This window comes from Balaenoptera ricei, chromosome 2 (assembly GCF_028023285.1).
Source record: "Balaenoptera ricei isolate mBalRic1 chromosome 2, mBalRic1.hap2, whole genome shotgun sequence".
Taxonomy (NCBI): domain Eukaryota; kingdom Metazoa; phylum Chordata; class Mammalia; order Artiodactyla; family Balaenopteridae; genus Balaenoptera; species Balaenoptera ricei.
The window spans coordinates 24,335,471-24,479,649 of record NC_082640.1 but is presented as its reverse complement, the minus strand read 5'-3'; the positions used below and the strand labels follow the sequence as shown (position 1 = coordinate 24,479,649).

General features: G+C 43.4%; 1 protein-coding gene and 1 non-coding gene across 2 annotated transcripts; both read right to left on the bottom strand.

Annotated features, from left to right (window-relative positions):
• Positions 1-30,571: 30,571 nt before the first annotated feature.
• Positions 30,572-30,678, bottom strand: LOC132360865 (U6 spliceosomal RNA). The gene has a single exon (XR_009501186.1). It is a non-coding gene; the product is annotated as a U6 spliceosomal RNA (small nuclear RNA).
• Positions 30,679-52,127: 21,449 nt separating this feature from the next.
• Positions 52,128-127,140, bottom strand: ITIH5 (inter-alpha-trypsin inhibitor heavy chain 5). Its single transcript, XM_059912114.1, has 14 exons — positions 126,951-127,140; positions 117,836-117,880; positions 106,547-106,710; positions 105,509-105,610; positions 103,431-103,681; positions 89,357-89,526; positions 85,856-85,972; positions 66,331-66,499; positions 62,839-63,148; positions 61,243-61,799; positions 58,583-58,636; positions 56,491-56,607; positions 55,390-55,767; positions 52,128-53,776 (listed from the first exon to the last, which is right to left on the bottom strand). Exons 1-14 carry the CDS (start codon positions 127,038-127,040, stop codon positions 53,487-53,489), a joined length of 2,814 nt encoding a protein of 937 aa, XP_059768097.1. The 5' UTR covers positions 127,041-127,140; the 3' UTR covers positions 52,128-53,486.
• Between the last annotated feature and the right edge of the window lie 17,039 nt (positions 127,141-144,179).

The following is a 144,179-nucleotide window of genomic DNA, read 5'->3' as shown; positions in this document are numbered from 1 at the left end:
ATTTAACTGTGGAAACACGTGCCTAAAGCATCCCAAATCCCCAATGCCCGACTTTTCTCTGCCCATATACGTCCACATTCCTCTGTGGATAGAAAAAAGGAAGAGGCACAATAAAATGGTAGCATCATGATACCCTCTTGGGACTGGGCAGACAGAGTACGAGAAGACAACTTTGAGGTGCTTGGGCTAGACTCCCTCGTGGGACAACTTTTCGGTGATGGGGGGGTTAGTTAATCCCTTAGAAGCACACAGCAGGAGAGCACAAGATAGACACAAAACTGAGCTCCTGAATCCAGATGTAGGAAAGATGACGGGTTACTATCTGTTCACTTCCTGTTGCAGAGCCACTGGGCTGTCCAAATACAAAGGGCAGAGGCGTTAGCCCATTAGAAATCTACTGCAAGTTCTTCCTGAGGAAGGTGGGAGGTGGGGAGTTGCTGTGTTGCAGAATTCTCCAGAGCGCGGGGTGGGGGACGGCAGTCACGGTGGGGACCCAGGGCCAACAGGACAGGGAAACTGGCTTAGGAAGCGCCTCCAACACCAGCCTCCTTTGGAGTTTCCCTGCATGACAACACTCTCCATCCCGTTAAATCACAATGGGATGGACATCCGTCCTGTTTCCTTATCATATACCCAGCAGAGAACATGTTGTCTGACATGTGTTAGGAACCCAATACAGATTTGTTGAGCAAATAAATGAATACCCTCACAATGAAATTGCTGATCGGTGTGGCTTTAAAGCAAATCATTGGGAACATTGCAAGATGTTAATATAGACCAGATGCAGCACGAGAAGCTTTGGTATATAAATGGGCACGTGCTTCTCTCAGGCCTAAGGATTTTGAGAAGCCAAGTAAGAAACCTTACTTATAGCTAATAAGTAAGTGCTATAAGGGCTTATAGCACTGACCTTTATGTCCTGTTCAGCCATAGATTATAAAACTTACAGGGGCTCATGCACGGCCCCAACGATGTTCAGAATCTCGTTTTCTCTCTCTCCTTCCAAGCCGGCACCTTGCTCTAGTGGAGAGACTAGGAGCTGAGACGCCTGACTTCCAGGTGAGGTTCTGACAGCATTTTGTGTGAGTGTGAGTACGTGTGTGCGGTAACCTGGGTCCAGTGATTTTCTCTCTCTACACCTCAGTGATGGGATAAGGCACAGAGTAAGTCCTGCTTGGCTTAACTCACAAGTTTGTGTAGCTATTGAACGGAGGAATTCGTGTGAAAAACACTTTTAAAAACCCGGAGTCTAAGAGGCGATGCATTATTCCCATTTTCTAGCTTTTTCTGTTTTCCTCCCATTTCTCATGTCCTTAACTCACATGCCTTCTTCTACTTTTCCAGTGGTCTTATCTTTTTCGGTTGTGTTTACGCGGGTTTGTCCTCTTCCTAAAAATGCTGGAAAACTCCTTCTGACCTGTGAGCTCCATTTGATTTTGTCTTTTCATAAAACTGAGCAAAGGACTTCTTACAAAACATAAGCTCAAGAGATTGGATATACTTCCCTGGGCTTTACCCTAAGTAGGACCTTATTGTTTATCCATTCTAAACGTAACTGTTTGTATCTCTTAACCCCAAACTCCCAGTCTATCCCTCTCCCTCCCTCCTCCCCTTTGGAAAAGAATTTAAAAAAAAGAATGTATATATGTGTATAACTGAGTCACTTTTCTGTACCACAGAAATTAGCACAACACTGTAAGTCGACTATACTTCAATAATAAAACGAAAAAACACCAAACATAAGCTCAAAACACTTGGTGGTGCTGAGCAAGACTCTGATTAAATTGGCTGGAGGCCTGTGCTTGGGGCATAAAGGGACAGACAGGCTGTTTGTCTGAACTCAGGGAACCCAACAAAGTAACAGTATTCTCCAGAGTTCACAGCTTGGACATAATTATGTTCTCAGCTCTGTGAGGAAACTCCCCTATGTATTAAGCAAAGTTTGCTCCCTTGACTTCCCCATTTCTCCAATTTCCTTTCCAAATGATACTTGAGTAAGGACAATTTACTCAGTGGGAACTTCTGTATCCAGAGAAAAGAAGCTAAAACTCTAGATTCCAAACCATGCCAAAGTAGAACATACACACATTGGGTCAACAGAGTTTTTCTCAGGACCCAGAATTTCATTTTTGGCCAAAAATAGAATAGTTTGAATAAGGAGAGGACTTTATCCAGCCAAGCATCTCAGTGCCATGAATGACTCACAGCTCAGAGAAAAGACGAAAAGTACTGAGAAGGCCTTTCTCCCCGGTGTTCCCATGTTTGATATTCCCCAGAACAACAAGAAACAATTGCTACACCAAACATTTAGCAAAAAATTGCTACATCAAATATTTAGCAAGTCGACCTTCGTTATATCATTTAACCCTCAAAAAAAAAAAAAACCCACAACACAACGCATCAATATTATTATTAACATCCCTTGACCAAGCAAGAAACTGAAATTGAGAGAAGATTAATAATGTGCAGAGCGTCACCAACTAGAAGCGGCAGAGCTGGAATTTTTTTTTTTTTTTCAGAGCTGGAATTTTAACTAGGTTTTCTGGTTTGTTTTGTTTTCTTTGCAGCTAATTTATACATTTATTTTGGTTTTGAAGACCACAGGAGTAAGAAGTTGATGCTGTTCATACCTCAGTAATATTATCATTTAAATGATATCAATGGATAATGGGATTCCTAAGCATTTTTCCTGCAGAGGCTTTGTGAAGCTACCTTGGTTGTTCACACCAGTGGTTCAAGTCCAATGTCATGAGGTAGCGGATGATTTGAGCGGCTCCAGGTCACTGAGTTAAGCTTGGGGATATCAGGGGTTCCACACATCCTGCCTAGTCTATTAAGTTGATAGTGATGATATGGTCAGAGTGGGTTTAAACATGCGGTTTTCCAATTTTAAATGTAATTTATAGATATTGTAGACCTTTCTTAAAAATAATAGAAAGTTCAGAATATAACAGAAAAAAACTCCCTTATAATTGCTACAAAGCATAGTTTATGGAATGTTGGAAGATTTGTGCTCGGTTTCCTTCCAGCTTTCCTTTCTAAGTCCGTAATTGGCATCGTGCTTTGTATGCCAGAAAAGTGCCACTTTGTTCATTTAATATCATATTTTTTATCCCCATGTCACTAAAAATTATGTAGAAAATTTTTATGCCTTTCAATGTGACATGACTTGCCATAATTTGTTGAATGATCCTCCCTGTAATAGGACATTTAGATTATTTCCTTTTAAAAAAAAGTCATAAATAACCGTGGGTTTTTTTGGGTTTTGGTTCTTGGATTTTTTGATTAGTACACCATCCACAGAGCAGAATGGCTGGGATAGAGGGAAGGAACATTTTAAAGCACTGACAATGCAATATGTTGCCAGCTGTGCAAAAAGGCTGGATCGATTTGCACTCAGTAAGGTGGACACTCTCTTTGTGGGGTCCCAGGTCTCCCAAACATTGGGGATTCCCCCCTGCAGCCTTCTAGGGGTTCCCACTGCCATGTCCATGATATCTTGTTCCTTCACTTCACAGAGCCTGTTCCCTGTCTGAATAAGTGACAGAGCTGGAGAAGGATGTCCCAGATCCCTTTCAGTAATCTGTGTCTGCACACCCTAAGCACAGGCATGGGGGCTCTTGGGGCTCAGGGGTCACCCTCACACACCTCCTGGCCCCCATTGTCCCATGCACATGGCGTGTCTGGGCCCTGGGATCTGAGTGGCTCCCTCTCTTGCACACTTGTCTCCCGCACACCAGTCTCCCACGCAGGTGGATGGCAGTGGGGGGCATTTTGCAAAACAGCCAACCTCAAAGACCCTCCTCCTGGCTAAGCCCCTCTCTTCACAGCCTTCCCTATGATCCCACCTTGCAGCTGCAACAATGGGGCGCTTTTGGACCGTCTGGGGTCCCCTTACAAGCTCTCCTGCCTGTGGGCACCTCCAGCAGCTTGATGTGTAAGTAGAGAGTTCTGATTTACTTCCTTGGGAAACCTGGTACTTTAAACCCAAACACAGAAAAGTGGTCTGAGAGTTTATTCTGAGTCCCACTCAGACTTGGGATGTTTGCAAACATGTTCCCAAGTGGTAGGGAGCTTTTGGTAAGGTTTGCATTAGGATTAGGGAGACGGTGGGATGGCGTCAGTGTGGACAGTGTAGGGGGTACTACTTAGCAAGTCTCCTTTGGATCAAACAATGAAGAACGTGTGGATGGTGAGAACCCGCTTGGACTTGCAGGATTCCAGCAACGGAAGGGGTTAAACCAGAAGCTTCTCCTTGTCAAGGATTTTGAGTCCACCAGCTGGTTTTTGATGTGAACTACAAAGGACCACAGACTCACAGTCTCTGGGTCAGTCCCGATTCGAAGGGGGATGATTTCCTCTTTAGAGAGGAGAGCTTTCCGGTTTGACCAGGATGAATAGATCTGATTACACTTGTTGTTGCGAGCGTTCACATCTCTTGTTCTTAGTCCTGTGATTTTCTAGGTCAATGATATGATGTCCGAAATTGTGAATAAAAGCCAGCTTTTTTTAAAAAAAGGGACTGAACGCCTATGGCTTAATATACACTGTTCTACTGAATTATGATTATTGAGTCCATTTGAGAGGATGAGAAAAGTTGGGAAGTGATTTTTGTTCTTTAGAGGCTGAATATATGGCAAATTATTGATCAGACCTCAGTCAAGTCTTTGCAAGATTAGCTTTGTCTTAATGTCTGAAATGGAAGGAAATGTTATTGATGCAATGATTAGGAGTTAACTCTCATTTCTTCTATTTCTTCGGGGTAGGGGAGAGAAAGCTGGATTCCACGGCCCTGAAAGCAGGGCCTGGTAATGAGGCAAAAGCAAGAGGCTATAAATACTCGGGCTGACAGAGCAGCAGATGGTTGGGTTGTACGCGGATGGTGGAGAGGGAAACGTGCTAAGTGGGATTGGCATATGTTTCCTCAAGTCTTTGACCTGCTTGTTTCTCCGAAGACTTTATTAAAGGCTTGAAAAAATTGATGTGAAAGTTGTGATAGCAAAGGAAAGTTGGAAAAAAAAATGGGAAAGAAAAAAAGAGATTCCCTGAGGCATGAGACTCTCTCTCCCCATGTGATTGATTTGTATTATAAGTAATCATTTTATCCATCCTGAAAGATGTCAAAGCACCACCCCCAATTTCCCTTCCCCCTCCCCCTGGCCACTACCCCACTGGCCCTAGACTGCAAAGCAGAAAACCAAGAGAGCACTTGGGCTGTAGGTCTGAGGGCAGGCGCAGAGCTGGTTTGCACCCATAGGAACTTCCTGTTGGCTCTCATCTTGGGACCATCCACGCAGGTATTCGTTGGTCAGCCCAGCCCCGAGGTGAGAACGGCCCTCCAGTTCTGAGCCCTCTATTCAATGAAGTAATACAGTTCCAAAGTGTGATACCAGTTTTGCTCATGTTAGACCAAGACAGGTTTCTGTTTAGCTCGAATCAGTATTTCCTTTGACTGAGACATTACCCATTGGCCTTATTTTATTTTAAAAAAATTTTATTTTATATTGGCGCACAGTAGATTAACAATGTTGTGTTAGTTTCCATTGACCTTATTTATGATTTACCCTTGGTTCATTATATTGTCTACTCCCTGAGGGCAGGACCCTCCTTCTTCCCTGCACTTAGCATCGGGCTTCTAGCTTGAGCAAGAATATGCTCCTTCATCATCCAACTGCATTGTTTGTGTCTCACTAGATTACAAATTCCCTGATGGCACAAGTCACGTCTTCTCTTGTTTTAATGCTCCAGGGCAGCTGGCAAGGCGTCCTGTGCCTCACATTCTACTAAACGTGGAATCTGATAGTCTGTGGTGGGCAGAAGACATTCACTTCTCTCCACAAGGGAAAAAAGGATGGAAAACGGGCAGCTGTGGGTCCACCTGTACCTGCCAGAAATACCAGGACCAGGGTGCAGAGGGTCAGACTGTGCAGCCAGTGTCCGTCTAGCTGTAAGGTGTAGACGGAGGAAGCCTAATACTTGTATTCATGAATCTGGTGCCGTATGGGAATAAGAATCCCACATCCTACACTCAGAGTCCTGGGGCCAGTGGGGCAAGTCAGTATCATTGGAGTCCACAGGGGGTCACATTCTGGTATGAGACAGTGAGGGGAGGGACCCAGAGGTGTGCCAAGGTCCCCGTCTTCTTTCTCCAGGCCACTTGCCCACTGCCTGGAGGTGCGGTCCTACCTAGAAGAGCTGTGCTTTGGACTGGCCACTGGTGTATTGCTTCCTAAACTGGGTCTCTGCCGCCCCACTAGCAACATCCCAGGCCTCCTGTTGGTAGCTCTTGGCTGCTAATGGTCTGTGGCTCGTTTGCATGTTTGTTTGCCATAGAGTCTTAGATTTAGTGGTGATGTAAGGACTTCAGAGAAGGTGAACCAGTTAAACTTGGCAATTAGAGAAATTTATGTGAGCTGCCAAATAGAAACTATAAGTACAAAAATATTTTGAAACAAACAAAAATGAAAATAAACACACTAACATTTATAGGGTGCAGCAAAAGCAGGACTGAGGGAATTTAAAGCAATAAATGCCTATATTAAAAAAAGAAGAAAGATATCAAATAAACAACCTAACTTTGTACCTCAAGGCAATAGAAAAAGAACAAACCAAGCCCCAAATTAGCAGAAGGAAGTAAATAATAAAGAGTAGAGTTGAAATAAATGAAACAGAGAATTTTAAAAGTTTAAAAAATCAATGAAACTAAGACTTGTGGGGTTTTTTGGTAAAGATAAACAAGATTGCCAAATCTTTAGCTAAACCAACTAAGAAGAAAGGAGAAGATTCAAATAAAAGCATAAAGGAAAGAAGAAACATTACAACTGATATCATAGAAATAAAACAAATCATAAGAGACTAATATGAAAAATTATATGCCAACAAACTGGGTAACTTACAAGAAATGGATACATTTCTAAAAATATATAACCTACCAGGAATGAATTATTAAAAAATAGAAAATCTGAATAGACCAATAAAGAATGAAGACACTGAATCAGTAATCAAAAACCTCCCAACAAAGAAAAGTCCAGGACCAGATGGCTTCATTGATGAATTCTACCAAATATCTTAAGTAGAATTAATGCCAATCTTTCTCAAACTCTTCCCCAAAATGAAAGAGAATGGAACATTTCCCAAACTCATTTTATGAGGCCAGCATTACCTTGGTATCAAAGCCAGACAAAACACAAGAAAACTACAGACCAATATTCCAGATGAACGTAAGTATATAAAGAACTCATACAACTCAGCAAGAAAACAAAGAATATGATTTGAAAAATAAGCAGAGGAACTGAATAGACATTTTTCCAAAGAAGACATACACGTGGCCAACAGGTTCATGAAAAGGCTCAGCATCATTGATCATTAGGGAAATGGAAAATCAAGGGGTATTTCAATTGCATTGGAGGAATGGCTTCAGTAAGTAAAATTTTTCAAGAAGTCACTGATACATAACTTCTTTCTTTTAAAAAAAAAAATCCATTGCCCCGAGCCTATGGAACTCAGGAAAAGTGTATTTAACCTCACAAGGGTGGACGGGACACTTGGAAGATTTGTTTTCCTTGCTTGCAAGGAGCATTGGCTCTCTGATCTTTGCTTCGCAGTTACCACCTTCCCTTCCTTCCCTCCACACCACCCCTTCCCTCCCCCCCTTTTCTTCTTGTCCGCATCTGCCATCCAAGTGCAAGCACGCAAGACTGTAGAAGTCTGAGTGAATAGCATCACTCCTCCGAACCTTCCAAAGAGGCTCGTCTTCCCCTTGCAGTGTTTCTCAAACAATAAAGAGCAGTTTCACTCCTCAGGAAGACCAGCCTGGCTGGAGTTTTATCCTTCCTGAAACTGATGAGGCATATGCTTCTGTAAGCGCATCTACGATCAAACTTTTCCTCTGGAGTCATTATCTGCTTTCTTATAATGTATCGCGGAAGAGGAAGTCTTCGCTCGGCAAGGTCCTTCACCACTAAAGAAGGTTTACACGCACACTCATTCCAGATGTGTGTCTGGACATACAGTACATGCTTGCCAAACAAGAAAGTACAATATTCACGATTGTTGTAAACTCCTATTTTTTCTGGTTTGGATTTGTTGTTGTGGTTGTTTCCTTTTTGTGTTCATTTTTTGTGAAAGGTGTAAGGTGTGTGTCTAGATTCTTTTTTTTTTTTTTTTCTTGCATGTGGGTGTCCAGTTGTTTGGCACCATTTGTTGAAAAGACACTAGTCTTTTCTAGTAAGGTTTTTTTTTCAATAACGTTTTCTGGACGACTGCTTCTAGGTTGGACAGGAGCCTACCACCAAGCACAGTTGAGGAAATCTGTTTTCTGCAGTTGACGCTAAATTTATTGGGCAGAGTCCAATTAGATGATCTCTGATATTCTGGGCCGGTCCTGGGATAAAATCTAGAGCAGTGATTGATTAAAACCTTAGAAATGCTTACGATCATCTGGCACACATTGCTCCGGGCCCTGCCTCCATGTCTCCCTCTTCTCCATGTGTCCAAGTCCTATGCCACCCGCTTGCAGCTCCAGACTTCAGCTACTTCTAGGCTCCTAGCACAATTCTTGTCTTTATGACTCATGTGGTATTGGGCTGTTTCATGATAGGAAAGAACCAAAGACCTGAAGGTATAAACTCCTGAAAAGACCACTCTCTCCCCCTCCTCAACTATGTTTCTTTGTAGCAGGAACAATGTCATAAACACTTTGTATTGCATACAGCTCAGGGTATAGCACAGAAGTGAATGCATAATTTAATAAATGCTCGTTAGTTATTTGATTGACTGGGAAGGCCCTTGTGAAAAAGGAGTAAGTGACTCTCGACCTGTGAAAGAATGTATACAAACCTGATCTTAAAAACCGCAAAGGAAACCATGACTTTATCAAAGGTCTTTTACTGGCCGATACAGCCCTTTGCAAATGCTGACTGTGCAACTAGAAGGCTGTCAAATAAAAATGCATTTGCTGCAATATATACAGTGTGTGAGTGTGTGTGTGTATTTACACACATATACATGTATATATGTGTCTGTGTGTATATACCAGGAAATTATTAATCCTCCTTGCAATTCTTCATGTTTTCCTGTTCTGCGGTCATGATTTATAAATTAGTGCAATTATCAAAGTTAATCATTTAAATATTCTCTTACTGGGTACCATTCATTTATTCGTGAATATTTAATAAGTTTGGTAGAGAATAGTGAACAAGACTGGCCTGGACCCCATTCTCAAGACCTATTTAAAGGATGCTACTAATATAAAAATGTATTTGAAATGATTATCTCTTCAGAAAGCATGTCCAACAATTAAAAGCAAATGGTTTTCCCTCTTCTCCATTGTCGGTTGGGTGTTAAGCATATCCCTGGACTGTTCAATACAATGTCCTGTTTCTTACTGCAGATAAACGCACTGCTTTTCAAACATCATGTTGTTGTAGCCTTAGAGATCTCCAGCTTCAACAATGTAAGTTGTTTTTTTTCCCCATGTAGCCAGGAACTGGATCAATAAAGTAAAAGCATAATGACTTTCCCTGCTTTATTTTAGTATGTTATCTGATACTATTTGCTTTCTTAGTCTTAGTCAATATTGTTGTCTCCCAGGAGGTGCAGATGTTATCTCTTCACTCAACCCATTTTTCCACCATCCTAAATAAAAAGCCAGCCGGGACAAAGGATACTGACTGTGCTGGTGATTTCTTAAGTGATTCTCAAGCAAATGATAGTGCAGCCTAATTTCTATCCTCATCATTTCCTTTGCTATGACTGTGAGCCCCAGTGGCCACACCTTTCACCTTGAGCCCCCAGCTGCCTTAATGATTAGGACTCTGTTTTGCGATGGGGCAGCGCTTGGCCACATCGCTCAGCTGAGGCCCTGCACACAGCTCTGACCGCTCAGCGACACATTTCAAAGCTCAGGCACGATAAATGTGCTGCCTTATGCAACAGGAGGAAAGAAAGGCATTCTTCCACCACAGCCCGGTTTTCTCAGGACGTAGGAAGTTTATGACATTGTGGAAGCACCATACATCCCCCCTCCTTGCTTCTTAAACCTGCTTTTTACTTCTTTTCCTCCCTCCTGAGTGCTTCAAGGGCTCCTTTCAAGTGGTTAAGAGTCTCAAAGACAAATTTTGGAGCTGCCCGGTATGATTGAGAAAATGAGATTCCTCATAGAATAATTACATTCAGATCCCCCTTTTCCTCTGGCTTCTAAGCTTAATTCGATTTATGGGGGCATTTCTCCTTCCATACTGGACTTTCACACCGACTGTGACAATGGTACCCAAGAAAGCTGGTCAGTGACTCCTCATCAACAATGTGAAAAATTGTTTCCCAAGAAGCATCAGCAGTATTTTCCTATAAATTCACCTCATGCTGTGACCGTGGTCCTTGTCTGGGCTCTCATTTTATATACAGGTAAATGGAGGCACAAAAAAATAAAGTTTTTTAAAAAATTTTTATTAAAATATAGATTCCTTTCCATTGTAGGTTATTACAAGTTACTGAGTCTAGTTTCCTGTGCTCTACAGCAAGACCTTGTTGTTTATCTATTTTATATATAGTAGTCTGTATCTGTTAATCTCAAACTCCTAATTTATTCCTCCCCCATTTTCCCCTTTCATAGCTATAAGTTCGTTTTCTATGTGTGTGAGTCTATTTCTGCTTTGTAAATAAGTTCATTTGTATCATATTTTACATTCCACATATAAGTGATATCATATGATATTGGTTTTTCTCTTTCTGACTTACTTCACCCTGTATGACAATCTTTAGGTCTATCCATGTTGCTGCAAATGACATTATTTCACTCTTTTTAATGGCTGAGTAATATTCCATTGTATATATGTGCCACATCTTCTTTATCCATTCATCTGTTGATGGATATTTAGGTTGCTTCCATGTCCTGGCTATTGTAAATAGTGCTGCAATGAACACTGGGGTGCATGTATCTTTTCAAATTATAGTTTTCTCTGGATATATGCCCAGGAGTGGGATATACCCGGATCATATGGTAGTTGCTGGGTTATATGGTAGTTCTATTTTTAGTTTTTTCAGGAACCTCCATACTGTTCTCCATAATGGTTGTACCAATTTACATTCCCACCAACAGTGTAGGAGGACTCGCTTTTTCTCCACACCCTCTCCAGAATTTATTATTTGTAGTCTTTTTGATGATGGCCATTCTGACCTGTGTGAGGTTATACCTCACTGAAGTTTTGATTTGCAAGAAATGGAGTTTTTGAAAGCCATAGACTTAGTACCCAGAATGCACTGTCCCTGGACCGGGTCCAGCGTGGCTGTGAAAACAAGACAGAAAGTGGAGGCTTCTCTAGATTCGAATCCCAGCTCTGACGCTGAGTCACTGGGTGACCTTGAGCAAATAATTTTGTCTTATTTTCCTCATCGATATAAAGGAAGAGGTTGAATTAGAGGCACAGGACTCTAGGATGATAACATGCCCTGATTTCTGGTTTCGTTTCACAGTAGGATGAAAGGCGAATGTTTAAATGTATTTCCAATTGGCAACTTAGGTGCACAATGGAATAAAATACTTTTTTCATTACATTATAATTTGCAACAGGGGAAAATATGTAGGCTGAGGAGATTTGTAAGGAGAACTGTGTGGGAGTCACCAATAAACTATAGCTCTTAAAAGCTTTATATAAGGACTACACTGGCGGTCCAGCTGTTAAGACTTCGCCTTCCAATGCAGGGGGCGCGGGTTCAATCCCTGGTCGGAGAGCTAAGATCCCACATGCCTCAGGGCCAAAAAACCAAAACATAAAACAGAAGCAGTATTGTAACAAATTCAATAAAGACTTTAGAAAAATTGTCCACATTAAAAAAAAAGCTAAAAAAAAAAAAAAGCCTTATCTACCAGATCGTCATCTTTCGTGCCTTTCCCATTTGAGAAATTTTACCCTCCTTTACTTGTCTCATCGAAGTGAAATAAGGGATGAAGAGGGTCGTTTTCTGAAGTTCCATTTTTTTTTTAGCACCAGTGGTTCCTGACTTTCAAGCTGCTTTTTCCAAAACATTAAGCATAAAGGGTTGAATTTAGAGCTGCTTTCTTTTCTCTTCAATGTTTATGAGATAGACACTCACTCATTCATTCTGCTTTGAATATCAAATTATTTCATCCACCCAAAGATGAAAATTCTGCACACAGGTCCTAGAATAAATATATTACATTAAATACATTTTGTTTTGCATGAAATCTTACCTCTTCTTATTTGTAGTCAACTCCTGATATATTTTAAACAACAGAATGAAATATAGATTCCTTTGCTGCCTTCTTTCTGGATATTTCTAGATTAGCATTTCTTAACCTGGAGAGCATGGATCCCACCTAAGGAGCTTTCCCTTCCGGATGGTATAAAATGGTTTTGAATCCTCTAAATAGAGTTTAAAAGACTTCAAGTGTCTGTCTATACCTGTAAGCTTTTTTAACCTTGGGGAAAATGTCAAAGTTTTCATCCCATTTTCAAGGGAAACCGTAATTTCAAAAGGGTAAGAATCACTGCTCTAGGTATTAATTTAAAGGATTTGACTTGTTCACAATATCGGACTTTTTTTTTTTCCACTTTCTTAGCTGATAGTAGCTAGATTACTTGAGTTAAACTAAGGTCTTCATTTGAAATAGTGAGTGCCTAGGTTTTAAAATATACTCAAATTTCTGAACTGTCAACTTTGTAGATCAGAACTTCTACCAGTCTGTAGACATCTATGTACTCCCGTCCTGAGCATCTCTTTGTGACCTGTTCAGTACAAAGTTAACACATGCTACATTTCTTGGTCTTAAGAAAATCCTTTTGTAAAATGAATTTATACAAGATTGTGAATATCCTGGAACTTACAATCTTTTTAAAATTGCATGTCTTAGGAATAAAGACGCAGACATAGAGAATGGACTTGAGGACACGGGGAGGGGGAAGGGTCAGATGAGACAACGTGAGAGAGTGGCATGGACATATATACACTACCAAATGTAAAGTAGATAGCTAGTGGGAAGCAGCCGCATAGCACAGGGAGATCAGCTCGGTGCTTTGTGACCACCTAGAGGGGTGGGATAGGGAGGGTGGGAGGGAGGGAGACGCAAGAGGGAAGAGATATGGGGATATATGTATATGTATAGCTGATTCATTTTGTTATAAAGCAGAAACTAACACACTATTGTAAAGCAATTATTCTCCAATAAAGATGTTAAAAAAAAATTGCATGTCTTTTGGGAAGATGGTTATAGGTTTTTTCTTTCTCTCTTTACCAAGCAAACAAACAAAAAAAAGTTATAAACCCTGTTTTCTAGATCTACAATTGAGCTACCAAATCAGATCACCTTAGTGCAATTTTACACCCCCTTTTCCTTCCCCGTTCCCCCTTCCTGTTCACCAGGTTTGAATTTTGACTGAGGTTAAGTGTATAAAATGTCTCCTGGAAAAATACTGGCAGAAATTGAGTAAATACAGAGATTGAGTACATCTGACCTGTATAATATAATGCAATTTATAGTATATGCCAGGAAGTTTCCTCTTTTCTCCCCCACTATCTGCAAAATGAATCACGTTAATATAGCTGCAGTAGTCACTTTGAACCGTACCCATTTAAATGGACTCCAAGTGCATACAGCCATCTAAAGTAACAAATCCACATGAAAAAAATCAAGATATTCCTGTAGAAACGATATTGGTAGAAACTTCGATTCCATTTAATTCGTGTATTTACTGGTCACCTCCTGAATGACCAACACTGGGGGAAATACCAAGGAAGTAAATGCGAGGGTCTGACCCCATGGAGTGTTCAGTCTCATTGAGCAGGTGGGCTTTGCATCTTCGAAACAGCCAGGAAGCCACATGTGGAATAGAGTCCGGTTTAAAGCACGTGCTCATTCAAATGTATGGATACCAAGGGGTGGGATGAATTACGAGATTGGGATTGACATACATACATTGTTGATACTATGTATAAAATAGATAACTGATGAGAACCTACTGTATAGCACAGGGAACTCTACTCGGTGCTCTGTGGCGACCTAAATGGGAAGGAAACCCAAAAGAGAGGGGATATATGTCTACGTATAACTGATTCACTTTGCTGTACAGTAGAAACTAACACACCATTGTAAAGCAGCTGTACTCCAATAAATTTTTTTAAAAATCTACAGGAAGTTGGAAGAGGGCTGAGTTGGGGGCACTGAAACAGTCAAAGACAGAATTCTAAAGATATACTTGGATGGAGCCCAGGAGGTGGAGAAAACATTTGAAACTGGGGCAGTAATATAACAAAGGCTCTCCCCGAAACGGGGAGAGGATTTACAGGACGGGCTGAAGTTGGCCCGGAAGAGAGTGGAAAACGCAGGGTGAGGGGGTGAACCTGGGGCTGCTGGCGGCAAGAGTTGAGTCTGGGCCTTGCTGATACCCTGGCTGCTGGAGAAAGAAGGGGTGAAAAGGATGGACTCCCAGCAAGAGGGAAGAATCCCCTTAACTTTGGGCATCTCCAGGGTCAGTCAGTACCTATGGCACCAAGGACACACCAAAGGTTTGGACAGATGCAGTAACAGAGAGAGTAAAAGAGAGGATTGGGTAATGAGAAAAGGAAGAGGAAGAGAAAAAAGTGAATGGATTCATTTCACTAGATATCTACCTGTGACCAGGGCTTGATAAGGTCAACCTAAACTCGTGGCATTACTGTTTCATGAAATGCTTTAGTGGGTAAGGTGATATGCCCACGTAATAAACAAAACTCCACAGAGGTGTTTTGATCCTCCTAAACCAGTTTCTTTCCTGGGATCAGGCGTTCCTTGACATAGATGAACAACTTCACTCACCCCTAGTCGTTTAGGAAGTGACCAATGAATACATGAATTAAACCGAATTGAAGTTTCCATCAATATAGTTTATGAAGGATGACCTTGATTTTTTTCCATGCGGATTCCTTAACTTAGATCCCACTATGCGCTTGGAGCCCATTTAAGATGGGATGATCCAACCACTTCACACCCATTAGGGTGGCTACTATCAAAAAACCAGAAATTAACAAGAATTGGTAACGATATGGAGACATTGGAATCCTTGTGCACCATTGGGAAAATGTAAAATGGTTACAGCCATTGTGGAAAATAGTTTGGTGGTTCCTCAAAATATTAAAAATAGAACTACCACATGATCTTGCAACTTTATTTCTAGATATAAAGCCAAAAGAATTGAAAGCAAGGTCTTTTTCTTTCCTGATACTCATTATTTTTAATTGAAGTACAGTTGATTTACAATGTTGTGTTAATTTCTGCCTTACAGCAAACTGATTCAGTTATACATATACACACATTCTATTTTTATACTCTTTTCCATTATGGTTTATCACAGGATATTGAATATGAAAGCAAGGTCTTGAGCAGACATTTGTGCACATTATTCACGATAGGTAAAAGAAGGAAGCAACCCAGATGTCCCTCAACAGATAAATGGATGAACAAAATGTGGTCTATCTATACAATGGAATCTTATTCAGCCTTAGAAAGGAAAGAAATTCTGATACATCCTACAACATGGATGAATCTTGAGGACATGATGCTAAGTGAAATAAGACAGCCACAAAAAGACAAAAACAAATGCTGCATGATTCCATTTCTATGCGGTATCTAGCGCAGTCAATTTCAGAGGCTGAAAGTAGCATGGTGGTTGCCAGGGGCTGGGGGGAGCGAGGTGGGGAGTTATGCTTTTACGGGGACAGAGTTTCAGTTTTGCAAGATGAAAACATTCTTGAGAAGGATAATAGTGATGACTGCACATTATGAATGTACTTAATGCCACTGAGCTGTACACCTAAAAAAGGTTAAGATGGTAAATTTCATGTTATGTGTATTTTACCAATAAAAAAAAAATTGAAAGAAAAAAAAGAAAACTCTGGTCTAAAATGACTAATGTTGCCTGAGGCTCCACCCAGTGGAAGGCCCCCCCCTTGCAGCCTCTCAGGGACTGATCTCTGGGCCAGCAGCTCATAAGATGCCCTATTAAGCAGTTAATTATTTCTCTTTGACACTGGCTTTTTCATCTTTTAATACAGCAGTTTTACTGTCTCTGATAATTATTCTGTCTCGATAACTCTTTTAAATCTAATGAGGCGTGGTCAGCTCTGCTTAACAAGGCCACACGTCATTAGCTTCTTGTCTCTGTGTCATCCTGTCACCCTCAATCACTACATGACCAGCCAGGCACTAACTGGTCACTTGTCATTGGCAAAAGAGTGTGAAGTGACCTGCTGTCAGGTCAGTTAGCAGTGGTGCTTAATAAACTTCCAGGACCACACGCAATCCTGCCTTTTATCCCCCCCAGCACAATCCAGGTTGAGGGAACCTGTTTGAGGGATAAATCCGTTTTCCACTAACCCAACAATAAGATCTTTAGGAAGGGTCCTCTGTTTTCTCATCCTCTGCTCCCAGGAATTCTAATGTTTTGTCTCAAAAGCCCCCTCCCCCCCGAAAGAAGCAGGGAGAAGTAACGCACTGAGCACGGGCTTTAGTCAAAAGACGTTGAGTCAGTCTTGCTGAGCTATTCACCAACTGTGTGGCTTCGGGCCAACCACTTAACCTCTCTGGCCCTAGTTCCTTTCCCGAACAACAGACTTCTGAGGGCTGTCTCAAAAGTTAAATGCGTTCATTGCTACCTATATTGCCAAGCCACATCAGCCTGGAAGAAAAAGTAAGATAGTTCCCTTCAGTCTACTTTTGAAATGAGTTAGGGTATAAATTCATATGGAGTCAAGATGGTATCAAAAATTTATTTCTTTAAGTTTTCTTTCTCCCCCGTACCGATCTTCTGTTGCATCACTCCCAAATCATTTGGGGGTGGGAGAGTAGGGGTCTATTTATTTATTTGCTTCCAAGCTCATTCTGAGTCTGCTTCTATAAATGAACTTCAGTGGCGAGATCACAGGGAAGGCTTTCCATCTTGTCGGGGTTATTGCTCTGATCTCAAAATGAATCTCAAACACACTTCTTGAATAGAAAGTCAGTTTTCATCTGGGCACACAGATTTCTCTTATTTTCGGAAGACACAAAATCAAGTCATTTGTCACAGGTAGTATCAGGTTATCATCTTAGGAACTTGATCAGTTTATAATAAACATAACAAACTACGTCTCCATGCTTCCAATTCTGGAAAGACCATTGCACTGTTATCCTCAAAAAGCCCTTCTTAGCCCAAAGCAGAAGACCATGGAGACCAGGTGCCGAGTCAAGGTCGACCACAGTGGCTGTTTACGTGGCCACGGGGACTGTTGGCTCCCAGGATGCTCAGGACCACCCCTCCCCCCAAACCACAAGACTCTGTTCCCTCACTGTCGCTTAGAGTCCCAGCATTGCCGACGGGGTGCTTCCTTCTGGTCTGTGCCAACCACCTGGAAGTTTCTTTTCCTCACAAAGGAATAGAGTGAGAGATTTGGGAGACTTGGGTCCCTGTGAGTTAGTGAGCCCTGTTCTAGGGTAACAAGGTCCCTCTGCTCTGGACCCACAACTTCACATGGAAACTGCAGAGCCTTCACTCGGTTTTTGATTTCCTCGTGATTTTGCCATTTTGTCCCCAGAACACTCACCTGAAAGAGAGCTGGGCTGGCTCAAAGGCAAAGGAGGGGAGCTGGTCCCCGGAAGTCCTGTCTGCCTTAGGCCGTGAGCTCCCTGGGGACAGGGCCACATCTTCCCTACGCTCCTTATGTCCACGGTGCTCAGCGCAGCACCTTGCATGGAATCACACCCGGCAAGTATTCCTTGAGTGAATGAATGGGTGCCTGCCTGGTAGCCCCTCCCCCGACCTTGCAGACTTGGACCCACTTCTACAGCCATCAGGTCCTCCATCAGGGATGCTCCTCAGAGTATTGAGTGATGAGTGACCCTCGTTCCTTCACTTCGAGTGAGGTTTCCATTCCTCTAGCAGCTGGTTACGAGGGCAACCTCGACTTACCTAGTCAACTGTCTTCTCAAATTCATACGTTCGCTCATTAATCCACTCTCTCTTTCAACATAACTAACTGAGCACCTGCCAAGTTCCAGGCACTATTCTTTTTTTAAAACATAATATATTTGCACAACTCAAAGTCCAAAATTAGATAAAAAAGATATAAACTAAGTTTCCCCCTACAAAGCACTTCACTTTTTTTTAAAATTTGTAAGCAGGGGATATATGTATATGTACAGCTGATTCACTTTGTTATAAAGCAGAAACTAACACACCATTGTAAAGCAATTATACTCCAATAAAGATGTTAAAAAATAAAATAAAATTTATAAGCAAATAGAAATATATAAATCTTAGTTCCTGTGTTAAGAAGCACCCTTTATATACTGTTTTGTACCTGGATCTCTCCATATCTACGCATAGATGTCTTCCCGATATTTTTTGTAGCTGTATAGTATTCCATTACCATAAGTGCCATGGTTTATTCAACTTGTTTTCTATTGCGGGGCATGGGTTGTTTCTAATCTTCTGTTATTGTAACACAAACACTGTCACAGTGCACTTTTGTGCACGTGTTATTACACAAGTGCATCTGTAGAATAAATGTCCAGAGGTGGGGTTGCTGGATCACAGAGTACATGCGTTTGCATTTTGGGGAGGTCAGATTCCCTTCAAATAGGGGTTTGCCATTCTGCAGCCCCACCAGCAACTGTGGGGGCCAGGCTCTGTCCCGAGGAATGGGGATGCAGTGGGACGAAGATAGACAGGAGCTCAGCTCTTATGGAGCTTACATTCCAGTGCGAGCAGCCTGCAGACAACCTTCACGTACAAATAACCAAGATAATTGCAAATTGTGATACAATGCCGTGAGGACAATAAAACAGGGTTCTGGGGTGGAGACTTATGCAGGCTGGTGAGTGAGGGGTGAGCGGTGCTAGATGAGGGGGTCATGGAAGGTCTCTGAGGAGATGACACTTCATCCAAGACCTGAATGAGGAGGCAACCATGAGATCAGAGGAAGAACATTCCAGAACATCTGAGGGGACAACATGAGAAGGTGTTTAGGCTCCTTCTGGAAAACCGTCCCTGCCCACCTCACCCATAGGTAGACCAACACGCCACAAGGTCAAGTTCAGGGATTCCTGTTACCCACTAATCAAGGGCTGTTGAATTGAGTTGTTTGAAATACTTCCAATCCCAGGAGTGTGTAAAACTAGGTGAGATGGAGAAAAGGCAGGTTCACTTTGCTGCTTAGAATCAGATCTTTCTGTTGTTCACACGTAAGATATTTCTCATGATTTTTCAGTTTCCAGAATCTAGTAGATAATACACTTTTTAAAAATTGTGCTTTAAAAAATATGACATAAAATGTACCACTTTAACCATTTTTAAGGGTGCAGTTTGGCGGTGTCAGGTATATTCACATTGTTGTAGGGTCTTAAATTTTTTAACTAAAAAAATAAATAAATAATAAGCCTAGGCTGTGAAAGAGGTTGAAACAAGAGAAAAATCACTAGAATTTGCAGCAGAGTTACATGAGTGCCTGTGATTTCAAAGTTCAAGGGAAACCAAAAGAGGGAACATCACTTATGGATGAGAATGAAATTGAGGGTCTCTGACGTCTGGAAATGTCCTTTCCCTAAAAGATTTTGATCGCAACAATAGCCTCAACTCTTTCTCACAGCCCACTCCCATCTAGGTTAGAAAATTGCTGCGTTTTTCCAGCTCCCACAAGGCACTTTCATGCTTGGTAATGAATCGCATCTTTTACTCAGCAGTAGAAAATAATTAGTGCCAGGTGGTATAAGCCTGGATCAAATCAGTCAGCATGAGGCAGGTCAGAGGTCTCTCAGCGGCTCACCTGCTCACCTTTGTACCATGGAGAGAGGATGTACCTATAGATGATCCAAAGAATGTAGCTCTACTTCAAAGAAATGAAATGGGAAATCTATTAATAGTGGAAACAATATAGCTGTGAGTGTCATCTTCGGCCATGAGAAAATCCACTGTCCTTTCTTCCTCTTATGCTTAATTTTCCCTTGGACTCAGGATGCCACATGACAATCATCCACTAGATGGCGCCATCCATCTGTTTATCTGTCAGTGCGCAGCCCTTCCACTGGGTTGAATCCAGTTTTGAGACTCGAAAGCTAGAGGGCAAGATTTCCTCAGAAATGACTTATCAATTAAAAAGAAAGTAAAATAAAGACCGCTTTGAATATAAAATGCCTACAAGGGTCCCAGTCTCCTAGCTGCAAGGCTCAGTTTGCCGCAAGGAAGCAACTGACGCGAGGGGGTTTTGTAACAAAGCCTGGGTGATGCCTTTCTGGAGGTGGATAGAAGGCATCAAGGAAAGAAGATAAGATTCCATGGAACACCATTTCTAAGTTTCAACAAATGTTGTGGCTACCTGGAAAATGCATCCTAGACCAGTGTGCTTCATTTCACCTGACTGCCCACCAGGGCAAGAGGGTTTGGGTTCCCTCCTCCCTTGAGCCCGGGCTGTCATCTGGAAGTCATCAAGCCACTTTGGGAAACATTTGATGTCACTTCTGTGAATGGCGCTCAAGTTTCCAGGCCCTTCCCTGGGTTTGAGCTCCAAGGGCACATTGGCAAGAGGAAGAGAACATTTCCACACGGGGGTGTCCTGGCAGCTCCAACCACAGGGTGGGCTGGGCCTTCTGTCCGGTCCCTGGCCTTGACCTCAGCTGCCCTGGCTCTTTCCATGCTTTTCTTCTGACTCCCTCTGTCCCCTTCCCCTCTTGTCAGTCTCTTGTTTTTTTGTGACCTCCGACCAAAACAGTCTGCCACTTTCTTTTCTTTTTTCCTTTTGAAAGTTTCATCACAATTTTTTTTTATTATTATTAAAAACTAGGATCTGATTATTTCAGATTCACAAAGAACTGGACGTGTCCTTGGTGGGCTATGATTTACCACACCCTTCGGTGCCCAGGACCACCCCTCCACCTGGCAGTGGGGGCAGGGGGCAGGGAGGCTGGGGAGGGGTGGTCCTCCCTGTACTAGACCATCAGGCTGATGAGATGCAGGGTGACAGCTCTCCCCAGACCACCCCAGGGTGCGTCCACTTGCATTAACGTCAACATTGGGACGCTGATGCCTCCTAGCTCCTCAGGAAGGCGCCTCAGGCGTGTTCCGGGAGGAATTCAGGCAAACAGGCCGCCCACCCCCATCCTGTGTGGCCTCACACACATTGCCGCTCCCTCGGCCCTCTCCTCAGCTCTCCCACTCCACCCCCTCACCTCCATCTATCTGAAGTGCCTTTACGGTAATTGTGACATTCATTGGGCAGACATGGCCTGAGTTTTCTAAAAGCACTCATCTAGGGTGCTTTCCAAAAGTGATTTTATTTTTTAAGTTGAATAAGGGAGGGTGTGGGGAAGGGAGGGTGAGGTTTCCAGCCTCAGTAGCACCACTGGAAGCGTTCATTGACTGTGTTCATTTTATTTAACCAAAAAGATGAGAGAGAGAGGGATGACTGATAGATTAGATGGATGGATAGATGGATGGATAGATTATGGACACATAGATAGATCTATAGACAGATAGATGATAATGATGATGAAGATAGATAGATATGATGGATGGATAGATAGGTGATAGATAAGTGGAAGATGGATAAATAAACTTTATACTCCACTTTATTTTTCATAGCTACAAAGGTAATCCAAAGAAAAGGCACAGATAATTTATTAGATAACTTCACAGAGAAATTCTATTAACATATTTTTGGTAAAACAAGCTATAGAGCCTCCTCTGGTTCGCTGCAGGGATGTTGCAGTGTTGGGATGGCCATGAGCTCCGTCCACGGAGAAGGTGGGCAGCTGTTGGGAAGCAGGAGGGCTTTTCTCTGTAGCAACAAAGCAGAGTTAAGAATTCAGAAGCAGAAGAATAAATACAGCATTTATTCTGCCTTTGATGGCAGAGGTCCTAGGACGCTTCCAAGGGATGCAGTGTGTGTCTCCACTGCAAAGAGCCCTTGGGGTGCGGGCTAATGTCCTCCTGTGAGAACTATTCTTTGACCCAAGCGTGCTCTGTAGGTGGACTCTTGGAAGAAGAGAGGAGACTTTGATGGGAGGGCTTTACTGGTAGAGTTCTGGCCGTTTGGTTCATAAATGAAAGTATTCAACTTGAGGTCACATTAGAAAATGCTCTGGGACTTCCCTGGTTAAGAATCCCCCTGCCAATGCAGGGGACACAGGTTCGAGCCCTGGTCCAGGAAGATCCCACATGCCGCGGAGCAGCTAAGCCCATGCGCTACAACTACTGAGCCTGCGCTCTAGAGCCCGCAAGCCACAACTACTGAGCCTGTGTGCTGCAACTATTGAAGCCCATGCACCTAGAGCCCGTGCGCTGCAACAAGAGAAGCCACCGCAATGAGAAGCCCGTGCACCACAACCAAGAGTAACCCCCGCTCGCCGCAACTAGAGAAAAGCTCACACGCTGCAACGAAGACGCAATGCAGCCAAAAATAAATAAATAAATAAATGTATTATTTTTTTTAAAAAGGCTCTTGTCAATTTCTCTAGCGGTCTTAGACACATCCTGGGACTTATGCATCCCTCAAGTCTGCGTAAGTGCCCTGAAGAAGCCACTTTAAAAATAACAATGATTAATTAAGACCAGGTCCAGCCAGTCCTTCTGCTTTTTAAAAGGATCCCCCAAACAGCAGTTTGTTATTTTATGGATTGGTGTACATACAATGGGCTCACTTGATTACAATGCCACATGCTTTGAATATTTTTACTGAAACTGATCAGGCCCCAGGGAGATGCTCAGTGATGGGGGGGGGGGGTTATGCAAATGCCCCCCCCCCCAGGGGAGAAACGGAGATCACTTCAAAGGTTTTGGTCTTGTGATTAATAACAATAAGAAAAAGGACTTTACACAGTTACAGGGTAGGTTCAGGTCTTTCTTCTTTATGTCCTTGTTTACAACTTTTCCTACCTCCGTGAATCTGAAAATATTGTGGTGGAATTCTGATTTTTTTTTGCCTTCTCTTCCAGTGGAACATTTTAAGGAACCAAAGGAAGAAAGACACGCTTGAGAATCTGGTCGGTTTTGACCACTTTTCATGTGTATCTAAAGAAGATGAAAGTTCCCAGTTTCCAGAGCATTTTCCTCAATGATAACTTGTAATCCTATTACTTTTTTCTCCTGGATATTCCAAGCATGACCCATTTGGGGGGTATTTTTTCTTAGTTTATATAATAACCTCTAACATGAAATATGTTGTTATTCCTTTCACCTACCACACATGGAAGTCAAATGAGATAAACCTAATATTTACCAAAAAAGCATAAAATTATTTCAGAAATACATTTGACTTTAACTTCATTTTATTTTTAAAAGGCCTTGGTTGGGTATATGGATGTTTTCCAGATTTTTAGTTTATCCAACTGTCCTACCAATTTGTCTGAGGATGTTTCTTAAACTCTCCATAATTTCCTCATTTTGCAAAAATAAAATGGATGACTTATCATCAGCGTTATCGTGAATGTAAATAAAATATTAATATCACAATTTAATTCTTCCATTGAAGTAATTGGGACAAACATCATAATGTATAAAGAACTGTAATATATTTATATTTGATGCCCATCTCATTCATTTCTAAATGTTTGCCCATATGAATAGTGTAGAATCAAATGCATTTGCAAAGGTATGATATAGAACAGTACAGGGTAAACTATAATGGTATAATAAAATGATGAGATTTAAAGAAACCTATTTCTCGGTTCTATGATACCTGAAAGCAAATAATAAGAGCCTTTTTCATGCATCTCACCATCTCCCTATAACATCTTGTAGAACAAGACCCTAATCTCTGTGCGCATACAGAGTTCTCTAAAACGTGCCATTGTCTTCGCAAACATAATTATTGAATTTTGTCTACAACTAAATGTGCATAATGTATCTAATTGTCACTAATTGCTATACAGCTGGAAATGGGCTCTGGCTAGCAGTTAGCCATGCTGAGTGAATCTAGGATGGATATTCAGTCTGTCTGAGCAATCACAGCACTTTTTTGGCAAGAAAACCTGATGTCATGTTGATGGGCTCCTCCTTTTTTCTTCCATCCTTATTTCTTTGCCTGATAGCATTTCATATTAAATGAACACGTCTTTGGGAAAACAGCTCAATTCATTTTCACTGGATATGCCGCACTGCATTTTGCCTTTGATCTGTGAAAACGGATTGGTCAGTTTCTTTGAAAATTGTTGGCTAGATGGTGGTTGTCGGAAATGAGACAGGGTAGCATGATAGCACTTGATTTGACAGGTATTGCTTGGTACCTATCACTGCCCACGAGACCCTGTGCTGGGGGCAAGCCGTACAGAAGTTCATTACTTTCTGCCCTTCGCTCGTGGCTTTGTGAGAAACACAGACATCTGGTTCTCCTGCCCTGTTAGACGCTGGGTCCCATCCTTTTCTGTTCGTCCCTAAGTGCAATCAATGACTCAGCCCTCTTCCCTTTTTAAATGCATTCATTCATTCATTTGTTCTTTCGACACATCTCTACCTGGTCCCTCCACATGCCAGGCACCGCGCTGGGTACCAGGAATAGAAGGAATTGCAAAAGCAGCCCTGATTCCTGCTCTTGAAGCTCACACCTCATTGGGGGAGAAAGATGTCCGTCAAAGAATCGTCCTGAGCACATGTAACGTTGTAGGGTGGGCAGTGCTGTGAAGGGGTAGGGCAGTGGGTGCTGTGAGTCATGTGAGCGTAGGGGTGATAGGGGAGCACTGGGCTGGGATCCGAAGGTGGAGGAGGGACTGAGAAACGGGTGGTGTGACCAGAGCGGAGAACACAGGATGGGAGAGGAGAGCAGAGTTTGTGCAAGACCAGAGGAGAAAGGGGCCAAACCATGGCAGGGCTGGTAGGAATCATTCTGGATGGGGCGGTGACTCACTCAGGCTGCACGCCTTGCTGGAGGTTATAACCCCAAAGGATTCGTGATGGATGAGTGATCGTGAAAGGGTGCTCGTGCCTTCGTGCCCAGTGAAAGGCACTGTGTTGTGTGCCCTTCCTCACCAATCAAAGGGGTCAGAATTTGCTGGACTGGTCTTTATAATTCATTTTCCAGAAATAGACAAATAGCCCTGGGAATGAAGTTAGTTCCAGCGGAACAGTAAAAAACAATACGGATTTTATTCATTCTTTTGTTCATTATCTGTTCTAAGAAGCTGTGAAAACATGGCAGAAGAAAATAATATGGTGGCTTCCTGCACTCCTGATTACCTTGAAAACTATTCTCTCCACAAGGGCAGAGACCAAGTTTCTGTTGCCTGGAAAGAATGGTGCTCATGTTTTTTAGCCAAAGAACTGTGGGAAAAGACTGGATCGTTTCAATAAAATGGGATTGCCATACAGAACTGGCCGCCATTATAAAGCCTTAGTTTTTTTTTTTTAAGCCAATGAAAGAGAAACCATGTTTCCCACTGGGGAGACCCGTGTATGGGTCTTTTTTGATGGGCAAAGCCTACGAGTGTGGGTTTAGCTTGAATTTTTTTGAATTTACACGTTTAAAAGGAATTTTCAGTAGGAAATAGATGGCCGGGGGATTAAGAACTGTGGCGGTGAAGCCATGTGTCTCTGAGCCCTGGAGTCTCAGCTCTGGTCACATCCCTTAGCCTGGGAGAGCCTGTGTCCTCTCATCTTTAAGGTGCAGATTAGAAAATGTACTTCACTGGATTGTTAGGGGCCTTAAAGGAGAAAACGCCTCACGAAAAGCACAAGGTCTGGCACACGGTAGGGCCTCCATGGATGCCGGTGTGTCTTACTTTGAACTGGAGAGGATCCACCGGAATTTCTTCAAGTCTTTGTAACTTTCTAGAAGGCCACTTTAACAGCCCATAAAACCACTGTGACAAAGAGTGAGTGGGTATCAGTTGAGTTCAGGGAGGCCACCACAAATTAGCCAATCCCCAGTCAGGGATAGAGCTGGAAGTACCGTCTGAAAAGTGCTCCCTTCATGGGGAATAAAATTAAAAATAGATTCATCTCAGTGCAAATCTTATCACAAAGAAGGACCAAACTGACTTAGGGGGAGTAGTAGGGTGCAAGGCATGCCTTGTGCTGGTATGGACACAGCTGAATTCGTGGAGTCCCAGCTGAAACCGCATGTGGCTTTCCCGCTATAACTACACGGCAGCTCCATGGTGGCCCGTTTCTGTGCTGTGACTTTGGGAGGAGTTCCTGGAAACTCAGCCTAGAGCTTCTTCAATTTCTTCAGTCCCACTGAGGATCCTGGGAGTCACGTAATGCCCGGTAATAAATCCTTCTCTGCTTAAGCTCACCAGAATGGACTGTTCTCTTTGCCAGGGAACCCTGATCAGTGTGGAAACTCCTGAAACTCCTATTGTTTGAACACAGGAGTTGCAGGGATCCCACAAAAACCTTCTGTGAGGACCCACACTGCGGGGGAAAAAAGCTGAAGCTTTGAGCAAACAGAAAGTTGACACCAGTGTCTCTTTCTCTGTTGCAAAGATTAAATCCTCCAGAGCTGGATTGCATCTGTCACTCATTGTACTCTCCAACACCAGTGGGAATAATCCCGACATTCCACTAACCAGGGCACTAATTTCACTCCAGCCCACGTGCAGCATTGCATTCCCACAGAAGCACCTAAGACAAAATTCGCTGGGTAATTAAGCAAAGAGGAAAGGAAACAGGAGATGCTAAACCCACACTCGTAGGCTCTCCATGCCAACCTAGGAATTGCTCTCCAACGCCGACTTTCTGCTCTTCTGGGAAGGGCTGTCTTCTCACAGTGGGCACTGAACATTTCTCTCTCCTTCTGGCTTCTGCCATGCTGCCATCTTTCAACGTTCAGCCACATCACCTCCCATGCCTTTCCTGGCTGCTCTGGTTCACAATATCCTCTCCCTCCTGTGAACTTTTACTCTCTATATCACTGGCAGAACCCTTCGTATACTTGCTTCTATTATGAGTTGACTTCCTTGTGTGTATGTTTACCTCTCGACTAGATACGAACACTTTGGCATCTCTTACACTGCTGAACACAGAGCAGGCATGCAATAAATGGTTCTTGATTAGATTATACGTTCATTACATCATGTAAAATTAGTCTCCATGGGTTACATACCAACATGGAAGAAAACTGCAGCCCCATGACCTATTTAAAAATCTGACATCTCATCTGAGTGCTGCGTTGTCCTGCGAAAACAAGAAAATAAATGTCAGATTTGTCTTCTTGCTTCTCTGATCTTCCTGCAATCCTGACTTTGTATTTCTGAAGATGGGAAGAATTGGATGTTTCATGATTGCTTGGAATTAAGCATGAAAAGCACTAGCCATGTAACTCTGGGGTGGTAAAAAAAAGAAAGAAGCTGGGAAGGGTCAGAATTAATGGAATCTGGGGCGGGGGCACTCCTCACTGACTCCCTTTGTGCGGGAGGAGAGCAGATGGCCGGAGGATGGAAGAAATGACTATTTCAACTTGCTCCAAAAACTGGGAGTGGGTGGGAATAAAGTCACTGTCAGGCCAAGTTCATGCTGGTTGGACTTAGGGAAGTCAGTGATGGTGAGCCTTGACATTCATCTGTTTAGAAGGAGTTTAAAGGTCCTTTCAACAAAATCATCCAGCTCTACCTAATGTTACACTTATGAACTTTCACAGGTAATTTCCATTGACTTATTGAGGCTTAGTTTTCTCTACCGATGGAGGGCTACACATCTTTCTTAATCTGAAAGCCCAATGGGGAGAGAATATGTATTTGTTCTCCTCCCATCTCTTTGCTTAATAACACTGCTCCCAGCTGTCTTCTGTTCTTGGCAGAGGGGGCAGGGCAGAACCACCCTCCTTGGGACTTGGAGGCTATGTCCTGATTTGTAGTGAGAAACAGACCACGGGCCGTGCTTCGCAGGGGTGGGCACCCTGGAGGCAAGAAGGAGAAGGACTGGGGGCCTGGGACGAGCTGTAGCCAGAACGAGCTGTACAGGAACGGAATGATCACATTACTTAGCCAAGAGTGGATCATCCAAAATTCAGCCCTTCTTTGTTTAGAATATAATGTGCTGTTTTCATGTCAAGTTCCACTTTTCCAGTTATGTTCTACCTGTTTAATTCTACAGTTGCTCTGTATTTGCCTAAAGCACATGCCAATTTGTGGCAGGGAAATTTGCCCTGGAAGCACATTAGTTTCAAGGATGGTGCAAGTTTGTACCAGGTTTCCATTGACAGATAACAGATGTTTTTTTTCTCCATCCTTAGTTGACAACTAACAACTATGTGATTGATTAAAAGGTGAGAAAGTGTTTATTCTAATATGCTAGGCAACCATTTCACTCCCTCCCTATTTTTAAAGCAAAGATTGAGGTTCAAGGAGAAGCCTCATTTTATTTTTTTGCACTTTTGAGGATAGACGCCTGAGGGCAGAGACAGTTGTTCTCTTAGGAATAAACCCCATGAAGTGTCCTACAACACTGTGCAAATAGCGTATGCATGGGTGGCTGGTGGTGAGCACTCAGTAAGATCATGTACAAAGAACAGGATGAAAGTCTGACATAAATTCTCCTCCTTATGTAAGAATAAAACTATATATTATATTCCAATGAAGGATGAACTGAAGCAAGTCCTGGGTCTTTTTTCTTTGTTTCTTGTGACTGTCTCTATAGATATGGCCCTTGGGGTAGCAGTCATTCATCATCCAAAGGACATGGAGACTTAATTCCTCCCTAAAATAAGATTGATTCTGAATGTGGCTGGTCCTTTGCCGTCATGTCTTAGACACACATCCAGCCGGCCATGGAGGCAGGCGTGGGGGATGTTATCTGTTCTGTTGCCATGACACCAGGCAGTGTTTCCATAACACAGCCTTCCCACTTTCTGGGCAAGCCAACTTGGACCGTTTGCCCTGCATGATGCTAGTCAGGCTGGAAAGGGATCGAGGGCCCTTGGGGATTGCTATTCTGATTTGTGCGTGTGAAAGTTTAACTGCGTCTCGAGCCAGGCATGTACATAGGCACAGGCTCAAGAGCGAAAGGGGGTGATCCCAGAGGAAGACACGGAGTTGCTTGGAAGGTATTAAATAAACACACTGTCTCTGCTTTCCTTTCCTGTGCAGGGCGAACTGAGTGTCTCAGCTGCAGGGGTTTGCATGTCCGTGAGATCCGGGTAGCTGCAGAGAGCAGAGAAAACAAAAGGTGAGGAGGGGCAGTGAGCTAATGACAAGGGGGACATGCAATGGCGAACTTCTGCAGCTTCAAGATTTTAGCCTTTTCTACAAAAGAACAAAAAGGAATTCGGGAATGTAATTTAAACTTGAGCTTAAGGAGAGCTTTTTGTTTCTGGGAGGTGGCAAAACACCCTCCATCTGGGGCTTGTATATATCACTGAGAGGACGGATCCCCTCCTGTCATAAACGGAGCGTGGTGAGTGTGGCTTGGAGTCTACATTGGGCTCAGATCGTACTTAAATAAGCAATTTTATTGGAGTAGCAAGTATCCAGGGAACAAAAGTCACTAACTGCGTTTACTCAGGATCAGAAAAAAGACTTGACTTGGGCCGAGAGGTGTCCTCCTGCTGGTGACTCTGCAAGGGACGTCTATGAAGACGGTCAGGCCGCTGTCACGGGCAGGCATCCCCTTCTCAGCGTGCCAGGGTGACCTTTTCCCCAAGTTGGTCCCATCTCACCATTCCTCCCTCAGTCCTGGTTTACTCCATCATCCATCCAATGGAGAGGAAATCTGAATATTTTGTCCAAGCTCTCCCATCTGGTAAAGTATGAAATAATTATATATCTGCTTTTCTTATCTTCCCAGTTAGACAGCAAGTTCCTTGAGGACCGACTTCTCTTTTACCCATGTTTGCACTCCTACTAACACGTTTGTATTTACGTAATAAGCACGTGGTAAATATCTGTTTACATCGTGTAAGTCAAATAGCTTAATGCTTTCAGTATCAACTCCTAGGCAATGGTACCATTACCAAATCCCTTGCCTTACCAGGAATTTTTTGGTGACCATATAGATGATTTTTCCCCCATAGTACCTGACTCTTCTTATTTTTGGCTGTGTTGGGTCTTCGTTGCTCTGCAAGGGCTTTCTCTAGTTTCAGCGAGCAAGGGCTACTCTTTGTTGCGGTGTGCGGGCTTCTCATTGCGGTGGCTTCTTTAGGCGCACAGGCTTCAGTAGTTGTGGCACGAGGGCTCAGTAGTTGTGGCTTGTGGGCTCTAGAGAGCAGGCTCAGTAGTTGTGGCGCACGGGCTTAGTTGCTCCGTGGCATGTGGGATCTTCCCAGACCAGGGCTCGAACCCATGTCCCCTGCACTGGCAGGCGGATTCTTAACCACTGTGCCACCAGGGAAGTCCCTCTACAAGTGTCTTTACATTGGATATTTTATGCACGACAGTGTGGTAAACACATTATTTCACTGAAATCTCACTGTCTTGGTTCATGCATATAACTCACATTCCTAGAAACATCTTTTTTTTTTGTAAGAACACACAACATGGGATCTACCCTCAACAGATTTTTAGTGCACAATACAGTATTGTTAACAGTGTACAGTGTTGTACAGCACAGTCTTAGAAGTTATTCATCTTGTGTACCCATTGGCAACAACCATTCTACTATCTGCTTCTATTTTATTTTTTTAAAATATGGAATGCTTCATGAATTTGCATGTCATCCTTGCACAGGGGCCATGCTAATCTTCTCTGTATCGTTCCAGCTTTAGTATATGTGCTGCCGAAGAGAGCACTATTTTAATTTCCTTATAGAAGTGGGATCATGCAGTGTTTGTCCTTCTGTGACTGGCTTATTTCACTTAGAATAATGTTCTCAAGCTTCATCCGTACTGTCACAAATTACAGGATTTTATTTTCTTTTTTTAAGGCTGAGTAATAGTCCATTGTATGTGTACATCACATTTTCTTTATTCATTCATTCATCCGTGGACACAGGTTGCTTCCATGTCTTGGCTATTGTGAACAATGCTGCCGTGAACATAGGAGAGCGTATCTCTCTCTGAGATCTGGAATTTAATTCCTGTGGATATGCATCCAGAATTGGAATTCTGGGTCATACGGTAGTTCTAGTTCCAATTTTTTGAGGAACCTCCATACTGTTTTCCATAAAGACTGCACTATATTGCATTCCCACTAACAGTGTGCAAGGGTTCCAAATTCTCCACATCCTCACCAATACTTGTTGTCTTTCATTGCAGTCGCTGTTTTGATAATAGTCATCCTAACATGTATGAGGTGATATCTCACTGTGGTTTTAAGTTGCTTTTGACGGTAGTCGATTGGGTGAGTAGTTTGACTCTGGCCACTTATCTGCTCTGATGAGGTCCCCTATATAAAGGGCCTGACATACTGCCCAGTGTACAGGGGATCTGTAAATGCTAATACCTTTCCTTTCCCTGCTATGAAGAACTTAGCAACAAGCACGGGCAGAAAGTAGAGCCTGGAGCTTTGTGCTAGCTCTGACTCTGCTGCCTTGCTTAGGTGACCATCAGGAAATCATGTGCTAGTTTCCTTCATCTGCTAAGAGGGAGTGATGGCTGGTTTTGCACAGGGATAAGATGCTTTATTTAACACACTTTGTGATCCCAGAAGAAAAGAGTGCTCAAGACCCCACATTATTTCTCTATTGTTAATAACAAAATAAACGTGTGTCTGGTACAGGGACCCACACTTAGCAAATAAGCAGTAAAATGACCAAGTGAATGAACAAATAAAGCACCCAAACTATCAGTGTAGTGACATGTCATTTTTTGGCCATCTGGCTTCTATGGGCAGAAGCCCAACTTTTGGCGAATTCGCTTTGAGTGGTGTCTCCCATGTGGAAGTGTCGGAGGGCTTTATTTCTCAGGCCCACATTTCCACAAGCTGAATAGGAACGCTCTGTACTCCCGCTCTCATTTTTCTTTCTCCCCAGGCATCTCCCAAGAGGAGCTTGTTGGGAAGACAGAGTCTTAGGAGAGGATTCAGCCTTGGTCCTTTTTGATTTTCAAGTTCAAGTTCTGCAGTCCTGATTTTCAGAGGGAAATAGAAATGGGAGGTAGGGCTGATGGAGAAGGAAGAGGTTTGGACCTCACGACTCAGTGTGGTCCAAGGACATGGCCTAGGCCTCCCTTGGGGGCTGTTGAAAAACGGAGGATCTCAGGTTCATCCCCCTCCCCACTCAACACCAGGATCTACAGCTCGGCAAGTTCTCCAGGTGATTCGTAAGTGGCTAATGCTGGAGAAGAAAGGTTAGAAAAGCCCACACAGCCATCTTCAGAACTGTGAAAGAAATCTGTATTTGGCCGAGTCAGAAACAGTTTCAGCACCAAGAAAGACAGAGAATTCCAGATATAAGAGAACAGTTCTACAGCAAACATTCCATCCTAGAAGCTTCTGGGTTCCTTTAGTTGCAAATCTCCAACAGATTAACCATCTATCCGGCCCCAGCAGGGGCAGGGGCATGTGGGCAGGAAAAGAAGAAAAGGAGAAAGATGAAACCATTTTCCCATTAATTTTAAAATGATGCATATCTATTACAAAATTTTATTTTATTTTATTTTATTTTAGCCGCAAGGCATGTGGAATCTTAGTTCCCTGACCAGGGACCCAACCCGTGCCTCCTGCATTGGAAGCACGGAGTCTTAACTGGACTGCCAGGGAAGTCCCTATTACAAAATTTTAAACACTACCTAAGACCATTAAAGAAATGGACTTTAGAACTGCCCTCTTCCAAGATTGTATTAATCATATAAAATTGGGACTTCCCTGGTGGCACAGTGGTTAAGAATCGCCTGCCAATGCAGAGGACACGGGTTAGAGCCCTGGTCCAGGAAGATCCCACATGCCGTGGAGCAACGAAGCCCATGCGCCACAACTACTGACCCTGCATGCCACAACTACTGAAGCCCGAATGCCTAGAGCCCGTGCTCCGCAACAAGAGAAACCACCACAATGAGAAGCCCGCGCACCATGAGGAAGAGTAGCCCCCGCTCGCCATAACTAGAGAAAGCCCACGTACAGCAACGAAGACCCAACGCAGCCAACAACAACAACAACAAAAAATCATATAATATTGATCAAGAGCACAGACTCTGGAATCAACCTGCCAGGAACCAGCTCCAGAGCTTACCAGCTGTGTGATCTCCAGCAAATTAATTAACTTGTCTGTGCCTCAGTTTCTGTTGCTGTAAAACAGAGACAATAGCAGAGTTGCTGTGAGGATTCAGTTTTGTTATGTGTAAAGCTCTTCAAACCATGCCTGCACAGAAGTGTTCGTGCTAATGACTTTTCACATTTAAAACTTAGATCCCTTTGGCCTTTTAGTGTAAGGAGTGGGTAAGAAATTAAGGAATTCATTTTTCCCCTAAAGGTTCGCCAGTTATCCAAACATCATTTAGGGACTGATCTCTCTTTCCGCGTGTCTTATGGGTGGAACGGTGTCTCCCAAAAAGAGAGGTTGCGGTCCTAACTTCCAGTCCCTCAGAATGTGACCTTCTATGGAAATAGGGTCCTTGAAGAAGTAATTAGTTAAGAGGAGGTCATATTGCCCCTTGATTTCAGACTTTTAGCCTCCAGAACTGTGAGCCATTAAATTTCTGTTGTTTCAAGTCAAGCATTTACGGTACTTTGTTACAGCAACCCTAGGAAGCAAATACAGTCTTTGGGACCTGTAGTTGTGGTAAGAGATGTTATGGCAGCTGTGACAGCAGAGTCAGAGCAGGAGGAGGGCTCTTTCCACCCTGGACCCCTCCAGGACTCACGAGCGTCTGACAGAAACACCTTTGGGGACTTCCCTGGAGGTCCAGTGGTCAAGACTCTGCGCTTCCAATGCAGGGGGCGTGGGTTCGATCCCTAGTCGGGGAACTAAGATTCCACATGCCATGCAGTGCAGCCAAAACATAAAAAACAAAACAAAAACAAAAACAAGAACACCTTGAAGACCAGCACAGCTTCCTTTCCAGGCATGTTCTGGCTCCGTGGCCTCGGGACTAGGATTCCAAATAACCTAGATCACTCCCACCACCCCTCAGCCAGCTCCCAACATAAGTAAAAAGAAGAACACAAAAGTTCAAGTGCTTTTATGGATTTCCATTCTTCTTAAATATTTAGTAGGAAATATGTATTAATTTCGCTGTAACTAGCAAAAAAAACTTTGTCTAAAAAAAAAAACCAAAAAAGATGAGGTCATATTGGAATAGGGCGGGCCCCTTAATCCAGTATATCTGGTGTCCTTAGAAGAAGATGAAAAGATGGAAACACAGTGAGAAGACAGAAGCAGAGATTGGAGTAATGGTGCCACAAACCAAGGAAACCTGGGCTGCCAGAGGCTGGAAGAGGTGAGGAAGGATGCTCCCCTAGGGCTTTCAGAGAGAGCATGGCCTCTGACACCTTGATCTCAGACTCCAGCCTCCAGAACTGTGAGACAATACATTTCTGCTGTTTGAAGCCACCCAGTTTGTGGTACTTCGTTATGGTAGCCCTGGGAAGGTAAAACAACATATAATGGACACACTTTTGTTCTTTTGACCTGGTGGCTTCTTCCTGTGCCTTCATGACATGTTTTGATAATCTGCAAATCTCAGAAGAAAGCGATCCTGAACATTTCCATGTTTGCCAATAGTTTTTGAGATAAAATTTGACATCTTGATATCCAAAAGGGCAAATCAGTAACTATTATCGGCCGTCGTGAATATTCTCATACTTTTCTGAAAGTCTGAACCTCCCTGTCAGCCCCACTGCTCACTTCTGGGCCCCCGACATGGAGATTTCCACTGTGACACCTCAAATAGAGTTTAACGTCTCGGCCACCACGTCTCCTTGTATTAAGTGAGGAAGGTTTACAAAGCTTAGCGGGGTGCTGTTGATAATTCATAAAGTCCATCCACACGTTGCACTAAAGACTGTATTTGTGCAAAATAAATCTTCCTTCCTTGGTTTATGACGACGTTAATTGCTTCTTAAGGACTGTTGGTGGAATTGGAGAGAGAATGCCAATGCCAGGTTCTATTTCACTTAAGTAAAGAAAATCAGATTAAAATAATGAATGACACTCCAGGAACTATGAGGTTTCCTGGGGGAGCGAATGACTGTCCACAGGGTCTTAGCCTGAGACCCCCTCTGTGGCATAAATAGGGATGCATTTCATAGCAGCTAAGCATCAGGAAATATGCTTTTAATTATCACTTAAGATGTAACCTGTCAGAGGTCTTAGTATCACTTGTTTTTAATGAGAATTGATTTTCAGATTGCATTACCCAGAAAGCCTAGGATAATGGAAACCCCCGGTTCTTTCCTGAGACCTTTAGTCATCGCATGTTTCTTTGTCAATCTCGCCGGCATCAGCAGCCACCAGACATCCGATCTGCCCACATGTGGCCCCGGCAGAGGGGCCGGCTTGTTAGCCTTCAAGTGATTCTGATGAATGAGATTCTACAAAGCTGAGCCTGGCTCATGAGTATCGCTGCAAAGTGGGAGCCCCAGGGAAAACTAAAGAGGGGTTGAATTTTTCACTGTGGTCCACAGGCCGGCCTTGTCGATGCAAGGGTGCAATGCAGAAACAATGTGTTGATAGGAGAAGCATCTCTCTGAGCCATGCCCACCTCTGGCTGCACCTTTCACTGGTTTCCTAACCTTTTCTGAAATGGCCAAGCAAGTCCTGGAAAGGCACGCCAGGTGCAGATGTGCACAAAGGCAGCGAGAAGAAGGAAAAGATGCCTGGTTGTCCAAGTTTTTCCCAACTTAAGTCATTCCCATACCATCTAGCACCTTCCTGTTTTTCTTGCCATAAACTGGTACTGCCTTTACAATGATTTACTTAATATTTTACCTTAAGCTGACTTGGTAAACTTTGTAAGTTTACTTTGCAAAGAACACGAAAATCGGTACTGAAAACACATTAGTCTTACTGGTTTGGAAATAAAACTTTTCAGTCATAGATGGATATTGTTGCCTGCTGTTGCTTTTGCCTGTGATGGTTGCCTTTGCTAACAAGGATATTTCTTTGCTAACAAGGATATCTGAGAGGTGTTAAAGGCATAGTAACATGATCTGGGACCTTGTCCTTTTCCTTGTCAGAATCAGAAAGATGGAAAGAGAATTGGACGGGGAATAACTTTCTCACTCTTCGATACCATATAATTGTTTTTTTATGTATAAAACCTAAAAGAATGGTGGTATGTGTCCCTTTATTTGGGAAATGATGATAGAATCCATGCATGATTACGTGCAGACCAGGTTGGAAGGTGATGTAGAGGGAAATTGGAGGAAGATGGAAAGAAAGGAGACAAAAAAGCAAGAGTAAGCAGGCTCTTGCTTCTCTCCACTATGCGAGAAACATAGTTTTGAAAAACAAAAATGATCGGAGTTAAAATCAGCCCTACTCTCAGCCCCTCTATGTTCTTTCGTCCGTTCCATGCGTATTATTTGCCTCCCGTGTATCAGCCATGAGGACAAGAATCCCTGTCCTCGGGGGGTTGTTTAGTTCCACAGAAAACAGAGAGGTTCGTGGAGAGCTGTAGGGTCTGCTAGGAAGTCGCCTGAGTCAGATTCTGGAGTACCAGCAGCAGCAAAAGGGAGAAAGTGGTTACCGCGTCGTCACCCTGATGGAGGATTCTAAGACCTTGGGAAATGGAAAGTAATGGGAGAAAGTGGTTACCGCGCTGTCACCCTGATGGAAGATTCTAACACCTTGGGAAATGGAAAGTCATCACAATCAAACCAGCACATTTAGGAAAATAGAACACAGTGTCCCACTGCTTAGGCCCCCTGACTTTCTGGGCCAGGGGACAAGTATTTTTCCCTGCTTCACTATGTTTTGCTGACTATAAAAGAGGAATATCGGCGCTGGACGCCAGGTGGCACTGGTCATTAAAGTTCCAAGGCCCGGAAGTAGAGATGTCTCAGTTAGAAGTTAAGCTTTGAATTCACCAAAAATTTCACTGGTTGGCCTGATGTGATCCTGTGGGTGCCCCCAGGGTGGGTATTAGTCAGTGGTTACCACTGGGTTCATCCGATCCTTCCAGGTGACTCTCCCCAAGCCACGACCTGGGCTGGACAGTCCCTCCTGAACTTGCTGACCATGGTGTTTGTGAAGGTGGCCACCAACCTTGCTCTGCTCTTCCTAGGCTGGACCATGGGAAGAATTCTGGTGACATTTCTGACAGTTTTGCGGGTTGGTGTTCAAGGGAGTGGTGAGGTTTGGAGCCAGGAAGACAATTAGATCTGGCCACCTCTTGGCTATTCAAGCACTGATTATAGGGATGCAACCTGCCACTCACATTTGAGCCATTTCTCTGGTCCTCCAGGGGAACATAAACCAGTCCATTTTATGCATTTTGAAGCAGTTTTGACCAAACACATATTAGGGCAGAAAAGAAACCTCAGTAGAGTTCCCTTGAGCCTGGGAGGATTTTGTAGATTTCATGACTTATCTCTGTGATTTCCATTGCCATGAAAAATTGAGAGTTGCCTCTACTTGATTTCGATTCACTGTCCCCAAAGCATCATTCCTTCCTTTGCCATATATAATTGTGAACTATATGCTTAATGATAATTTTCCTTCACGTTTCCTGACAATAGGGAGAAGCACAAGTTGGCCCCAAGTGTGTGGCAGCTGCCCGAACTGTGTTCACGTCTCTGTGGGAGAAGCCAGGTCACCCTGATGATCATTTCCTGTGAGCAAGAAGCTGTTCTTGGCCAAGACATGTTTAGAGCTCTGATCGCTGCAGAATGTACCTTCCTCCCCTCTTAACTAACGGGGTCAGACCTTAATAGTGATACTAACTTGTAGGGCTCTTAAAACATTTATTGCCACACTAGTGGTCTCCATCCAATTTTAAGGAAACCTAGTGGACCCTGTACATAGGACCTGCCTAAAGGTTTTCTAGCTTTGGTGGACAAGACAGGGATCCAAGCCTCCTCATTCCTCCCCGAAGGCTTTCTTCCCATGGTTAGTTGCCTAGAATGCTGTCAGCTCACCTGTTCAATGAATGACATGGGTCTAGGAATGTAGAGATTGAGTTATAACCACATGCTATGGACTGAATTGTGTCCGCACAGAATTTATATGTTGAAGCCCTCACCTCCAATGTGACTGTATTTGAAGTAAAGAAGGAATTAAGGTTAAATGAGGTCATAAGGGTGGAGCCCTGATTTAATAGGATTAGTGTCCTTATCAGGGGAGGCATCAGAGAGATCGCCTTTTCTCTCCTCCATATGAAGACACAGCACGAAGGTGGCCATCTGCAAGCCAGGAAGTGGGTCCTCACCAGGGACCACACTGGCTGGCACCTTGATCTTGGACTTCCAGCCTCCATAACTGTGAGAATAAATATCTGTTGGTTAAGCCACCCAGTCTGTGGTATTTTGTTATGGTGGCCAGAGCTGACAAAGACACCATACAACAAAGGAAGTCTCAGCGCTGTGTATGAGAAATAAGCAGGGGTTCATGGAGGCACTAAAACTCCAATTTTAAGAACAAAACCGAGACAGGGGTTCAGTGTCGTCATTTATACAATAGAAAGAGTGCGGTCAGGCGGCCCCAACGGCGCAGGTGGCAGCGGGCCTATCCATTCCACTCCTGTCAATTACAGTACGTGTCAGACCGGATTGGTTTCAGCCTTGCAGATTAGTAGACAAAGGGTCAGCTCAGTCCTATCGCTGCATCTTGTTTTTTCCCGCCGGCAGCAGTAGCCTTTGGAACAATGTGTGGGGATAAAGTGTCTGCCACAGAATTCAGGGCAGGAGTGTAGTATTCATTCCCATCCTTGGAGAGGCACCTTCTAACTCTCTCTCTGGCGTATAGTCCAGGGAATCACACACTTTTCACTCCCAGCAGAGCAGAGAGATAGAAACAAGATGAGGTTTCCTCCACCCCCACGATTGGCACCTTCCCCCAAATCCCGCGAGTCTCATGGCACCAGGCAGACTCATGGCATCAGATGCCAAGTAAACAGAAAAAGATCACTTGGGGAGCGAGCTGGCCACTCCTTGGATAAACCCAAGTCTTTGTTGTCTTATTCAGAAAGGCTAGTTCGGAACTGGTATCCTAATTACCTAGAGGCATGCGTGATGATTCCAGGCAGGTTGCTTAGTAGAGAAGCTCAGTGGCTTGGCTGTTTATTGGATACAGAACTATCGCTTTTGAGTACTTAGTATATGCCAGATACAGCCCCAGATTCTCTCCATGCATCAGCCCCTTGATTCTTCTCAACCACTGGGAGGCAGTCACTAAGATCTTCTGCATTTTACACGGGAGGAAACTGATGCTTTAGAGGCATTCGTGGACCTTTCCAAGGCCACGTGGTCAGTTACAGCCCAGGGAGGACCAGATCCTTTACTGCTCACTGAGTGCTCTTCTCCATTTGTCACTTGTCTTTCTTGAGGGTCAGATAGACATTCATTGGAGAGGGACAGGAGTCCTTCTGCCTTTGTCACAAGCAGAAAATCCAATAATACAGGACTATGGGGAACCAATCTTTTTCTCAATTTTTTCTCAATTTTAAAGATCCTGAATCTCACTTTAGAGAATACATGTTCCTGCTGTCTACTGACATGGCTTACCTAAACTGTCAGAAGTGGTGTTTTATTCCTTGTAGATAATCTCCTGGAAATAGGTCTCTTTTGAAAACATTTTCCCCCCAAAAGGACCCCAAAAAGATTTTAAAAATCAAAAAGAAATTGATTCTTTGTGGTCTTCTCATCTTCCAAGGTGTTCTTTTTTAACAGTGAATGTGTATTATTTGCAATCAGATAACAATTGTGCTTTGTTTGTCATTGAAAATAGAGGGCTTTCAGCCCAACTGCCAGTGGGAGCACAGAGGGGCATTTTGCACTGTGTTCTCTCAAATCTCTCTTTCTCTCTCTCTCTATCTCTCTCTCTCTCTCTCTCTCTCTCTCTCTCCCCCACCCCACCCCTCCCCTTGGAGAGCTTGCTTCATGGAATGTTCTTTTCAAAGTTCTTCCAACGAGGAGGCTAATGCAATGTCTTCTAGTGCAAGAACAAAGCACTTTCACACACATTATCTCTTGCCAACTACTCACAAGTGAAGCAAAGTCCTTCTCAACAGTTGGTAGCTTAAAATAATAGACTAGAAAGCTGAATATCTTTGCAATAATTGTAGAAGTAATTTTGGAGTATCTACTACTCAACTCACAGAACCACATCAACCAAGTACCTTCCTCTTTCTTTGAAAAAAATGATGTAAAATTGTTGAAGCAGTGGTCTGAACGGTGGTCCATTTTGATGATTTTGAATTATGACAAATACTAGTCATTTTAAATGGTTTTTGTCTTCCAGGTTTAGCTTCTTGCCATGAGAGAGGTCAAGTGTCCTGGGTGTGTAGATGGGAAAGGGAGGTGACGGACACAGTGTCTGCCTTGGGTCAAAGAGGCCGATCATGTGATCAGTTACGTGATCACCCGAGTGTGTCAATCCCAGCATGCCTTCAGGTAGGAAATTAAATATATGTATATACATATTTAATTTATGTATATGCTGTATGGCTTATGTATAAACACTTGGGTGACTTATGAAGAAACATGGGAGCAGATGTAAAGGATTCATACGGAGAATAAGAGGAGAAGAGGAAGGAAGAGGAGGAGGGGGGGAGAGGCAGTGGGGGAGGTGAAAGGGGGGGAGGAGGAGGACGACGGGGAGGAAGAGAAAAGAGAAGAGAGAGGAGTTACCCTAACCCATCCTACAGAGAAGCGAGGTATTTCTTTTGAAAATTAAAAAAAAATATTTCTGGCCCTGTATTCCATTTGTATTTTTTCTCTTTGCCTCCTGCCTCTCACGAATCTTTTTGTCGGTACACAACCCTCTTCTTAAGGATCAAGGCCCCCTCTTTGAGGGACCTGGGGTCCCCTCTCACCCGCAGATGTTCACTGCCAATTGGCCAAGCTAAACCATGAGTCACAGACATCCTAGGAGCGTGTGAACCTCTGGGCCCTGCCCCACTGTCACCCAGCTGAGCCGCTGACTGGGAGTCAGAACATCCTGGTGCCTGCCTGGGATTTCCCATGGTCATGGGCTTGGCCTTGATGCCCAGCTGGTCTTCCCACTTCACTTTGGAGCCCCTGAGGGTTTTGTTCTTCAGGTTGGAAAGTAAAGGACTCGGGGGTTTTTAAAAAAACTGTGGTAAAGTACATAGAACATAAAATCTACCACTTTAACCATATTTTGTATGTTATTCTTTTAACGTAGTTAGATTCTCTTAGCCAAAGTTGAAGAGTTTTGCATCCATGTTCCTAAAAGTTTTGTCTATAATTTCCTCTCATTAAGCATTTTGTCAGGCTTCTCTATCAACGTTGCACTCACTTTTCTCCCCCACTTTTTTTTTACTGCGGCAAAACCCACATAGCACTTTGGGTGACAGTGATTTGTCGGTGAGGGTTCATCGATTGTTAACAAACGTCCCGCTCCGGCGGAGGATGCTGATGGTGGGCAAGGCGGCGGCGTGGGGGGCAGCGAGTCTGTGGGAAATCTGGGTACCTTCTCTCTACTTTGCTGTGAACCTAAAGTGGCTCTAAAACTAGTCTATTTTAAAAAGTACCATGAAATTTACCATCTTAATCACTTTTAAGTGTACAATTCCATGGCACCGAGTACATTCACATTGTTGTGAAGTTGTAACTTTTTCCTCTGGCAAATGGGAAACTGTATCCATTAAACAGCAATCCCCCCCTCCCCCTCCCCCTCCCCCTCCCCCAGCCCCCGGTAACCACCATGCTACTTCCTCCTTCTATGATTTTGACCATTTTCCATAGCTCGTATAAGTGGACTCAAACAGTATTTGTCTTTTTGTGGCTGGTTTATTTCACTGAGCATAATGCCCTCCAGGTTCATCCATGTTGTAGCCTGTGTCAGGATGCCCTTTTTAAAGGCTGCATCTTATTCTGCTGTATGGATGGACCACATTTTGCTCATCCAGTCATCCACTGATGGACACTTGGGTTGCTTGCGTCTCTTGTTTATTGTAAATAATGCTTCAACGTACAAATATCTCTTCTAGTCCCGTTTTGACCATTTTTTAAACACTCTCTCAGCAAATTTCAATTATATGATACAGTGTTATCAGCTATAGGCACCATGTTATACATGAGACCCTCAGACTTTATTCATCTTATAGCTCAAAGTTTGTACCCCTATATCAACCCTTCCCTATCCTCCCCCAGCGCGCCCTCCACCCCAGCCCCTGGCAACCACTTTTCTACTTTCTGTTTCTACGAAATCTTTTTTTTTGGTCTTTCTTTGTGTGGCTTATTCCACTTAGCATAATGCCCTCCAGGTTCATCCACGTTGTAGCAAATACAAGATTTCCTTCTTGTTCAAGGCTGAATAGTATTCCTGTGTGTGTGTGTGTGTGTGTGTGTGTGTGTGTGTGTGTGTGTGTGTATGTACCACATTTTCTTTATCCATTCCCCCACAGACAAACACGTAGGGCCTTTCCATACCTTGGCTCTTGGCTTTTGTGAATAATATGAACATGGGGGGTGGGGTGGTGCAGATATCTCTTTGAGATCATAATTTCATTTCCTTCAGATGTATACCCAGAGGTGCGATTGCTGGATCACATGGTAGTTCAATGTTTGACCACTTTTTAAATGTATAATTCAGTGGCATTAGGTACATTCACACTGTTGTGCACAGAGGCTGAGGCTTTTGGGATCCAGCACACAAGTTTGGGTTCCACCCAGCAGGAAGGCCACCCCAATCTCCAGGAGCCACGGCGTGTTTTTTAGGCGGGCTTCTCACTGTCCTCCGTCCCCAGCCTCTGGTCACCACCACTGCGGTTTCGTCGCGGCCCTCCTGGACTCGAGCCCTCCTGCTGCCCCCCTCCCTCTCCCCATCGCCCCTGCCTGGGGCCCAGCAGCAGGGCCCCTCTGGCCACGCACCTTCCCCTGCAGACCCCATTATGTCAGCAGACCAGTGCTGTCAGCCTGACCTGAGCACAGTAAGCCTCTCGCTGACCCCCTGGTGATGCAGAAAGCCCCCTCCCTGGGCTCCCAGCAGACCATCTCCCCCACCCCTCCCCGACCCTTCGCTCTCCACGTGATGCTAAAGTTTCCGGGCCTGGAGGGGAGCAGGCTGGGTGAGGGGAAAGTGCCTCGGGGTTTATCAGGGTTCATCTGACCGTCTAACAGCAGGCGCCGGGCTGCCAGCATCCCCGACACTTGGATTTCAACCATTTTCTCCACTTGACACCTCTCCGCCCCCTCCCCTCCACACATAATAAGCCCCATTCTTCCCCAGCAGCGGCCGCCCGGGACCGCCCGTGTTGGGACCGCAGGTTCTGCTGAAGCCGCCCGGCTCTTCTCCCCTTTCCCGCCGTCCATTCAGCGGAAACCCTAGCTGCCCAGGCAGAGGGGCGCCCAGGCGCTGGCTTCTGCCTGGGGTGATAACGCAGGCCCGGCTGCCCAGACCGTGTGGTCATCGGCAGGTCACCAGGTCTCAGCTTCCACCGTGACCCCAGAAGCCAGAAAGAGGAGGCTTGCCTCTCCTGAACTTGCAGGGAGGGCTTGGGAACTGCTTTAGTCTAAATGTGAAAGTCCTGCAGAGGGAAGGAATTGAAGAGCTGGTGGGAGAAAACAACGACAACAATTCTAAGTATTGTGCCTAGAATGAGGCTCTGCTCCCTTAAAGGGACAGTCAGTTGGGAGCAGACCAGGGTAATGAGAGTCACTTAAGGACCCATCCTGGGTGAATCAGGCTGAAGTCATAGCACAAGGTACTCAGGCTTGACTGCAGTTTGCCACCTGAATACGGCAGCTAGAGCGCTTCTGCTTTGGAGAGCTTTAGTAAGAAATTAACCTGAGAGCTAGTTTTTTTTTTTCGTATTTTACACGTCCTATTTTGTCAGGTGCTCAGAAGTGCCTGTGACTCCAAAGATGTTAAACATAAAGGTGTTGTGATCTAGCAGGGTCATTCTGTACATTCTCTTCTGCAGCTTGGTTTTTAATTTCATGCACGTTACACAGCTTTCTGTATTTCACATTACATAATACATAGCTAGTTTTAATAGCTATAAACTGTGGTATTAATGTGCCCTTAATGACTGTCTTCTGATGACCATTTAGGCCATTTCTTTTTTTTTTTTCAAGTTGATTCATTTACTATTATTATTTTTAAAAAATTTTTATTGAAATAGTTGATTTACAATGTTGTATTAGTTTCAGGTGTACAGCAAAGTGATTCAGTTATATATACACATATATAAATATATATTATTTTTTTAGTTTCTCTTTCATTATAGGTTATTACAAGATATTGAGTATAGTTCCCTGTGCTATACAGTAGGTCCTTGTTGGTTATCTGTTTTATATATAGTAGTGTGTACATTTTAATCATTTAAGCCATTTCGTAGTGTCTATGTGTTTGTTTTTATTATTATTAGAAAGTGGCAAGTAACATCCTGTACATGTTGCTTTCTTTGTGAATTTATGTGAGTTTATGAAATAAATTCATAAAAGTAAAACAAAAGAAAAAAACCAGATGTTGTGAACTGTCAAGCTCCCTTTCGGCTGCCTAATGATTGGGAAGTTGCATCCTTACTTCTCCCGGCCCCTCCGGCATTTACTCTTCCTCCAAACAACAAGACTGCGGTGCCTGGAGCGGAAACGGAGCAAGCAGATCCGAGGTGATAGGACCTAAACTGCCCTGTGGGTCTCAGGCCCTGGGGCGAGGGTACCCCAGACAAACGGCAGGGAAGAAAGAGGGAGCAGGGGGCAGAAAGTGCACCCACCCTGCATGGGTGCAGAAGCCAGGGCTGTGCCAGCAGGACCTCAGTAGAATCTCAGAATCTGTCACTGGTTCTAAATATGGGCAGGTCGTCCTTCAGTTTTGCGTGGCTCATGTGATCTGCGGTGACAAAGGATGTGCACACGAGGTTGGCAGGGACCCAGGAGACCTTCTTTTCAAGTATTTTACCTTCGGGCAGTGGGAGCCCTCCCAGCATCTCCCATCCTCCTGTTCTCCAGCCTCTGGGAACTAAGCCTCCTTGGCCTGTGGACCCTGATCTTGGTCTGTGTCGGCTCTTTGCTTTCTTCCTGCCCGCCAGGTCTGCTTATCGCCTCCGTGGAAACTAGCGCACATCGCCCTAGCACGGCGCTGAGTGTCTGACAGAGAAAAAGGAAAGTTCCTGGTGCCTCCACCTCCTCAGCCTGAGTCTCTCTCTGCCAGGTGCGGCCAGAGGCTCATTAATCACAACAAGAGCTGCATTGCCTGTGCCTCTCCCAAGGAAGACAAGTGACATTTAAAAGCCACCAGATGTACACGTGAGTTCTGTCTCTCTCCATTTCTGTGTATTTAACTGGGTGGGGGGTTGGGACCCCCTTCTCCAGTGGGCTCTCCTCGCCCCAGCTCCCCAGATGTGTTTCTGTGTCCTTTGCATGGAGGGTGATTTGTTTCAGGAAGCTACCGACTGGGAGATGTTTCCTAGGATGCCGTTTCTAAGGAAGAGGGAGAAAGATGAACTTGCAGCAGTCCTGTGTTTCCAGCCCACAGAATTCCCTGCCCACTTCGAGCCCAGACCAGTGGCAAAAAGCAGTCCAACATTCAGAGACACGCAAGAGAGCCCCCCTTCCCCAGCCTTACTTCTTCGCCCTGTGATGTTCAGCTGATACACACAGGTGGGATCCTGGATCCGGTGTCCAGCAATCATGGCCATCACTGTGGAAGCTGCTCCTATTTTGTCCAAAGCATGCCAGGGACATGAGAAGAGCAGAGTCCCTGCCTCCAGGCTAAGCCAGATGTCAGCTCTGTGATGAGGGCTGGCCATTCCATCTCCCTGAAATTTTAGTTCTTCTATACAATTTATTTTCCTTTCATTTATAGTGTTTTTATTACAAATAAATAAGTTATTATATAAAATACTCCTAGACGTTTTCCCCCCTATCCTTACCCATTCTGTAGGACCCAGATCAAATACCAGTACCTCTTCCAGCCAGGCTGAAAGCAGTCTCTTCCTTTTTAAACCCCTTCCAACCCACGTTTTTTTCCTGAACTTTTTAAAGGCACACTGCTCTCTCTGTTTATAAGTAATGACACACAACAGTATCTCCAGGATGGGCTAGGGAGGGACCTCTATCCCCTCCACATGGTTAGCACCCACTCCCTATTAGTCGAATGAATGAATAAGTGAATGTACTTGTTTTGAAGCATTTTCTCTTCTGGGAAACTTGCATTGAACAATTCAAAATGTTCCTGTCCTTCAATGGTATACAAAGTTTTATCCTATGTTTTCATCACAAGGTCTCAAAGTGTTATTTAGTTTTCCAGGCCGATGAAGAGATCAAAAGGATATGTAGTTGCCCCCAAGTCAGACAGGAGAACTTTTAGTTTCTAAAATACTCCTGGACTCTAGCCTTCTTCAAAAGCAAATACACTTCACGTTGGAGCTGAGCCTTCAGACATACTGTTTCTGCATTCCCCTGGAAAGGTCTATTTCTTTTGTAACATTCTGTAACACTTAGAGAGCTTATGTTACCTTCATGGAGGAAAGAGCCTAGTGATTGAACAGACTTCCAGTAGGAAACGTCCCAGGTGGAATAACAGTGCAGGTCTCCCATACAGACATTCATTCACGCTCAAGTATCTGCAGTATTGTATTTTCTACATCGCCTCTATACATTTCAAATAAAATTTATTCGTTTCAAAAAAGCACACTAAAATGTATTTACAATGCATTTCATACTTGTAGTACAATGAAGTGGTTTAATTGACACATCAATAAACTTAGGATCTGTGATTTTCTTCTTATATAACCAGAAATTCCCAGTGAGCAGTCAGGACATCAGCCATTCTCTTACACAAACACAGCTGTTGTTTTGAGAAAATAATATGATTAACAGAGAATTTTCAGGAAGAACTCTGTGTCAATAAAAATTAATTTTGAGTTGGCCTAGGAAATGTACCCAACACACACACACACACACACACACACACACACACACAATTTCCACCTTTATATGCAACAGTAACAATTTTAAAAGATTGTGCTAGAACTTCTTCCTTTCCTCCCAGATCCCAAATCCCTCTAATATAAATACAGAGACTTTGAAGATGGAAAGTTTGCTTTTATTCCTGAGTTTGAGGTGATGCCAGAATAACGGAAGGGAAGTGTCCTCAAGTCCACGCAGAGCCAGATGCTGAGACCGTGAAGTGGGTGAGATTGCGAGGTGGAAGGAGTGGAGAGTATAAAGGACCAGTATGGGGGCTTCCCTGGCAGTCCCATGGTTAGGTCCGTGCTTCCACTGCAGGGGGCATGGGTTCTAACCCTGGTTGGGGAACTAAGATCCTGCAAGCCACATGGCGTGGCCAAAAAAAAAAAAATTTTTTTAAAAGGACCAGTATGACCTTGGGGTTGTCCACAGGTTGGTAGGAGGAAAGACATGCAGGAAAGGAGACTAGGAAAAAAAAATTCTAATCTCTTAAGAGAAGCAAAGGGATCCAACATTTCAAAAAAGAGGAAGAGGGCTTCCCTGGTGGTGCAGTGGTTGAGAATCCGCCTGCCAATGCAGGGGACATGGGTTCGAGCCCTGGTCTGGGAAGATCCCACATGCCGCGGAGCAACTGGGCCCGTGAGCCACAACTACTGAGCCTGCGCGTCTGGAGCCTGTGCTCCGCAACAAGAGAGGCCACGATAGTGAGAGGCCCGCGCACCGCAATGAGGAGTGGCCCCTGCTCGCCGCAACTAGAGAAAGCCCTCACACAGAAACGAAGACCCAACACAGCCAAAAATAAATAAATAAATTCATAAAAAAAAAAAAAAAAGAGGAAGAGGCCAAAATTGTCATGTAGTAGGGGCTGGAGACACCCATCGCTGGAACTGGATGTCAGAAATGGTAATGTGACGTCTGAGACACAGTTTGATGAACGTGGTAAAGACAGAAGATGAATTTGATGACTTAAGCAACTGACTAGGAGGTAAAAAAAGTGAGGGTTCAAACACCGACCACTAGCACAAGCCTGACACTGAAATAAAAGAGAAGATGGAAGCCCCCAGGGGCCTGGCCAGGGATGAGCACTTCAGCCTGGAGGAGACTTCTGGAAGGGTGTCCGAGTCTATGGACATACCACCCTGAACGCGCCCAATCTCGTCTGGAAGGGTATCCAAAACCAAGAGGGAAGAACCTCTGGGGAGTAAGAGTCTGGAGAGCCTAGAAAGAAGAGGAGTCATTGAGGCAACTGCCCAGATGGAGCGAGAAGGATAGAGCCTGGAAGAAGGTGGACCGTTATACCTCGAAGGCAGCAGGACGAAGATGCTATGAGAGACAGTAAGCGAGGGAGCTCCTTCTGCAGTTTTCTCAGCACAAGAGGAGGCAAATTGCTGGGGAAAGCTGCGGAGTGAGGGGGTCTAGAAAGCTGAAGCAGAAGGCGGGAGCCATGGAGGCCAATGCACTTCAAGGAAAACAGATTTAAGTTTTGCTAAATGCCAGCAGGAGCCCTGCTGGTTGAATGGACCCACTGTGGCACTCTGTGACTTTCCCAATGCATTCTCCGTACGTGGGGACAAGAGTGAAGGATGCGGGGCTGGAGACAGACCCAGGCAAGGGTCCAGGGAGACAGGAACCTGCAGATTCACTGAGTGTCATCCACTGTGGGTTCTCAGTAACCCCCGAATCTACAGGGCACAGATCAAAACTGATTGAAACTGAATGGAGTAAGACGATGGCTTCAATTCCTAAGCTGTTCCCAGCTGCTTAACCTTACAGAATAAATATTTCACGTGGGTCCCTCTGTATATGCACTTCTTCCTTGCAGCTGAATACTCTCCATCTTTGGAATGTTTTCCCCACCTCCTTCCTCCCTTCAGCTGGGCCTCTGCAGAGTTCTCTTGCAGGATTTCTCACACTCTGTTCCAATCTTTGCATATCTCCTGCTCTAAACTGTGGACTCCATGGAGGCAGGAACTTTGTTTTCCTCTGACTCCCCGAGCCTGGAACACTGGATCTCAGAATAGACTGGAGTCATTGACTGAATCACTTTGCATTTATTACTTAGGACGTTCAGGACGTATCTTCATGTGCAGGCAGAAGATAAAGATCATCGGATCTGAGCACATTACCTTGTCCAGTCCCTTTATTAGAGACGAAGAAGCCAAAGCCTGAAGAGGTGGACTTCATGCCCTTGAGATGAGGAGTTGGCTAGTTTTCTCTTTAACACAACCTCCCAGTGATGTCTCTCTCACTCCTGCTCCAGGTCTGCTTTGGTTCTAATTCAGGATCTAACATCTAAGCAAGATCTGGCCTGACCACGGGAACTGGAGAGAGAGATGCCAGAATCACAATCGAGAGAAAGGCCCTGTGCCAACGGAAGAAGTACCGAGCAAGGTGATGGTCAGTGTGGGCAAACAAGTGACCCAAGAAGAAGGTGAGAGAAGCTTTGGGATGCCTAAGTCCCCAGAAAATAAGGGACTGAGGTTTAAGACACTTCTCTACAAATTTGACAGTTTTATAAAAGGTAAGAAATGGATGCTGTACATTGGCTGTTCCACACAGTAATGTGTTGGGGTTGTTTTTTTTTTTTAGCTTTATTGCTGGCTCTGTCACTTTATTTTTTTTGCAATTAATTTTTATTGGAGTATAGGTGCTTTACAATGTGTTAGTTTCTACTTACAGCAAAGTGAATCAGCTATACGTATACATATATCCCTTTTTTTTTTTTTTTGTATTTCCTTCCCATTTAGGTCACCACAGAGCACTGAGTAGAGTTCTCTGAGCCATACAGCAGGTTCCCAGTAATGTGTTGTTTTAACATGATTCTTCCAATATTACTCACTTGCTCCATTTACATATATTTCTATGGAATTCAGAAATTCCTACAAACAAGCAGTGCAGTGAGAATCAACAAGTTTTATTCTCTCTAGCCATTTTCCCTCAAAACAAATATACCAGTGTATTGTTTGTTTTTAGATGTCATTCTCTTACAAATTTTTGTTGAAGGAAAATGTCTGTTGAAGGTGAACTATCTTGTGCCCTACTTATTATTTTAAACTGACTAAGATAAATATTTAAAGTCACAGTTCTAAGTATTTGCTTAGCTGGGTTATTTTATTTGCTGTTTATTTTAGTTGGAACATGTGTGAATGGTTCCAAGAGTCCAGATTTAATAACAACATTGTTTGTATACATTCTGAGTAGCTTGAAGAAAATAAAAGGAATTTGTATCTTGAAAGATTCAGCATCTTAGTCAGCTCAGGCTGCTATATCAAGAATACCACAGACTGTGTGGCTTACACAACAAACATTGATTTCTCACAGTTCTGGAGGCTGGGAAATCCAAGATCAAGGTGCCAGTTGACTTAGTGTCTAATGAGAGCCCACTTCCTGATTTTAGAAGGCATTCTTCTCATGTTCACAGGGTGGAGAATAGAAAAATCATCTCTCTCAGGTCTCTTATAAGGGCACTAATCCCATCACAAGGACTCCACCCTCATGACCGAATTACCTCCCAAAGGCCCCACCTCCTAATGCCATCACCTTGGGAGTTCAATTTGGGCTTTCAGCATATGAATTCGGGGGGACACAAACATTCTGTCCATAGCACTCAGCTCAGCCAACACATACGTTTAAAGAAAGGAATCCTGTCCCTAATTCACCTGTGAGGACACATGATTCAATTAAAGACCTAATGTTATGTCACACAGAAACAGAGGTGCTCTCTCCCATTCCCAGAGCCCTGCATCACACTGCCCGGCTGTGAGGGAGGGTCAGGGTGGGTTATTCTCCCAACACCCGCTCCCTCCATCCTGAACTAGTAAACCACTGAAAAGGCAAATGGAAGAAGATAAAGCTCCTAGCATGAGTGGGTAGAGAACGTTCAGCCCATTTTATTTGGGGATGTGAAACTTTACATTAGGAGACCCATAAAGACGACCCATTGAGATGCCTCTCTTTTTCGGATGAGGGAGTGGATTAGGGTCCCAGGGGTGGAGACTTGCTGAAGAGCCCAGCCAGTCAACTTGTTAGGACCCATTAACATTAGCGATGATGTAACTTGAGGTTTATCCCCTCTAATTGCAACGTACTTCTCAACCTCATTCGACTGCTCATTTCGTATCCCCAACCCCGCCTTATTTATAAATGCTCAAGGAAAATAAACGACTACCCATATGGTGACATCGTGTCAAAGCTAACCAATGAGCTCTGGAGGCTCAGCCTGGCCCTGCTCTAAGTCTTTTATATGATGTGGGGGAAGTCACCCAACTGCACTCTGACTCCGTTTTCCCACCTGAGAAGAGAATCCCTCCTTGCCGCTGCATTTACTTGAAAAGACCTTGCTATTCACAACACGCGAGGCCAATCGAAAATATGACATTTATCAATCAACTTAAAAAAAAAAACTGAAGTATGACCTTGGGGTGGAGTTTGGAGCCCACAGATCTCACAGCCTTTGGGTAAAACAGAAAATGCCCTGATACATACCTTTTGCAAAAAAAAAAAAAAAAGATATACAATTGAAAAGGAGGAGAAAGAAAAGTGGGATGAGTCTAAAGTAGAAACACTAAAATAAAAGCTCATCCCTAATACTTTTAAAAATGTGCATTTTTTTTTCTGAATAGGAGAGTAAGGGACGGTCACCCCGTTGGAATATCTGGTCCTGCATGCAGTAACAGCCTCCTGTCTGCAGCTTTGAGGCCACACCTGGAACACAGATCCCGGCTCCAGGCGCTAACACAGCGGGCTGGCGTCGCGGCTGCAGGGATTTCTGCCCAGCTGGGCCCGAGGTCTATGTAACAGGAAAGTCCCCGCAGAGCCTGCGCAGGTCCCGGCCAGCCCAGCTCCGGCTCCTCCTTTCCCTCTGAAATAGGGAAGCAGCTGTCAGCAGCCTGGGCCTGTGCATTCACACTGCTGGCATGAAAACAGGCAGCTGAGTTGAGTCAAAAATAACACAGCTGCCGGCCCTGGTCTGGTGGGTTCCCAAGGTGGAGAGAGACGGAGACTCCGAGACACAAGCAGTCCCACCCCCCTACCCCCGCCCCCGATGGCCCTGGCACTAACTTAAACTCCTGCAGCCACCTGGTGTACAAAAACATGTGGATGTCATTTTGCTGCTCGAATGTTTCCCATTCGAACATGGGAAGGCAAGGGCAAAGGCGGTAAACAATTTTCTTAGCTCTGATTTCTCTCCTAGTGCTAAGTCTGCTTCCACATGGCATGAAAGTTCTAGAGTCACTCCCTACTGGAAGAAATGTTCCATGAAGCCAGCACAAAAGCTTTTATTTAATTCGGTCTCACGTCAAAATATTCCATTTCTCTGACCCAAACCTTCCTTTCCCTGCTGTGCCCCCCGTGTCCCGACCGCAGTGAGGATCAGCCTTACTGAACCTCCGTGGTCCAGCAAAGAGCCGGGCAGGAGGGGGAGAGAGGAGGTCTCAAGACCACCATCAACCTCCCTTCCCCTTGATAATGTGACGGACTTCACAGGTTCCACAATGAGGAGGGTGACAGTCATTGACTTTTGACACCACCCTGGCCCCTGATTTTAACCTCTCCCTGATGGAATCAGATTTGCCCAAAGCCTCTTGCTCACGCTGACTTCCTGACCTAGCATGTCTGGGATGAGGGAGGGTTCCTTAGATCTGTAAGCACGTCCACACTTCCTGCTGAGAACATGCAGTTTGGTTCCTGTAGGTCGGCTCTGTGCTGCCAATGCCTCCCCATCCCAGTTCTGCAAGAGCCTAACTTATCACCTCCTGGGGGACCGAGAGCAAATCAGGTCGGAATCAGGACCAAGGCTGAAGAGCCAAGTGAAAGATGCATCACGCAGCTGGCCGACGCTCCAGCACTGAGACAGGCCCGTGAAATACACCCACATGGGCTGCCCTGTTTATTAGAAGCGCTTAGCTTTCTGGAATAAATAGGAGAATCTCCAACAGCAAAGTTAAGTGATTTACAAAGCCCATTAGAAAAATACCGGTATCTGGGATGCGGAGTCTCTAATTTGAGTCAATTTTTAAAAAACGAAAACAAATTTTCAAGGGCAAGACATCACAGTAGAAGAAAATCCCCTCCTAAGAAAAGACCGAATGGCTTACAGTGATCAAATCTATGTGCTATTTGCATGACTCGTGGCCTGGGCCCAAGGAGAGATTCCCCTGAGGCAGAGGTTGGCAGCACATCCGGAGAACGCAGCGGACGAGGAGGAGAGATGCCTATGCATTAGTATAAGGCAAAAAGCAGAGTGCCCAAACCTGGCCATTTCCACAGAGAAAAGAGACTTGATGGCCACCTTCCTTCATCAGTGTCACCTTGTGGTAGGCTGTGAGATGGACAAGCCAGCTGGTATAAGATAGAGACTTGCTTTTAACTGTGACTGGTCCCTTTGGTGCCACCACCTTTCTCTACTGGAGATGGGGGAGGGGGAGGGGGAGGGGAGGAGCAGGAAATCCCACTCTTGCTTCAACATCCTGACCCCACCCTTTGCTCAAGCAGAGGGTAGACCTTCCCGCCACCAGGGGTGAGCCACGGGCGGCGGCTACCTGCCAAGCGACAAGAACCACACCACGGGGTCCCCGAAGACGTTTCCCTGCCACACATTCTTGCCTTACGGCTGCTGGCGTCAGAGTCCCCGGGATGTGCCCGGGCCAAAGGTGGTCTCGGAGTCAAAAGGATGGGCCGCCAGGTAGTCTTTATACCCCCCGTCAATCAGGTTGGCGGCGTTGTTCCGGGCAAACCAGCAGTCCACCTGCTCTTCCCCGTTGTAGATTTTCCTCTGCTTCCACACCACTGGGACCTGGTGTCCTTTTACCTCGAGGACGGCCTCAGACCTCTCGCCTGCCTCGGGGACGGAAGGATGGGCAGGGTTCTTGCCGAGCCCGGTGAGTCTGGCCTCCTGGTTCAGGAATTGACCTGAGAGGACAAAAGAGACATCAGGTCTAGGTCAAGTGCGAGCAACGTGGTTGAACAAAATCTAACTTCAATTCGGGCACCGATGACCAGCAAATGCACGGGTGTGACCCAGAGGAAGGGGATACATGACATCAGAGCAGTGACTGTGGTCCTCGGCTGGAGTCTCCCAGAGGTGCTCCACCTTTTCCAGTGTCCGGGGAGGGTGTGGGGAGGAGAGACCTGAGTGTATTGGTAGTGGCCCCCACTTCTGGAAGCTACCACGGGAAGGATGCCCAACCCACAAGCAGAGATGCCCAGTCTCCTCCTGAGGTGGGAAGATGAGATGGGGGCAAATAACGAGGGAAGAAGGGTCCGGTCTTCCCCTCTCTCCTCCCTCCGGAGGACCCCTTCCACATGTGCACTTAGTGGGTGTGCACTGGGCGGAGGGTGTGGAAAGCAGGGTCAGAATCCTCCAGGCCGAGTGAGGGCATCGCCAAGGCCGAAGGGACAGCAGTCTGCATCTGGGAGAGGAGCTTCCCAGGCAAGCTGCACAGAGACGCGTCCAGCTCGAGTGCCAGGAAATCCTGCTTTCTAAACCGAGCCCTGGCAGTGGCTCCCTCTTTACTTGTGGGAAAAACGCCCACATGAAATCGCACGTGGAGGGAAGCCAGGCAGAGTGGGCTGCCCGAGGCTCCCAGCCACGGGGGTGCCGCCCAGGGAGGGGCCATGCATCTCCCGCCTGGTGCTGGGCCATGGGATGTGTTTGCATCCTCTCTCTGAGAGTAAAGAACCAGACCTGGGGAGAAGGACTCCTCATTTCTTTGCTCCCTTTCCCCAAAGGCCTGTGCGAATTAATTTATAAAGCCCATTCCTATTCTAGAAAAGTGTCAGGAAGCAAGAAGTATACTTTTCACACTAATTTGAAAAGATATGTGCACCCCAATGTTCACAGCAGCATTGTTTACACTTGCCAAGATACAGAAGCAACCTAAGTGTCCATCAACTGACCAGTGGATAAAGAAGATGTGGTACACAATGGAATATTACTCAGCCATGAAAAAGAATGAAATTTTGCCATTTGCAGCAACACGGATGGACTTGGAGGGCATTATGCTAAGGGAAATAAGTCAAATTATTATGCCAGAGAAATCAGAAGTCAGAGAAAGACAAATACTGTATGATATCACTTATATGTGGAATCTAAAAAATACAACAAACTAGTGAATATAACAAAAAAAAAAGCAGAATCACAGACATAGAGAACAAACTAGTGGTTACCAGGGGGGAAGGGGGAAGGGACAAGAGAGGGTTGGGGGGGGTGGGAGGCACAAACTATTGGTGTCAGACAGGCTCGAGGATGTGTTGTACAACACGGGGAATATGGCCAATATTTTGTAGTAACTGTATATGGAGTGTAACCTTTAAAAATTGTATTAAAAAAAAAGCAAAAAGAAAAATTGGCCATGTGCCAAAAAAAAAAGAAGAAAAAAGAAAAAGAAATAGACTTTTCATGAGCTACATAAAGACCACATTCCTGTGGAAACTCTCAACCAAGTGAAGATACGGGCAGTATCCGCTTCGTTTTGGGAAACTGAATTCTGTGCCGTGAGCCGGCGTGGAGAGCAGCCACCTACCTAACAGGCCATGGCAGTTGCCAGAAAGGCCTTGGCCGTTGGCGACGTAGAAGCCCAGGTGGTTTCGCTGGTAGGCGGCTGGCTTTTTGTAGAGGTGGAGGAGGATGACGAAGGCCACGTTGCCCTGGATGGCGACGGTGACCTTGGCATTGGCGGACACCGACACCTCCAGCCCCTGGCTCCCCACGGCCGCGCTCTGGTTGCAGGGGAGGACCAGCCTGTCCCCACCATCCACGATGACTCTGGTGGGCGTGATCTCCAGGTAGGACCTCTCGGGCTTGTTGACGAGGATGGTGATGGTGCGGAAGTAAGTGCGTTGTTTCTTGTGGCCGTTTGGGGGAGCGGGGGCCCCGATCAACTCTCCGTTCACCGTCACGCCTTGAAGGCAGGGGAGGGGAAGAGAGCAGTGGTTAGAAAAACTACCCCCACTTTCACGAGAGGGCTTCTCATCAGAATTTCCTTCCTCTCTTGTACCTCTAGGACAAAGAACCTCCGCTCACATGTAGGGACCACTCAGTGCCCACTGAATGAAGGAAGGAAGGAACGAATGCATGAAGGTATGAGTGATTTTTGACCAATGTCCTGGGTAGGAGAAGCTGATGTAGGCTTGGGTGAAAATATCATAAAAAGGGGGTTGACATATACACACTACTATATATAAAATAGATCACTAATAAGAACCTGCTGTATAGCACAGGGAACTCTACTCAATTCTCTGTAATGACCTATATGGGAAAAGAGTCTAAAAAAAGAGTGGATATATGTATATGCACAACTGATTCACTTTGCTGTACACCTGAAACCAACACAACATTGTAAATCAACTATACGCCAATAAAAATTTAAAAGTGAAAAAAAATAAGTAAATAAAAATTTTTTAAAAGGGGATTGACATGTTTGTCTGCTTTCATTTCAGTGTCTGGTTATAGCTCCCAAAACCCTCGTGTGGCCCTGACACAGTATTTTCTTACCCATCAGTTTCCACTACTCCTGATTTGGAGACCCTGGGACACCACTGAGCAGTGGGTTAGAATGCGAAGATTAGGATTTTTTTTTTCACTCCCAAAACTCAAGTCCTTTCACTTTCTAGGCAGAACTCACCAGAGTCCGCATGATCGGAGACCAGCCTCAGGATGTGCCCGGGCTGTCCATCGATGTTGAAACAGACCGTGAGGTTGCTCAAAGGGAAATCGACAACAAAATGGGGGTCTCCATCCGCTGCCAGAACAGGATGAGAACGGGAGAGAAAAAGAAAGAAAAGACATTTATTGGGCACCTTCTCTGTGTAAGCACTCTTCTTCTATTTTCTCATGAGTTATTGACTTAACCCTGTCAACAATGGATCCTCCGTGTCTACACGAGGAAGGTGACGTGATGCACCAGTTACGCAGTCAGTTCGTGGAAAGTAAATATTTGAATGCAGGTCCCCTAAATACAAATATGATGCTCCTGTCACCACACTGCAGTCAAACATAGACAACTGAACTTTAGAGGGAAGCGGGGCATCACCCTACACTCCCCATGACTACTGAGCCCACATTCTTCAATTCCCTGCGTGGCTTCCGCTAATCACTTTCTTCCCCTTTGCCCTCCCCAGTGAAGAGATGTGGATGAGAACTTCCTGTCCTGTGACCAGAGTGCCTTGGCCCTTGAGTCATTCACAGCGCCAGATGGACACAGCCCTTGCATGAGGAGTAATGACCAAGCCCAGTTTAGGGCTGGTGACAAGTAAAGGACACAGAGTCAACGGGAGGTCAGGTGGTGCATCCAGCGATGACCGTGGCAATCCCTCCTCTGGGTCCTACTGACTTTACTGCTCTCAAATTTGTGTCCGCAGATAAGACCACAAAGTTTGGCTGGCCCCTTTTCCTTACCCATCCTCCTCATTTTCGCCTCTGCTAAAGATGAACAGTCTTGCTTCTTACTGTACAGACAAAATATTTCCCAAGAGTCTACGTCAATTCTCTTTTCTCGTGAGACTGGAGGGTTAGTTTCTCTCTAATTTATACAGCAAACACAATGTGTTCCTGAATTCCTCTCTACTTTACGTGTACATGTATGTATACGCATTTGTATATGGTGGGGGGTATGGGCCAGGAGTTCAGTGTTTTCAGGCTACAAGCCAATTAATGTTCTTGGTGGAACTGCTGAAAAACCCTCTCTGCCCCCAGCGTGACTCAGAAGGGCCTTTGGAAGAATCTGGTTCATCTCACTGTAAAGTGCCTCAAGCACCCAGTGAATGGCAACTTAATAAAGAAAAACAAGGTACTGGTCTTTTGTAGATGAAAAAATAACGCCCATTAAAGATAAAAGTCCATATTTTTGGCACTCTGTGGGTACAAATATAACCACGTGACAGTTCTCTGAGAGTTTCTTGTGTTCACACCATATTATTTCTACTCACATCTTCCAAATCCCTTTATAAGGAAAGATGCTGCCTGCTCCAAAAAAGAGAGGAGAGGTCTGGAAGTCATTACTCCATGCTGCATCCAAGAGGAAAGTTTTCCTGGATTCCATAAAGCATGTGTGTTCAAAGGAACGACACGCTACCCACTGGAGACCATGTGTTTCCTCTCCCCAGAGCTAATCTCCAGGTTGTCCCGGGCTATGTGAACCTGCACGCCCAGCACATCGGCAGCAAGGCAATAAGAAAGACTTACAAAGGCAGATGTGTTCATCTGAAGAATAAAACCCAGCCCTTGTGTCCTTATTCCATCCAGATTTTTATTATAATCCCAGGAATATGGCCAAGGGAAATTTTAGGGCATTGTTATCTGTTCTTCCCTTCTAAAGCCAAGGATTATGAAAACAATAAAATAATAATGTTTAAAAACCTTGCATTGTCACAGATATTTGTAACACCAGAAGCTAGAAGCAAGCATACTTCAGATCTCTAAAATCAAACGTCTTTCCAGCTCAATCATGCTGAATGTGTAGCTCTGTCCACCCACCCTTCTATCAGGGCTCCTGCCAGGCTCCTCAGGACTGTGTTACCCACGAGGTTTATGCGATGGTTTAATGACGATCCTGGTTTTGAGAACTGCCCCACGCTGCCGGTTTGCACTAAATAAATATGGGTCCTCACATCTCGTCCTATGAGCTCATGTTCTAACTGGCTTCGGGAAATTCCTGGTCATCCGCTTCCTAAACATTTCAACTCTCAAATCACACACCAGCACGTTCTTTCCTTTACCTGAGGTTTTGGAGACTTTAATCCTTGGGTTGTATGGTTCCTTGAGAGCAGGTCCTAGAGAGGAGAAGGAAGAGATCCACCACTGTTATTCATTAAAGAGGAGGAAGTGAGAGGTACAGAGGGCTGAGAGGAGTCAAACACAGCTTTCAGATACGTTTGTGACAATTTAAACACATCTCTTTTAAAGGAGGCTCTTGGCCTCGCAACACAAAGTGAAGGTGTAAATGAGGAGGCGTAACTATTTTATTCCTCTATAAATTAGATAATATTCTTCTTGTCTGTGATTTCTGTGTATATAATAGGAGAAAATATTCTATCATTCTTAAGGTATAGTTATGGGGGGAGGGGGGGAAAGCAAAGTTGTTTAATGGGGACAGAGTTTCAGGTTTGCAAGATGAAAATGTTCTGGAGATCTGTTTCACAATGATGGGAAGATACTTGACACTACTGAACTACACACTTAAAAATGGTTACAATATAGAGAACAGACTGGTGGTTGCCGAGGGGGAGGGGGTTGGGGGAGGGATGGAGTGGGAGGTTGAGGTTAGCAGATGTAAGCTTGTATATATAGAATGGATAAACAACAAAGCCCTACTGTATAGCACAGAGAACTATATTCAGTATTCTCTGATAAACCATAATGGGAAAGAATATTAAAAAAAAAGAATATAAGTGAATCACTTTTCTGTACAGCAGAAATTAATGCAACACTGTAAAGCAAGTATACTTCAGTTAAAAAAAAAGAATGGAAAAAAGGGTTATGATGGTAAATGTTACGTTATGTGTTTTTTGCAAAATAGCAATTTAAAACAACCAAAAATATACAAGAATGTAAAAGAAAAAGATAATGCGACAATCCAGGTCTATAGCCATGTGCGTAAGTACAATTCACAAAGCAGCAGGCAAAAATAAACACTCAATTAAAGAATAACCTAAAAGTAAATTACTTTCTGTCAATAAAATAAAATTAATATCTTATTTCAAATTGTCTATATTAAGATTATGCTCCTCTTAACTGATTTTTGCCCCCCAGAAAATGAAGATCACAGTATCTCAATGTTTTTTAAGCTCCCCCTTCTCCAACTGGTCCCTGGTCAGCCAGACACAGACAGAATCAGGCCGACCACAAAGGAGGAGCGACATATCAGTCCGAATGGCTGCTTTGAGGAGGCTTAAATTGTCACAGACACTCAAAAAAATCATAAAATTAAAACTAAAAAATCATCTTCAGGGAAATCCTATGTCTAACAAGCCTTTTGAGCAATCAGTCAGTTATTCCCTCATCTGTGTTCTTGGCCCTCTGAGTCTCGTGTCATTTGAGTTTGCTCTCTCCTGAAGCTGCTGAGATTTGAGTTGCTGACACTGAATCAAGATGTTACTCAAAAAGCCATCTTCCCTGGATGTGTGGCATGGATCTTGTAGCGTGACGTAACAACATCATGCAACTTTCTTTTCATCCTTTTCATCAGAACGAATATTGTACTAGTTTTGCCAAGACAAGTTCCACTCTTTCTAAAGAGGCAACATATCATTTTTCACCCCTACATCAGGTCTGAACTTTTCAATAAATTTCTAGTTCTACACTCCTCATGGGAAAGGGTATCTCACATGTGTAGAACACTTATTATATACCAAGGCCTCTACACGTTTAATCCTTGCAACAACCTTTCAGGGAAGATATTACTACCTACATTTTACAGGTGAGGGAATGGAAGCTCAGAGAGGTTCTGAAACCTGCCCCAAGCCACACAGCTGGCTAGGAGGAGCCGTGAGCTGAAACTCTGTCTGGATCCTAACCGTGTGCTCTCCCTACCATGCCCAGGTGATTCTCAGGGTTGAGAATATGAGCATCAAATGAGGCCCAGGGTTAATGTCAGTTCCCTCACCTTAGGACATGTGAACCTGACAGGAAGTTAAGAAAAATGTCACACATAAAAAAGTGCTGTTTTCCATAAACAGATATTACTGATAATATAAACCTCTGCTTTGGTTGAATTACTTTTCCTGTCCTTTTCCCATTCTTGGTGCTACTAATTTCCCCTGACAAATGGCACTGAGACAGATAATAAAAATTTCTGTTTAAACTCTGGATTCTCTTGAGAATCCAGAACTTAGTTCCTCCTATATAATAATATCTATAATAAAATTTTATTAATTTTATTTAATTGTAAACAAAATCATTAAAATTTAAAAAATAAAACTTTAATTTAGAAAATTATAAGTAAAATTAACAAAATATGAGTAAATAAAATATATAATAAAATTTCACTTTATTTTCTCTATAAAATAAAATAATATTTTCTCAGGAAAATAAAATCAAGCATATGCATAAAATGACATAATTGAAGTACTTAAAATATAGAAAGGCATTTAAAAATGAGTATTTGTTTACTTGTCTGTTCATCCCTGTGCCTCCAATAATGCCTGGTTCACGGGAGGCACTCAATATTGATGATTTATCGATAGACTGATTTTACTTTCTCGAATTTCTCTATAGAGATCCATGGTTTATAACAACACAAACACAAGCTAAGTCACTCTCTGAAGGCTAGGAGCTGCAGGTAGAGAACATTGTTTATAGGAATTATAATATGAGAAAGTAAGACAGACGACCTTGACCTGAGAAGGAGCCAGAAGGGCCATCCCGAGAGTGCCCTTACCTGGCTGCAGGTGGGCGCCCCTCAGGCTCTGCATCACCGTTTCAGGCCCCGTGGCCGCGGGCGTGCCGTAGGCGTCCTCCGGGGTCTCTGTCCGCGGTGCTGACTTGAGCGTCATGGAGGTGAATGGAGTGAGGAAGCGATGGTTCACGGCCAGAGCCTGTACCTCCTGCCTCAGCTGCTCTCTCTCCGGCCCCTCAACACTCTGCAGCCAGGAACTCAGCAGCTCCTTCAGGGTCAGGTAGCTCCAGAGACGCTCCAGGTGGTTGGAGTCCTCCTGACCACCCGCCTTGGGCCTGGGGCTCCCCGGGACGTCGTTCCCCATCCTCCGGGGCTCCACAGGCACGTCCTTCTTGAGTACGACAAACTTCTTACTGTTGCTGGCCGTGACCTCCACGTGCAAGCGGTCCATCTCCCTGTCCACCAGCTTCCCCGCGATGATGATCTCCGAGCCATTGAAGTAGTTGGGGAACAGGGTCCTGGTGGCATGCTCTACCAAGCCGGGTGGATAATCCACGCGGATGTCCGAGAGGAGCGGCGTCCTGATCTCATCGTAGAACCTGGAGAGGAGGAACAGAGAGGGAGAATCGGGGCCTGCACTAGCTACAGGCAGGTCACGTCCTAGAGGAAATCACAGGCTGTCTGGGGGGCGGGGTGGATCTGATCTTAGAAGCAACCAAGTCCAACATTCCACCCAGCAGAACATCTCAGACAGGAGGCAGTGCAGCCGTAGCTTGAACACCACTGGTGACGGAGAACTCACTATCTCACAAGCTCCCTCGCTGTTTGCCAGACTTAAATTCTGGTTTCCTCTTCACCCCAGAACATAACACAGTCAGCGACCACTTTCAACTGGCCATTGTGCTTCAACATAAAAACACGATCATTGTAACTAGCACGTAACACGGAGCTGACGCTACCTATCCCACCTCCCTCTCAGGGTGGAATTAGAGTAAATACAGGCATAAATTGTTTTATTGCAATTCAAAGACCTAGCATTTTTTCACAAAATGAAGGTTTGTGGCAATGCTGCATTGTCAGATGATAGTTAGCATTTTTTAGCAATAAAGTATTTTCCAATTAAGGTATGTACATGACACTATTGCATGCTTAATAGACTACAGTGTGATGTAAACATAACTTTTATGTGCACTGTTAAAGCAATCCACCTGTGGGACTCGCTTTATTGCAATATTTGCTTTATCACTGTGGTCTGGAACTGACCTGCAGTATCTCTGAGGTGCGTCTTGAGATGAGGAAGTGCTCTGAAGTGTCAGGAAGACAGTTATAACCATAAGAGCTAACGGAACACCTAACCTGTGAAAGCCGTCCTGCCAATACTTCACGTAGGTTTTCTCCTTAAATTCTATCATCTGACCAGAATCCTCATTTTACGGTTGGGGAGACCGAGGCACAGACAGTCTTAAAGCCTCAAGTCACAAGGCAGGACCAGAACGTGAACCCAGATCCACCCAGTTTCAAGACCCGTGGCGATGTCTCCCACGAAAGGAGTGATGATCAGACTTGGGGTCCGTCCTCACGTCCGAGACTCCCGCTGAGCCTGCCCCCCGCCCCGAGAACACAGACAGACCCACGGACCCGATGAGCTGGGCGCGGGCGTCGTGGTCCTCGTGGACGTGCCGTGTGAGCCCACAGTTCTCCAGGGACAGCTTCTCCAGCAGCCTGAAGTCCACGTCGGCCCCGATGCCCACGGTGAAGATGCAGACCCGGCCCCGGGCAGCCTCCCTGGTGTTGTTGAGGATCTTCAGGGTGTGGGTCTCCCCGGCGGTGGGCTTCCCGTCTGTCAGGAAGACGAGCAGGGACACACTGCGGTCCTCGATGTCGTTGTGGGCCACGAAGTCGTTGAGAAGCCTGATGCCCCTCTGCAGGGCCCCGTTAATATCCGTGCCTGCGGGACATAGAACAGGACACCTGAGGAGCCTCGCCACCTCCTTTACCTGGACACACCTTCTCGGGCCCCTCACGGGCACCCGCAGGAGTGCCGCGTGGGGAAAGCAGCCACCTGCATTCATGGCGCGACTCCACGTCACTAAGACTGCTAGAAACTTGGCAAATGACTAGGAACGGCAGAGAATTATATAACCTTGTCCTGAAGGTGTCTGATGGCACCTCAGCTTAGGCGTCTCTACTCCCTTAGCGTGAACGGTTTCTACCTCCTTTTTGGAGAATCACTTTGGAAAGGGAAGGATGGTGCTGGGTGCAGGAATTCAGAGAAAGAAAGCATCCCAGAGGGAAGGGAACGGCACAGAATGAGGAGGTGGGGATGTGGAGACCATCGCGGCGACCTCGCTGGAGGATGCTGATTAAAGCACTCACTCATTTTTTTTTTTATTGCTGTCGTTGTCTTTCCTGCTTCCTGCCCCTTCAGGATCACCCCTGCTTGTTAGGACCCCACCAAGCGAAGGCTTTCAAGTTTACACCTCCTACCCCTGCCGTTTCTAATTCAGACACGCTTGTCAATGCAGCTCTGATTAAAGTCAGGGGACAGTGTCTGTGGAAGGTGCTGGACAGGTATTTTGCTTGGGGGATGGAGAGACGGATGGTTGGTGGAAGTCAAAACTGCCAACTAATGTGAGGTTTCTGGATTAGCTAAGAATTTCATTCAACTCTGCTGCTGCTGTTCTACCATCGCCAAGAAAAACTGAGAGTTCTTACTGCAGCCGTGAATACTTACTTCCTTTTTCTGACTCCACTGGGGGTTTTTTTAGTGGCCTTATTGACATACCAAAAATTTCACGCATTTTGGTCGCTAGGGATTTTCTTCTTTTTTTGCCGAGCTGCATGGGTAATGCAGGATCTTAGTTCCCGGACCAGAGATCCATCCCATGCCCCCTGCAGAGGAAGTGCGGATTCTTAACCACTGGACCACCAGGGAAGTCCCAAAAATTTCACCCATTCTAAGTACACAATTAATGATTTTTAGTAAATTTATGAAGTTGTGTACCCATCACCACAATCTATCCCCCTGACTGGAGTGACTTTTATCTCCCTGCAAAATGTACCATATTTGAGTGAACCAGATAATTTTCCCCACTGCTTTACATCCTCCAGAACTTCTGGCTAAAATATATATGACTAGGACTGTGCAAACACATTGATAATTCGTTCTAAGATGTACACATGGCCCGAACGTAAGGGAAAGTTACAGCTGAAACAGTATTTAACAATTCTTTGGGTTCACTCACTTGCCTTTCTGAATGCCCAGCCCAGTTTCACGCTGCCTCTGGATATGCGGGCATGAACCAAAAGGCAGGTGTTCATTTTCTCTTTAACCTAGAACGTAACAATAATGCCAAATCTCTCACTGCATTTTAAAGCCCAGGAGAGCCCAGGCAAAGGATGCACTTAGCTTTTCTTACCCGAGACACCAAAGCACAGCACAGCTTGGCATCGAATGTCTGTTAAGTTGGGGCATCTCCTACACACTTAACAACAGGGGGGCTTTCTCCCCAGGGAGCTGCCCCAACCATTCCGCCGAGAGCTCCCCCAGGGTCATCAAAGGACCCAAGTGCACCAGCAAGAGGGACCACTTGGGTAAAATGGCCATATCTGACACCTAGAGAAGACTTCCTAGTGCAGCCACTGATCTAAGTACTTTAAATATTTTAACTCATCTCATCCTAATAACAAGTCCATTATTATCCTCGCTTTACAGATGAGGAAACCGAAGTATAGAGAGTTTAAATGACTCATAGCTGGTAGAGCTGGATTCTGGCTTCAGAATCTATGCTCATCTCCTGAAATGACACTTTTCTGAGAGAAGTAGATTAATTTTCTGTTCACCTGCAGAGGCTGGGACAATGAAGTACCAAGAAAAAATAAAGGAAACCAATAAGGTTTCTATGGTTTAGATTCCAAAATACACACAACTCTTTTCTAAAGCTTTATCTCCACCTCCCACACACAAAGGATTCTCATAGTAAGCAGTACCATTAATATAATCTAAATAATTTTAATGCATATTCTTTGAGTATGCACTGTAGTTCGGGAGCTATGACAGGAAACGGGGGCTAAACAAAGATGAAGGAGAGTTTCTTCCCTCAAAGATTTGACCATCTTGTCAACTTCCTGCTGTAGATTATCACTATAATATTAAATCTAACCTTTCATTCCTCCTATCAACCAGTAAAACAGTAACTAGATCGTGTTGTTGTCGAGACTGGTAGGAAATTCCATTTATAAATCGAAATTCCATCCAAACAAGATCAAGTTCCAAACGAAGTTCATTTGGGAAACCAGAACTTCGCCTTGGATGGAAAATAACAAATATATGAGCGATGAGAAACTCAGATGGAAGAGGATGGACAGAAATGGGTGTTTTCTATGTTTCCAGGTATCCAAAGCAGAAGTATCTGAGACACCCAGGAGATGGTGTCTCTACAGGGGCCTTTAAGAAAGGTGTCAAAGGGTCAGGTTCGGGTCCAATAAACACTCCAGTACTGAGCACCTGCCACGCATCCACTGTCCTAGTGACGGATGTAACAGCAGAAGTCAGCTCTGTGTCCAGGGTCGAAGGAACTCACATCCAGCACGGTTGGTAACACACTGTTCTGACTCTCTAACCTTAGAGTCCTTTACGGCCTTTTCCCGCATCTGCGTACTTACCTCATCACGACCCCCCAGCCAAGTGTGCAAAACCTGAGTCCTCCCCTTTCCACCCAGAGCACCGCCCAGGCCACCTGGGCTCCAAGAGGACTAACGGCGCAGGAGGGCAGCTCCACCTGCTGCTTCCCAAGGTGCTCATCTTCAAACACACAAAACACTGAATCATCCATGTGGCTTTCATTCCCCACCCCAAAAAACAATTTACAAAAAGAGCTGCATTGTTTGGGATCCGTGAGATAAACCAGGAAAGGCTCCAAAACCTATCAGGTATTTCCCCCCCACTAACTTACTTGACCATCTTAGTTTGGGGCCTGGAAGAGGAGAAACAAGCTCCTGGGAAAGCTCTCCCCCTGTTATCTCCTTTCCTGTGATCAGCGTCAGCTTTCAAATCCTCGTCTCTGGGCAGAAAGTTAGCTACTCACGTATCCCGTCGAGGCGAATGGGCAAAGCAGGATGCACGTTTACCTCCGGTCGGTGACATGTGGTGAATGTAGACTTTGCCGTCTCTGATATTGTTGGGAGTAACTGACACCAAATGGTCCTTCCACACTTTGACCCGGTTGGAAAATCCAATGATATTGAAACGGTCCTGGGGTCGGAGGTCATGCAGAATCGTGAAAAGGGCATCTTTGGTCTAGACAAACACAAAAGCAAAACCAGTCACGTCTGAGTGCATGAGTCCACGCGTCCCCTGGCTTGGAAACTGCACACCGGGGACAATCCCAGGGTTAAAATTAAGTGCCTGCTACGTAAAGGGGACTCGGATAAATGTCAAGGAACTTTGTCACCTAGCTGGAAAAAAAAAACCAGCATTAATATGTTACAATCTTATATAAGACACGAATGGGTGTCTCATATATGCACCATCACATCTGCGGGAATCCACGGTGCATCAAGCCTCTGTATCTTTCACCACTGCTATTCTCTAGACCTGGAATGTTCTTCCTTACTGCCTCATGCCTCTGTTTCATCTGACAAGCCCCTCGTCATTCAAAACCCAGCTAACATGCTATATTCTCTATTTGCAACATTTTCTAGCTCCTCTAAAGACAGCGCATATCTTCTCTCCTTTAGGCTAGCACTGTCCTCAACATACTCACATAGAAAAGTGCGTATTACCCGTCATGACTACAGTCTGCTTCATGCCTCTTTCCCTTCCTCCAGCGTCAGCTCTCTGAAGGCAGGTGCATCTATTTTCTTATCACCCAGAGCAGAGGAGAACTCCTGACACATAGGAGGCGCTAGAGAGAAGTTCAGAGGATGAACGAATGCATGGACACTTATGAGTTATAGATGAAGGGTACGAATAATAAATACCACTGGAATTTAAAAGAGAACGAAGCACTGCAGGCTGGAGTGATGTGAGAAGGTGTCACAGAGAAGGGGGAATTGAGAATGAGACTCAAAGGAACTGGGTAACTTGAGAGACGAGGGAGGGCATCCCAGAAAGAAGCAAAGGAGGTCAGAGAGACGGCTGGAGGAAAGCAGAGAGGTGACACAGGTGAGTTCCGGAGATGCTGAGCGAATGAAAGGTGTGCAGGTAAGTCAGACGTGACTTGTGGAAAGAGGAAAGAAACCATCGGAAACTGAAAACAGAAAAGCTCCAGGACTGCAAACGAAGCAACCAACAAGGGATTAATCTCCACAATATACAAACAGCTCATGCAGCTCTATATCAAAAAACAAACAACCCAATCAAAAAATGGGCAGAAGATCTAAATAGACATTTCTCCAAAGAAGACATACAAATGACCAAAAAGCACATGAAAAGATTCTCAACATCACTAATTATTAGAGAAATGCAAATCAAAACTACAATGAGGTATCACCTCACACCAGTCAGAACGGCCATCGTCAAAAATCTACAAACAATAAATGCTGGAGAGGGTGTGGACAAAAGGGAACCCTCTTACACTGTTGGTAGGAATGTAAATTGGTACAAGCACTATGGAGAACAGTACGGAGGTTCCTTAAAAAACTAAAAATAGAGTTACCATGTGATCCTGCAATCCCACTCCCGGGCATATATCTGGAGAAAACCATAATTTGAAAAGATACACGCACCCCAACGTTCACTGCAGTGCAGTTTACAATAACAAAGACATAGAAGCAACCTAAATGTCCATCAACAGAGGAATGGATAAAGAAGGTGTGGTACATATATACAATAGAATATTACTCAGCCATAAAAAAGAATGAAATGATGCCGTTTGCAGCAACATGGATGGACCTAGAGACTGTCATACTGAGTGAAGTAAGTCAGACAACTATCATATGATATTGCTTATATGTGGAATCTAAAAAAAGGGTACAAATGAACTTACCTACAAAACAGAAATAGTTACAGATGTAGAAAACAAACTTATGGTTACCAAGGGGGAAAAGGGGGGAAGTGATAAATTAGGAGATTGGGATTAACATATACACACTACTATATATAAAATAGATAACTAATAAGGACCTACTGTATAGCATAGGGAACTCTACTCAATACTCTGTAATAACCTATATGGGAAAAGAATCTGAAAAAGAATAGATACATGTGTATGTATAACTGATTCACTTTGCTGTACACCTAAAACTAACATGACATTGTAAATCAACTATACACCAATAAAAATTTTTTTAAAGAAAGAAAAAAGAAAAGCTCCAGGAGCCTGGACAAGAGTTTTTAAAACAATCAACTCGATATTGTGAGCAAGCACTGCCTTCTCTAAACAGCATTATTGCTAGACATTGAAAGAGATGCGGCATATGAGATATGAGGTAGGGTATGCTCATTACATAATTGCCATAGCAACGACCTCTGCCACCTTTCACAGGGGTGAAGAGCACTTCACTGTAAGGGCAGGAGGGCTGGGGTTCACCCTGGATCCATCACTTACTACCTGTGTGGCCCTGACAGATAAAGACAAAGAAATACTATATGATATCACTTACACATGGAATCTAAAAACAGAACAAAACCCAACCTCATAGAAAAAGCGATCAGACTTGTGGTTACCAGAGGCACCAGGTGGGGGCTGAGGGAATTGGATAAAGGTGGCCAAAAGGTCCAGACTTCCAGTTACGAGATAAATAAATCCTGGGGATGTAACGTACAACGTGACGACTATAGTTAACACTGCTGTGTGGTATATTTTAAAGTTGTTATGAGAGAAAATCTTAAGAGTTACCATCACAAGGAAAAAAACCCATTTTTGATCTGTATGAGATGAGGGACGTTCACTAAACCTACTGTGGTAATCATTTCACAATAAGTCAAACCATTATGCTGTACACCTACACATACACAGTGCTGAATCTCAACTGTTATCTCAATACAACTGGGGGGAAAAGATTAAATGACAAAAAATTAATGGCCCCATCCTCTGAGATCCTCTCTCAGCACACACATCTATTTTGCACTTATCATACTGCATTATCGTTATTTCCTCAAGCCCTTTCCCACCTCAGGACCTCTGCACCTGCTGTTCCCTGTGTCTGGAATGCTCTTCCCTACAGTCTGCATGACCGCTGACCCCTCCTCATCCTTTAGTTCTGGGCTCACTCGTTTCTCTGTCCTCTCAAGCCCGGCACCCTGTTCTCTGCCTTCACAGCATCGATAGAGAGCATGTCATTACATATTTGTGCATTTACTTGACTGTCCAACTCAGCTCCATGCCTCCGAGTGCAGGAGCTTTCTCTGTTCCATCACTCCTGTGTCATACCCAGCTGTGCCTGGCCACACGGCAGAGTCTTGATACATTTTTCCAGGAAAAAGTGAATGGTGAATAAACTGTCCATCTATCACGCTAGACTCCACAAAACAGCTGTCCCCTTGCTCCTTCTCACCCTCCCAATACAACAGTTGGCGCATTGTGGGCTGTCAGTACGTCAGTAAATATCTGTTGAATGAGTAATTGAGACAGAAAGAAGGAGAGAGAGAGAGAGAGGGAATTCTATGGCGTGAATACAAAGGAAGTAAGAGAGACACAGCCCCCATCCTTGAGAAGCTAAGACAGGGAACACTGAGAAGGTTGACGTGCAGGAAACAGAGCTGAATGATGGACAGCATTAAAGCAAAAATAAATAGATCAGATCATGACAATAAACAGATGCGGGTGGAATGCCCTGAGCACTGATGCTGACGGAATTCCCGGAGGCTTGCCTCACCTTGACCCCTCATCCTTCCTTCCACTCAGAGCCAACACAACCCCAGCATGAGCAAAGACGGGCTTGGCGTCATTCTCAGTCCAAGAGTCTAGACCTCTGGGAAGTCTGAAGGTCCACAACTGGGAGGTGACAGATGGGACCACAGCAAGCGGTGGCCATCCCTGAGACGACACAGTTTGGAGCCCGACACTAAGGCAGGTACTTGGAAATGTTCCCGCTGCTGGGGCTCAGAGCTGGCTGGGCACCCCAGGGTGCAGGCTGGGCCTGGGGAAACTCGTTAGAAGGCTGCCGTTTGTTTAGCTGCTGGCATCCTTAGGGATCCTTAAATAGCGTGCTAAAGCCCTCGAGAGGGGCTGGCCTGGCTCCTTTTTTCCCCATCATGATGGATGGTCTGCTTTAGGAATAGTCCTTCGAGCCTCTCCACCCTCCTCCCCTGAGCTCAGCAACGACGGGTTTCTTATGACCTTGTAAGGCCACAGCTGTAACTTATCCTCATGTGCACCAGGGCAGGCAGACCCGTGGGCTCCCAGTGGCTCTATTTCCTATTGCCTTAGAACCTTTGGTCTCCAAGTCCTCATCCCAAGAGACCTGGGCAGAAGTTGCCTGGAGCCACCACCATCCGTTAACCCTTTCCGAGCTCCGACCGTCTCCTTAGATGGCGGGTGGCCTGGGGAGCTCTGCATTCTGTAGAAGGCTGAACAGGCAGGAGGAAGGTAAGGGTTCAGATAGAAGAGTAAACGTGAGAGGGCTTCAGCTGATAATTCTGCACCCTGCGTTTATACGCTGAAGATGAACAGAAACCTGGTCAGACTTTTTCCAAGAGTACAGTCCAGAAAACAGCGCATTCCAGAAAGATCAGAGAAAGCCCAGAAAGGCAGAGAATGTACAATCCAAGCTGGTTTGAAGGCCTGAGCTACCCTGAAGGCACCAATTGATCAGATCCACTCCCTGTGGGTCCCAGAGGGCAATCTGCAAAGACCAGTCTGTACATGTAACAAGAAGGGCTCCTTATGACATTCCAGGTTGTGTTTGGACTGAAGAAAGATACAAAAGGTACACAGATACAACAAATAGAGGAAAAACTTCTTATTATTCAGATAGTAAAGAAGCACCTTGGCCTGGAAGGAGCATTTAGACAAGATTCCTTTTAATCTGAGCCACGTAGAATCACAGAGAACAGGGATGAGTCCCTGCTTGAAACTATTCCATGGTGAGGAATCCTTCTTCTTTTTTTTTTTTTTCTAAATTTACTTATTTATTTTTTATTTTTGGCTGTGTTGGGTCTTCGTTGCTCCGAGTTGCGGCGAGCGGGGGCTACTCTTTGTTGCAGTGCGCGGGGTTCTCATTGCGGTGGCTTCTCTTGTGGTGGAGCACGGGCTCTAGGTGCGGGGGCATGTGGGATCTTCCGGGACCAGGGCTCGATCCGTGTCCCCTGCACTGGCAGACAGATTCTTAACCACTGCGCCACTAGGGAAGCCCAGAATCCTTCTTCTTATAGGTACTTTCCTTGGGTGGAAAGGAGGGGAAAGAAGTATTTCCTTTGAAAACTGTCTTAGAAGTTAATTCCAGTGCTGCCTTTGGTTTATTATTCAGTAAGCCTTTTCGTCTCTGTCCATTTAAATTCTTTCAGGAACAAGGCGCATGTGAATAAATAAAGACAAGCTCTCGGTTTCAGATTCTCTATTCGTTCAACATGGTTGGTGATCGTCCCTCTTGCTCTAGTGGGTCTTCAGGAAGCGGAACTCTGTAGGCTTCCCTGGTGGTGTCTGTGGAAAGGTGCAGGGCTGGGCCCCGGGGAGGTACAGCCCCCTTTTCACCCTTCACTTACGCTGCCCTTCACGAGGGCTGCTCCCAGGGAAGGGAGTGTCTGTGGGCAGCTCTGTCCTGCGGACTCTGGGCCCTGCATTAAGCCGTCCTACAGATAAGGGATGGCCCTTCCTCCCCCCTCCCTGCAAAACTGAGCCTGAGCAGCCGGAGGCTCTTGGCACAGCCTTGGGGGGGTGAGCACCCCCTGTGCTAACCACTGTGTCGTGAACAACTCTTAGACCTCCCCCAGGAGACAAGCATCATGCAATCACGCCCTCAGGCTGACCCATCAGTGGAGCCCATGGAAAACCCAGCTGCCTGCCCATTCCATCAGGGTGCCCGCTGACGCAGCTTTCCTCAGACACTTCTGTGTCCCCGCCAAACCACACTCACCAGCGACTAACTCTGACACAAAAGGCTTCTGTACCACAGACCCTGGGTTGTGACATCATAGAGGAAATCCAAGTTCAAGGGTACTAGATACTAGCCACGCCATGCTTTCAGCAGAACGGCCTTGCTGTGCTCCGAAGCAGTCCTATCACTTGCCTTGCTCTAAAATGTCTACCGAGGAGCTGACCTTTTCTCTTTCCTGGGTCCACACACTCCTTCTGGATGAACCCGAGAGAAAAGCATCTATGATTTTTCTCATCGAAAACAAAAGAAATCTAAGACCTTCTAAAAGTCTTGCTTGAGCCATGAAAGAGAATCATCATCAGCAGATGCATACCCTGAAAACAGCCCTAAGTTTCTGAGAGGTAATACTGGGGAGTAGAATACACCAAATAGGAACTGGGCACAGGTGGGCCTTCTCCCTTCCCAGGTGGGTGGAGATAAGGGACACGGGTGGGGACCAGAAGGAAGTGTGTGCAACTCATCCTCCTGTGAGCTGCAGTCCCTCCTGATGCCAGCAGGGGGACCCCTCTGTGCCCAGGACTGGCCATGGAGTCCTTCCAATGGAAGGACAGACAGAAATAAAAACTAGTCTGTTATCCCATCAAAGTTTGCAACATTAGGTGCTCCCTGCAACCTCAAACCACCTGTCTAAGCCGGCACTGAGGAGGACGGAGACGCCCACCATCCCGGCCTCTCTCTGTGCCCTCTGCAGGCATCCACCCCACGTCACCCTGGAGTCAAGGTCACGGCTAAGACCAGAGCAGCCACAACAAGCCAGCTGGATGCTGTCAGTCCCTGGGTAGCAATTATGCTTCAGCGGCAGTTATTCCAAGACCATGGCATTTCACACGGATTCTGCAAAAGGCAGCACAACCTTACATGGACATGCTACAGCTCTTTCAATGATTTGAAGGGAAGTTTTCTGAAATTGTATCGAGACTGACCCACCAAGTAATTAGGTTTTTTAAAAAAGAATCCTAATTTTAGGAGCAAGGCAATAAATTGAGTGAGAAAGACCATTTCTCCATCATATATTTGTGTCTATATCATTGTTACACTTTACAAGGAATCTAGCAACAGATTGGTTTCAGAGAAGAACCTGAAATATTAAAAATGTTACCCCACTGATGACAGTATAGGCACAGTTCAAGAGGTTATGTAAACTCATAAAGGAAAACAGCGATAACACAAAGGCTGGTGCCCTCCTGTCTCTTCTCTGCCGTAAATAGCTCCTGAAATGGAACACATTATATAATTTGTATTAAAAATAAAAACTTTAAACTGTAATAAAAGAAACATAAACCATCAAAAGGTGTCTCTGTCCAATATGAGGAATCTTGCTGAAAGAAACTAAAACTATTTTTCTCCTGGCCAAAGTGTTCCTTTTAGAGAAAGAGCAGAAACTCAGAAGCTTTCTTTATATAATTGGAAAATTGGGGATAGAAGTCATCATATTGGACTTCCCTGGTGGCGCAGTGGTTAAGAAGCCGCCTGCCAGTGCAGGAGACACAGGTTCGTGCCCTGGTCCGGGAAGATCCCACATGCCATGGAGCAACTAAGCCCATGTGCCATAACTACTGAGCCTGCGCTCTAGAGTCCACGAGCCACAACTACTGAGCCCGCGAGCCGAGAGCCCGTGCTCCTCAACAAGAGAAGCCACTGCAATGAGAAGCCCGCACATCGCAACAAACAGCAGCCCCCACTCGCCACAACTAGAGAAAGCCCACACGCAGCAACAAAGACCCAATGCAGCCAAAAACAATAAATAAAATTATTTTAAAAAAAAAGAAAAAAAAAAGTCATCATATTTTCCAATATTTTAAAACAGTTTAGTAAGTGCTAACTATTAACTTGAAATTTCACCTAGAAGTAAATGGAGAAAACTATTTCTTCGGTCTCTACATTGTCTGCACTATTATGAAGAGCATATTTTCAAAATTAAGCAAAATCATAAGGCTCCCGTATTTAAAAATACATTATTTTAAGCTATTTTAATTTCGTTTACTGTTTGAATTCTAATTTCAAATGCTCTTTCAATGCAATACTGTGCTAAATTATGTTATAACTCTGGTTCTGATTACCCAGTCTGTGTAAAAATGTTAAATGGTTGTTCCTTCATAGCAAGAGAAAAGCACTGTTGTAGTAAAAGTTCAGATCTGAATTCCAGTATTACTTCAGGACTGGTTCCAAAAGAGAATTGTTGTAAACAACTAAATTCTGGCTAAATAAAAAAAGTCTGAATAGGTTTAGATATTAGAGCATCTTTTGCAATATAAACATAACTATATTTCATGAGTCTTTGTGTTTGGATAACATTATTCTAACTTGAGAAGCAAACTCTCATATGAACGCTCTGGATAACATTACAATCCATCACCTAATGTTTTGACTTTGCTTTGACAAATGTATCAGGTATTTACCTAACAATGTCATGGTACATTTTTCTAAAAAGCTCTTTGCCAATAACATTTCTTTGATTCTTTACAATGTAGTAATAAGCACATCTATTTCTCGTGCTTGATGTAGAAATAACTCAACACTCAAAAGAGATAATAGTTTTCACTTCTCTTCACATGGAAGGTTAGTAGTTATCACGATTGGCTCACATGGCTGATCCCATCCCTCTTACTCTGGCCAAGAATATAACCTCACCACTTCTATCCAGGTGGTCATAGGCTCCAGGTGTTCATTCACAGGTATGGCTTCCTGCTCAAACAGGAAGTAGATAAGAGGATGTTAACCAAGAAAAGTTCACCTAAGTTTACAGATCTTTGTAAATGGAGTCCTTCACCCACGTTCTGACACACCTACTGACTAAGAGGATTGAGTTCTTGGTCCCCAGTGCCAGGTCTAGATTCTGAAGTTTATATTGCCCAACTGCATGCTTGGATTCTGGAGCCCTACCCGTTTCAGTCTACAGATTTTTGCGGTGTCTGACTCTCTGACCACCCCTTGACCCATCCAACTTTCCCTTCGGTATGAGTTCTCATGATTTCTGTGTCCCTGGCATAGGTCCACCTAGGCTACTCGCTTTAAATACCCAGAAATGTGCCCTGACGAACATCAAGAACATAACAGAAGGATGTGGGGAGGCTGTGAAAAAGCCACAGTCAGTGAGAAACAGTGGAACAGTTATGAAAGAAGTATACACAGCACATCAGCACATGAGGATCGTACACACAAGGAAATCGAGGAAGTGGAGTCACCCTCCAGCAGGGTGGGAGAGTGGCGGTGTCCCTCTGTCACCACTCTGCCCCTTGGTGCCCCTTCCATGCTGAGGATCTGTGGTGTCCTCTGCTTGCTCAGCTGTGCACCTGAGGACTTGTGACAATATCCCTGCCTCTCCAATCAGAATGGTTTTCAAGTTATCTAATCCAAAATATTACCACAACCTTACGGCTATAACTTATTCACTCTTGTCTCATAGCTTTCTTCATGTTTTTCCCCAACCAAGAATTCACTCCGTCCTTTCCTGCCATCTTCAAGGACTAGCTCCTAGGTCACCTCCATCATTAATCTTTTGTCAAGTACCTCAAGCCCTTTCCTTTCCACCAAATTCTTTCCACTATCTAGAATACATGGCATGTTGGATTTGATTAACACCTGATTATCTATATTTCTTTTCCCCAGCAGAATTCTAAGGTCTTTCATTAAAGTGACTTAAATAGGACGCTTTTCTTTTTTTTTTTTAATTGAAGTATACTTGAAGTATAACATATAAATTACAGGTGTACAATAAAGTGATTCACAGTTTTTAAAGGTTTCCTCCATTTATGGTTATTATAAAATATTGGCTATATTTGTGTTATACAATACATCCTTTTAGCTTATTTCATACCTAATAGTTTGTACCTCTTACTCCCCTACCCCTATCTTGCCCCGCCTCCCTTCCCTTTCCCCACTGGTAACCTCTAGTTTGTTCACTACCTCTGTGAGTCTGCTTCTTTTTTGCCATGTTCACTAGTCTGTTGTATTTTTCAGATTCCACGTATAAGTGATATCATACAGTGTCTGTCTTCCTCTGGTGCTTTTCTTATATATACTCTTCCTCTCGCCTCCGTGTTCTTGCACGTTATCTCTCTCTCCCTCTCCCTTCTCATCCCATCCTTGAATTAACTTCTGAAAGACTCAACTATCCCCTCCCCTGCGAAGCATTCATTATCCCCTACTCCACCCCTCAAAGAAACTGATCAGCACCCCCATTGTGCCGTGACTGGACCCTCCATGTACCTCTATCACAGGGAGCACTTGGCATACAATTTTCTACATGACTTTTCTTCTCCTCTGGACCGCTTGGGAGAAAAGGCTCTGTCTTATTTATCTTTGTATCCCCATGCCTCGTACCTCTCCCATAGCTCATAATCCACATGTATTTCATTCTTGGAGAATCTGAAGCCTGGAGTCAAAGCCCAAGATGCCATCCTGAGGGAGAGTGGGGTCCTAAGCAAGAGAACGAGGTGGCTGTGATGCCAGACCTGGGCAGGTCTTAGGAACTGTACCCCCTTTGCAGCTTCCATCAGCCAACCAAGCGGATGCAATCCAGAAATAACAATGCTTTCTGACACTCTTGATCATCATTCCACATTTGTTATCTCATTTAATCCTCTTTGACTTATAGCATTTATCTCGTTGTTACTTGTAGCGTAAGTTTCCTATCTAGCCCCTTACAGAGAAGGTCTGCTGATCGCAATCTCCACTGGAAAGACGTAAGTGCAAGGTCAGGATGCCAGGAAGGGGAAGCTAGGCTTTGGGTTATGCAAAGACCATGCTTTCAGATGCTGACCACAAGGCCCACACTCTGAACAGATAATGCAAGAGTACTCGAAGCTCTGTATTGTTCATGTTTCCTTCCTACGACAGCCACATAGCACCTTCATTCAGAGGTCCTCAAAACTTTTTAAACATGACCTCATTTAGCTCAATCTTAACTGCCTCAACAAACTTTTTAAATGGGTGCCTCCAATTTATTTAAAATTATCTATATGATCTTTGTTGAAGAGCAAGTTTTTTTTTTTTGAAACAAAAAAAATTCAAGTTTTCATTGGTGGCCCAGGGTAAAAATATTTTGCCCTCTGCCCATCATCTATTTCCTCATATTCTGAGTCTGAGCCAAAAGACACCAATTTCCCCCACTGCCTTCTGTTCACGGCCCTGAGTCCCAGACCTCTGTTTTGCAATGTATTTCTGAGACATGCATCTGTTAGTGGCACTGTCTGGGCAAGGGCAGCTCAGGAGATGAGGATAAATGCCATCAACTGAAAGAGTATTCCTAGACAACACCATTAGCCGTCACGCTAGATCAGGGGTCAGCCAACCATGGCCTGGGGGCCGAATCCAGGCTGCTACCTCTTTTTAATAAGTACAGTTTTATGGGAAGATGACAAGCCCATTTCTTTGCACGTTGCAACAGCTGCCTTTGCGCTACAACAGCAGAGTTCAGTCATTACGACAGAGACCATCCAGCCTGTAAAGCTTAAGATATTCACTGGTCTGTTACTTTTAGAAAAAGTTTGCTGACCCCTGTCCTAGAAAACTGGAAAGAGGGAAACTGGACATTCTGTTATTAACTGGAGTCATGCTTTCAGAGGCTAACCACAAGGCCGGCAGCCTGAAAAGGTAAGGCAGGAGGACCCAAACCTTATACTGTCCATTTTTTATTTGCATGACAGCTGCATGGTGCCAACCTCTGGAGACTCCAGATTTCTTAGACGTGATCTCCTTTGTACGCTTGCATCCCTCCTTTCTGAGCTCCTTCACGCGTGCAGGGAGCTCTCTCCTCCAACCAGATCACCTCCCCGAGGTCCTTCTGGGCTGGGCTGGCCCTGTCCAGCATTCTTCCGGGCTGCTCGGCGAAACTCAGACTGCCCTCCTTTGATCCCCACCACTTAAAAGGTACTCTCTCCACCTCTTGACGTCTTTCCAGCATCCTCCCTTTCTAACTGTGGCAGATTCACACGCTCCTGAAGAGAACGGCTAAAAGGAATGCACCAGCAGACACCACTGGACCTCATGGTACCCAGAGATTCCCCACTCTGCACCTCTGTGGTCTCCATCCTCGTGCTCAGCCGGTCCAATCCAAATCATAAGAGGGAAAGCGGCTGGCACCCCTGCACACGCCCCAGGTGTGCTTAAAGCTAAACAAGGAAACGCTAATAGTTAATTCTGTGTGTCAGAGCAGCAGCGCCATTCACTTCTCACAACAGCACGCTGCTGGTTGAAGCCTCTCAGGGCAGGCGACCTCTGTGCACTCACCTGAGGTGGGCAGCATTCACGTGGTCTCCTCACTTGGCATAAGAATAGGTATTGTATACGAAATAGACAACCAACAGGGACCTCCTGTCTAGCACAGGGAACCATACTCAATATTTTGTAATAACCTATAAGGCAGGGGTTGGGGACCCCTGCCTTATAGGGTGGGGAGTCTCCTGTTAAGAGCCAGCGGCACAGCAGGAGGTGAGTGGCGGCAGGCGAGCAGGCAAAGCTCCATCTGCCGCTCCCCATCGCTCGCGTTACCGCCTGAACCATACCCCTCACCCCCCCAACCTGGTCCACGGAAAAACTGTCTTCCACGAAACCAGTCCCTGTTGCCAAAAAGGCTGGGGACTGCTGTTATAAGGGAAAAGAATCTGAAAAAGAATATCTATATCTGAATCACTTTGCTGTACCTGAAACTAACACAACATTGTACATCAACTATACTTGAATTAAAAAAAAGAAAAAAAAAAACAGGAAAAAAAAAAGAACAGGTAGAGCCTGAAAGCCTGAGAGCTGGCCTGAAGTTACACCTCATGATACAGTGAAGAATGTTATGGGGAAGAGCTTCACGGTGGGGTAGACCGGGCTTGACTCCAAACTTTTCTACATATAACTTTGTATATTTCAGTGCACTTACATCCCCTTCCTGTCCCTCACCTTCTCATCTACAAAATAGGGATAACCATGTCTGTTTCGATGGATTGCTGGAAGATGAAATGAACAAATGTATGGAAAACCCTTAGTGTGCTGGGTACCTGCTGGTCACTCAGGGGCTGTAGCTACTATGCCTTTAAAAATGCCAGTTACATTTAATAATTTATGCTCTGGTGGGTTTTTCAGCAAAAATCACTACCCTGCTACATGCCAGGTACCGTGCTAGGAGCTGGGACTGTGTACTCTAATGATCAAAACCAAGGTGGTTCCCAAACCCGTGGAGCTTACAGACCATTTGCCTATAAGGTTACACATAAAATGTCCAAATAGCACATGGAGGCCCAATTTTGCACAGAGAAGAAGAAAGTGAGGTTCTGGAGCATGAAGTAAGCCAGTGAAGGAAGCACGAATGAAATTCAGATGCGAGTTCTCCAATTCACAAGCTCACATTTCCCCTCGTTTTAGTTTGGCAATTACAGATGAGCAACACTGCGCTTGTTCTTTGCCCTCTAAAACTGTTGACTAAATTAAACAGAGAAAGGGAGACAACCTCCCAAAGCCACATGGGAGTCTAGGATTGGCAGAGAATGGCTCCGATTATGGGAGCAAGTCTGCAGAAAGTTATAGCATGAAAGACATCTGTTAACTCATATATTAGCCACTGTTTGGTCGCCAAAGCGGGTCCCTTAGCCAAGCTCCTTAATATGAGGGCAAAATAGTAGATCTAATTATATAGATTAGGGGAAAGAAAGAGAAGAACATGTAGACCCTTGTCAAAGAAAACTGTATCTAATAGACACCTACTATCCTCAGTGTTCCCACGTATGTTTGCTTGTGCCAATCCTTTAAGCAGGGAACCAGACAGAATAAAAAAGGTCTAACCCCCTCAAGGTTTTTGTCCCTCTTCAGATCCCCGTCTCACTAGGAAGTTTCACGAACTCAAGCTGGGAGGCAGAAATCTTGCCTGACCCAACACCAGAGCCATCTCAATATATTTTTCAGCAAGATCAGGTGGAGAGAAAACAGAGCTGAGCCCTGAGCCGGCACCTGCAGGAGATGCTGAAGCTGCCCCCAGGCAGGTTAAGTCCCGGCATCCAGGCTCACATTCCTACCAGGATGTGAGGACCAGAACCAGAAAATGCCAAATGCACACAGTTTTGGGCACTCCCCAGGTACTGATAGACCCTTGACTAAGAATACATTTTAAGGTGAAATGACCTTTACAATTCCTTATAGATCAATTGTTTAAGTACTTACTCAATACCAACTATATGCCCAACATTGTGATAAATACAGTGAAGTATCTCGGGCCCTTCAAAGATGCGGGAGCCAAGAACATCCAGGATAAGAGTGAATGCATGATTCTTCACAGCATTCGAGTGGACCCGTGACACATGGCTGATGTTGCCACGCCTGCTGACATATCACCAAAGCCCTGTGCTTGGGGGTAATCTTCCTCTTCACCAGGGGACACAATACTGTGTACCAGACTCTACAAAGAGCCAGCTAAGCTGTTCACTCAGGGCTGTGGCCTTCAAGAAGCTGAGAGCTGCTAAAACAGTCAGCGATTTTCAAAACCACTCAAGGCAGCCACGGGCTTTAGAAATTGCCTGGAGGCTTCTGACATGTGTTTGGCTGCTCTAGGGTGGTTCTCCTGGAAAGCGGCCACACTGCGGCTCAGAAGCCAGCAGAGTGCATGCCAGACATTCAGTGCCTTGCAAGGAATGGGATTCCCTATCCAGGAATGAAGGAAGAGGGGAGAATAACAAACAGAGTGACATCTATCATTACACTGCACTTGGTAAGGAAATCCCTCCCTCTACGTGCAGCCTTCTCAACTGAGTCTTGAAATGTAAAGGCATTGACCTTGTTGCCATCTGCACATCTATCACTGCACATGGGAATGCTGTCTCATCACCCCGTTACTTTCACTGAGACCTCACAGCATCTTGGTTTGATTTATGGACTTCAGGGTCAGACCTGGCTTTGAAGCCTGGCCCTGCCATTTACTAGCTGTGTTATCTACCTTTGCAAAGCCTCAGTTTCTCCATCAGTGAAATGGGGATGACAACCAAATCGTTATAAAGATTAAATACTCATTAATTAAATAATTCATGTAATTGCCTTAGCATATTGAAAATGCTTCATGCTCCATTTTTAAGAAGTGCCTGAATTATGTTATCATTAAAGGTAAGTCTAGGAGCCCCTGGTTCAGTTCATTGATTTTGTCTGCACAATTTGGGGCTGGATTTATCTTTCTGGGCGTTAATTGATATGAGGTTATTGATAGTTCTCCCATAAGAAGTGGGAGAAGACCCATGTGCACTGGAATGGACTGGGCTTGAGGTTAAATCCTGAAGTGACTCAGGCTCCTGAAGATGTGAGCCTTTCAAGCTGCTGTAGCTTTTGGGTGATGAATGGCCTTGTGACCATGCAGTAGAACTGATCATGCATTTTAGCATTGTGGTATTTCTTAATATTTATTAGGAAATCATTTAAATATTATACTTTTGTTGAGTTCTACAAATGCATACAATAGAAACTTGTCATTATAAGTAATTTACATTATGAAGATGAAAATCGTATTTCTTTAAACTTACATTTCTTTAGTTACTAGTACAATTGACTCTTTTTCATAATCTTATTGAATCTTCTTATTTCTTCTCTGTAAATTGTTTCACATCCTTTGCCCATTTTCTTATACAGGATTAATTTCATTGATCTGGAGTAGCTCTTTATATATTAAAGATAAACTCCTTTCCTCTTCATATAGCACTTTATATATTAAAGATAAACCTCTTGTTGCTGCAAAGTTTTCCCCAGTCTTTTGTTCCCTTTTTATTTCAAATAAAAGTTTGAAATTTTTATATAGCTGAAGTTATTGATTTTCTTCCTTTGTAATTACTTTCATTGCTTTTAAGTTTAGAAAGTCTTTTCTTACTTCAAAAGTAGTTAAATATGCACCTATATTTTCTTACATATTTTGACATGTGGTTCACTGATTACTTTTAACTGCTTAATTTATTTAGAATTCTTAGTCTGGTAACAGGTTTAAATGTTATAAATTGGTACAGTCTTTCTGGAAAAATGTTTTTGCAATATGAATCAACACCCACAAATGGGTTGGTGTTCCTTGCCCTACTTCTAAAAAATGTAACTAAAGAAAATGATCAGGCATACAGCCACCAAGGATTTCTACTGAAGACTAGCAAAAAATGGAAATAACTTCAAAGTCTCTCAGGGTGCTGGAGTAAATATTCTTTAGCTGCACTGTCCAATATGGTAACCACCAGCCACATGTGGTATTTAAATTTAAATGTATTAAAATTAAATAAAATTAAATATTCAGCTCCTCAGTTGCTCAAATGCTCAATAGCCACATGTGACAAGTGGATACCATACTGGATAGCAGTGGTGCCAAACATCCCCATTCTCACAGAAGTTTCTGTTGAATAGTTCTACTCTGTGGCCATTAAAATCAGGTTTTGAAAGAATATTTAAAACCATTGGATAATTTAAAATATGATGGTAAGTAAAAATGTCAAAATATAAAATATTTGATGAATTCAGATTGGTTGCAGCAACTTTAATCATCAATATCTTCATCAAATGATGTTTTCTACAGAGGAAACCCAAAACCTGCCCTCACGAAGCTTGTTGTCTTAAAGAAAAGAGAAAAAAAAAACCCAGAAAATCTGAAGTGCAATAGGTGCATAGGAATTTAATGAGATACACAAGGAAATGTAGCACATGGCATCTACTCTGTAGCTGTTAACTGACTGGAATTCCAAATGGGAATTATTATACTGGATCAGATACAAGGGCTAACTAACACTGTATTCTGTGGCCAACAGTGGTCTCAAAAGAAGCCATGATTATCCTTCTGTCAACATCTATTGATATTATCCACCAAAGGCACAAAAACAACTTAGCAAACAAATGGTATTTAAGAACCTGGAGTACATAAAGCAAAGAACTTTACAGAGTACTTAGTAAATATGGAAAGGTTATAAGGCCTCTGAAACATCAATAAATAATCAACCACAACAAAAGAATGCTTCATTTATATGTGAATAAAACTTTGGAAAATGATGCCCATAAGTAAAACCTACACGCAATTTGTACTCAACCTTCCCACTAAGAACAACTGAAAAGTTAAACAAAATGTATATATTTTTAAATCTTGAAAGTATCAAAGAGTTAATAAAATAGTGAGAAAAATACCTGGGAGAAGATGAAAATTTAAAGAGGTGGACTCAGCATCTGGGATCACTTTTTAGCTTAAGAATCCAAGAGTTGATGTCCAGAGACCACCAAGGATAGAAATAAACCAGTTTTTGAAAGGACTGCAATCCAGCTCTGAGCCATCTGGTCTGCCCAGAAAAATCTCAAGCCCTGAAAATGGACTAAAATGATCCCAGATTGTTATTCCCCCAGGAACCTGATAGAAATAACTCAAAACTCTCTAGAGGAATAGATCCTGATCCTAGGCCTCAAACTATTTCTACAAAACATTTTTAATATAATTTCCATCACACAATTGAAGATAACCAGTCACACTGGAGAAAAGATGAGTGACAATCAAAACAGCTCCTAAGTGGCTCTAGAGTTTGTAATTATCAGATATGGACTTTAAATTGCTATGTGTATTGTGCTTGAGAAAATAAAAAAAAATATTTAAAACTTAGTACATAACATTCTGAAAAGTGAGAGAGCAACTCTGAAAAAGAACCAAATGGAAATTCTAGAACTAAAAAACACAATACCTGAAATAACTCAATGGGTGAGTTTAACAGCAGATCAGACCTGAAGGGAGAATTTGTGAACTGGAAGACAGGTTTGGAATGAAGCATGGAAAGGCAAAATTTGGAATATACAGAAGACATCATGGGAAACACAGAGAATATGGAGAAAAAAATCTAACATTGGAATCCCAGGAGGAAAAGTGAGTTGAAGCAATTTCATGGATGACAGCTGAGGCCTTTCCCATGAATCCCCAAATTCATGAAGCCTTACGAACTTCAGGGAGAAAAAAATAAGAAGAAATCCACACCTAGAACCATCATTTTAAAACTACAGAGAACTAAAGATGAAGAGGAAAATCTTAAAAACAGTTGACCATAAAAGATTACCTTTAGAGGAACGACAGTTTAAATTATTATTGACTTTTCAACAGCAACAATGGAACCCAGGCGACAATGGAATATACCTTCAATGGGCTGAAAGAAAATCATTGCCAAACTAGAATTGTTATCCCCAGTAATAATATCCTTAAAGAGGGAGAGGGAAAAAAATCATTTCAGACAAGCAAAAACTGAGAAGTCTGTACGAGCAGACCCACCATTAAAAAGACACCAGTGAACGTTCTTCAGGTGCAAAAAAAAAAAGGAATCCCAGATGGAAGGTCAGAGATGCTGAATGAAGAAAAAGTATTAGAAAGGAAGGAGTCGGCAGGCTGACTATACAAGAATGTGATGCAGAAGAACCAGGAAGATCTGGCTTACAGGAGAGGTTATCTTCCCCTTATACAAGTTAGAAATTATATTTGTCTATCCTCCAAAAGAAAAGAGCTAAAACAAATCCTTGTATCACATTTTGGAATATATTTTTCACTATTTGGGGGTGGGGGGAAATGAGACATCATGGAGAAAAGATCAATATATTATACTGGGAATTCCCTGGCAGTCCAGTGGTTAGGATGCCACACTTCCAATGCCAGGGGTCTGGGTTCAATCCCTGGTCGGGGAACTAAGATCCCACAAGCCGCATGGTGAGGCCTATATATACATATAATACTGCATCTTTTTAAAAATATAAATGGTGAAAGTAACTACAGAGTAATAACAGAAAATGTTTGCAATAATTTATCAGCTAAGATCAGGTTCAATTCTATGTGGAGGGGCACCTAGGGGTGGAAACAGGGGGGGACAGAGGGTTCCTAAGAGGTTTCAGATACTATTTTACTCATTAGACCACATATTTATCAATAATTGCTAAAAACAGATAATGAATTAAGAAAGAAACCTAAGAGACCTAATTCTTTGTTGAACGTAGAGATATTCGTTGGTCTGGCAACCAGTACAGAAAAAGTTCTGTTTTCCACTATGTGAGTTGGAAATATATTATAAATGCAAATTTCTGATATTTATGATACAAGAGTAGGATAAGGAATAGCCTTTTCCTACGGTTTGTGAAAAAATGTAAATAGTTGTATTTTGGGGATAATTTAATTTTTCAGCACAGACTACAGGTCCCCTTAATGTCCCCCCATCCCTGGAATTCTAAGATTCATCCTAAATACTGTGAGAATATTAGTCCTGAATTACTGAGATACAAGTCCTTGGTTCTAACCACAGGCCAAGGGGGCTGCCAATGATTTTATTCCATTGTTCTCAAAGGACATCACTACTGAAAGGAATTATTCCATCAACGATGGTGCTGCTGCATGGCCTTCTCGTTGTATTCCCGTCTCACTCACATTATCTACCCTGCCAGTCCCCTTTATTTCAAGGTGTTTCTACAGCCCTCTGCTCTCCTAAAACCCCCAGGCTGAAATGATAATTTATGTCCATGGCTTAACTGAATCAGTTCAGGAAGGTTCCCCACAGGCAGGAACAGCTGAATGGTAAAGCAGACATTTGTCATCAGTTGAATTCTATTCACTGAGAACATCACTGTCCCAGGCAAATGTGAGAGAGGAAAAAATGGGCAGGAAGCACTCACTTACCTGCCGCAGTTTGGTTCCCACCATGGAGGCGCTGCTGTCAAGCACAAACACCACATTCTTGGGTAAAGGAGGAAGGTCTTTGGGGGCAAAGTAGTGCACAAAATAGCCATTTAGAACCTGGTGGAGGGAAAAGAAAGTAAAAATGGTAGTACCCAGATTAGGTAGGAAAACAAACCAAAATGGACAGTTTATGGGATCTCTAATAAAAGTCAAAGGTAGCATGAAACAGAGTCTAGGGCCAGATTCCATACCCAGAGCAAAAGTATCCATGGTCCTGATTCCTCCAACTAATTGCAAATTAATTAATTTGTTTGTTTGTTTATTTATTTTAACATCTTTATTGGAGTATAATTGCTTTACAATGGTGTGTTAGTTTCTGCTTTATAACAAAGTGAATCAGCTATACATATACATATATCCCCATATCTCCTCCCCCTTGCATCTCCCTCCCACCCTCCCTATCTCACCCCTCTAGGTGGTCACAAAGTACCGAGCTGATCTCCCTGTGCTATGCAGCTGCTTCCCACTAGCTATCTATTTTACATTTGGTTGTGTATATATGTCCATGCCACTCTCTCACTTCGTCCCAGCTTACCCTTCCCACTCCCTGTGTCCTCAAGTCCATTCTCTACGTCTGCGTCTTTATTCCTGTCCTGTCCCTAGGTTCTTCAGAACCTTTTTTTTTTTTAGATTCCATATATATGTGTTAGCATATGGTATTTGTTTTTCTCTTTCTGACTTACTTCACTCTGTAGGACAGACTCTAGGTCCATCCACCTCACTACAAATAACTCAATTTTGTTTCTTGTTATGGCTGAGTAATATTCCATCGTATATATGTGCCACATCTTCTTTATCCATTCATCTGTCGATGGACACTTAGGTTGCTTCCATGTCCTGGCTATTGCAAATAGAGCTGCAATGAACATTGTGGTACATGAGTCTTTTTGAATTATCGTTTTCTCAGGGTGTATGCCCAGTAGTGGGATTGCTGGGTCTTATGGTAGTTCTATTTTTAATTTTTTAAGGAACCTCCATACTGTTCTACATAGTGGCTGTATCAATTTACATTCCCACCAACAGTGCAAGAGGGTTCCCTTTTCTCCACACCCTCTCCAGCATTTGTTGTTTGTAGATTTTTTGATGATGGCCATTCTGACTGGTGTGAGGTGATACCTCACTGTAGTTTTGATTTGCATTTCTCTAATGATTAGTGATGTTGAGCATCCTTTCATGTGTTTGTTGGCAATCTGCATATCTTCTTTGGAGGAATGTCTATTTAGGTCTTCTGTCCATTTTTGGATTGGAGTGTTTGTTTTTTTTGATATTGAGCTGCATGAGCTTATAAATTTTGAAGATGAATCCTTTGTCAGTTGCTTCATTTGCAAATATTTTCTCCCATTCTGAGGGTTGTCTTTTCGTCTTGTTTATGGTTTCCTTTGCTGTGCAAAAGATTTTAAGTTTCATTAGGTCCCATTTGTTTATTTTTGTTTTTATTTCCATTTCTCCAGGAGGTGGGTCACAAAGGATCTGCTGTGATTTATGTCGTAGAGTGCTCTGCCTATGTTTTCCTCTAAGAGTTTTATAGTGTCTGGCCTTACATTTAGGTCTTTAATCCATTTTGTTTATTTTTGTGTATGGGGTTAGGGAGTGATCTAACTTCATTCTTTTACATGTAGCTGTCCAGTTTTCCCAGCACCACTTATTAAAGAGGCTGTCTTTTCTCTGTTGTATTTTCTTGCCTCCTTTATCAAAGATAAGGTGACCATACGTGTGTGGGTTTATCTCTGGGCTTTCTATCCTGTTCCATTGATCTATATTTCTGTTTTTGTGCCAGTACCATACTATCTTGATTACTCTGGGTTTGTAGTATAGTCTGAAATCAGGGAGCCTGATTCCTCCAGCTCCATTTTTCTTTCTCAAGATTGCTTTGGCTATTCGGGGTCTTTTGTGTTTCCATACAAATTGTGCCATTTTTGTTCTAGTTCTGTGAAAAATGCCATTGGTAGTTTTATAGGGATTGCACTGAATCTGTAGATTGCTTTGGGTAGTATAGTCATTTTCATAATGTTGATTCTTCCAATCCAAGAACATGGTATATAGCTCTCCATCTGTTGGTATCATCTTTTAATTTGTTTCATCAGTGTCTTATAGTTTTCTGCATACAGGTCTTTTGTTTCCCTAGGTAGGTTTATTCCTAGGTATTTTATTCTTTTTGTTGCAATGGTAAATGGGAGTGTTTCCTTAATTTCTCTTTCAGATTTTTCATCATTAGTGTATAGGAATGCAGGAGATTTCTGTGCATTAATTTTGTATCCTGCTACTTGACCAAATTCATGGATTAGCTCTAGTAGTTTTCTGGTAGCATCTTTAGGATTCTCTATGTATACTATCATGCCATCTGTAAACAGTGACAGCTTTACTTCTTCTTTTCCGATTTGGATTCCTTTTATTTCTTTTTCTTCTCTGATTGCTGTGGCTAGAACTTCCAAAACTATGTTGAATAATAGTGGTGAGAGTGGACAACCTTGTCTTGTTCCTGATCTTAGAGGAAATGGTTTCAGTTTTTCACCATAGAGAACGATGGTGGCTGTGGATTTGTCATATATGGCCTTTATTATGTTGAGGTAAGTTCCCTCTATGCCTACTTTCTGGAGGGTTTTTATCATAAATGGGTATTGAATTTTGCCAAAAGCTTTTTCTGCATCTATTGAGATGATCATATGGTTTTTATCCTTCAGTTGGTTAATATGGTGTATCAGATTGATTGATTTGCATATATTGAAGAATCCTTGAATTCCTGGGATAAACCCCACTTGATCATGGTGTATGATCCTTTTAATGTGCTGTTGGATTCTGTTTGCTAGTATTCTGTTGAGGATTTTTGCATCTATGTTCATCAGTGATATTGGCCTGTAGTTTTCTTTCTTTGTGACATCTTTGACTAATTGCTAGTTTAATCTGTATAAAGATAAAGTCATTCCTTAAAAGTATATCGACTACCCTGACTAAATCAATTTAAATTATCCATCCCTTCTTGACCCTTGTCACTTGAGAATCCTGCTCCCTTCATTATCTGGTTTTTCCTAACCACCTTTCATGTTAAGACATAAAGACCGCTTACATTCTGGATGCACATTAATACATTTTGATATTCCCGCCCTGTCTTTGGAGCAATATAACCTAAGAAAAATCAGCCATGGGCCAGTCTCTCTAAATTAAAATTAAAGACGAACTAAGTTCTAACTTCATCTAAAACACCACAGGGAAAATTAGATTATAGGTTTCATTTGCCTCCAGATTATTGAAGCAGGAAACAGATAACCCCAGCCTCCAGCAAGGGAACACTGCTGGTCTTCTTGGGGACATATTTGGGGTTAAAACAGATTTCCTAAGAATTGGTAGTTCTCTCTCCCTTAGGTAAGTATTGAAATCCCTAGTTCTGGGTGTAACTAAAAGTATCAAGCAACTAACATGAAACAGCAACAACGAACCCATTACCTGGATGTCCCCAATGCTCTGTTCCCTATTAACATCATATCTAATGATGAAATCTCCCAAAATGCCATTCTGGGCAATCTTGGCTTGTTGGACCACAGTAGGTTTAAAAACGACTTTGGCAAAAGTTTCGTTTTGGTTGATAACAGTAGAAGGAGGTGGCCCAGAATCATCTGTAAGCAAGATGTAAAGATAATTAATAACTGAATATATAAATTTTTTCTGAAAAGAAACAAGATCTATTTTGCATGGACACAAAGGGTTAGGCTTTATTTTAGTGCAGGTTTATATTTCATATGAACTCCCAAAACTTTGTACAGATAACATATCACAATGCACCAGGTATGTTAGCATATATTTCACTTCTATGCCTCCTTTTAAATCTTTTCTTATAAGAATTTTTAAAATATGCAAAAGTAGAACAGTAAAATGAACTCCCATGTACCCATCACCTGACTTTAACAATTATCAACCTTTTACCAATCTTTTGCATCTGTTTTTATGTATCCTCTCACAACGGTTTGCTAGAATTTTAAAACAAATCTGAGCCATCATACTTCATCCATGAATACTTCAGTATATATCTCTAACTACAAGAACACTTTTAGTGTAACCACAAAACCACTGGCACAAGTAACAAAATTAATGCTCAGTGCTTTATTATCAACGTATAGTCAGTTTGTATTTAAATTTTCCTGAGTCTCTAGAACCTATCTTGGAACGGTTGCTTTGTTTGAATCAGGATCATAACAAAGTCCCCACATCACATTTGGTTTATGTTTCTTAAATCTCTTTTAATCCACTAGTGTCCCCCCTCTTCCCCTTTTTTCTAATGCTACACATAAGTGTTGTAAAACACTGGTTATTTGTCCTATAGAGTTTCTTACATTCTGTATTTTGTGATTGTTTACTTGTCCTGTCTTTTAACTTGCTCTTCTGCAGCCCTGGTCCCCAACTTTGGATTGAATGTAGCATCTGGGGGAGTAGAAAACATACCAATGACCGGGCCAAGAGCTCATTTAATTGGTCTGGGACACAGCCGAGGCATCAGGATGTTTAAATTCCCCGTGGGAGTCTAATGCTTAGTTAAGGTTGAGAATCACAGCTCAGTCCCCTGTAGTTCCTGTGTTCTGGTGGGTAGAGCTAGAGACAGGCTAGCTCTCAGCTTCAGTGTCATGGACAAGAACACTTCTTGGTGATGCTGAGACATCAGAAAGTACACAATATCTAGTTGTCTACTTTTGGTTGCAGTAAGATTGATGGTGGGTTCTGATCACCCATGATAAAGTTCCTCATCAGTCTTTCCCTTAATAGTTTTGTCAATCACTTATGATGTCTGCCTGTTCACTATTTCATTAGAGTCTCAGAAGGCTGCTTTCTAATTCTATCATTCCTTCCATATGGAATTCTTCAGTAAGGAACACTTTTCCTCCATCAATCATTTGGTCGCCCTAACATACTGTTTGTCCAGAAAACTTATGACTCTTTAAAGAAAATATTTCCCAAAGCTTTCCCCAGCATGAAACTTAGGATATAAATTAGAATTCCAGAAAGAGGATAAATGGATTTTATGTGATTTAAGAAAAATTAGTGATGACAAAGAGCCTCTCGTTTTCCTCCTAACCTTCATTTCCTTTAGTAGGACACACTACAGAGAATTATTTCGTGGACTACCCACCTTTGTAAATCCATACAACACCATGTCTATATACCAAACAACAGAAATCCAAATTTTTGAGATCTGCATGCATCATGAAGAATATGAAAATAAAATGAGGAATTCGTAACATCAGTATGTGGACTTTTTATCCAGATACTGAATCAAAGCCCGGATTAAAACTGCTGCACAGCATCTGATTCTCTTTTTAAATCTATTCAAGTTGATACCATGGAGTAAGCTGACCAGCAATTTTCCATCCCTAATTAGCAAAATAAAAAAGGAAATGAGGCATAATTTGCCCATGGTAATTTGTGTTTAAGAATAAACTTCTTTCTGCTAAGGGCTTATTAGACAAAAGTCAAAGGAAGCTTAGACATTTCCTTCAACAGAACTGACAATTATTTTTTAGAGACCATTTAGGTGTAACCTTAATAGGAACCACCGGGCAGAACAGACTCTTGTATTATTTGTACTTATCAAGGGCAGGGATTTCAGGAGTGACCAGAGAGCTAGCAAACAGAAAGTCTGTTCTTACAGAAAGTCAGTTGTATGCAAGAGAACATACTTCCAACAGATCTGCTCATCTGAAGAAGGAGCTGTGAAAATCTCGAGGGCATGCTGACAAGTGCCAGCCTGTGTTCCCTGGAGTCAATCTTTCATTGTCATTACTGGTAAAGCCCCAAGAGTGAGAGGTATGATAATACATTAGCTAAGAACTCAGGATCACAAATGAGTCAGAAGGACCTGCATTTGATACTGGGTCTGCCTCTCATCATCTCTGAGGCTCTGGGCAGGTTATTGAGCCCTGGTTATCTCATCTATAAAATGGATGAATGGTCTACCAAACACACTATTGAAATGGTTGTGATGTGATGTACCTAGCACCATTCTGATTCATGGTGGGCAGTCACGCTAGCTAACATTATCATCAACCATAAAGGGGTACAAAAAATAGAAGAGCCAGTGAATTCTAAAACAACACAACGTGTCAACCTTGGGATACTTCTTGCAACGAAGAGGAAAGAACTACTGCTATTCGCAACACGGTTGAATCAGAGAGTCATTTTGAGTGAAAACACAAGATACAAAAGAAAGTATTCACTGTGTTTCCATTTACACAAAGCTCAAGAGCAGGCATAACTCACTCATGGCAATTGAAGGAGCCTAGCAGTTCCCTTGGGGGGTGAATACTGACTGGTAAAGAGGATAAGGGGACCTTTTGGGGCGCTGAAAATACTCTACGTCTTGACCTGAAAGTAACTGGTTTGGTATATACATAGGTAAAAATTCATTAAATTGCACACATAAGATGTATACACTTTATTCTGGGCATAGCCCAATTTTTTAAAAAAATTAAACTCACTGAAAGCTGTATAGTCCAATAGATTGAACAAACAATCCCTGGGATGGAACACAGTATTATCTGCCAAATGAACCTCTATTTTAGGGTAAGTCTGTTTGTGTAGGCATTTATATGGGGATTAGGTATATTCACTGTAGTTCCGGCTGGCCGAATGAGGACCAGGGACAGAGTTACGAGGAAGCACTTTCGTGCAGCATCTCTAAGCTCTAAGAAAGATGTCCTGTTGGCAGAAGCAGCTTTCACAACTCATCTCGCTAGCAGTGTTCCAGCAAACCCTGGATGGTTTCATCCCCTGCAGGGGTGGTGCAGACCAGCTCTACCACGTAGTTTCGGACCAGCACCATCAGCATCACCTGGGAACTTGCTAGAAACACAAATTCTTGGGTTCATCCCAGAAACTCTGAGTCAGAAACCCTGGAGGTGGGACCCAGGAATCTGTATTTTCACAATCCTTCCAGGTGATTCTGGTTCCTGCACAAAGACAGTGGTCATGTGCCTTTGATATATGTAACTGGGCGCCACTAGATTCTCTCTAACCTTAAAATTCTACATGAATGAGATTTGACTCTCTTTACACTGTCAGGACATACCTACTATTTCATGTTGCAAGTCTCTCTCATTGAAATGGTCTTTACAATTACCCTGAATTAATACCATTCATGGTTGAATGAAAGTACTGAGGATTAAAAAGTATAATTTCTCTCTTCATAATTCATTTGACTAGGCTCTTTGATATAAGCCATGAGAAAGGATACTGTATTATTATTTTTGTTTCCTACTGACCTCGGATGTTTGCTAGTGCATGATGAAAATTCATGAGATTCCTCTAAATAGGCTTATTTTATGTGCCCAACAAGTGGGGTGATTCCCAGTTGGGTTATTCACCAAGAAGCCCGGTTCCTGAGGTTGACCTCTACCCACTAAGTACAAGACAGTCAATGTGACCCAAGGAATTTTCCACTACCTATCAAAAAAAAAAAAAAGGTCTGCTGGGAAAAATTCCAGAGTAGTATCTCTAGAAAATAAAATCCCCTTTTTATTAAAGAAGGAAAAAATCTTAGTAAAAAATTTATTAGAGAACGAAAAAAATCAATGAGATTAGTATAGGCTGCCCACAGTTACTGACCAAAATCTCAAAGCAGAATAGTACTATTTAGCTTTTCCTGACTGTGAATTGGGGCTCATCCTGGTGACCGCCACAAAATCGTAAGCACAATGAGCTAATTTATTAGCAGGGCCCTCAGCAATCACGGGATGTGTCCTAAACATAATGAAGAGTGCAAGGCAACAGGTTGGGAGCAGACCAAGAGTGAGAATCTGACCTACTTTTCTAATGAGAAACCACATATTTTTTCCTCCTATTGGTTTGCCCTCCTTCGTGCCCACTTGGTCAGGGGTAGCAGTGAACTTCGGTGATTGCTCTGAATTGAAGGAAACTGTGTCTTCTCATGTCATCGCCCTGTTTTAATCCAAGCATCAGTGGTCTTGTGCAAGATGACCTTTGGGGGCACAAGACTGCCTCTAGAGCATCCTTGAGAAGATTCACTGACTGCTCTTTTCCCACCCACCGTTCCCTGCTTCTCAGGTCACCAGTATGCCCACGATGCCCTCTTCCTGTCTAAAGCCCCATATTTTCGAACAAGAAGATACGTGTTATTTTAGAACTCACATAATACCGAAGGAAGTGGGCTCTAGAGTTTGGGAGACTCAAAACGGTAGACTTAATATCTCTGAGCCTCAGTTCGACATCTTTTAAATCCACATCATAGAATCACAGTCAGAATTAAGTGACATCATATATAAAAGCAAGTGAGGATGGTGTCCGGCACATGATAGATGCTCAATACATAATAGCCCCCAGCCTCTCCCCGTTCAGAAGTACCTTCTTATTCTTTTTGTCTAGGATGAAAGGCAACTCATGAGGGAAAAAAAACTCTTTGGTAACACACAGTTTACATTTTCCCATAACAGGTTTCTCTACACCACTAAGAGCTTAGTAAAAACAAATAATCATTATTTGGAGGAAAAAAGGTACATCATAATGAACATTCTTAACAAGGAATTCAAGAATGTTGATACAGAGAACAATCTTTATAAAGAATAATGGAATTAGTAGCTTCCCAAGAGCTCCCTGAAATTATATACAGAATTTGGCATGAAAGTGTACATGTCGGGACTTCCCTGGTGGCGCAGCGGTTAAGACTCCGTGCTCCCAATGCAGGGGGCCCAGGTTCGATCCCTAGTCAGGGAACTAGATCTCACATGCGTGCCACAACTAAGAGTTCGCATGCCACAACTAAGGAGCCCACCTGTCGCAACTAAGACCCGGCACAACCAAATAACTAAATAAAATAAATATTTTTTTTCAAAAAAGAAAGTGTACATGTATTTTTTTTTCTGGAGAGATGTCTGTAGCTTTCACCAGATTCTCCAAGGAGCCCCCATAAGGTTAAGAACCATGCATACAAGTGCCATTAAATATTCCTATTTTTCCCATTGATTCTATCTTGTAATGATAAGGCACGTCATCTATTTTGCATAAAGCATGAAGAGAACAGGGATGTTATTCACAAATAAACATTCCCCTCCTAGACAACCACCTGGGGGAAAAGGAAAGCTGACTGCTATGTACAGTGTCTAAAGGTGAAAAGATTTAGGATCAAAGAACCACAGTCAAGGTCATCAGCTGAAAGCTACACTTCTTTGGGTCAACTGATGGGGGATTTCCTGGCCTCTGTTTCCTGTGGGCCTTGGGTTGGCCAACTGTCGGAGAAAAGCAGCCAACACCTGGTGATTTTACAAAAGGATTTCCAAATAAACACTGTCTACTCATTTCCCCTTGGAAAAGAGGCTAAACTGTCTATACTTGTTTATGTAACCTTTTCACCTGGGCTCCAGTGGGAAGATTTCTTCAATAAAGGGCAAGTCAAAAACATGTGAATAATTGGCCAACTACCCTTCAATGGTCACGATAAAGACAACATTCAAGCAAACTGGCAGAGTATTAAAAGAAAAAGTGATGGGGATGTAATTATGGCATGGCGACTATGGTTAATAATACTGTGTTGCATATTTAAGAGGTGCTAAGGGAGTTGATCTTAAAAGTTCTCATCACAAGGAAAAAAATTCTGTAACCACGTATGGTGAGGGATGTCTGCTAGGTTTATTGTGGTCATCATTTTGCATTATATACAAATAAATCATTTTGTTGTACACCTGAAACTAATATAATGTATGTCAACTGTACCTATATTGGATAGGTCTCAGGGGGAAAAAAAAGTGGTAAAGTTGAGGCAATGAAGACGGAAAAGAATTTAAATACCATCGTAAGTCCCCTATTATATGCAGTTTTCTTACTGGAAGGGGGCTTTCTCCTCTATAGTGATAGTTGGTATTTTAAATCCTTTTGGAAAATAGCATCATATAGATATGACAACATATAGTATAGAATGATAATGCAAATTTACAGCTGAAGGAGTTCAAATTCAACTCCATCACTGTATAGGTAAGCGATGTTTACCCAGATTTCTTAGCAAATTAGCTTACTACTTCACTACTTACTCAAAGCTCTTTCTTTCCCCAAAATGATACATTACTGAGTCTCAGTTTTCCCTGTTTGATTGACTTGCCCAGAGAAACTATGCATGAAAACAAGTACAGCTATCTCATACATTCTAAATGCAGATAACCCCTAAAAACATGAATTACCCCTTCCTGATACCATTTTGTATCCATTGAAGACCTCCAACATTAGCTGCTCTAAGTGCTTGAAACTGGACCAAATGAAGGCCCAGCAAAAGCAGTGCTAGGGCAGCAAAGGAATATAAGACTAAGAGATTTCTGGTAAATTCCTCCTCTACGTTGTCCTCTGGCACTCAGGCAGAACACGGTCCAATCACTGAGAAAACCTGGGTGGCATTTTATAGATGCAACCTTACAGAGGTTGTCCTTATACTACTATTCAAAACTGCCAATTCTTCTTACCCATTAGGATGGTTACTACCAAAAAAACCACAAAAAACAAACAAAAAAAAGAAACAAAAAAAACCCCATCAGAAAATAGCAAATGTTGTCAAGGATGTGGAAAAACTGGAACCCTTGTGCACTGTTGGTGGGAAAATAAAATGGTATAACGCTGTGGAAAATGGTATGGTGGTTCCTCAAAAAATTAAAAGTAGAACCGCCATATGATCCAGAACTGAAAGCAGGATCTCAAAGACCCTACACGCCATGTTCATAGCAATACTATTCACAATAGCCAAGAAGTGGAAGCAACCCAAGTGTCCTTCTGCAGATAAATGGATGAACAAAATGTGGTCTACATGTACAATGGAATACCAGTCAGCCATAAAAAGGAAGGAAACCCTGTTGTGTGCCACAGTACGGAGGAACCCTGAAGACATGATGCTAAGTAAAATAAGCCAGTCACGAAAAGACAAATACTGTATGAGTCTACTTATACGAGGTCCCTAGAGTTGTTAAACTCATAGAGACAGAAAGTAGAATGGTGGTTGCCAAGGTCTGGGGCAGTGGGAGAAGGGAGAGTTGTTAAATGGATATAGAGGTGCAGTTTGGGAAGATGAAGACATTCTGGAAATTTTGAATAAACTCAACACTACTGAACTGTACACTTCAGAACGACTATGATGGTCAATTTAATGTTATATGCTTTTTACCACAATTTAAAACTTTTGTTAATTTTTAAATGAACTTATTTACAAAACAGAAATAGACTCACAGACATAGAAAACAAACTCATGGTTACCAAAGGGGAAAGGCTGGGAGGGATAAATTAGGAGCAGGATGTTCACCAGTACCAAGTGAAAGAGAGAAAGCTACCCTCCCTGGTGTCTCTGAGCCATCCTGCTCAGAGCCAGCGCCGACCCAACTATAGCCAATGTCCAAACAGACAAGTAACATGGGTCCTCCTATCAGCATTAAAAACAAAACAAAAAAAACAAATCCAACTATGGAGCCAAATGATTCATACCTCAATAATTTCTGCACTGAACAATGCTGGAAACCCTCACATAACAACCAGATTGCTTCCTGGCAAATGTACAGAGGCCGAGAGGGGCCATGCCCTTCCAGCTGCAGACTGGAGACTGGATCCAGGGGAAAGACACACAGCAGTGGGGAACCGGAGCTGGGGGTGAACCATTAGTCACAATGCAGCCTTTAATAGGGCAGAGCACCAGATTTAGCAAATAAAAAGACAGGACGTCCGGTTACATTTGAATTTCAGATAAACCACGAATGATTTTTTTAGGATAATTATGTCTCAGATACTGCACAGGATATACTGTTTATCTGAAATTCAACTGTAACGGAGCATCCTGTCTTTTATCCGGCAATTCTAGAAAAGGGAGGGACCTAGATTCTTGTAACCAGTCTTCTGGAACCAAATTCTGTCTCCTAATCCCTCCTTCACAACAGAATAAGAGCTACACCCAAGAGCTGACAAAATTGACCAACTTAAACCAGGAACGTATTGAAAATCCAATAGCATCTTCATTGCCGACAGTTATTTATTCCTAAATTCTTTTAACAAATATTTATTGAGCACCCATTCTATGCCAGGCACCACACTACGTGCCTTGATTACAATCCTGAGAGCCTTCACAGCAAAAGGCAGAGTCATGAGGTTAACAGACCAAGCAAAGAAAAAGAGAAATAAGATTTGTAAACAGATTCAACCCACCCCTCATTGGGCATCTACGGATATGCAGGACACAGGCTAGTCTGCAGTCAAAAGTGACTTGATCCTGCAGAATGTGTGGCTGGTTTTTAGTTTATCCTCAAAGACCCCTGCAGTGTCAACAACCTCATCTGTCAACATAAAAGGTAATGAAAGTGTATTTTGAGTGTTTCTCTTCTTCCTAATGAAGCTTCCTTGGTTCTCCAGATTATCTTATGGGAAGCTTACCAGGAGTGATACAATTAAAAAGCAAGCTGTAAGCTGAGTTCCTGAGCAGGTAAAGGATGCAGACATAACTCCTGGAGAGCACAGCAAACATGGCTTCCAGAGCACCTGGGGGAAGTGGGATTCTAACAACCTAAAATGTAATTTTTTTCCAAAAAAAAAAAAATATACAAATGAACTCATATACTAAACAGAAACAGACCCCCAGACATGGAAAACAAACTTATGGTTACCAAAGGAGAAAGGTGGGGTAGGGAGAGGGATAAATTAGGAGGTTGGGATTAACATATACACACTACTATACATAAAGTAGACAATCAACAAGGACCTACTGTATAGCACAGGGAACTCTACTCAATATTTTGTAATAACCTATAAGGGAAAAGCATGAAAATATATATGTATGTATAACTAAGTCCCTCTGCTGTACACCTGAAACTAACACAATATTGTAAATTAACTATATTTCATTTTTTTTAAAAAATGGTTAAAAAATACATAAAATTAATTCATCTTTTTTTAAAAAAGCTGCTTCTGTAGGTCAAGATCCTGACATAGTTAACGTCCCCAAATTCTTCTGGAAAGTCCAAAGTAAAAGTTCCTAACTTTTACCAACCATCAGAATCACCTGGGGTGCTTTTAAAAATGCAGCTGTCTGCAAATAGAGACAGAAGGTAGATTGGTGGTTGCCTGGGGCTGAGGTGGGAACAGGGAGTGACTGCAAGTAGGCACAAATGCCTTTTCGGGGTGATAGGAATGTTCTAAACTTGGATTGTGCTGACGGCTGCGTAACTCTGCAAATGTACTAAAAACCACTGAATTGTAGACTTAAAATGAGAAAATTTTATGCTATGCAAACTAAGCTTCAACAAAAACTGCTTTTTCAAAAAGCAAAGAATATAAACGATAAACAATGAAAGTCATAGAACCATTATCTGTTTAGAGGTAGAAAAAATTTTCAACATTGTTCTTTAGCTTTACCAATAAATAAGCATGTTAAAAAGCGCTCATAAAAAATTTCAGTTTCTCATAGAAATTCAAATAATATCAAACCCCAAAAATACAGCTACCCAGGCCTCACCCGGATAAATTCTAATTCATGTGTTTGAGGTAGGACTCAGTCATCTGGATTTTTTTTTTAACCTCTCCGGGGACTGTAGGGTATAGCCAGGTTTGAGCATCACTGATGTAAAGCAAAAGGGGATAAAAGAGGCAAGGTGCCTTATTTCTTATTTTGTTTATCTCATTTTATTTTACTCCTAGCCATCAGGGGTCTGATCATAAATGAAAGTTTTATGCCCCCCTCCAGTTTTTTAAATCATGGAAAGGGCAGTAATTTTGGTGCCATAGGGCCATAAGAAGTTTGAGATTTTAACCTAGAGAGTGAAATAACCAGCTTTAAACCAATCACATAGATGGAATATCTATCCTGGTATATGACTTGAGAAGATCACACATCCAGGGATGTTCCAGGAAAGTCTTAATTTCAAATACTCTGTTCCATTGAGCCCACAAATCATAAAAATATTTTAGAGGAGAGTTACTGGAGGAAAAGGGAGCAGGGTGATGGATGAGAGAGGGAGTCTGGTCTTGTACCGAATACCAATTTGTATCCTTTTAGAGTTTGAACCACGCACGTGAGTTAACTATTTTAATAATCCAGAAAGTATAATGCTTTGGTTTCCAAAGTACATCTCACCGAATTGGCTTTCACATTGAGAAAAAGCCCATTCATTTACGATTCAATAGCCGTGGGTCCAATCCCCATACATGGGACAAGTAAACTGAGGCAAAGGTAGGTTCCACTGCTTTTAGCCTTTCTCTTTCTTTTTACGTAACTAGGGAGAGACTCGGAATTGGAACTCACACCCTCAGTATTTTACAAAAGCTCCCAGAGAGGGTTGTTCTAGAGGCTGAAGGAGATAATCTTGTGTGCAAGGGCCGAGTCTAGCAGCTATAGCACATAGTCATCTTTATCTAGAATTGCTTCCGTAAAGATGTCAATGGGGTTTCCCTGGTGGCGCAGTGGTTGAGAATCCGCCTGCCGATGCAGGGGACACGGTTTCGTGCCCCGGTCCGGGAAGATCCCACATGCCGCAGAGCAACTAGGCCCGTGAGCCACAATTACTGAGCCTGCGCATCGGAGCCTGTGCTCCGCAACAAGAGAGGCCGCGATAGTGAGAGGCCCGTGCACTGCGACGAAGAGTGGCCCCCGCTCGCCGCAACTAGAGAAAGCACTCACACAGAAACAAAGACCCAACACAGCCAAATATAAATAAATAAATTAATTAATTAATTAACAAACATACTATTAAAAAAAAAAAAGTCAATGGGTCCAGCGGTCAGAGATTTGCTTAGAGAACATCCAGAGGTCTGACCTCTTAAGGACAGCCAGATCTATCAGAGGCATGTGCTGGCTCCGGCCCACATTCACACTATCACCGTCCACGTCCTGGTCTAAGTGCTACTCTAGCTGCATCTCTATCCTGGATGCTTTCTGGAAACACGCAATAGCGTCCAGACAAAATCACAACATCCTATGCCTCTGGCTCCTGGGGCTGCCATTTTGCAGGAAGAGGAACAGCTGAGCTCTGGATGGGAATGAGGAGCAAAAAGGGCCCCGGTCCACTGCACCTGGCTTGGGTAATGGCCTGTGAGACCTCTCGCTCTGGAAGGCAAAATATCTACTCTGGTGCAAAGAGCCAGGAAAACAATTTTCTTAAAAATAAACAGATTCCCAAGAGATCAATGGTCTGGAAAAATTCCTCTGAGATTCCCACAGGCCCTGCAGAGAAGCAGTAAGCAACTTTACAACTAACCAACAGGATTCAGACCTGTCCCCTCCAAGCATAACCCACACACCACAACGCAGACACCTCTGAAGAGTCACGGTGGTTCTGAACCTGGCAAGACACACGTCCATTTCATTCCTGCAACAGGACGACCATACTTCCCACGTGGGAAAATTTCCCACTGAATTGTGATTAGGGAGAAATGAAATTTTAAAATGTTCTTTGTTATTAGATTAGGTGTGTATTTTTCTTTTTCCTTTCTTTTTCTTTTTTTCCTTCCTTTTCTTCTCTACTTTGCAGACACCTAATTAGCTATCTACTCTTTAAAAGGCATCGTGTTTAATACTGTAAGGAGACAAAGGTTAATCAGACAAAGACCTGCTTCAAAATCACTTATGATCTAATAGGGGAGATAAGATTTGCAGAGAAAAAAAAGTAAATAGAAGGGGATAATAATAATTATGATGCTTAAGCTCTTACTCGGCACCACATGTACACAAATGCTTCCCAATGACCCTAAGAGACAGTTACTGTCCCTGTTTACAGATGTGTAAGCTGAGTCTCACATGGCCCAGGTCAGCTTTTTTCAAGGACATAGTTCATAACTGATTGAAAATCCACTAACCATATACACAGTGACCTAGATGACCTAAGAATGGTGTCATGTATCTCATGCCATTTCTGAATGTCAGGTCCCTTGATGATATCTGTAACTTTTTGATGAGATCTGGATGGACTGCCAGCCCACTGTCTGGAGTCAACTTATAACAGACCTGAATCCACACTCCAGTCTTTGAGGGTGAACGACTTCTCACGTCCAGAGTCACTCACTGAACTGCGTGCTGGGGGCAGAATGCATATGTTCCATACTGTTTACTCTCCCACATACCAGCTCTGGCTCTTGACTGCTTTTGCATCATGTAAGATAACGACATTCTGTTATTCCTCGTGTCCAGTTACTTCTCTCCTCTCCTTCCAACCTCATCCCTAAATATTCTTGTACAAGAAGCCTTCTTGGGAGACTCTGGACCCTCCTTGCAGTCACAGGGGTTGAATTCAGATTCTGCGCATTCCACGATCACTTAGCACTCAGCACTTCCCTGACCTCAGTGTCACAGATATCTGAAATCTTGTCATTCTAACCCCGGTGAATTTTGGGGCACGTCTATCTTATAACCAATTTGACATAAAGCCTTACTGATATATTTAGGATAAGGTACAATGCAAGTGAATATTTAATATAAACTATTAGTGGAAATTAATATAGTGGTTAAAATTAGATTAGATTGATTTTTTCATTATCATTTCAACAGAGTGCTATTTAAAAAATTAAAATTTGAGAAAAAAGCAAATTGAGCAATCTTACTAATGAAGAAAAATGTCTGCGTCTTAAGTCAAACTGGCAGTACATATTTTTCATTATTTAAATTTAGAAAGATATAGCACATTATTTAGTTGTTTACGTTAATGTCAAAAGTTTGTTTTAAAAACAGAGTATTGAAAAATAAAACAAAATAATAAAGAAAAGTATTAGAAAATGACCACATACTCCCTTACCCCTAGTATAAAATGATTATTTTATATAACTTCCTGGTCTTTTGTCAGCTTCACAGTTAACATATTTAACATTAAAGTGTATGTACAACTGTGTCTCTTTTTTCTCTATCACGTGCTGAATTGTTTTGGTAACCCTATTTTACTAATCACGTCTGTGTGGTTGAATACTTAGGATGAAGGAATGTTTTTGCTACTACAAATATTATCAAACGGGTTTGTACACGTAACAGTACCTATATTTTAGACGACTCACCAAGGTTAGATTCCCAGAAGTGATACGACAGTGTCAAATGATTTGAACATTTAAATCTCCTGATAGGGCTTCCCTGGTGGCGCAGTGGTTGAGAGTCTGCCTGCCAATGCAGGGGACACGGGTTCGAGCCCTGGTCTGGGAAGATCCCACATGCCGCGGAGCAACTGGGCCCGTGAGCCACAACTACTGAGCCTGAGCGTCTGGAGCCTGTGCTCCGCAACAAGAGAGGCCGCGATAGTGAGAGGCCCGCGCACCGCGATGAAGAGTGGCCCCCGCTCGCCGCAACTGGAGAAAGCCCTCGCACAGAAACGAAGACCCAACACAGCCAAAAAAAAAAAAAAAAAAAATCTCCTGATAGAGTTTGGCTTAAAAAAAAAAATGTACAGGGCACTGTCTTTGTTTTGCTGCTGTCCTTCAGATTCTCCCTCCTCTTGGGGCCCGTGCTGCAGGGGTGCCATCTGGTTTAATGCCAGTGCCCAGCTTGGAGTCAGCACAGGACACCTGAGTGCATCCGGCCAGCACCACTCACCTTGCCCCCGCCCGCTGCCCTGGCGACGGCTGTTCTGGAGCCCCAGCACCTCCAGCGCTGCGATGCCCGAACTCTCCAGAACGGTCACCTCCACCGTCAGCCGCCCCGCCAGCTGCTGGGGCCGTACGCTGACCACGTGCTCGTACTTCCCCAGCCGCCGCTGCAGGAGCTCCTCGTAACTCAGGAGGAAGGCAGCCTTGTCCTTGCTGGGAAGCACCACGGAGGCTCTGAAGGTCTCCGTCCCCTTCTCCCTGGAAGGAAGAGAAAAGGGAACAGGGGATCGGAGAAAGCCATGTTCCCTCGAGTCCCCCAGGGCCCCGGCCAAACTCTCTCAGCGAGAGGCCTTAGCGTGGACCACAATGTTTCCCCATCATCAAGCCACCAGCCACTGCAGCTGCCCCCATGATGCATCCTGAGGGGATTCAGGACGGAGAAAACCAGGAGATTGGCCCTAGATAGTTAAGATACGTATCTAAGGAATAATTTCAATGAGCCCAGACTCTTGCATCTTCCTATACACAGAAGCACTGAATTCATCAACTCGAGATGTCTGTTGTTTTTCAGTGTGTGTGATTAGCAGTAATCTTTTGACGTGTGACTACCTTTTTTTTTTCAGCAAAAACTCCTCTATATCCTGGCATCTGTTTGGAACAGTCCCTCAGAGCTGAGAAGCTGTCTCCCAGGCTATAGTCTTCAGTAATGCCTCCAATAAAACGTAATTCTTGATTTTTAGGTCGTGCATATTTTTTCAGTTGACATTAGAAAGAAAAACTAGAATTTAGTTTTGGGAGGAGTAGCAAAGGCCTGCACTAGGGGAAGGTCACACAGGTTCAAGGAATTCTGAAGAGCAGAGAATTCAAAGACTACTGAACTCTCCGACCTCTCCTTGTGTCAGACCCGAGGGAGCAAAGGGGAGGGGGATTGACACAGGTGACCTCCAGGAAAAACAGATTCCTGCTGTGATCCAACTAAATGGAACTGTGGCTTGCCTGATTCTGAACAATTTATGAAGTGTAAGAAAAGATAATCCTCATAAAGCCCACACCTTTTCCTCTAGATACTAAGATCGTTTTTCTTCAAAGGGAACAGATGACTTTTTTTCAAATGGGCTGGTAGAGAGGGAAATTGATTCTCAGTATACTAGGTGGTTCTCTAGTTAATGTTATTTACGGAGTCATTAAAAGTGAATTGATTTATTGGTTTTCAGTGTTTAGATTCAGTTTACAGACAAAGAATACAAATACCATCACAGATCAGAATTTTAACGGTGATAACTCTGATGATGCAAAAGTAAATGATTAAGTAGGAAAAGATGAGTGCTGGAAACGGAAATGAAAAGGTAGGATGACATGAAGGAGTCAGAATATCATCATTGAAGATAATAGGGCTCGTCTAAGATGGTATAACTCTGCTTAAATTAACTGAAGAAGAAAAAGACAATAATACAAAAAACTGGAATGCAGAGAGAAAGTGGGAGTATTGTAAATATGCTAAATCCTCTTTCTTCACAGCACAGAATCAACAGATAATATCTGATTTTTATCATGAAATTTTTAAAAAGCGAAACTATCATAATATTTAGAGTGAGGGAGGTAACTACCAGAAAACTACAGAAATATCAGAAGTGGATGTTTCTAGAAAGTGAGAACTGGGGAATGGGAGTGATAAAACATTCCTTTTCATCATAAACCCTTAGCTACTATATTGTTAACCAGGTATATATATGTATTTTTTTAAAAAGATTTTTTTTTTTGACGTGGACCATTTTCAAAGTCTTTATTGAATTTGTTACAATATTGCTTCTGTTTTATGCTTTGGTGTTTTGGCCCCGAGGCATGTGGGATCTTAGCTCCCTGACCAGGGATCGAACCCGCATCCCCTGCACTGGAAGGTGAAGTCTCAACAGCTGGACCGCCAGGGAAGTCCCTAACCAGGTATATTTAATTATTTATTATGATGATAAAAAATAAAAAGATAAATCTTTGAAGAAAAGGGTGAGAACAAGATGGGTAGGCAGGGTAGAAAATTTGACACTTGGCTGAAGTGGACTTTTAATTCCTTAATTCAATGGTACTTACCCACTGTCTTCTGTGGTTTTATTCCTTTTCTCTTTTACCTTATCACCATTTTTCTTTTCCTTCTCTGTAATTTCTCCCTGATACACCTTGTCTCCAATAAGCCTGAAACACAAGACAGCTGCGTTACCAGCTTGCCATCCAAGACAAACTCAAACATGGATCTCATAACAATGACAACCCTGGAAAATATTTTTATTTGCCTCTTGGGTGTGCAGAAAGAATGCATTCCAGCCCAGGGCACTCCCCTTGCATCACTCATCTCGTTACAGGGCAGTTTTCAACAGGTCCAAATGGGAAGATCCAAGCCACGGGGCCTCTGATTCTCCAGGAGGAAATCAGAAGACCTGCTCAAACTTCCAAGAAGATTCACCAACTTGAACCTTGCCCAGACCTAAAATTAAACCCATACACCTATTTTGCATCTCTTTACCTCTTAGTTCAGGAGAAAAGAAGAAAGATATTCTATCTAGTACATCAAAGGTTTCATGGTGTCTCGTCCTTCAGATCTCAACTTCAACACTGACTCCTCTGAGCCACCTCCCCAACTAAACAAGCCCCCTCAATCCTACTCGCCATCTTTACAGCATTCGCTACTGTCTGAAGTTATCTCATTTATTCATCTGTTTGCTTATTTATTGTTTCTCCCCAGTGGAGTTTCTGGAGCAGAGCAACATTGTCTTTTTCACAGAAGTAGACCAATCACCTTGAAGCACGCCTGGCCCAGTGTGGGTACCCATTTGTTGGAGGGAAAGAAAGAGGAAATGAAGGTGGGGGGAGGAAAGGAAGGAGGAAAGAAGAGAGTAATGGGATAAAAGAAGAGGTAATAAAAAGGAGGAAGGGGGAGAGGGAGAGATAGAAGGAAGAAGGGAGAGGAAGTGGGGGGAGGGAATCAACCTTCTTTCCCACGAACTGTCCGCTGGACTGAGAATTTATAAATTCTCACGGCCAAAGACTGTGTCCTCACAGCATCTCAGGCTCCCCCTGACCCTCCCGCATAGAAATCTTCAACCCAGGGTCTCTGACCAGGGTGTCACCTACATAGTGAAGTTAGTGATGAAAGCTGCGGCTGGAATCTGCATCTGAAACGTGATTTCCTGGTCCTCAGATCCTCTGTTCAGCATCCTGCAGGCAACCGTAGTGAAGGCATAACGGGAAATGATGGTGGACTTCACTGAGAATTCTGTCATCAAGGGTTTGGTTTTCTGTTGGAATCAAAACACACAGTATACTGTGCACCTGGAACTCTCACAACATTGTAAATCGACCATACTTCAATAAAAATTTAAAAAAACAGTATTTTCAATGGCGCATGAAAGCATGATTCAACCATTTGGGGGTAGGTGTGGTGTTTTTTTTTTTTCCGTAAGAGAAATCATCTTCAATTTGGGAGCCCTTGACTTGTGATTGTTTTCTTCTTTCTTTGTCTTGTCCTGATTTTCCGGATTTTCCCCTCAATTGTAAAACAGTCATGGTTGAACAACCAGTACATGACAGAGAAACAAATTATTTAGCCCAGCTTTAAGAAATGAACACAGTAGGGAGGGATAAATTAGGAGGCTGGGATTAACATATACACACTACTATATATAAAATAGATAATCAACAAGAACCTACTGTATATATAGCACAGGGAACTCTACTCAATACTCTGTTATAATCTATATGGGAAAAGAATCTGAAAAAGAATAGATATATGTATATGTATAACTGAATCACTTTGCTGTACACCTGAAACTAACACAACATTGTAAATCAACTACACTTCAATATAAAATTTTTTTTAAAACTGTAAAGAAAAAAAAAAAAAGAAATGGACACAGTTAAGATTTCCAATTTAACAGAGAATATACTCTACTTAAAGAATTTAATAAAATATTGGAATTTTAGAAGTATGTGAAGTATATAACACTTTTCTGTTATGTTTAGATCACATTTCTAGACTCACTGAATTGACCACAACATCAGATTACACCTAAAGAAATTCTCATATTTCCAAATTAATTTCAATATCCACTTAGAGAAACAATACTCTGGGGCTTTTCCATTCAGATGACAATCACATTATTGTAAAATAAGAATCAATACTGAGCTCAGGAAAGTATTTGGGGAATTAGAACCCAGAAATAGGGAAGTCTGTGTTAATTAAATTTATCCCCAAAACTTCTGATAAGGCCAGTAGCTAGACAGTGCGAATTCAAAAGCTGGTTAAACTATTCACTGTTCTCTGTGCATCTATAGTACACGCGTTTGCTTCTACCTCATGGTATTATAACTCCTGCTAAGTGTCCTCTTCACCGCATGAGCCAGGCCAGAGTGTGGGCAGTGGTGGCGGCAGAGTTCCACCAGACTGTTCATCTGGTGGCTGAACCTGAAGCAGAAAAAAATCTAAACGCATCTGAAAGATTTTCCCCTAGAAAGAAAACAAGTTCTCCAATTCGGTCTGAGAAGGAGTTATTTCAAAACAATGGTTCTCGAGATGTGGTCCTTGGACCAGCAGCGCCAGCATCACCTGGGAACTTAGTAGAAATGCAGAACCTCTGACCCCATGTGCCAAACCTACAGAGCGAGCATCTCAGGGGGTGGGGCTAGAAGCCTATGTTTCTACAAGCCCTCCAGGGGATTCTGAGGGTTGAGAAGCACTCTTTTAAACTAATATAACTAGGTGACACTTCATGTATTTCTGCTAGAATTTTATATCTATAAATTGAGAGGGCTTGAGTAAATCACCTAAATTATGTCTTCTTCTGAGATCCAAGAATCTAAGTCAGAGCCAAAAGTAAGGAATAAAACTTTGGGTTTTAGGAAATTACTCCTGAAATCAGAAATAATCAATGATTATATATTTTATATATAAAATATATATATGATTTTATATATTTTTATATATAAAATATATAATCATATATATATGATTACACTTTTTATTTAAAAAAATATTCTTTTTTAAAAAATAAATTTATTTATTTATTTTATTTTTGGGTCTTCGTGGCTGTGCGCAGGCTTTCTCTAGTTGCGGCGAGCGGGGGCTACTCTTTGTTGCTGTGCGCAGGCTTCTCGTTGCGGTGGCTTCTCTTGTTGCGGAGCACAGGCTCTAGGCGCACGGGCTTCAGTAGTTGTGGCATGCGGGCTCAGTAGTTGTGGCTCGCAGGCTCTAGAGCGCAGGCTCAGTAGCTGTGGCGCACAGGCTTAGTTGCTCCACGGCATGTGGGATCTTCCCAGACCAGGGCTCGAACCCGTGACCCCTGCATTGGCAGGCGGATTCTTAACCACTGCACCACCAGGGAAGCCCTCTTTTTTTAAAATTGGGGCATAGTTGCTTTACAATGTCATGCAGAGTAAGTCAGAAAGAGAAAAACAAATATTGTATATTAACGCATGTATGTGGAATCTAGAAAAATGGTACAGATGAACCTATTTGCAGGGCAGGAATAGAGACACAGACGTAGAGAACGGATGTGTGGACACGGCGGGGGGAAGGGGAGGGTGGTATGCATTGGGAGATTGGGACTGACATATACACACTACCATGTGTAAAACAGAGAGCTAGTGGGAACCTGCTGTATAGCCCAAGGAGCTCAGCTCGGTGCTCTGTGGTGACTGAGATGGGTGGGATGGAGCAGGGAGGGTGGGAGAGAGACCCAAGAGGAAAGGGATATACGTATGCATATAGCTGATTCACTTCGTTGTACAGCAGAAACTAACACAGCATTGTAAAGCAGTGATGACAAAACATTCTTTATGAACATCTAGTCTCTTTAGGACAAAATCCGCTGCTTTAGCCACCGAGTTTGGAGAAGATTTTCACACAGCAACAGAAACTGGACACCTTCCTCATACACCTTTAGACATTTAGACCTGGACCTTTAGACCTGGACACCTTTAGACATTTGAGTTTACAACCCCACTTTAGTGTGAGTTGCCCTTGAGCTGGATTTAGTCATTTTGTTAATTATTTCGAACTCTATGCTCTTTCTGATCTCTACGTGCTTTATTGGTTTTGTTTTGGGAACTAGACTTCTGCATATTAGAAACACCCTTGAAATGAAGAAGTTATAGTAAAAGCTATCAAGACAAATATAAAGAAAAAGCAACTCTCAAGTCCAATCCCCTCGCTTTACCAACGTTAAGACCAGGATAGGGTACTTGCCCCTGGTCACACAGGTGAGAGGTAAGAAATCCAGCATGAGACTATGGAGTTGCTGACTTCCAATCCTGCCTCTTCTGTAAAAGGATTCCAGAGGTGGCCTGGCTGATCAAGGCTTTTCCCAGCGGTCACTGTTAGACAACCAGTAAAATACAGAACTGCCAAAGCATAGTATATGTAATGCTGATTCAATTCAAAAGTTACCTGTAAACCTCAGTTATCCCCCCCATTAAATTGTAAACACTCCAGACAGGGCAGGGAGCTGAATCCATTCTGCACTAGTGCCACATTCTGACATTTTCTAAAAAATTTTTTCTTTTTTTTTTTTGGTTGCACCACGCAGCTTGCAGGATCTTAGTTCCCTGACCAGGGATTGAACCCGCACCCCCTGCCATGGAAGTGCGGAGTCCTAACCACTGGACCACCAGGGAATTCCACCCCCCCTAATTTTTTTCTTATCAACTTATCACTTCTTTACACAAAAGTTGAGTACTACTAGGGAATAAATCTTGTTAAGTTTAAGTCTTTGATAAACAGAGCATACAGCTCTAGCTGCACGACATTCCAAACAAAACTGAGCTTTTCCATAAAGAGTCCTTGCCCTGTACTATTTCTAAAGTATTTAAAGATCTTCTGCACTTGGTACCCTTGAGATTATCTTTGATGTCATGTTTATTTGTTCTCATTTATGAGATAATTATCACTTAAAATATCACTGTAATTAAAATGTGAAAATTAGAAGACGCCTGACAAAATGCTAAGTTTGACTACTATGGTATCTTCTTTTGCCTTAAGATTATGGATGTAGCAGAATTTTCCACAACATTCCATCAAGAGGAAGCACAGTTTATGGTTTGTAGCCCCAAGAGACAGGGTGAGAAAAGTTTCAAGAAACTATTTTAGTTTTACTGCTTCTGCCCAGTTAGTGTTTTCCCACAGGAGCCCCTGTGTTATTTACATGCATAGCCCTTGCCTTTCCGTGACAGCGCTGTCCGCTGAAAATCTATTAACATCAATTATGTGCAACTCTATCCCCCATCCCCGAAAGCTACCCATCCCTTCCCCTGCCCCTCCTGGCCTGTAAACACGTGGAAAACAGGGGCCATGACTTATTCCTTTTTTCTCATCCACAGCTCTCAGCAGAGAATCAAAATCAAAAACATTTGTAAAACTGAATTTTCTGAATCTTGAACAATTAGAGAAAAATATATATCCTCCAAAGGGAAATAGTAATAAAGTAGTATTTCAGAAGCACGACTCTAAATTCTATGATGGATTGGGAAGAAATATTACACATGATCTGTTCTCTCAAGGCACGGTGGGAAGAAAGTGCAAAAAATAGAGAGAAACACAGGAAGATATAGGGAGATATATGTATTTACTTTTTTTTATGGGAGTATAGTTGCTTTACAACGTTGTGTCAGTTTCTGCTGCACAGCAAAGTGAATCAGTTATACGTATACATATATCCCCTCTTTTTTGGATTTCTTTCCCATTTAGGTCACCACAGAGGACTGAGTAGAGTTCCCTGTGCTATACAGTAAGTTCTCATTAGTTATCTATTTTATACATAGTAGTGTATATATGTCAATCCCAATGTCCCAATTCATCCCACCCCTCTCCTTTCCCCCTTGGTATCCATATGTTTGTTCTCTACGTCTGTGTCTCAATTTCTGCTTTGCAAATAAGATCATCTATACCATTTTCTAGATTCCACATATATGCATTAATGTATGGTATTTGTTTTTCTCCTTCTGACTTACTTCACTCTGTATGACAGTCTCTAGGTCCATTCACGTCTCTGCAAATGACACAATTTCATTCCTTTTTATGGCTGAGTAATATTTACTCATTGACTAGAAGACTTTCCAGAGCTCAGAAGGAAGAGAAAACAGTGAAGACCATAAAAGTAAGAAACGGCTTTTAAAGAGATGTAGAATTTATATGTGGTGAAAGAAAACAAAAAGAATATTCTAAAAACACAAAAGACATAGAAATGGAAATGAACCATAGCCCATTCCTGGCACAAGAATAGTGCAATTTACAAATCAAAACTACAATGAGATATCATCTCACACCGGTCAGAATGGCCATCATCAAAAAATCTAGAAACAATAAATGCTGGAGAGGGTGTGGAGAAAAGGGAACCCTCCTGCACTGTTGGTGGGAATGTAAATTGATACAGCCACTATGGAGAACAGTATGGAGGTTCCTTAAAAAACTAAAAATAGAACTACCATACGACCCAGCAATCCCACTACTGGGCATATACCCTGAGAAAACCATAATTCAAAAAGAGTCATGTACCAAAATGTTCATTGCAGCTCTATTTACAATAGCCAGGACATGGAAGCAATCTAAGTGTCCATCATCGGATGAATGGATAAAGAAGATGTGGCACATATATACAATGGAATATTACTCAGCCATAAAAAGAAATGAAATGGAGTTATTTGTAGTGAGGTGGATGGAGTTAGAGTCTGTCATACAGAGTGAAGTAAGTCAGAAAGAGAAAAACAAATACAGTATGCTAACACATATATATGGAATCTAAGGAAAAAAAAAAAAGTCATGAAGAACCTAGTGGCAAGACGGGAATAAAGACACAGACCTACTAGAGAATGGACTTGAGGATATGGGGAGGGGGAAGGGTAAGATGTGACAAAGAGAGAGAGTGGTATGGACATATATACACTACCAAACGTAAAATAGATAGCTAGTGGGAAGCAACCGCATAGCACAGGGAGATCAGCTCTGTGCTTTGTGACCACCTAGAGGTGTGGGATAGGGAGGGTGGGAGGGAGGGAGACGCAAGAGGGAAGAGATATGGGAACGTATGTATATGTATAACTGATTCACTTTGTTATAAAGCAGAAACTAACACACCATTGTAAAGCAATTATACTCCAATAAAGATGTTAAAAAAAAAAAAAGAATAGTGCAATTTAGTTAGAAAGGAGGGCACATGGGGCGAAGAATACTGGCCAGGTACATAAAATCGTGAGAAGATGCACCACCCCAAGGCCAAGCACAGAACCTGGAATGGCAGAGGTTTACGAAAATGTGTCATAAAAGAGAGGATATAAAACCGTGGTCTCGGTTTTTCCCAAAGCACAGTTCTTAAAAATCCAACACGCTTTCCATATTTGCATTCAACTCAGTATTTTGTTTAGGAATGTGGGCTGGAAAACAGGGGGCAGAAATCAAGTCTTCCTGTGACATAATAATGTCTTCATTATCTTTCCTGCAAAAGCAAAACAGATGGAAAAGCGTTTTTAGGCAGGGAGTGTCTTAATTAGCTGCTTGGGGGACCAGAGGTTTCTGTGTGACTCATGTGAGTCACTTAAGATCAATCCACCCAGAAGACATCCTGAATCCCCCAAGATGCCATCTGGAACTGTGACAGGGGAGTGTTTGCCACGGCCTTTGCCAGGGGCCAGGTCTCTTCCCAGAAGATTAAACTTCTGCTGTTTCATCCCGGTCTACGAGTTCTTTGTCGACCTCTAGAAGAAACCAGCCCAAAGGTGGGAGAGAACCTCAGAAACAACCTCAGCAGCCCCTCTCACTTTACGGAGCTTGGCAATGGGCTGACTCCCGTCCAGAGATCTTTACTAAACCTGAATGCTTCTTCCTTTTGAGAAAAACACAGCTCATGCTGTTATTACGTGAAGCAGAGGACCTCAGACCGGGCACCTCCCTGATGACTGTATTCACCACCTTGGGGAAATAATTTTCCCTCTGTAGACAGAGGGTGTCATCAGCTCTGAATCGCCCATTTGCAGTAATACATTCTATAGGGCAATATTTCATTATGTTTAGAGAGGAAACACAAAATGCAATTATCATCTTTATGCAGAAAAAAAATTCATTCTGTATACCCCCTAAAACAGATAAACCATGATGGCTAGAGTTGGGAGCAGGGAGACAGACATGTACGTAGGTAGCTCTCAGTGAGGTAATGGTGCCCAGCACCACACTACCTGCTGAACTGACTATATTTTCTTATTTTCTATATTCTTGATGCTCTGGCATTTGGGGCTTTGATCTCGGAGAGGCTGCTCCTCCCAGGGCCAGCTGATTCCTAGAGATAGCAAATGACGCCCCTGCGAGCACACCTTCGAGATACAACCAATCAGCACGGAGCCCTCTCCCCAAACCACCTCCTTTACCAAACTCTCACACAACAACCAATATTCCCCCTGCCCCGTATCACCCCAGGACCAGGTACCTGACCACTGCGGACCATCCCTGTAGCCCAGAGACTGCCAAAATTATTCCAACTACCCAATCCTAAGCTTACGCAGCATACCTAACCTGACTCATCAATTCCTTCCTGTAAAAACCCCAATAAAGGCTCTTGGCCGCATTCTCTCTTTGTCCCTGCTGCCCCCTGACTGACCCGGTGCTTCCCCACATAGCACTGCCATGCCTCTCATCCCTCGGGATCTCTGAGTATAAACTTCCTCCTTCGTGACGATCATTTCTGTGTCTGTGTGTCTCACCACATCTGCTAAAAACACATCCCAGCTACAAATTTTAGAATATCTGCTAGGAAGGGGATGCCAAGACACGGCCCCTGCCATCGGGAGGTTAAAGGATGGCAGTGAATTATTTTAGGAAAACAGGCCAGTAGCTGTTAAGCACCATGGAGACTCAGAAAAAAAGATACTCCTGCTTTTCAAAACATACACATTTTTGGTGTCTGTAATACCAGAGAGCTTCATTAAAAGGGTATCTACTTAATTCAGAATAATATCAAGCAAATCCCCAGGGGTCCATGAGCTGGCAGTGATAGAAGGGTACCAGCTGTGGTCACCACGTCCTCTTCATTAATTAGAGTAGAGAACATTCAGATTAGTGTGGTACGGCTAGAACACGAAATACAAGGAGACTCAGGTAAACGAGGGCTACAGAGGCAGGCAGGAGCCAGATCACAAGGGGCCATAGATGTCCTCAGAGTTAATCCTACAGGTGATACAAAGTCACTGAAGACATCTGCAAAAGAGAGTGATGCACCAGACCTATGGTGGAAAGATCATTCTGGTAGTGTTTGGATGGGTAAATAAAGTCCACATGACAAAATTATAATATGTGTATCAATAAAAGTGAGGCTTTTAACATTCCTAGATTTCTAAGAAAATTTGAGAGATTGTATAAATCAGTCTAAGGCAAAGGGCCAAGGAAATCTTTGTAACCAAGAATGAAACCTTGAAGGGTATAAAGAACAGATAAACTTATTTATTACTCAGGAACTTAAAGCTTTTGTATGGCAACTATACTATATACAAAGTTAATAGACAAATAACAGATTTAGGGGAGAACTCTTCCAATTCAGAAGACAGAGTCTGCATGGCACACAAAGGTCTCCTACATACTGACAATTAGGGGATAAAAAAACACAATAGAAAAATGGGTGCAGAAAAAATGTCACAGAAGAACAACCCTGAATGCCAATAAATATATGGGGAAAAGTCCAAACTCAGGCAAATGCACGTTAAAGGAACAATGAGGTATCACTTTAAATCTAAGAGACTGACAAATCAAAAGGAGTAATTATAGCACTGCTGGCAGAAATGTACATATTCATCACTGCTGATAGAAATGAAATTAAGACAGAAGGTACTAGGTGTATTCAAAAAGTAGTCTGACTACATCTATCAAAATTAAAAGTGTATGTGCACTCTGACTCAGCAATCCTCTTACTGAAAATCTCAGCCATAGAATTAAAAGCACCTACATATTAGAAAAAAAATTTTTTGCAGCAGCATTTATAGGGGCAAAAAAATTGGAAAAATATTGAAAGCTCATCAATAGTAGAATGCTTGATAAACCATCGTGTGCCAACAACCTGTAATATTTTTCACCATCTAAAAGAACGGATAGAGGTAGGCCAGGTGAGGCACTGTTGAGTGAAAATAATAAGAAATAGAAAAATACAATCAGGTGAGAAGGCAGTTGGGTGTATGAGTGACAAGCACAGACTCAGAAGCTAGACTGCTGGGACTCAAAATCCTGGTTCAACCACCTCTTTTGGAAAGTGCAATCTTGGACAAGTGACTCAATCTCTCTGAACCTTGGTTTTCTCATCTGTAAAACGTCTCTATATTTGGTTGAGCTATGACACATGAGGCGCTCAGGACAATGCCTGGCACATGGTCAGCATGCAGGGAACAGTAGCTGTGGTTACATGGTCCCACTGTCTGAAAGCAAATACGAGAACTCTCCTACATGCCAATGTACACGAGGGTCCCCCACCTGCCTCTGCCATGTTGTTTTTCTCATGGCATCTTCTCTATTCCTAACACACTTAACCATTTATTTACTGACTGTGTCTATCTCTGCCCCGCTTTAGAATCCAAGCTCTATGAAAGACAGGGTCTTTTGCCTGTTTTGTTCATTGCTGTATTCCCAATGCCTTCAACATTTCTCGGCAGATAGTAAGGATTCAAAAAAATAACTTGTTGGGAATTCCCTGGCAGTCCAGTGGTTAGGACTCAGCGCTTTCACTGCAAGCAGCACGGGTTCAATCCCTGGTCAGGGAACTAAGATCCCACAAGCCGCGTGGCTTGGCCAAAAACAAAACAAAACAAAAAAAAACCTTGTTGAATGAATGAATATGTGTATCTATGTCTTGCTGGGAGACTACTGTCCATGAGTCTGGTATTTCTGCACATTTTCCGAGCAGAGGCACTGGCTACCTCTGTTTTGTACTACATTTTCCAGGATATTCGTATAATCAGCAGCTTGGGAAGAGAGAGGTGGGGCTTCCCTTCAGAGCAAAGGGCGGGTTGGCTTAAAGTCCAGAGTAAAAAAGAGAATGTCTCCCTCCAGGGCAAAGATCAGGCAGGCTTAGCGCACATTACAAAAGAGTCAGGTTCCCTAAGCTTAGCGTTTCTCTCTTTTTTTTTTAACTGATATTTATTGGAGTATGGTTGATTCACAATGCTGTGCTCGTTTCTGCTGTACAGCAAAGTGAATCAGTTATACCTATACACATATCCACTCTTTTTTAGATTCTTTTCCCATATAGGTCATCATAGAGGACTGAGTAGAGTTCCCTGTGCTCTACAGTACCCCTCTTGTGATAAAACCAGCCACGTGTGTAGGTGTCGCCTGGCCCTCTCTGTATCACTACATGAGAACGGAGCTGGAGGAAAGGCACCAATCCTGCCACTCTGACTTCTGCTCTTACTGTGAGTAATAAATCATCCTTCATCTCTGGCCCAGGAGTCTCTTGTTTGGTGCCAGCAACCATGAAACAGCAACAGACTAGCTTATTGGCTTGTAAGTAGGGTAAAAATCTAGACTCTTCACAATTCTTGACCCGTTTATGTTCACATATGTCTGTGCATGATGATGTGAACATGGACAAAAACATGAGACAATGAGGTCAGCAAACCTGGGGTATGGGGAGTCGGATTGGGAGGATAGGAGAAGGGAGGGGAGGAAGAGGTCATGCAGAAAACGATGAGAATACAAAGTTCTGGTCCAAGTAAAGATGGTAATGATTGCAACACTGGTCATGGTCAATCCAGCCTTGACTCGACCACCAGCCAGGAGTGGGGAGGCCTTAGGTAAATGGCTCATTCCTGAGGATGTACAGAGGAATCCATAGCCTCAGAGCCTGAAGGCGTGTCCCCACATTTTGATATGTCATGGCACACACAGTGGGAAGGAAGGACTGAGATCATTTCAGATAAATGCTTAGAATCCTGAACATCTATCTGCCCAAGTTCCATCTGGAAACCTCCAGCATGCACTGAGAGCCTGGACCAACTTCCATTACACAAAGCTTTAATCTACAAATGTGAATTCTTTGCTTGCTTTAGCTGTTTACTTCACAACACAGCCTTTATTTCTTGTGTAAGAACATCATAAAAAAGTAAAGATTCACTTAGGTGTTGGGCTTTTTTCTAAGAAGGTCTTTGAAAACTTCACACTTTGTCCTTATAGTTCTACTGGAATAATCAGGTCTCTTTTCAGAAAAAAAATCCACTTAAAGAAAGCCTTATAAAAGCCTATAAAAGAAAGCCTTACAGAAGCTACACTGTTTCATGTTCGATTTCTTCTACATGCAATTTATCAGCTTTGGAGAAGCTGCGAACATAGTTATTGCCTGGTTCAAAATACACAGAACAGCGAGGGGAACAGATTTTTAAGAGAACATACGTGAATATACATACCAGCCTTTGCAACAGCCTGACTTGCCTTGGGACCCTGAGTGCAACCTAGAAGAAGAAAAGAGACATAAAATATGATCGTGAGGTCATTCTCATGTGAGTTACATGAGGGGGGTTAAAACCAATTCGAATTCACGCAAAGGGTTATCCATCCTGAAAAGCAGTTTGGACCTGTAACCAGGGAGCGTCCAGGCCAGGATTAGAATTCATCCCTCTCAGACCTGGCTGACTGCTGAACCCACGATGTCACACACCCTCCTCACCTGAGGGTTCTTACATCTGTTAGGGGAAGACAGATGAAATGGCCAGGACAGAGTTCATTAGAAAATATCTGTTTTCGGTTTCCATTCACTTTTGGCTTGAAAATCGGCTCTTTGCTGTTGTGTCTGTTACAACGAGTAAACCTGTCAGCTCAACACTGATGGGCTCATTCACTCCGCTCAAAACTCCAGGAAACTCTGGAAGCAAACCTGAACTTACCTTGAACTTTCTTACTGTGTTTTTTGTGGATGATTTGTTATATTTTCCCACATGCACAGGAGGGGCATGGGACGGTAATAACATCCTTATTTTTAAAAATCATATAATAATTAACCAGCCCCTCTGGACTAATTTAAAAGTCCTAGCTGGTTGCTGATTATTTCTCATGACACATCACTGTTTAAAGAACAGAAGTGTTAACTACCGCTGCTGTGAGTGATGAATCGGCCTTTCTGGAGGGCAGTTTGACAATGTCGATCACAGACTTGGAAAATATGCTTAGACTGTATGCATGCCTTTTTCAACAGCTTTATGAGGTATAATTTACAAACAATAAAATTCATTCATTTAAAACAATTCAATGTGTTGTAGTGTATGCACAGAGTTGTGTAATCACCACGACAATCAATTTAGAACATTTTTATTATCCTAAAAGAAAGGCTGCACCCCGTACCCACCAGCTCCCAGCCCCAGCCTTTGCCCTGGCCCCAGGCAACCACTAATCTATTTTGTCTCTATGGATTTACTCATTCTGGGCATTTCATATACATGGAATCATACCATATGTGGTCATTTATTACTGGCTTTTTTCACTTAGCGTAATCTTGTAGCATTTATCAGCACTTTGTTCTTTTTTACATCTGAATAATATTCCATCGTGTGGATACACCACATTTTGTTTATACATTGGCCAGTTGATGGATGTTTAGGTTATTTCTACTTTTTGGCTATTATTTATAATGTGGAACTTGCATGAACATTCAGATAGAGTTCTTTGTGTTGGACATATGTTTTTAGTTTCCTCAGGCAGATACCTACAAGTGGAATTCCTGGATCATATGATCAATTTAACTTTTAAGAAATAGATAAACCAGTTTTCAAAGCGGCCGTAACATTTTACATTTCCACCAGTATGCACGTCTTCTAATTTAGAAATCGTAGTTTCAGAAAAGCATCATATGGGGGAAAAATCAATAGGAAAAAAATGAATGTACAAAAAAATTCTTTGCAACTTTCAAAACAATTGCTAATCATTGGAAATAGCCTAACATATCCTTTAAAAATGGTTTGGTTAAATATATTATGATACATTGATTAATTAGAATACAGCTATTGAAAATAATAGTGTGGGCCTCTATTTACTGACCTCAATGTTAATTTTACTGGACTTCTGTGCTGTTCACCAAATATTTCTCCAACTCTCTGCCAGAAGGATTGCATTTCCTGGCCCCCTTGTGGGAAGACAGAGCCACGGGACTGGCTCTGGCCAGTAAGTTATGAATGTTAAGTGGCGTCTGTCACTTCTGCACCAAGGATTTGATCGCAAGTGTGAGGTCCTCCAGAACTGCCTTTTCTCACCGGCATAGTAATTAGCAACGTTTGATATGGTCACTGCTCCATCAAGCCCAAGATCACACTTGCTGCACCGACAATCCAAGATGGACAAGTTATACAAGTAAGAAATAAACGTTTGTCATTTAAGTCACTGAGATTTGGGGGTTGTTACCCCAGCGAGGACAGCCTGGCCTGTCCTCACTTATACATTCAGACATACTTTAAGTGATTAAATCAGGTAGCAAAACGCTATATTTAACATGATCTCATTTTTATAAGTGTCTACATGTGTAGAATGTGCCCAAAATGCTAATGGCTGTTACCTTTGAGTGATTAAATTCTTTTTCTTTAAACTTTTTTGTACTATCTCAGTTTTAGACAAATTACTGTGTATCACTTCCAAATAGGAAAAAAACAATAAAGGTATTTCCATTTTGTTAACTAAAAGTATAACAGAAACGGGTTTAATCACTATCCTCTCCCTGATCCCTCCTGAAAATAGATAATGCTACTGTAAATTACCATTATAAGCCATTATAGAGTCTCCTATTCTACAGAACATGGAATAGAAAGAATCAGTACAGGATTTAGGTTGACATCGGCCCTGGCTCCTTATGAGAACCAAACAATGACTAGGAGGACACTGGTTTCTATTTCTAAAATGACATGGGATGATTGGGACCATCCAAGGAAAGCCAGAAGAGGCGTCCTGGGCAAGGTCTAGGTCGGGTCTGCAGGCTCAGCTCAGGCCTCTCCCTTCCTAAAATTGTGGAATAGGCTGGGGACCACTTAAGATAGCCATGGTCAGAAGGGAAGCTCAGCCCTGCTCAGGTATTATGTTCTCTGGTTGATCTAAAGTATTTCTTTGAAGTCTCCTCCTTTGTAAAATAGGTTTTCCAAGAAAATAAACAAGCATTAAGGAGAACAACAGAGGTTGGTTTTTCATTTTTGAGATGACTATCTGACCTCTCAGGGGATCACGATGGCTACACTTCAGTCCAAATTTAGACTCAGACTGAACCAGAATCAAAACTTCCTGGTGCCAGCTAGGATTAGAAGTGGAAATGACAGCAATGTCATCTTCATTGTTTTTAGTTAGGAATTCCTGATCCCTTTTATTGTTTGAGAGTTTTCCCATTGCCTGGTAAGAACCTGGGAGTGTGGGTTAAGGACAGGTAAGTAACCGACTCCAGCTTAATGTCAAGGGCTGCCATGAAGAGTAATCTCAGAGCATGGACCCCCAAATAACAGAATTAAGAGATGGCTCAAATAGGATGTTTTGCTCCTACTGAGCTGAGCTTACTTCTCCAGCATCAGAACAGATGTCCAGACCACAGTGTTTATTGAGAAATATGAGCCACGATCTTTGCCATCAAGGACCATACTACCCAACTTGAAAGAAATACACTCAGGAAGACTTAGTAGACGAGGTAATTTTTACAAAGGAAATGGAAAACAGAAGAGTTCACTATGTTCTCAGATGACCATGAGAGGCTTTACGATGGAGGGATGGCTAGAAGTAGTTGTGTAGGATGTTTGTTGGAGTGGAATGAAAGGGGAAGAGAAATTCAAAGAGCATCCAGTTCAATACAGGAACCATGCTGAGAAAAAGCTCATCATCTGCCTCTTTAACTCACATGGACCAAGCAGCATTCCCTACCAGGATGTGCAAGGGTGGCTGAAGACTGCCTTTGCACAAATAATGCAGCAATAACACCATCAGAGCTGGGGGATTGGAATCTCCTCTACTCCATCATCGGGTAGTCCAACCAGAGATAAAAAACAGCAGGCACTGCTTAGTGTTCGTAATTTGGATAACAGAGATGGTATTCTCACCCCAGGATCAATCACAGTGTTGGATCAGGATTGGGAGGGAAGAGAAACACCGTGAAAGCATTTCAGAAAATCCACAGATGGGAAAGCACAGGAAAGGAGAAGAGGAGTGAACCCTAATTCCACCCAGGGTGAGGGATGTTGTGAATAGGCAGAACAAACACATTCCCATTAGGGATGGATGCTTTAATGACCCGGGTCCACTGAAAGAGGGACAGAAAGACAGGGTTCATGCCCTCAGGCTGTACTTAGGCCAGCCTCAGCCACACACCGCCAAACAGCTGAAGACATGAGTTCCCAGCGGGCTCTGTGCCAGAAATGTATCTACCCGCTGGGCTCCATCTTCTGAGGGCATTCTGAAAACCTGAAACCAAGAGCCAGGAGCTCAGGAGTCCGCTGCCTCAGAGATCTGATACAGGACCTGACACCAAACCCAGGGCTACAGGTTGGAAAGCACGGGAGATGCCACCCATCACCTGGACCGAGGACACTTAGTCTGGGAGGATCCCATCTGGGTAATTCTCTGTCATCCGCACAAAAGTTCTCTTCCTTTGGAGAAATGTTGTTGCAGGTTGTCCTGCTATGAACCTCTTGCCATTTGGGGGGCCCATAACCTCAGCAATAGAAGAAGAAACTTCTTTTGGGGGCTGAAATTCCAAACAATTTTCCAGGCAGCTGGAAAAACAAAAACAAAACCCAAACCAACTAACCTTAGGCAAGTCACCTTGTTTCTTTTAACCTGTGAGAAACAAGGGAAATGGATCTGGCTTGTGGGAAGATAATCAGGAGGTTGGGACCACCCCCCAACCCCACAAGGAAAGCTCAGGTCTCCATCCTATGGCCCCATTTTCCTAAACGGACCCTCTGCTCCTTAGATACAGAAAGCTTACAGGACCTCCAGCGGGACCTCTGACAGCACGGGGGGCACGGCTGCTTTATGTTAGCGCATACAGGACCTTGGGAGAGTGTTCGTTAGGAACACGAAGTCACATACGACTCATCGCCCAGCTCGCAGGACTCCCCCATCCTTCTCCCCACCTCCCCCCAAAGAAACCAGATATAGCTGGTTCTGGTTCAGGAGTGAGTAAATCTCTGGAATCTCTCCCGTAATACCCTTCTTCCCCATCCAGCCTTAGGACTCCATTGCAACGATCACACCCGTGCACATAAAGGAGACAATTATCGAGTGGTCTGGAGCTCAGAGAATCTTTCCTTGACTTTACTTTTCAAAGCGTTAAAAAAAACCAAAACTGGTCTTGATTTTCTTTGTTTTCCCAAATGCAAAGGTTCTGAGTGAGAGACTATAAAACTTAAAACTGCAGAAATGCTCGATTCAGGGAATTAGAAATGTATCCCCGCTGTGAGTGTGGTACCAGAAGCCTATGCTGAACACAATCTATGTGCCAGGAGCTACAAATTAAAATCGTATTTAAACAAATTACATTACATTGTAAATATGAAAGTGGCGGTCTTTGGAGGAGTCACTGAGAGCCCGGCTTGGCGTGCAGCGCTCCTGGGTTCTAATCTGGGCTCTGAAATATCCCCTGCAGGCATCACTTCCCCTGGGTGGACGTCCATGGTTCTCCTGGAGCATAAGCTCGCTGAGGCCTTCCTTGCAGTGGCAGAGATTCAACCAGGCTGCACATAAACAACCCAAATAGCTAATAGGACCTGAGTGCTTACTATGTGTAAGTGCTGTGCCTGAATCAACTCATTTTATCCTCACAACAAACAGGAGCAGAAGTGGGTTTGCTATTTTTTATTTAATAGTTTATTATTGTTTAGAAGCTAATAAAAGGTAAGCGTCAGGATCCTTCACTTGCACGGTCCCTTAACAAACGGTGGTATTCGTAGTGTTTGTCAAAATGTGTCATTTGCTGTGATTTATTTATCATTCTAAATAAATGTTTATTTTAGCACTTTTAGCATTTGGCATTTTTCTTTAAGAGGGCTTTGCCCATTAGGTAAACTTGACTCCTCTCTCAAAACTTAGATCCACCCCCGTCTATGAGGTAGGAACCATTAACAACGCCATCTTGCAGGTGAGGAAACGGAGACCCAGAGAGGTTAAGTTACTTGCCCAAGTACACACAGCCAGTAAGTGGTGGGATCCAGATTTGAACCCAGGCAGTCTGGTTCCACTTGGGGTGCTCTTAACCATATACTTTATTGCTTCTTATTATGTTTACATAGAGCTCCTAGCAAACTCTCCCTGACACTCAACACTTGGTGCCTACTATTATCCTGTAAATTAAAAACTGCTTTTGTAATAATGGGAACGTAGCTCCATCCTTAGTTAAAGAAACCATATCAGTTTGAGGGACTTCCCTGGTGGTCCAGCGGTTAAGAATCTGCCTTCCAATGCACAGGACGCGGGTTCGATCCCTGGTCGGGGAACCAAGATCCCACATGCCGCTGGGCAACTAAGCCCGCGAGCCCTCATGCCACAACTAGAGAGAAGCCCGCGAGCCACAATGAAGACCCGACACAGCCAAAAATAAATAACTAAATAAATATTTTTTTTAAAAAAAAGAAACCATATCAATTTGAAAGCAGGCTGATTTTATACAAGAGCCTTGCTTTTTAATATTGACTTCCTGAAAGGTTCTTTCAAAGCTGAATTAGTCTAAGTGTGGTCCGTGCATCCCCTGCTTCAGGATCATCTGGGTCCCACCCAAACCTAGAGGATGGAAATTAATGGGGGTGGGGCATAGGAATCTGAATGTTTAAAGAGCCCCCGAGTGTCCTTCTGCAGGATGCAGTTTGAAAACCACTGCTGATAGTGGGTTTATTACACTACGGGTAACACTGTTTACAGATGAGGTGGAGAGGGAGGAAGGGACTTGAATCTAGAATATTATTAGTAATATTTTCAATTAAAGGTATATAACAAGCTAATAGGCAAGTTGCAGCACAAGAATTGCCACACAAGCTAATAGGCAAGTTCAGGTACATTAATACTTACATATTCATTGACATTTAAACATTGTTCACCAAATACCATATGATATCACTTATATGTGGAATTTAAAACTGGACATAAATGAACCTATCTAAGAAACAGAAGAGAATCAGGGACATACAGAATAGACTGGTGGTCGCCAAGGGGGAGGGATGGTGGGAGAGGTTTGGATTGGGAGTTAGGGATTAGCAGATGCCAACTATTATATACAGAAAGGATAAACAACAAGGTCCTACTGTATAGCACAGGGAAGTATATTCAATATCCTGTGATAAACCATAATGGAAAAGAATATGAAAAAGAATGTAAATATATATATGTATAACTGAATCACTTTGCTATACAGCAGAAATTAACACATTGTAATTCAACTATACTTCAATAAAAAATAAATTTTAAAACTTGTTCACATATAATGTTGAAGACCATAATTATTGAGACCAGAGCACTAACTGCATTGCCAGGCACCATTCTAAGTTCTAAGTATATTAACTATTTTAATCTTCAAAATCCTTTTAATTAAGTAATCTCATCATCCCCATTCTCAAGATGGGTAAATAGGGGCTCATAGATGTTAATTAACTCCCCAGTAAGTGCAGAGCCAGGATTCAAACCCAGGAAGTCTGATTCTGGAGCCTGTGCTCTCAAATCCTACATCTTATACACACACACAAATTTTTTTAATACAGTAGGGATAAAAAGGTAAAATCGCAAATTTTCACAGAACTTTATATTTGGAGTCTTTTCTGATTTAGTCATTTTCCAGATGAATAAATAGTGTCGTGAGTTGACGACTGCATGAAGTCACTAAAATGGGCTAAACCTGTGTTCTTCTATTCAGGGAAGTTCAGTGTTAAGCCTACTTGGACTTGCAGATGTCAGAGCTTTAGTCCCTCCTAGTTCACAAACAGAATCTTTGTTTCAGTGCTTCCCACATTCTTCTCCCTCCGCCCCCTAAAAAAAGTTTTAGGATCTTTACCCTAAATTCCTACCCTCAGCATTTCAGCTGCCCAAGCCTAACAGCAGCCACCAACATTAAGTGCTGACACCGTTCCCAGCACCTTAGGTGTATTAACTACCCAATCCTCATCACCCTATTCTCTCCCACTTTTCACAGAATTGGAGATTGAAGCACCCAGGACCTTGCTCAGCGTCACAGAGCTGGTAAGTGCCAGAATCAGGAATCGAGCCCAGGCACCAAGTCTATGCCCTTAACCACTGACCAAAACAGTTACCATTTCTTGAGCACCCACTGTATACCAGGTCCTTTACATAAACTAGCAGCTGGATCCTTACAAGTATGCTCAAGAGGAGGTGTGTTCCGTGCTGTGATGGACAGTAAAGGAAGGCTCAGAGAAGGTAAGCAGCTTGTCCAGGCCACACAGCTGTAAAGGGCAAAGGAGAGACTAGCCTTTCGCTCTGGATCCCAAGCCTGCATGTTTCTCCTCCACCGCACAGCCTCCTGGAATTTTTATGGGTTATTTTTCCTGATAGTCCTACAAGAGAATGACCATTTCTTCCATTTCACAGATAAGCACATCCTTGAGGGAGCGTCAACATGAAAGTAACTACGGGATGTTTAGGTAGATTCTGTTTTCCAGATCTGCTCTTCAAACCAAGGTGCTGGGAAAGGGGACAGAAAGTATACTTGCTTATCTCTTCTTCCCATCCTGTGAAAGCATGCTATCAGCTAAACAACTTAAATACGTGTGTGTAAACAGCACCAGGAGCCTTTAATCAGGACAGAGCCATTTCTCCCTATAAGGTCTGCGCTTTGAAAACTGTTCCAACGTGTTTTATACTCGTCAAAGAGCTTTCCTATCCATGGGGCATTGTACTGCGATTTCATATTTGCAGGTTTCATTCACCTGTGAGGTTAAGCCATTTTAAAAACCCTGGCAGATACACAGAGCATTAACCAGGGTAACTGAGACCCTTCGGTTCTTGATCCTCTGCCCATCATCTGGCCACCTTTAAACTGCTAAAGCATTGATAAGAACCTGAGGGAAAGTCGTGTTCTCCCTGTTTTCAGATGGGAAAAGCAGAGGCTTCCAGGAGTTTGGAACTTTTCCTAGATGTGCTTTCTCTCTGGAACAACTAGGAACCGACAGCAACAACACACTACCCCACACACGAGTCTTAAAGAATCCTGTAGTTAACCTGGGGCTCTGGCTCAGAAATGAACAACAAAAAACTAGCAGAAACCCGCGCAGGTAACAGGGGCCAAGGAGATTTGGTTCTGCAGGATTTTGAAGTGGCAGACACAATTCTGCAAGAAACTTCGCCAGCCAGACGCTCTCCTCGAGGGACCAGTAGATGGGGAAGTTCCCGAGCAGAAGGCTGGGGACAGAGAGGAGGTGGAGGGACGATGTGACAGGAGATGGGGGTGAACCCTCCCTTCCTCGCGTCCAGGAGCCTGTCCGGCAGCCACGCGCCCGAAGGAGGCGGTGGGAAAGGGCGGCAGCCCGCGTCCTGGGCCCGCCCTGCGGCCCCCCGAACTCCACTTACTTGCTCCGAAGTGTCCCCCCAGCTCTGCGCCTCTTCCAGCGACCCCGCGCAGAACGGCAGGGCCAAGCACAGCCCGAGCAGCGGGAGCATGGTGGGGCCGCGGCGGTGGCACCGGGACGCGGCGGGACGCGGCGGGACGCGCGGGGTACAGCGCTCGGTACAGCGCTGGGCTCGCGGCTGCGAACGCGCGCGGCCCCGCCCCCGCGCCCTCTTGCGCCGCCCCCGCGCCCCACAGGCCCCGCCCCTGCACGCCCCGCCCGGGCCCCTCACCACCACAGACCCCGCCCCACCGCGCACCTCCCGCCCGCGCCCCGCGCACCTCGCCCCGGCCCCGCCCCTGCGCCCTTCGGTCCCGCCCCCTCGCCCCTCCGGCCCTGAACTCCCGCGAGCCCCCCGCTTCCGGCCCAGCACTCCCGCGAGCCCCGCCCCCGTCCTGCCCCGCGCCTCTGCACCCACGCCGGGTACCCCCCGCACCGCCCAGAGCGCACAGCTCGCACCCCCTCCCTTGTCCTCTTCCCCACCACCCATAAGCCCCGCCCCTTCCTCGGCTTCTTTGCCTCCCTTCTCCATCCAGCCTGTGGCACCTGCCTCCACCTCCAGGCCCCCAACCCTCTCTTCCTCTCCCGCTTCTTCATGGACTCGCTTCATTCCTGTCGCAGGAGAACACGGTAAGGGCCAGCCTGACCCTCGGTACACAGCCCACCCCTTCACCTGCTACATATACCCCCCATATATACCACCCTCCCACTGCTAATATATACCACCCCCTCACCTACTGTATGTACCACCACCATTCCTCCACCTGCCAGCCTAAAGGCAACAAGAGACCTTCTGCCTTCTTCCGAGAGAACAGCGCATTCCCCTTGGCATCCAACTCTGACGCTCACAGGCCCAATGAAGGGGTGCTAATTTGTAGTCTAATGCAGAATGGCATTAGCAATGTGGTCCCGTTTTATGTGGCTCTGGCATAAGGGAACAGAAAAGAGGAAGCTAGGATTGGCACCATGTCGTAGTATTTCTGATTTTTTGGTTGTTAATCATGAAAGTGAATGTCATTGTTATCATAGTTACAAACTATCGGTGATGTTTCTGTCCTGTCATAGATAGAATAAGTATCTGGCAACCACTCACCCACTGACTGGCCTTTTAGAGTCTGGGCTCCATCTTTGTACCTGGTAGACACACAATGAGCTGGAGCTGTTTGTTTCCTCTTCCAAAAGACAAACACCTCAAAGACATTTTTTATGTCTCTGTAAAAATTGCATCTAAGTCAATACACTGAGAAATAGAAGTTGGCATCAATCTCAGTGGCCAAGAACAGGGAAATGGTTAACTCAAATGATGGAACGTCCATCCTGTGGAATATTATGCAGCTATTAAATAATAATAACGAGGTCTATGGAAACGGAAAATGTTTACAGCATAATCTAAAGGAAAAAGTCAGACCACATGACGTATCGAGAGTATGAGTGTAATTAGGTAAAAATACATATGCATGGACATCAGAAGCAGGGAAAAATGAAAACAGTCGGTGTGTTAGCTTATGGTGATATCTCTTTTTAAAATATTATATTTACTCTTGTTGAAATGCTGATTGTTTAAACAAAGACATTAAGAGAGGGGGAAATGTTGCTATGGTAAAATAAATGAAAGGAAAATCATCGTCATTAGCAGTTGAACATTTAATAGCCTAACCACTGACTAATTTTTTAAAATGCCACCAACACGAAGTGACAGTAGCTGGTCCAGCGGGGTTTCTGCAACAAAAACACTGGTAAAGGAGAAGGAAGTCAAAGGATTTTTATTTTTAGTTCTTTACTAACCGTGAGTTACAGATGTATCCCAGGCGCACTTAGAAACTTTGCAGCGTACAAAGCCTGCCTACCCACCTCCTCATTTTAAAACTAAGGAGGAGAGCCCCAAATCTGGAATCAAGGTTTGCCTATTCCCCCCACCACCTCCTCGCTGCCAAAGGGAAATACCTACTGGTGAAATGAAGGTTGAATTTGGACAAAGCTGGGTTATTTGAAAGGAAACAATAACAGCTACTGTTATTTCCATCAATCCTCCAACAGGACTGGGACCCGGTCTTGGTCTTTCTACCATCCCTCTCCTACTGGACTCTATTTTTGACCTTATATCTGCTCTTTGTCCCAATTTGTCCCAGCTGGTTTCAGCAGAGGTCAAACAGTCAAGAGAAGAGTTTTATTTTCTTCATCTGGTAGGACTCTCCAATTCTACTCTAGACTGTGGTGCTAGTGCGTTGTTACATTATTTTGTGGCCCCTTTGACCAAATGGATCCCACCTTCCCTGAGGGCAGGCATCTTCCACAACTTGTAACACTGTGCTGAGGGTATCTTAGCATTGAAGAAGCATTCCATGAATGGAATTAGGAGACTGGAGGCCTGGGGGTGCCCCCCACCCCTGCCGCGGAGCTGGCTGTGCTGGGGCAGAGGAGGCCTGGGCTGTAGTCACTTTCTAGCTATGTGACTTGAGAGAGTTTCTAAACTTCCCAGTATTTGCAGACTGTAGTAGCCTAGGCTTCTGTGTGATGTCAGAGCGTCTGCATGACCAGATAGGGATGGTCTTTAAAAACTAGGTAGTGTGATACAAATAAAACTCAGTGAGACTTCCCTGGCGGTCCAGTGTTTAAGACTTTACCTTCCAATGCAGGGGGTGCAGGTTAGATCCCTGGTCGGGGAGCTGAGATCCCACATGCCTCGCTGCCAAAAAAACCCACAAAGAAACCAAATAACCCTGTGAAAGGTTTGCAAAACTCTTGATAAGCATAGATAATTATTTATATTGACCTTATAAATGTGGATGAAAAAAAATTTAACTGTCCTCCCCCAGAAGGGGCTGAGGTATCCCCACGCCTGTGTCCTTTGATGCCAGGAGTTGCTGACTTTGCAGTTTGAGACCACAAAGCTTCTAAAACCTCAAAGCCAAAACCCTATCCTGACTTTTCCAAGGAGACACGTCAGGGGCTTACCAGGCCCACACTCCAGTTAGGCACAAATCTCCAGCCAGGACCCAGGTGCTCATTGACAGAATCTGGGTCTAGGACTCAGCAGCAAGGGCTTCGTAGTGCAAGAACGAAGAGGAGCTGCCGGTCAGAGAGGCCCCCGTGCCGGCTCTTGCCAGGAAATGGCTCCCTTGTGTAACTGAAGAATGGGCCAGGGATTCCAAAATTTTAGAATCAGACTCATTAGGGTTAGGGGCTTTCCCCTGGTCCCCCACTTGAGACCACCAATTGATGGGCCCAGCTGGCATAGCCAGGGCAGAGACTGAAGAGAGAAGGCAGGCTGTCCATTTGGTTTCTTTTCTTCTCCCTTGAACTTACCCCTGATGGTCACCCCTTGGTCCCTCTATCCAGCTGCTCTGAGATTCAAGCCCTTCCTCCGGCCCCCACCCTCAGTCCCTCCCTGGCCTGTGCTCCTTTCTGAGTGTTTGCAAGGCCATTGTTCTATTCTGGGCCAACTCTTTCTCACCTCCTTGGTCTCACCTTTTTATCTACTTACATGGCCTTGTGTTTCTCCTGGACCCCTGACAACTTTGCATAATCCTGACAGTTTCTTACAACTTGCCTTTTTTTTTTTTTTTTAATCAAAAAGACTGGGGAGGAAACGGATTCCTTTTGGCTTTGGCTCCACGGTTTCTCAGGAGCCCTTGATATCTTGGGAGTCTAGTTATACCCACTGTTCACCTAGTTTACAGACAGTGAGTTTTACCCAGACAGAAGATTTGTGAAACTGGAAGCAGAGAATACAGTTTTCCAATTTCTTCTGATTGATGATTTGCTGAATTTATCAACTATTCACAAAGTGTAACACATCATATTTTATTTTAATTATCTGCTTACAGATTTGAGACCCTAATTAGACTTGATTTGCTCATGGGCAAGGATTGTCTCATGCTCATTTTTATATTCCCAGTCTGCCTGGAATAGAGTCGACATGCAGTGTGTTTGATGGATGGTTGAAAGAATGTGTTTCTGTCTTTATGATGCCCTGTGCTAGCTGTGTTATAACAGGGGTTTTAGACACGGTCCACAACCTGGAAGAATTTACCATTTAGATATGAAGGTGGAACTAACAGACAGCATAATTTGAGCTCAGTGGTGAGATGCTAAGTGGAGAGGAGGGTGAGATTGTGATTGTGGTCTAGAATAATTAGAAAAGGCTTCGGGGAGGAAGTGGAAATTATTCTTTGCATGAATCAGATTTGATTCCAGGTGGAGAAGACAGGGCATTAAGGAGACAAGGGAAGGAGAAGGTGCAAGAGTGGAAAAGGCTTTGACATCGGGGAAAAGAACACAGAATGCTGGGGGAAAGGTCCAAGTTTGGGGAGTTACCTGTAGAATGTTCCTGAGCTAACAGGTGGGAAAGGAGATCGCAGTAGTCCCCAAGGGCAAACCTGCAGACCAGTGCAGGCTCGTGACAATGTTTTGTCCAGCCCCTTGCAAAAGGAGATAAGTAAATGGAGGCATTATGGTATATTTTTTTCATCAAGCTAATTTTTTTTAAAGAACTGTCCTTGACTTCAAGGTTTTTGTCACCCTTATTAGTGATAGTGTCTCACTGGGGGTCCTTGGGGTGGGAGGGTGAGAAGAGTATGTCCCTGGGGGTGGTGCGGTGGAGGAGGTGGTGAACCAGAGCCTCAGGAAGGCGTTGGGGGGAAAACATGCCATTTGGGAAATCTCCCAGATGATTCTGAAATCCCGCCCACACCCTCCACAAACGGTACCGTATACCTAGGTGTTATAAAAATTATTACTGTTGCAGTGACCCATGCTTGCTGCCATTATTAATACTATAAAGTGAGTAGTTAAATATATATTTTTTTGCTTTTTTGAATAAACCTTTCATGTTAATGAAACTTTAAAAAATACATTTTTACTTGATAAACATGTGGTCTAACCTTCTCATGTAAGGAAAAAGTACAATTGCAAATCAAATAAACTTGACATTTCAGTACAGCCACGTGAAAGTGAGCAACCAGTTGTAAATCAAGTAAGTTGTTCTTAGTAAACCATTAAAGTTAAATTAAATGGCTCATTGCCACATGCTGTATTGATAGGTTATGTTGTTTAGGAATCTGACAGAGACATTTACACAGCCTCCAAAGCTCTCAGTGTAAATTAGGCTCAATAAACATTTCATGTGATGCATTATGCATTTGAAAGAGCACACATACTTTTTAAAAAAGTTATTTTATTGAAGTATAGTTGATTTACAATGTGTTAATTTCTACTGTACAGCAAAGTGAGTCAGTTATACATATATATACATTCTTTTTCATATTCTTTTCCATTATGGTTTATCACAGGATATTGAATATAGTTCCCTGTGCTATACAGTAGGACCTCGTTGTTTATCCATTCTGTATGTGATAGTTTGCATCTGCTAATCCCAAACTCCCAATCCACCCCTCCCCCACCCACCCCCTCCTTGGCAACGACAAGTCTTGAGAAGAACACACATGCTTTTTAAGGACACCCATGCTGTGGACTCCCCACCTAGGATTCATCTGGGCTAAGTGACTGTGACGCCAGTCTATAGTAACATATATGTAGAACTCTCTCTAGATTTACGTGGTAGGCCCACTAATGAAAAGCCAAAGAAACGTAACCCTCTGGCAGCAATCTCTACCAGATCTGGACATCCATCTACTCTTTGACCCATCAGTCCCACTTTGGGGGATTTATCATAAAATAAACCTGCTCACATATAAAATGGTGTAGGTACAAGGTTATTCATCACAGCATTGTTTGTAATGCCCAGAAATTGGAAAGAATCCAAACGTTCATTAACAGGAGTCTGGTTAAATATAACATGATAGCATGAAGCTGGAAGAAAGGATGAGGCAGCTTTCTCCGTGTTGCTATAGAAAGATACCCAATATATTATAAAATTAAGAAAAAAGAGCAAGTGTAGTGTGTGCCGTCTTTAGCATTAGAAAGGAAGAAGATAAGAAAGCATATTCATAATCCCTTGTATTTGCGCAGAGAAATTCTAGGAAACATAAACATAGAAGAAGCGTGTTTGGGGAAGGCAGAATGGTGAGAGGGTGGGAACAGGTCAGAATCCAGGAGAGGAAGGGAGGAATTTTGTTTTTACACATAATATTCGATTTTTTTACTTTTGAACACTGTGAATATATTACCTGTTCGGGCTTAATTAATCAATTAATTTAAAATTGTAGCTGCAACAAAACAACAATAATAATGGAAAAGCTGACTCCTGAGGGTTCTCTCACATCAGACTTGATCTCGCTTGGGCTTGTTGGGTTAATGCTAGCCTCAGTAGCACACATGGGAGGGACCTGTACGCCCCAAAACACAGACACACATACACACACACACACACACACACACACACACACACACCATACTCAATGACTTCTGGTTTCCTATACACTCTCTTGTTCTGTCTTTCTTCCTTGCTTTGCATGGATTCATCTCTTTGCTGGAATGCATTCCACTGACTCATCAGGTTGGTGAGTGCTGTTTACGCCTCTAGTAGAGACCTCATCTCTTTGTTTACACGTCTTTCTTACTAAACCAAGACCCAGTGGAGGGCAGGCTCTGTGTTCTGTTCATCTTCATATGCTTCGTCAGCCCCCAGCATGTCCTCCAAGCTTGAGAAATATTTCTTGACTCAGTAAGGAAGACTCAGAATGGCCTGCTCTGCACGGTGTGCCTTTCATTGGGAATTTCTACCGCACCAGCCTGCATGGCCATAAGACCTTAGACAAAGTGTTTACCTCTCTGGGGGTGACTATTTTCCAAGAAAGAGCAGAATATTGACTTTCAATGGCTGAAAATGCTTTTAGCCCACAATTATCTCTCTTTATTATTTATTCATCTTTGTGAGAGTTATAATTAAAAGAGCAGGGGAAAGACAACAGAATTTGACCCTCAATATAACATTCTATCCGATGTTTAATCTTCTCTGAGAGGATTAGATCCTGATAGGCTTGAGTTCTCATGGTGAGAGAAGCGAGTTCTAATCTGTCACTTTCCCCACTCCTACCTCTATTTTTCTATGCTGGAGACCCTTGCCCCTTCAAGGATCCCCCCAAAAAATCTGCTCTCAGAAATTGCTATCATCTTTCTGCAAACATACGGACTAAGGTATCGCCTTCCCTTGAAAAATTTTAAGGATTATATATAGTAATATATTTTTATTATTCCTGAGGTCATCAGAAGGCACAACTAGCATGAATTTGGCCTTATTTCCTGAAATGCACACACATGCAAAAAATCAAAGCCAGTTCCTCACTTTTCAGCATTAGCTGTGGATGGCTGTCTTTACTTTTCTGCATCTGTGTTAAAGAGTAATTCAAAGCCAGGCAAATCATTCTGAAGAAATATTTGTTCGTTGAGCAATGGTTTGTAGAAGTGCTCACTAAACACCGAACAAGCTCAGTGCAAAGTTAGGAATTAATCTTATCCTTTGGAAGGATGCCTAGGGCCCCGAGAGGTGTCCTGGTTTTCTGGGATTTAACCGGGGACCACAGAAGACTTGAAATAGCACAGAGACTTTGCTGATGCTACAACAGGGACGGAGGATCAGTTCAACCTGCCTCAGTGCCCAACGTGAATGCCCCACCAGGCTTTTTCTTTCTCTCTGAGGCACTGAAGATGGAGAAGCCAGCAAAACTTGGAGTTCATCCACAGCGTGAGTTTTCTCCCTGATGACCTGCTGGATCCTTTCCAGACAGATGTTGGGAGATGTCCAGAGAACTTCACTGAAAGCCACAGGTATGTCTTTGGAAGGGTTTTGACTAAAGCAAAACAGTGTTGGGTTTGTGGTTGATGCCAAGAGATAGAGCGCACTCTCTGAAATCAAGACTTAACAACAGAGCTGTCATCGAGTTTTTTCTCCGGTGCTCACAGGCTTGCTGCCTGGCTGGTGAAGGAGAAATTCTCTTGTCTCTGGAACACATGCAGCAGGTTTGAGTCTCACGGGTGCAGACTCGCTGAACCAAAATATGTAATCCTTTTTCCCCTGTATCTCAAGGTTTTCTCCATACTGAGTTCCCATCCTCCTGTGTAGAATGAACTTTACACTTGCCTATTCATGATAAACCATCCATATGCATCTTTTAAAAATCAAATTACTGTTTTCTTAGTCAATTTAGTGTTCTTTGCCTTCCTTCCTCTCCGTTGGATGGGTCCAAAGTTCCATCAAGTCATTAGGGAATGGATTGGGGGTATAAGGAAGGGTCCACTGGTCCTCAGTCATCACCTGTGTTGTAGACTGAATGTTTGTGTCCACCTAAAATTCGTATGTTGGAGCCCTAACCCCCAATGTGATGGTATTTGGAGGTGGGGCCTTTGGGAGGTGATTAGGGTGAGATGAGGTCATAAGGGTGGGGTCTCCTCCTTATAAGAAGAGGAGGAGACACCAGAGCTCTCTGTCTCTCCACTCTATGAGGACACAGTGAGAAGGTGGCTGTCTTCAAGCCAGAAAGAGAGCTCTCACCAGGAACCAAATCCACCGGCACCTTGATCTTGGACTTCCAGCCTTCAGAACTTGAGAAATAAATGTCTGTTGTTTAAGCCCCCAGTCTGTGGAACTTTGTTACAGCAGCCTGAGCTGACTAATACACCCATTAATGTTGGCACGTGCATCATCCCATCTGGTTGCCAGGGTCTAGGGATGCAGGGAAGGGCTGAGCGATGGAGGGATTGGGTGTAACTATAAAGGAGTAACAATTCAAGGGACATCTTTGTGGTGATGAAACTGTCCTGTATCGACTGTGGTGGTCGTTACACACGTCTACATGCGTGATATAATTGTAAAGAACTAACCCCCCTTCACACACACACACACACACACACACACACACGCAAGTGCATATAAAACTGGTGAAATCTAAGTCTGTGGATTGGACCAATGACAATTTCCCTGATTTTGATCTTGTGCTATAATTATGTGAGATGTTACCAACAGGGAAGTCGAGTTAAGGGTATGTGGGACTCCACTCCCAGGGTACCCGCCTTAGGATACTGGCATATAGAAAGTATTCAGTAAATGTGCCTTGCTCGACTGGCTGATTAGTTTACAGTAAGTAATTATCCATATCTTCTGTTTTCTAAGTGCAGCTCCTGAATAAGACTTAGAAGTGAATCTCTCTTGGGTATTCATGAGTTTTATGTGTTGTATGTCAGGATCAGTATTTTTTTTTTTTTTTTAAGGACACCAATTGTACTTGAACATTTGTTACTTTTTTTAAAATATTTATTTATTTATTTATTTATTTTTGGCTGTGTTGGGCCTTCGTTTCTGTGCGAGGGCTTTCTCTAGTTGCGGCGAGCGGGGGCCACTCTTCATCGCGGCGCGCGGGCCTTTCACTGTCATGACCTCTCTTGTTGCGGGGCACAGGCTCCAGATGTGCAGGCTCAGTAGTTGTGGCTCACGGGCCCAGTTGCTCCGCGGCATGTGGGATCTTCCCAGACCAGGGCTCGAACCTGTGTCCCCTGCATTAGCAGGCAGATTCTCAACCACTGCGCCACCAGGGAAGCCCAGGATCAATAATTTTAATACATGACGATGCCAGCGTTTTTGGAGGGAACACTGCATGGTTGACTGGTGATATTAGGCGTGTGCTTATGCAGTGCCACTACAGTAGAGCTCCTATGATTATTCTAGAATGACACGGGAGTTCGTTTCCACCCACTGCCTGGTCAATGCTTTACTGTTCTTGGTCCCTATTTTGCCCAAGGGCCTTTGGATCACCTCAAAATAGGTGAGCACCTTGCGCCATCTAGTGGAGACACATATGAAAACATTTCCGGTTATTTACTGGCTGAGATTTGCAGATCCACACCTTCCAAAAGCCACTTTGGTTAGACTTAGGAATCGCGGTAAAAACAGAAACTTCGAATAAAACTAAAATCTTTTCCCCAGTAAGCAGGAGCTCTAAAATCATTCTTCCAGACTCTGCCAGACTGTTCTTCCTGATTTCGCACAGCAGCTTTCTACTGAAAACATCCCCTATGTGTCCTAGAAGAGACCACTTTGCTGATCATTTGACCCCAGAGATTTCTTTCCTTCACAGTGTGGTGAAGGGGCTCCTGGCAAAGTCAGCAGTGCTGCTGGGTGCCCAAGGGCGGGCTGCAGGGTGTGGTGGGAAGGGCCAATTCCTGATTCCTGGTCACCCCTTGTCAGCTACTCACCTTTGCTGATTGAATGTGCTGTTCCATGCTTGATGGGAAGTTCAAGGGCCTCCCCAAATTTCTGCAAATTCTGGGCCTTATTCTTAGGTTAGTATCTACTTTTTATCCTGCTGAACCCCCAGTCTCAGTTCTAGCTTTCCTCTGCTGGTAGGCATTATTCTATACCAAAACCCAGCTTCCTTCTACTTCCAGGCATAAGGAAAGACTACAGTTCCCTGCCCCACTGAAATTAAGCCTAGCCATGTGCCTTCCTCTGGCCAGTGAACTATGGATGGAAATGACGTGTGTCACTTCCAGATAGAAACATCTGAACAATGTACTCCTCCTCACTTTTTCATTCTCCCTACCATTCCTCTTTCAGCAGGTTGTCTGAGTGAGGCAACAGGGAGCAGAGCCCTCTGCCCACCTGCAGTGGACAGGTAGTGAGTGTATCCATGAAGCACGCAAGATTTTGTTGCTTTAAGCTACGGAGATTTGGGGCTTGTTTGTTACCAAAACATAGCTTAGCCTATACTGACTAATACACTCCCCAAAGCAATTCTCTCTCTTCTTCTCACTCTCTTTCTCTCTCTCTCTCCTTCTCTTCTGTACTGATCTATTCATGGAATATGTCTCCCTCTCTTTTTTAAAATTCACCAAAATGCCACTTATTAAAACCTTCCATGAGTATAGGGAACTTTTTAAAATAAAGCATTATATATTCTTGTTATTAAGGATTCTGTGTCCACTCTGTGGTGACCTAAATGGGAAGGAAATCCAAAAAAGAGGGGAGATATGTATACATATAGCTGATTCATTTTGCTGTACAGTAGAAACTAACACAACATTGTAAAGCAACTATACTCCAGTAAAAATTAATTTTAAAAAGGGAATCAGGAAAAATTTTTTTAAAAAAAAAATTCTGTGTCCACACTCCCATCACTAGAACCATCCTTCCACCTTTTTCTCTTCTCCCCTCAACTCGTGCTGCACACACAGCACTTCAGCAATTCCTGTGTGTGTCTCCTTCTAAACCAATGGTTCTCAACTCTGGCAGATCCAGTATTCTGTCCTTTATAATAAACGTTTTTAACACTCCCTTTACTATCTTGAGACAAAATTCATAGCTAATATAGCTTACCTACACACATGATTTTTAAAATTCAATATAAACTCTTCCCTGTAATAGAAGGGAGAAATAATCCATAATAAAATATGATTTTCAGTAAGTTCATGCTCAGAACCAACCAGAGGAGAAGATGTGAGGAAGGAGTCAGATGCTTGCACGCATATTGGCCACTGTGACCGTCACACTACGGAGTCAGGCTGATAAAGATACAGATTCCATAAGCACCATTGTCATCGATGATGCTGTTTTCCAAAATGGTGCAAACTTCTTGGTTCAAAGTACAATCATTCATTAATTTGCACAGTAGTTGCATTCCCACAAATTCAATTACATTAAAACATTTTTAAACTATCGCATGAAATAGAATTAGGTTGGAAGACCAAATAATTTTAAACATGCTTTTCACTTACACAAATGTCTGGCGGGGCATTCAAATGCCATGTGGCCCTCACTGTCCTATGCAAAGCAGGACACTTGTTATTCTTGACCTCACCCACCAATTGCTCGCAGCACCTTCCAATCATTAAGACAACCAAAAAGTGCCCCCACAAACTCCCAAAGTAGCCCCTGGTGGAGGCCCACTTCATGGTTCTCAAACATTCCAAAGGAGGCCCCATTTTTTACCATAAAGCAAGCTATTGTGTACATGTGTATGTGTGTACGTATTTATTTTTATTTTCATATTTACACACACACAGAGGTGGTCCTCACTTTGCAACGTGAGACCATAAACATGACCCTAGATGCTGATACTGTGCAAACCAATCAATAATAAATGGGAAAAATGATGATTATTCCTTGACCTTTAAAATTTTTTTGTCAAAACATTAAAAACTCTCTTACTGTTGGTTAGAAATGCATAGGAAAATTTTAAAAGAGTAAAACTAGTATCTATTGAATACACCATAAGTTCAGGCATCAAAAACATTGAGAAAGTGTTTCACTTTTTGGTAAAAACTTACCAATAGTAGTTGAACAGTGCTGGCTTTCTTCTTCCCACTGTGTAACTTCTGACATTAAGTGAGCATCTTCTCTATGCCTCGGGGAATTGCCCTACCTCTTTCTAAGTTTGGGTTCGCTTCCAAAATTTCTTCCTTTGAGCTTTCAGTGCTGTGAAACACCCCCAAGGGTTCCTTTAAGTGTGTTTTTTTGGCGGTGTCACTTTCTCTAAGAGACATCCTTCTTTCCATCACGACTGCTTTCCTCATTTATGCAATAAATTCACCTTCACAGAATTTCTCTGGCTGCCCAGCTAGAGTGTCCACATCCCCCATGTCAGCTTTTCGTTGTGACTCCATTTACGTTCAAATCCAAATTCCACTCCCAGCATGATTGCTTTTCATTTTCTTCCTGCACTTTCATCTTTTAGGCCAATTCTCCTTTTCAATCATCCATGTTTGTAAAATGTCACATGGGTTTATCACCGGGAGACAAGGAGGAAATACAAGTACATGCTTTGCTGTCTGTGTTTGAACCCAATAACAGATGCTTAGCGGCCAATCACAGAAAGACCGTGAAAGAAGTGATGTGACTGATCATTGATTATGATGCACCTGCTGTTTACAGAGTGGAATTCTTTCCCTTGAATCTGGGGAGACTGCAGACTCTCTTGACCCAGTAAAACGCAGCGCAAGTGTGACTGTGCAACTTCCATGGACGGGCCTTACCCATCTACAGCTCCCACTGTCACACACCAGGAATACTCCTGTGGAGATCCCGCAGCCATGCAGGGAGAAGTGCAGGTTATGTGGGGAGGCCACAGAGAAGAGAGTCAAAACGCTCTGGTCAGCAGCCCCAGCTAAGCTCCAGCCAGCAGCCAGCACTGCCTGCCAGCTGTGTGATGATCTGTTGTGGATGTCATAGCCCAGCTGAGCCCCAGTTGACCGCAGCCCCAGCCAACACCGCATGGGGCAGAGTCCGCCCATCAGAACCCCGTCAACCCACAGACTCAGAAGAGAGATTAAACCCTTGTGCTAAAGCACTGGAACATTCCAGGTTCTGCCCTCTGGGAAGACAGTGATTCATCCATCTCCACAGGGCAGTTAGGTCCAGTTTGCCACCAGCAGAACCTTGTCCTAACCCAATGAGTCCTGCTGAACGGCGCCTCCAGGGAACGTGCCCACAGGTGCTCAGTGGTCTTGGGGTCAGTTCCAGAATGGCCCAGCTCCATCCACTTGACCCTGCCTCTGCCCACAGCCTCCCTGGGGCAGGGTTGGTCTTGCTCATTCTCCTGCCCCAGAGATCGGCCACCTGCCCAGCTCCTTCCAGTTTGTTAATTCTTTTCCTGGGTTCTGAATTTTTCTCTCCATCTGGCATGGCGTCTCCGTAGAACAATAGCCCCATGAATGAACCTCCTCTCTGGCCAGCAGGCTTCAAACTTGGCAGCTGTCATATCCATGCCTTCGCCTCATTTTTGAGCAGCTCTTTTCCTAAATGATGTATAACATCAAGCTCTCTTATGACACAGTTTTCAAATCTCTAACAATCCTGACTACCTTCCAGTGGTTTACCTTCCAATTTATTAGAATCCCTCATAATATTTCATTCAGATTTGAATGCAATATTCCAGGTAGAGTCTACATTGGTGAATGCACTGAGTCTTCACTGCTTCTGGAATTTATTTTGGCCTATCAAGATGTCTTTAAATTCTCGATCTGTCCTCCAGAATATTAGGCATTCTTTCCAACAACCTGTCATCTGAAATTTTGTCCAGTGTTTCATTCAAGTCTACTTCAAATATATCTTATTTGAACAAGCTCTGTGAGTTTTATTTTTTATTTTATTTTTTAAATTTTATTTATTTATTTTTGGCTGCGTTGGGTCTTTGTTGCTGCCCACTGGCTTTCTCTAGTTGTAGTGAGCGGGGGCTACCCTTCGTTGCGGTGCGCGGGCTTCTCATTGCGGTGGCTTCTCTTGTTGCAGAGCACGGGCTCTAGGCGCACGGGCTTCAGTAGTTGTGGCACACGGGCTTAGTTGCTCTGAGGCATGTGGGATCTTCCCGGACCAGGGCTCGAACTTGTGTCCCCTGCATTGGCAGGTGGATTCTTAACCACTGTGCCACCAGGGAAGTCCCTCTGTGAGTTTTAGAATGCTGTTTCTCACCACAAAATCCATTCCTTCAATTTAACATCAATCTATTCATCAAAGCTCTTCTGCTTGGATTTGTTCAAACAATGGGTTCTGTAATTAAGCAGTTGAAAGCTCATTCGTTTTCATTTTCCACCTCATCCATGATAAGCACACTGGAAACCATCTGTGCTTATAAGAAGTCTGGGTCTCTAGCGTAGAAACACTGGGGTAAAAAGAAGTGAAATTAGTTCAATCAAGCGCTGCATAATCACTGATCCTTTAGGCAGGAAATGGCCCTTTGCCATTCACAAGCTCACAAATCAAGGGGAAGAATTAGGCTATGATACACAGTACGGGCATGTTAATGGATTATGTGTGTGTGTTACCAGACCCTGACTCTGCTGACAAATTAGTTTGCATCTCAGTGCCGGACTAAGCTTGGGCCCATGCCTCGGGTTTCAACTCCAGCCAACATCAGCATGCACCTGAAGGTGGCTGGTTCCTCCTGCTTCCTGACCTTCCTTCCTGAGAAGGTCTTTACAGTACTCTTGCACCTTCCCGTGGTTTTCAGACTCCCCTTCTGCCTCCTGGGTGCCCACCTCCCAGGACTTCAGAGCCCAGGCTGTCTTCCTCTGCCATCTCTGGTCCGTCTACCCCCGAATCTCACATTGATTCCTCCCACTTTATTCCTATCCCATAGAATCTAGCGAGCCTTAGTCACCAAACCCCTTCCGCACACATGACTTTGTCAAAATGCTTCCTTTTCAAGAGTTCTCAGACCCTCTTTTGAATGGTTTCATTCATTCATACTTTTTCTAAAAAAAATAAAGTCAACCTCAAGCTCCCCAACCTATAATTTATAGAATCTAAATGGCTTCCTTTTTGGAAACTGAAGGAACCAAATGAGCATCATTTACAAGCTCTTTCTCCAGAACTTCTTTTGGTTCCCTGGCATGTAATTAGTCTTGGGCCGAAACACGATTAATTTGAATTAGTTCAGTGCAGCCTTATTACCGGTACATTCCTCCTGGGTTTTACCCATTGTTCATGCTACACCTTCCAGTTGATGATCCTGTTCCAAGGAAAAACCAAGCTAAATAAACTCCCAGTTAACATTACCCCTTCTTTCCCCGGCTGTAGGCCTGGTATTGTTCTTCATTGTCCCCCACACGCTCCAAACACAGTTGTTTTTTTGTTTTTGTTTTTGTTTTTTAACATCTTTATTGGAGTATAATTGCTTTACAATGGTGTGTCAGTTTCTGCTTTATAACAAAGTGAATCAGTTATACATATACATACATCCCCATATCTCTTCCCTCTTGCATCTCCCTCCCTCCCACCCTCCCTATCCCACCCCTCTAGGTGGTCACAAAGCACCGAGCTGATCTCCCTGTGCTATGCAGCTGCTTCCCACTAGCTATTCCAAACACAGTTTTAAAGGTGCATTTTGGTGTTGGTATCTCTCACACATCTATTTATTCTTTTAGACTTCCCAGCACTGCTCTCAAAAGTGTGCTGGTCCTCTTGACCCCTTCATTCCACCTCTCCTTCCAAGTTCCTTTCACCTTCCATCCCATTAGAAAAGAGGGTGAGAGTTTATCCTGTTGCCCCGACACCAAACTGCAAGAAGTACGTTAGGGATGAGAGTGAGGGAGGCCCATGAGGCCCCTCCTTGATGCAAGGCTAACAGGACAGCCTTTCTCCTTGGCTGTGTTTATTCCATTTGAAATACCCTTGAGACACCCTTGAGGAGACAAGAGATGTAACATGAAATGGAAAAAAAGCACCGAGTACTTACCTGGAGATCAGAATTCCTTGGATTAAATGTGCTTTGATATCACTACTAATCATTGCTGACATTAACTGAGCACTTAATGTGTTGCAGGCACTGTTCTAGGCCCTTTACACATGCTCAGAGATGAGTACTATTTCTTATCCCCATTTTTCAGATGAGAACATGGAGGCATGCAGAGAATTGCCCAAAGTCATGAAGACAGCTGGTGAGTTAGCAGGCTAGGGTTGGGGTTGGAAATGAGGAACTAGTCTGCCCAGTTCAGACACCGTTGCCACTACTAGTCTGTCCCCCACCCTATATCACTCCTCTGTCCACGACCAGCTTGTATCACTGTAGCCCCGGACTTAGCTTCTCAAGCCTCACTTTCATCACCTTTTAAATTAGACTCTCAGCCAGATGACTTTGAGCATCCCTTGTGGCTCAGATACCCACATACTCCTTGCCCTATTTATACCTCAGAGGCAACCACAATAACTCATAAGGAGGTGCTTCCCAACCTGGGACAGCAATACCAGCTGTCAGTGTCATAGTGAGAGCAGCTTCCAGATGTGGTCCCTTCCCCACCATAAACACCCAGATTCCCTGGGAGGGATGCAGGAAGCCGCTACACTGGAATTGACCTATAACGGCTGGTCAGTTCCCAGGCACCCATGAACCCAACTGTCTCCCTTCTGGCAATGGGTTCGAATGCAAACTTCTGAGACAGGGAACACAGAGCAGAAAATAATGGGAATGACTCAACGGCAAAGCCAAGTTTTCGTGGCTCAAGAATTAACAAGGAATAGAAAACCATAATTTGAAAACATCATATGCACCCCAATGTTCATTGCAGCACTATTTACAATAGCCAAGACATGGAAGCAACCTAAAGGTCCATCAACAGATGAATGGATAAAGAAGATGTGGTACATATATACAATGGACTATTACTCAGCCATAAAAAGAGAATGAACTAGGACTTCCCTAGTGGCGCAGTGGTTAAGAATCCGCCTGCCGATGCCTGGGACAAGGGTTCGAGCCCTGGTCCGGGAAGACCTCACGTGCCTCGGAGCAACTAAGCCCGTGAGCCA

Bases quoted from the DNA above. Each gene is read 5' to 3' on its own strand.
- ITIH5 (XM_059912114.1), bottom strand. From the start codon at position 127,040: ATGCTCCCGCTGCTCGGGCTGTGCTTGGCCCTGCCGTTCTGCGCGGGG. The intron at 103,682-105,508 runs GTAAGTACCATT...TCTTCCTTCCAG, and splicing joins AAAACCACAGAAGACAGTGG to GGAGAAGGGGACGGAGACCT. The intron at 55,768-56,490 runs GTGAGTTCTGCC...CCTGCCTTCAAG, and splicing joins CTCCGATCATGCGGACTCTG to GCGTGACGGTGAACGGAGAG.